This window comes from Notothenia rossii (assembly GCF_949606895.1).
Source record: "Notothenia rossii genome assembly, chromosome: 9".
In the NCBI taxonomy this organism is placed as follows: Eukaryota; Metazoa; Chordata; class Actinopteri; order Perciformes; family Nototheniidae; genus Notothenia; species Notothenia rossii.
In genome coordinates, this window is record NC_136907.1 from 52176756 (window position 1) to 52320934 (window position 144179).

The 144179-nt window shown below is 41.8% G+C and overlaps 1 protein-coding gene across 3 annotated transcripts; it reads right to left on the minus strand.

Annotated features, from left to right (window-relative positions):
* Positions 1-5701: 5701 nt before the first annotated feature.
* slc1a7a (solute carrier family 1 member 7a) lies at positions 5702-115650 on the minus strand. 3 transcript variants are annotated; one of them, XM_079648010.1, is made up of 11 exons: positions 115337-115650; positions 93335-93414; positions 46271-46486; positions 29683-29725; positions 29153-29384; positions 28806-28905; positions 27765-27998; positions 26088-26282; positions 23952-24086; positions 23574-23673; positions 5768-7310 (listed from the first exon to the last, which is right to left on the minus strand). In XM_079648010.1, the coding sequence occupies exons 2-11, from the start codon at positions 93376-93378 to the stop codon at positions 7044-7046; spliced, it is 1566 nt and encodes a 521-aa protein (XP_079504136.1). In that variant the 5' UTR covers positions 93379-93414; positions 115337-115650; the 3' UTR covers positions 5768-7043. The 3 variants fall into 3 exon arrangements, with proteins under 3 accessions (XP_079504138.1, XP_079504136.1, XP_079504137.1); XM_079648012.1 differs by lacking the exon at positions 115337-115650 and having other exon boundaries at positions 5702-7310; positions 93335-93410; XM_079648011.1 differs by lacking the exons at positions 93335-93414; positions 115337-115650 and adding an exon at positions 91250-91657 and having other exon boundaries at positions 5769-7310.
* Positions 115651-144179: the final 28529 nt, after the last annotated feature.

Below are 144179 nucleotides of genomic sequence, written 5' to 3' on the forward strand. Positions count from 1 at the left end.
GACAGCCGGCACCGCCCTTTATTATTATATTGTCTAAACGGCATCATGTAAATTGCGCTGACAGGCGACACAGAGGTCCCCAAGCCCCCCCCCCCCCCCCCCCCCCCGTTGACAGTTCACGAGCGCGTCCATAGTGTCTCCCGTCCACCCACCACCCCGTCCACCCAGTAAAAACATCCCCACTACACCACTGGTTGTAGTAGTACACCAACATGGATTAAACGTGTGTTTTTTTTTACCACAATGTTGGGGAAATTAATGGATAAAATGCACGGATTATTATTATTATTATTATTCCCACTACGATCGGGACACTAGGTCCACCGTTTCCCCGCAGCGAGGCTCCCCCCGTTGACAGTTTACGTGGGCTGGGCTGGGTGCAGTGGCGGACTGGCCATCGGGACGAATCCCGATGTGCCGGTACCGAAGTGGGCCGGTCGGATAAGTCACTAGCACATCCCCCACTCCCCCCGTTGACAATTTACTAGTGGTACCGAAGTGGGCCGGTCGAGAGTCCCGGGCTGATTTTTAGTCCCAGTCCACCACTGGCTACATGACCGTATGATCGCCCATATTGACGCACCTAATTCCTAAACTTCTAACAGATACAACATAAACCGATCCTTCAGCCTCATATGAGCTCTCAGACACGTTCAAAATTAAACTGTCATCGCTGTCTGAGCTTGCTGCTGTGTGCCCCATCGTGCGTTTACATGCAGATGCTGGGATCCTGAACGGTGCAGCTGGAGCGCTGTGCCCGCAATGACGTCACACATAATTTGGCGGGACTTGAAGAATCCCCGAGAAGATCTAGAAAATTGTCAACATTGAAGGGCAGATTAATGGTTATCAAAGTACAAATATCCAAAATCAGTTTAGTAACGGTTTTCAAGGGGACAATATTTACTCAAATTGATGGGTTTGGATGATGGGGGAAACTCGTGTCACAGGCTCTTTAATAATACCTTAAAGCGGACAAAAGGCACTGGAGAACACTTATTCATTAACACCCTTTAATGAAGCAAACTAATGCCTTAACTCACTCAAATACAGTCGTTTACTTATTTCGGTGAAATGAATGTGCGTAGAGTTTTAAAGGATGCGGATAGTCTCACCTTGATTCTGGCGCATTGCTTATCGTTTTATAGATCTATTCTCATCCACCATTTTTGTTTGTGACGCAAAGAGTGTAATGCTACGTTCACACCGGACGCGATGCGAATATTCGCTTCGCTCTAATCGCTCAAGTTTCACCGCGGCTTGCAGTTTGTTTTATCGCGTCATTCAAAACAGACATACCGTTGACACGCCGCGCTGCGCCGTTGACGGACAGTTGAGGTTGTTTACACTTTCATGCAAGATCGTTTTGGTTATTTCTGTCGTTGACTATGGAGGATATAACAACTATTGCTGCTTTGTACCTTCTGTGGAAGTCCTACAAACGTAACAACAAACGGCGCTCCGTCTGGGTTCACAATGTAATCAAGCGTCGCGTACAGTTTGGTGAATATCATTGTTTAATCAAGGAACTGCGCCTGGATGACTGCCATTTCCAGCGGTATTTTAGGATGACCTTTGTCCAGTTTGATGATCTTCTAACTCGGGTTGGTGTCAGGATTTCCCGGATGGACACAACAGGCGTTCCCTCTCAGCTGCAGAGCGCCTGTCAATATGTCTCCGTTAAGTTGATTTGCTTTGTTTTTTCTTAGCGTGTTAATATGAATACAAAATATTTAAAGATCTATGAATTATTGTTTTGTGAGGTAGTGCCACTTTCTGCTTTTTAAATGACTTTATGATTTTAGGCAAAGCATATAATAGAAGTACATTTTGACTTTGAATGTAATAGAATTCGGAAAATATGCAGTCTGTTATTGTGACGACCCCTCCACACCACGAGGGGTGCCGTCGGCTCTGTGTGTGTGTGCTTACAGGATCCAGTGCTGTGGAGCCGGCATTTGTCTGATGAGCTGCACCTGTGTCGGGGAGCCAAGAGCCAAACCGGATTCGTCCCTCGCCCTCATTCCTCTTGGCACTCTCTTCATGCCAGCCTCGCTGTCTTCGTTTATTGGTTTAAATATAAATAAATTATTGTAATATTGTCGCACCTCGTCTCCACTCTCAGGTTTTGTTATATGTGACACTTATATTTCTAGAAAGGATTATATGTGACTAGGAATACTCTGTTACAAGTCAAAGTTAGTTACTTTACTTTACTTTACTACTGTGCACAATACAATCACCTTAATTACATTATTAATTATGTGATGACCATAAAGAAACCTAAAGAAAAGTATGTGACGGCGAAAGAATAAAGGAACATACATTGGTAACATTAAACAAAGTTTTATTATCAATTTAAATAAATATATACAATGATTATAAATATTTTTAAAAAGCCTGGTTTGTTCCCTTTAAAGATTTTCAACCCATGGCAGGTAATCTATAACAATTCCAAATTTAGCACAACTGTGCTTGCTTCATAAATTAATTTATGTATTTCAAACTTTACAAAGTTCTTCTGCTACATTGGCAGTCTTTGAAGGGAAGGAAGCAGGCTTTGGAGGAAATGCTCATCCTCCGAGAGTGGCGCGGCAGGCAGAGCACCGGACCCCCATGTCAGGGCCTCAAGGAGGCGTTCATGCACCTCATTTTCATTGTTTACATTGGGCCTTTTTCTTCCTGCATGACAAAAACAAATAGCATGTTTTAGTGAAGGTACAGCAATGCATCAATACAATAAAGTGCAATCAAAACTGTCATTTACATACCCCTTGGTGCTCTGCCTACACCCTAAGGTCCTGCAGGGGCATCAGTGGGGACAGCAGCAGGGACAGCAGCAGAGACAGCAGGAGGGGCACCAGGGGATATATATTTTGTATAACTTACCAGGTATGCCTACTTCCTCGCTTATTTTCCTCCATGCGAGCTCTTTCTTGTTGCGGTCCCGGTATATATACGACATTGTATCGTATATCTCCGGGAACCCACCCACAGCAACAACTATTTTCTCTTCCATTTTACAACTGATCAACAGCAGGGCGTCAGAGGGACGTCAGAGGAAATCCCAACGCTGATTGGCTTCCGCGAGAACGCGTCATGTGAATTTGACGCCCGAATTGAAAAAATTGAACTCTCGCATTTGACGCGGCCCCCTTCAATCGCCTCAATCGCGTGATTCGCGCCGCGTCCAGCGCTTCATGCGCGCCGTCGGAGCGAATTTGCGTCTGATCGCGTCTCTGCATTGACTTTACATGTAATCGCGCCGCCCCCAAACATCGCATCGCGTCCGGTCTGAACGTAGCATAAGAGTCACGTTTCTGAATCGGACACTGAATGCAGTCACAGCCAATCGGAGTCTGACTCAGAGGGTTGCCTGTCAGTTCCGTTGCCTGTCAGTTCCGTTGCTATGGTTCCATTGTTATGTGTAATGAAACGAGAGCTTGTATAATTCCAGGCGCGAAAACAAAATAAAAATTGGAATACGTTATTTTAGTGTCTTAAAAGTAGACTGAGTTATGAAGGGTTAACGTTACATCTTAGGATAATTTTTAGTCATTTAGTTCTGTATACTAACATATAAGGGTATACTTAGTGTGGTTACTCCATGTTTAATAGCTATAACATTAACGTTACATCACTCTTTTTCACTTCTTACTCAGTCAGCCAGAGTGCAGATATCAACATTAGATTCATAAACCTGAAACATCATCCATTTCTTCACTGCTGGTGATGACATTGTTGTCAGCTGCTGATACTTCTGCTGCTGCAGCCTGTGGCGCCTGCTTCGATGAAAAATAACTTTCTAATATCCATAACTTTATAGGCTATTAGCTTAAAACTCGTCAGGCACTAGGAAGGATCACTTCTTCTTCAGGGCAGGGAAGGCTATGCAGTACGCAGGCTGCTGTCCCGCAGCGGCTGCCTCTCTGGTGGACTCCGGTACTGCACATTACTCCCGAGACGTTTAAAAAAAAAAAAAAAAAAGTGAAACATCCGGGGCTTTTCAGAAAGCATCCGGGGCTTGAGCCCAAGTAGCCACCCCCTAGCGCCGCCACTGGTCAATGGTCCAGATGAATGCCAGTAAAGTCCACCCCCCCCCCACAACCGGAGAGAAGCAGTTTTGGCGCGCTATGCATGGGGCCTCCTTGAGGGGGTTTCCCGACATGTCATTGCAGTAAATTAAAGGGTGTTTCATGTTGTCGTTGCTGTGGACCTTCTTAATCTTTTTTTATGTTTTTTTTATTTTGAAATTGTTACGTTTATTCTGGTTTATTTTGTTTGGGTATTTTTTATTTTAAATATATTTATTCATTTTATGTGTTGTGAGCTAAGCTGTGTGATTTTATATGTTATGTATCTCTCTGTACAGCACTTTGGTCTGGAGGTTTTAAAGTGCTAAATAAATAAAGTTGGATTGGATTAACCTACCTTATTTGGGGGCCCCCTTCTGGTCCAAGCACTTGCCTGTCGGTAAACGGCACCCCTGTATACACACATTCAATACATACATACAGTATGATGGCTTGATCTAGTGGGAGAAATGGCACTGTTTGTCTGTAGCCAATGCCTTGAACCTCGGCAAAAATGGCATTAGAAGCATTAGAAAGTCAAGTTAAACTTACGGTAAACTTGCGGTTAACTTGCGGTCCGCAATGCGTGTCACGCTCGCGCACACAAGTAAATATGCAAGTTCATTCTCACAACGCGTCAGAGACAAGAAAATATACATTAAAGGGGACCTATCATGCTAAATGCACTTTGTGATGTCTTTTATACATAAATATGTGTCCCCGGTGCGTCGGGGAACTCACGCAGCGTCAGAAAATAAAACCCTCTCTCTTTTCCTACGTACCCAAATCTTTTAAAAGCAGGGGTACAACGAGCGGATACAGATTTGCTGCCGATCTGACGTCAAATCGGCAGCGGACCCACAGAAAATTGCTATCAGAAACAATGCCTGACGTGTTTTGGACGTAATCTCATCTTTGTTTAGATTAGCAAGCTTCGCTAACACTCAGAGCTAACCTGTACTGTAGAGCACATGTGTTTAAAAAGCAGGAAATAAAAAAAGGAACTCACCTTGTGATAAACCCGCAAGAGAAAAAGCATTTCAGCTCCATACTGTTTCAGAAATAATCTTTGATGTGGTTTAGAACAGGGTGGCGTTTTATCACAGCAGAATTTAACTTTATCTCGGGTAGAATTCTGATCAGGCATTAGATCCGCCTCCTCTTTTCTTTTTTTATCAAGCTAAGGACCCAAAATCCGCATTTCTCTAACAGGGCTGCAAAAGAGGGGTATGAGCAGTATGAGGCATGTCTACAATGGGTGAACTGTTTGGTATTTTCAGCAAAAAACTTCACAGACATGTTTTGTATAGGTATGGCCCTACAATGTATTTTTCCAATATAGCATAATAGGTCCACTTTTATTTACACTTTTTTTATATTGGGACACGGGGTTCGGTCCCGGATTGATTTGCAGTTCAGTCCGGATCCGAACCTTAGTCCGGAGTTTGAGAAGCCCTGTAACAAGCCACCCATGTTCCTGATTGCACTGGCATGCAAAAACCGGACTTTTAAAGTCTCTTTGCTTATTTAACAGCTAACTTGGCTTACATTTACATTGGGATTAACTCATGTTTGAACATGACATTTGAACATGTATGACCTTTTTAAGATGGAAGCTCTTATCATAATAAACACGTTTTTAGCACAAACCTCAAACCAAAAAATCATTTAAAAAAGAACTCCAATAGTACTATTTGTACATTATTTATATATTTTTTCATTTCTTGACGTTTCCTTTTTTTTTTTTTACAGAGTTGGTACATTTTCATACTACAGTGACATTTTCCTTTTTACAAATACAGAATGGCAGCTCTTGACACATGGTAGTACAATCTACTTTTTGAAGTCCTTTGAAATACACACATGTACAGCATATGTCACATATACATGGACAGAGTTCCGAGTATGAATTTGTGTTGTTTTGAGTATTTGGGCATTTGCTTCTGTAGTGCTCTGGTCCCACATGCTTCTCCTTTGATCGTTTAAGGCAAAGAGGAAATACAATTGGGTGCATAGACGTCTTCATATGACTCCAACACAAGGGCAAACACTCGTCCTCGCTTTCATTGTGACCTTCATCATTTTTTTGTCTTGGATTCTGGCAATAACCATGCAGCGCAGCACGTATGAGGCAGAGTATGCACTTATGACTCAGGACAACAAGGCAGAGAACATATAGGGAAAGATGTGGCTGAAAAATATGGGAATTGTGAATAATCTTTTGCCCAAAATCAGATACTTTTATTTCCTAAATGTGAACCAGAGTAGAGGTTTATCAATGATGTGGTGTTGTTCCTCTATTTCTCTTTGTTGTGTGCGTTTTTGAGTCAGTACATTTATTGGGAGAATGCTCCAATCAGGCAAAAGTTTCATTATAAAGAGCAGAATGACAAAATAAAATAATACTATAAACATAAGAGATCATAATGAATATAAAGTGATACGAGGGGCAAGTTTTGAATGTTTCAGATATTAACTATGGTGTTCTTACGGAAGATGATGAGGGCCAATTTCTTTTTGAGATCTGACCAGATCAGGAGCTCTGAGAAAAAAATAATTATATATTTCAATATGAAAATCTCATAGTTTTTATCTCATAATTCTGATTTTTGTTCTCAAATTCTGAGATTTTCAGATAAAAATCGATAACTATTTTGGCCCAAATCCTCTTCCGTATGTTCTCCATTTCTGACTCACAGATCTGGGAGGATGTTGGTGAAACCTCAAAAAATTGTCTGTAAGCTAGAGCAGCACATTGTCACTGATTGTATTAAATAAAACATCTCTGATAAATATGTACACACACAAACATACACAATCAAATGCGGGTCATTATTGAAGTTATGTAAAAAAGAAAAATCGTCTTTTTTTTTCGCCCAAGGGTCGTCTTGCATTCAGCCGCCCTGGGCCGCAGTCCTTCTCGAAGCATGTGAACCTAAAGTCACCATGTCTTATATTGTCTTATGCTTTCTATACATTAGTCTCCAGCCCGTTCATGTCCACGGAGCAGTGGTCCTTGTCCCTGTGATCTCTCTTGTGGTGTGACGGGTGGGCGTGTTTCTTCTTCTCCAGCGGCCGGAAGCCCTCCTCCAGCTGCATGAGGCGAGCCACCTCTTGGTGGTAGTGGTCCTGCCTGCTGCCCGGGGGAGGGGGCTGGAAGCATCCGTTCTTCTGGTTCTGGTAGGTCATCATCTGCTGGATGCTTATCATGGGCTTAGTCTCACAGATCAGAGGCACCTGGAGAACGCAATGATTAAAGAGGAAGGAATCAGCAAATATATATATTTAATACAAAATGCTTACATCCATAGCTCCATAGAGATGTTTTGTGTCCCTTTCAGGGGTTCCCAACCTTTTTCACCCAGGGCCCCCCCAAATGACTCCTGTTGGAATTTGCGACCCCCCAAAACTTTGAAACTTTAATTATTGCTGTTGCCGATCTGCCCCCCTGCCCGATCTGTACTGCGCATGTGCGAGATGGTCTGCCATACTGGACAACTCCGTAAGGCAACCCAACTAGGACACTTGACACAGTTGCGTTTGGCAAAGCACAAAAAGAAAACAAAAAAAAAACCGAGAGAGATGAGTTATTGTTATTACAACGTGACTTCACTATTATTTAACAACTATTTTTATTGGGTTCTTTTATTTGGGGTTAAGTGAATTGTCAGAATAAGTGAGAAATGGATTTAATTTCTGTTTGGCAGCTATCATACTGAATAAATATTTACTGTGAATGTATGCAAAAATGTATGGCATATAGCTGTCTAACATAAGTTAAATCCATGTCTCACTTATTCTGACAATGTACTTAACCCCAAATAAAAGAACCCAATAAAAAGAGTTGTTAAATAATAGTGAAGTCACGTTGTAATAACAATAACTCATCTCTCCCGTTTTTTTGTGTTCTTTTTCTGCTTTGCCAAACGCCACTTTGTGAAGTGTCCTATTAGAGTTGCCGTATGTAGTTGTCCAGTATGGCGGACCATCTCGCACATGTGCAGTACAGATCAGGCAGGGGGGCAGATCGGGTAGTGACAGCCGTGCCTGGTAACAGCGGTTACCAACCCCCCCCCCACACACACACACACACACACACACACACACACACACACACACACACACACACACACACACACACACACACACACACACACACACACACACACACACACACACACACACACACACACACACACACACACACACACACACACACACACACACACACACACACACACACACACACACACACACACAAGTTTAAAAGTCTCAAAAATGCTACAACTACTGTCACAAACTGGATGAATGTGAAGTATTTCGTTAAAGGAGGATGAAAGCGTAATTAAGGAGCACTATAATTGGAGTGACTTTGTTGGTTATTGGACTCAGGATTAATTCATTTGGATGCCCGCTGTATGAAGAAATTAAAGGACGACGCAAGTGGAAACAATTCACAAAGGGATTCAACTGTTTAAAACACATGCTCAAAGTAAGCCGGATTTTGGCGATGTGTTTATGTGGATTCAAAAATCGTAAATAATCTACAAAATGGAGGAGACCGATCTGATCGGAGCAACTGTGACAAATAATCCAACTGAAACCGACACTTTACGCGCAGAAGAAACATTTCTATTAAAGAAAAAAATGATACATTTCTGTCTTTGTATGCTTTTATTAGCTACTAACTTGCAAATGTATGCATCATATTTATTTCAAATGTCGAAGACCAGGACACTTCAAAAGAATAGACTATGTCTAATAAAAAAATTGTAATATGGTGGCATAGGCCTGTATAAAACAAAAATGAAAAACTGGCATATTAAGCAGGTAAATCAAATGCTTGTCTGCCATGGAACAGGTAGCAGAGAGAAGACGAGGTTCAAGTAGGTTCATTAATGTGAACCTTGGGCTTGCACGCCCGCAGCCAGGGATGGAATGTCCGGTGTAATGTGAGTGACAGCCAGTCTAAAGTCGTTGTGAACGTCCAGTGTGTTGCGTGCTTTTGTTTTGATGGCAACAAGTGCGCTGAAGGCTGTTTCTGATATATATGTCGTACTGAATGGGAGTATAATCCTGGTCGTGGCATGCAGTGTGAGCTTTGGAGCGAGGCTTGGTCCTTTGACAATCCAAAACTTTTAAAATCCTTTTTCCTGGAAGTATTTCTTTGACAGCGAGTCAGCTTGTATGTCGGTGAGCTCATCTTCGCAATCCAGGTATTCCACATCCTCAACTTTGGCAATAAAGGGATCTAAAACCCACAATTCCTTGGAGACATACTCGTCTATGTCAGCGAACCGTGATTGCATTTCCGTTTGCAGTGCGTTCATATGGCGGATGAACTCGCGACGTACAGACACAGGCACCGTTTCAGGATTGTTTTGGGATTGTTTCAGCAGTAGTGGAAACTGTTGCAGCTCCCCCCTCTCCAGTTTCCCGACCCTGTACTCCAGTTTGCGCACAAATGCATCGAGCGCCTCTTTACATTGGAGAATGTTGGACTCCACGCCTTGCAGACGCTTGTTTGTTACATTGTAGAGACTGAAGATGTCGGCCAGGTATGCTGTTTTAATCCAGAATGACTCAGTCACTTGCTCTGACAGTGCGCGGTTACGAGTTTGTAGAAACTCTTACATTTTTTCCTTCAGTTCTACAAAGCGTGCCAGCACTCGGCCGCGTGAGAGCCAGCGCACCTCGGTGTGCAGGAGGAGGGTTTGGTGCGCTTCATCCTCGCACAAGTCTGCGAATAGACGCTTGTTGGTGGGGCGACCTTTGATGAAATTTACTATTTTAACAACAGTTGAGAGTGTTTCGCTGAGGTCTTCTGACAGTTTCTTGCTGGCCAGGGCCTGGCGATGTATCACACAGTGAAATATTGTGCAGTGTGGGGCCTTTTCTTTCAAGCGACTGTTAAATCCCTTGTTTTTCCCCATCATTGAGGCAGCTCCGTCTGTGCAACATGCAACTAAATTCTCATAGGAAAGATTGTGGGATGAGAGGTAAGAATCCACTGCAGTAAAAATGTCCTCACCCCGGGTGGTAGTGGTAAGGTTGACTGACATAAGAATGTCCTGCTTCAAATCTTCCCCATCGATATATTGCACATAAACGATCAGCACAGCCTCGTCTGCTACAGTTGTGGTTTCATCAAGTTGTATAGCAAATGGCCCCTTTCCAAGCTTTTCGAGCAGCTGCAGCTCGCAGTTACTTGCCATCTTGTCAATTCTGTCTTTCACCATATTGTTTGACAGTGGTACAGTTTTTAGCTTCTCCGCCACCTGCGGGCCGCACAGTTTCTCAACCATCTTAATGCAAGCCGGCTTAATGAGCTGCTCGCCAATGTTGTGCGGTTTCTTTGCCTTTGCTATTAAAAGTGCACATTCAAAAGAGGCCTCGGTGGCCTTCTGTGCATCGCTGCCAGCCCTAAAAAATGCTGTTCTAATATCCATTGGCTTGTTTGCCTCTGCAAGGTGTTGTTTCTTTATGAAAAAGTCCCGATCACGCCCGACTGTTTCTGGGTGCATGGTCTGTTGGTGTCTCTTCATTTTGCTGGGTTTCATGCTTTCGTTGGCTAGCTTCTCTCTGCATATCACACACTCTGGGCGGGTTTTGTCCGTTCCCTCCATGAAACCAAAGTTAAGATAGCTCTCTAGGTAGGTCCTCATTTTCTTTTTGATTGCAGATGAGTTGTCATCTCCTTTACGTTTTTCAGACATTTTTAGACGAAAAATGTTCACCTTATGAAGTCGGTCTCTAGCTAGCAAGCGCAGCAAACTGTTATTATTATGAAAGCTGACACAGTAACATCAATGTTGGCGCCAATCGGAGGAGTATCAGATGAATTTTTTGAATTTTAATTTTAGTTAATCAATTCATTTCTATATTTGATTGTAATGTAGACAAGGCTTTTAGCGCCAATCATGTATTGCGTTACAATATGTAAAAAAAATGATATGTAAAAAAAAAATGATATGTACATTTTTTTTTTTTTTTTTTTTTTTAAATTCTAAATATGATATTAGGCCTCAAATCATCTGAGGTTTGGCGCCCCCCCTGCGATCTTTGGCGACCCCCCAAGGGGGTCGCGACCCCCAGGCTGGGAACCACTTGCTTAGATCATCAAGTATATAGCACGAATACATTCTTTATCAGTTTATGGTGCCTTCAGTAATTATGGTAGGGCTACTACTCACTGGAATTCCCTTCCACATTAACTAACATTTGCTTTAACCTGTTAAACCCTGAGCCTTTTTTTCAGGTATCAGGCTCGAAAATGACATTCCCAGAACAAATGACTACAACTTTACTTCTAAAAGGGGTCAATTAATAATCTTTTGGTAACACTTTATATTAAGGTACACAAATTAACCATCAAGTAGTGTTCGAAATTAAAATCAATGTTTTGATGGTATAATGTAGCTTAAAGTCCATGTAATGTCCAAAATAAATGTTATTCTGTGTTAATAAATCGCTTCATCACTTTCCACTGTTTCATTTGACATATCAACATCAATGATTCTTTCCATAAATACCCCCCAAATAACATGAAATGTGTGCCACTTTCCCGTGTTATTCCGCTCCGGTAGCAAAAAGCTTGCCAGCCATTAACCCAGCTGTGTGACGTCACACGTGGCAAACACCAGCCTCGTCTGGATTGTTTGTTTTGTATCCTTCCGCTATTTTTGCTCAACATATGTGTAACCGGACCTCGCTAAACTTTTTTTATCTAACAATTCATGATGGGGAAGCGATGTGTAGTTGTGAGCTGTGAATGTTTCCTGATTGCTATAAACATTGATCATGGGTGCTGGAAGATTGTGCACAAAACTCGGGTCAGAATTAAGTTACTACAGGTGTTATGCCAGCTTGAGCTAAATGTCGCCAGAGTACAGTGAACTTAGTGACTGAAATATATAAAAGTTGAAGTGAAATAAGTAAGGCCAAAAATGAATTACGTCTGAATATCTTTATTATTTTTACCACTTTTAATTATTTGTGGGCTCGCACATATACCAAAATAGACTAATGTACACTGCAATAAAGATCAAATGTTACAAGTGAAAAATTAACAAAAGAACCCTTTTTTATTTATCAAACAGTAAATTAATACAATCATACAAATTTGCGATTTGGAAAATGTTGTTATATTTACATGTTTCTTTGGAAAAATAATATTGTAAATGATGTACTTTGTAAATTATTTACATCATGCGAAACCATTTTAACCAGTTCAGCTGCATGACTTATGTCAAATTACAGATTTGGCCATTGAAATCCCTGATAGCGGCCTCCCGGTTCAGGGTAAGTCTTCCGTATCTCGGTTACAGCACATGCAGGCAGCGGGACTCTGATTTTTGGGCCGAGTACACCCCAGCACCAATGTACAAACTGTCGATAAGCTGTATATCGATACTTCCTAATGAAAAAAAAGTATACAGATTATAAATATATTTGGAGAAAAATAAAATGTTATGTAGTACTATTATGTAGCTATGGTTACAAATTGGCTTATAACATGATATTTGTATTTTACTTGTACAAAATAAATATGAGGTTATACATGACTGCTTGACAGAATCATAGACCTCTTATATATTTCCTCACCTGTGTAGTTGTTTCTTTTCCCAAGCATACATTGAACTTGCATACACAGAAAACATAAAAGCCAAGCTGTTTTTGACTGAAAGAGTTTAATGGTATCTTTAAAAGTGTACCATATCTGTAGCGACTAAAAGTATTATATGAAAGCAAAGCTGCAATAGGCAGTTGGGTCAATCAATATTTACTTACTGGTGTAGTGGGCCATCAACTGCTCTGTGTTGTTGTTTGTATTGAAGATACGCTATTTTCAGTGTCCAAACACTGAGACAGCCTTCTCTAAAGCCTGGGTGGCTAATAATGCACCTTGGTTTCTCGTCGGTGTCTTCTATCTGGCAGAGTCCTGCACGGGTCTGATTTTCAAGACCCGCTCCCGCCCCGCACCCGTGACGTGCAGTACCGAACCCGCCCCGCTACCCGCACATATTGCCAATTAGTTCCGCGACCCGACCCGCCGGCACAAGATCCGCAACCCGACCCGAACCCGCATATATATAAGCAGTGAAAACGTGTAATTATTAACACACGCAGTTGCATATTTGGCTCAAAAAGCCTGGGATGTTGTTTATTTTCTCCATCTAGGATGACACCAAAAGCCTCCCAGACGTTGGATTTCGCTCTTGAGGAAGAGTTATTGAAAATGCTGTATTCTCCGCTAGAGAGCTTCACCTCAGCCATTCAGAATGTGGTGCGCTCAGCAGCAGATAGATGCACTGCAGATTAGATTGCAGTTATGATTATGCTCGGTACCGCGGGGGAGAGGTCTGAGGATTTAAACATTAAACTAAATTATTATTGTTTAAATATATTTATTATGCAACACCCGCAACCGGACCCGCATCATCTTTGTTTTACCCAGAAGCGAACCCGGAAAAAAGCGTTTGAAAAAATACCACCCGCAAATCACCTTTTTTGCGGGTCACCCGTCGGGTACCCGCGGATACCCGACCCGATGCAGGACTCTGCTATCTGGTCAGTAGGTTGCAAACTGTCTATTTGTTCCATCACCTGCCAGATCTCTCTGCAGCATGTACATTCATCTGCAGTGGGCATGCTTTCACAGCATTGACATGTACACCTGAATATTGTACATAAAATACAAAAAAAACAATATCTGCCGGACGTGTGAGGAACAGATGACAAATCAAGATCGACATTTAGTGCAGGTCAAATTAAATAAAACAGAATTTACCATTCAGTATTGCCGACTCGAGTCTCGCCGGCTGCGGAATCCGCTTCTCTTTCACAAGTTTCTGCCTCGTTGTTCGATTGCTGGGCAGGAGGCTCGTATAAGGCAAGATGCCTTGAAGTGAAAGGCTAGCTGGTTCACTCTCTACTTCTGTAACTGAATCCAGATAACCCACCGAATCTGAGCTTGAATGATCGCTGTCGCTGTATGAAGTTTTCGCGTTGCTTGCCATTTGGACTGATTTGATCAAATGGCAATGTTTGCCACGTGTGACGTCACCGCTCGTTCGGGAGTGATCGGGGGCGTACTCGGCAAACTTCGGAACCAACATCGTTTTTTAACGTATATGTCATTTAATTATGACCAAACTTTAAACATTTGTATTTATTTTTATTCTGGTGATATCTAAACTACATGTTAAAAAACACCTGTGTTAGATGCATTACATGGCCTTTAAACATACCGTCAGTTTAAATCCTGTTTTATACTGAAAAAAACCGAAATTCTCGTGCACAACCAGTTGTTAAGCTTTTATTCTGAAAATCCTTCATCTCCGGTTAGCATTTAGCATGTGGCTAATATACTATTTCCTAAAGAGGTGAATTTAGTAGCGAAATTACATGGAGTGATGCACACCGAAACCTACTGATTTAACACTACAACTATAGATGTCGAGATACTACCATGCTTAATATTAAATGAAGGTACAGTTTATTTGAATATATTATTGTTTACAGAGGTGGGTAGCATGTGACAACATCCGGAACTCCACCGGAAACCAAAATGCCGTGAAGTATTTCCAGTATTTTTAAAGTATGAATTACAGCGTTTAGAATGTGTTAAATGAAAAGTGATGAAAGAGAATATGAGGAGAAGAGGCGTGTTAAGCATATTGAATGTGAAATGTACCAATCCTCTGTTTAAATGCAACAACGGACATTAGAGACGAGGCGGGCCGGTTCACAGGGAGGAGCCAGCAGAGGATAGATAACAGCTGGAGAAGAGGGGTTCGCTCTGTCTTCTTCGCTCACGAGGACCAGATCACAGCTGTCTTTCTAACTGAACAATATCCTGCTTGTAACATACCCGCGCCTTTTTTAATTAAAGTACCCAATTGAACCTTTTCAGAGACTCCATTTAGTCTCCTTTTTAAAGCTTCTCTCCTGGACGCGAGAATAACGATCACAGTTTACAGTAGTTGTTAATTAACATGCATATTAGCAGTATATTGGCTCTTTATTAGTCATTATAAAACACGTGTTAATGCCTTATTCTACATTACCATATTCTACAAGTAATAAGCCATTAGTTGAGAGTTTTTCCTCAATAACCCTCTAATTACTGCTTATTTATTGCAAGTAAGGAAGTTGTTGTACACGAGTTTTGGTAGTAGTACGACAAGAATAGTAATTAGACCCTCCAGAAAAACGCGATTCTGCGATCGCAGAATTTCCCGCATAATCAGCAAAATGCCGCAGATTTTTAAAAGTCCGCATATTTATCAAAAGGCCGCATAATCCCCGCATTTTTCCACACAAAGTTGAGAAAAATAAATTAAAAAGTTAACTCGTTTTGACGAGTAATGATGATGACGCAACGTCATCAGCCCGCGCATCACAGAAGGCAAACACCGTCGTGTGAAGGTGTGGAATTCACACACCAAGATGAACAAATCGAATCCATCACATTTACCCACGAACATTTCAGCTAAAGACCGGGCAAAGCAGTACCCCAATGTCTTGCACGAAAGTGGGGGGAAACTGTTCTGTACCCCGTGCAACTGTGTGTTGGAGCATAAAAGGAAATAGACTGTGAATACCCACTTCGATTCGCTCAAACATTCAAAAATGGTTTCTGCTGCGGACAAGAAAGCCAAACAACTCACGCTCACAGAGGCTTCAACCTCCAAAACCCTTTCGAGGGTTGCAAGAAACGAGGTGAGTAGCCTACAATAGAGCTCCTGCGGTCACGTGACTTTTGGTTATCAGCCACCATTTTGGCAGTAAACATGACGACCGGCGCCAGCGTTTTCCTACCGTGCGAGTATACATCTCATTTTAATTCAAGTGAAATTCGGCTTTATAGTACAAAATTAGAAAGATTAAATATAAGCGACCCATATAATGCACCCGGTGTGCTTTTCAAGAGCATAACCTCCTGCTCTGAAGACGATGTACCCGACTTGCGCTACGCGGACATCCACAGCTATCTTGTAAGCTTTCCATCAGTGTACTCAGGAGACTCCCTCAGAGCTTACAAAAGCTTGGAGGCTTACAAATGGTGTCAGTCCGGCTTCGTAAACAACATTCAACTGTGGAGTCTTACATCCAAAAACTTCGGCATCATCACTGCAAGGGTAAGTATTAAATTATTCCAGTTTGATAGGCAGTGTCACGTTAGCATTGTTTGTTTATTAGCTTGTCTAGCTACGGCAGTGTCACGTTAGCATGTTTGTTTATTAGCTTGGATAGCTACTGCAGTGCGTCTGAAACTAGTTTGTATTTTTGCTTTTTGAAAACTTTTTGTAGCATTGTACTGTATTCCTTCACCCACCTGATATGAAGTGATCACTGCATAAGCGAAAGCAAACGGCCGGGGGTCCCATCTTTCAGTCTTGTTCAGACGGCTCCTGGCTCTTTGAATCGCTGCGATCCACTTTTCCCTCCTCTCCGCGTCTTTTGGAATGCGATAATAAGATACACCTTTCTTCTTCCCACGCCTATTTGTGCAACCTGGTGCACAGCAGTTATCCACCATCCTCGACAGTCTGCCAGTGCCTGCCAATGAATTTACTGACGCGATTACTGCCAAAATGGCTGCCCCCTTCGTTTCTCGTCACGTGACCAGCATATGTGACATCATCCGCAGGAGCTCTATATTGAAGCTGGTCAGATAACGAACGAGTAAATGAAAACAGAATGAGGAGGAGGGGTGTGTGTGTGTGTGTGTGTGTGTGTGTGTGTGTGTGTGTGTGTGTGTGTGTGTGTGTGTGTGTGTGTGTGTGTGTGTGTGTGTGTGTGTGTGTGTGTGTGTGTGTGTGTGTGTGTGTGTGTGTGTGTGTGTGTGTGTGTGTGTGTGTGTGTGCGTGTGTGTGTGTGTGTGTGTGTGTCTTTCTGTGATGTAGCTTGCTTCTAGTATGCTTGTTTATCATAGCAACTCTTTAAAAGTGCTTCCTTTCATTCAGTAGTAGCCTAGTAACAGGGTGCGGGAGAATAATCACCTTTTTTCCGCTTCCCGCATATTTCACAACTGTTCGCATATTTCGCAACTTCCCGCAATTTTCCCGCATAAAATCACATAAAAACCCCGCATTTTTATCGCATAATCAAGGATTTTAGCCCGCATAATCAATGATTTTAGCCCGCATAATTAAGGATTTTGGCCCGCGTTTTTCTGGAGGGTCTAAGTAATTCTATAATAACACTTGACAAATATGATCTATTCTTATGTAACAAGACATTAAACTATAAGTGTAAATAACTCAAAATTAGGTATTTATATCTAAGAAATGTGGGGTATTGACAGTTTAGCTACCAATAGCAAGGTGATATTGACCTGTATGTTTCATATTTGCACATTTATATATTTGTAAAATGTGTACTGAAGGTTAGACAGGAAACCGGGTACAGGAAGTAGGACAAAGTGAACTGAATAGCATGGCAGTACACTGCTTCTAATTTTCCTATGCAACCTGAAGAGTAAAAGGGTCAAGTCCGTCAGAAAGCAATGACCGTAAGTGTAAGTGTACGCCTTACACTGTAAGGATTAGTAATATGTATTGTGAAAATGCGTTAACATTCGCGCTAGCGTTAGCATACATGCTAGCGTTAGCATTCGCGCTAGCGTTAGCATACATGCTAGCGTTAGCCATTAGCTATATTTACCTTGTTTACATTGTGGTCCTATGTGTTAATATGTGTATGTTACACTTGCATGTACGAGATCATTAAGTGCCTTGTAACTTCTTTTTTACAGTTTCACTCCGTTTGAATGTCAGTGGACTACAAATAAGTCAATAAAGGAGCATGGCTGCTCATTCCCTGGCTCTCAAAAGAGTTTGGCTGGCTGTTTAATCTATGTTGTTCACACTGAGACAGTACAACACATAGAGAGAACAGTACACCTATTGTCAGGGCCGCCCCTCCCTACAGGCCAATCACGCAGGCTGCATGGGGCCCCGCCTTGCGCAGGGGGCCCCGCCCAGAGGGCCTCAGCTGCTGTGCGCAGTTCTCCGCACACCCCCCGCTGATACGCGAGAGTGAGAGGTGACAAGGGGAGCACGTCTGTAACCCAACACCGTTGCCAATCACGGCTTTGATACGGCCACTAGTGCAGGTGAAGAGATGTTGGCGAAAAGACAGTTTCAGTCTGGCGCAAGCAAGAGGGGAAAAAAACTAAACGTGAATAAACTAGAGCAGGGGTACTCAAACTTTTTTATTAAAGGTTCACTTGTGAATTTTAAACAAGGTCACGGGTCCGGAACAATGCCAGTAAAGTGCGTGACATAAATCAACATCCATAACATATACACACACATTCAATACATACATTGTATTGAGCTAGTGGGAGAAATGGCACTGTTTGCCTGTATCCAATGCCTTGAACCTTGGCACAAAAGGTGTGATAGCCAGGCGGAGGCACTGAGTGTTCATTTGTCAAACTGCTGCGGTATGAGTTTTTCACAATGTTCATTGTGGAAAATCTAGACTCACAGCAATATGTTGAACCGAACATGGTGAGCAAATGAATGGCCACCTTCTGAAGGTGGGGGACATTTGCTGCAGTAGCCATCTTTGTCCAGAATGTCACAGGGTCACAGTCCACTTCCTTCAGAGCAACATTCTCCTGGAGATCTATGAGCTCAGTTTGCGGAGATGAAACATTTGCCCAAGGGAAGATGTTCTGTGCCTCTCTTGAGAATTCTTGAACATTCTTCACCAGAAATGGAGATCCAATACAGAGCAGGACTTGCTTACCAAGACTGAAATCATTAAAAACGTTTTTGAAAATTCTCAGCCAGCCTCTCCAGGAATGCAACATGAGTGTGATGGTGATTACCATTAGTTTGCTCCAATAGAGTTGGAAAGTGGAGATGTGCCTCTGTTATGTCACTCCTGAAGATCTCCAACTTTCTTTGGAAAGAACGTACTGCAGACATAAGGTCACACACTGTGTTGCCTTGGCCTTGGAGTTTGAGGTTGAGATCATTTAGATGAGATGTCACATCCACCAAAAAGGCCAAACATTCCATCTTTTCATCCTCCTGCAGAAAAGCAAGGTACTGTTTGGCTTTGGCATTTTTCTGCTCAGACAAAAACATCTGCAGGTCTTTCCTGATGGCCCAAAATCGCTCCAGAACCCTTCCCTTACTCAGCCACCTCACATTGTTATGAAGGAGAATGTCATCCTAAGCTGCATTGACCTGGTGAGAGAGAGAGAGAGAATGACACACAGTGAAAGACACACACACAATTTTCTTTACTATGAACTCAAAATAATACTTTTTTTCATTTTTGATTTAACCAAATGTCAAGTATACTCACACACACAGCAAAATAAGAGTAATTATTTTAACAAAGTAAACCTAGTCTGTTTAATACAGATGACTGGCCATCATACAATGCAACCAAGAGTAATACACTTACCTCTGTCAGAAATGCACGCAAAACGCGGTGCTGAAGGGCTGAGGAGGCTCTCAGGTAGTTCACAAGCTTCATAATTGTCTCCATGACATCTGAGTATTCTTTTCCAAGATTGGCACACAGCACTGACTGGTGAATGATGCAGTGGTATGACAGCAGGTCTGGATGGTGCTCTTTCAGCCGCTGAACAGCTCCCTTCTCTCTCCCAATCATTGCTGGAGCTCCATCATTTGCAATGGACACGACAGTCTTGATATCAATTCCCATTTCATTCAGCATCTGCATGATGGCTTCATAGATGTCCTCTCCCCTGGTGTGGCCATGGAGGGTTTTGAGGCCTAATATGTCCTCACAAAATGTTCCCTTTGCCTCACTGTAATACCTAACGAAGACGCTTAGCTGGGCGTTGTCAGTGCTGTCAGTTGATTCATCAACAGCCAATGAAATGCACTCTGCATTTTTTATGTCATCCGTCAGCTGTGTCACCAGGTATTTAGCAATTAGTTCAGTTCTCCTGGTTGTAGTGGAGTTTGATAAGGGTATCTGCTTAATTTTCTCAGACATCTCCTGTTTCTCCTTACCCTCCAAAAAAGCCTCAGTTACTTCAGTCATGCACTCCTTCACTACTTCTGAATCAGAAAAGGGCTTTTTGTGCTTGCCCAAAACCCAGGCCACTCTAAGTGAGGCTTCATTTACTCTCTCTTGCATTTACATAGATCTGACAAACAGACTGTTTGTAGCTTGATACGCAGATTTTAACTTAGCAAGTTTTGCTGTCCTCACCTCTGTGTTCTGGGGATACTGCCGCTCAAAATAGCTGTGCTTCGATTCATAGTGGCGTTTCACATTACCACTCTTTATGATGGCCACGGTTTCTGTGCAAATCAAGCACATTGGTTTGGTGCTGGACTGTGGGAGATTAAATGCATATTTCTCTGTCCATTCTTCTTTGAATTCTCGGTTCTCTTGATCAACTTTCCTTTGCTTTGCGAACTTTGAGAACGACATGCTACCAGCATTTGCAATAACGTGTGCAGGAAAATATCATGGCAATGAAGCTGCGCTTCTGATTGGGGAAAAACTCCCTCGATCCCTGACTCCTCCCCCTCCCGAATGCTGCCAATGTTTTATGGGAGCATTAGAAAGTCAAGTTAAACTTGCGGTTAACATGCGGTCTGCAATGCGTGTCACGCTCGCGCACACAAGTAAATGTATATGCACGTTCATTCTGACAACGCGTCAGACACAAGAAATACACATACATTTTAGGGATGCTCCGATCGATCGGCCGCCGATCGTTATCGGGCGATATTCACTCTCGGCCGATCGATCGGTGCTCTCTATAAAGGCCGATCAGGAGACCCGATCACATGACGTAAAATACATGACATAGAGTTTGCAGGGATCTAAAACATGTCTTACGGACAGGCCTCGTGGTGTCCGTAGGCTTGCCCTCACTGTCAGATATAGCTAAAATACTTCCAAATTTCGCTTCTGGCGTCTTTTTTGTCAACAAGCCGAGGCGCAGCGGCAGTTGCACTCCCACTTGCAGCCATGCTTCTCATTTTCTCACATGCTCTGGCAGCTAGCGCGTGCACGAGAGAGGGGAGGCACTGCAGGCACGGCTGCAGTGCAGGGAGTGGAAGCAGAGCGCTGAACACACACGGCTCTTATTAAAACAGCGCTTTCTCACCGGAGTACTTTTCCCCGTCATTCCTAAAGTACCGATACTAAGGAAATGGAGGAATCGTGACGTTTTTAACGGCAGGGTATCGTGGTACCTTTCAAGTATCGGTACACCTTGCAACACTATTGCACATATAGCACATATTGCACAAAGTTGGTTTGTATTTAGCAGCAAGGGGTGTTATAGTCTGTGTTGTGGTGTGTGAAGGAGGGTCTATTAAACAGGAATTATATTTGCAAAGTAGCCTACTTTGTTTCCAAAACATTTTTTTTCACTCCTGTCGGTTGGGGGGGTGGAGGGGGCCTCATCTCGCAATGTTGCTTGGCCAAGGGTGGCCCTGCCTATTGTGTAAGTACATACAAGCAGGTCACACAGTATGATCACAAATACATAAACTCTGTTAAAAATCTGTTTTTATTAAAAAGAACAGGCTGTATATGTGTTCTCAGCCATGTCAAGAAACTTGACATGTTTTGGTATGCGTCTGAACCTCTCTTTAGTGGTTCATTAATAAAACAGATATTTCAACGTGTACCTACTTTGTTCATGTACTGTTGAGGTTAATTTCAGTAGTTGTGTGCTATAATGTATTTACAAAGTGTGAAGAGGAGGCAACTTTAGAATAGGGAACATGTTCAGGTCAATTAGAGTCAAACTACTAGCTTATTGGTTATGAACAAGACTTCACTTTAAAATAGGGAACATGTTCTTAGATATAAATACCTAATTAAACACAATTAAAACTTATAGTTTCATGTCTTGTTACATAAGAATAGATCCTATTTGTTAAGTGTTACTATGGGAGAATAACTATTCTTGTGGTACTACTGCCTTATTAGGCCCATATTGAGCAGCGCATATTATGACCAAAACTCATGTACAACAACTTCCTTACTTGCAATAAATAAGCACTAATTAGAGGGTTATTGAGGAAAAACTCAACTAATGGCTTATTACTTGTAGAATATGGTCATGTAGAACATGGCATTAATAAGTGTTTTATAATGACTAATAAAGAGCTAATATACTGCTAATATGCATGTTAATTAACAACTAGTTTATGGTTAATTTGTGTACCTTAATATAAAGTGTTACTAATCTTTTTTCTCAAAGCAATGATAAACCTGTGAGTTGGATGTAGAAAAGTCAGAATCAATATAGAATCTTTTTATTTTAAAGTAAATTCAGATTGAACATAGTAAAAGAATATAAATTATAGTGTCCGTCCAAAAATAAAACATTACTTATAGTGAAAACCACCCTTGAATGATGGGATAGTAGACTAAAAGCTTTAGGAATCTAAACTATAACATATAATAAGTACCCTGTATCAAGTTTGATGCAAAACAAGTGACATTTGACCTTTTTAGAGAGGTTTAGCAAAAGCTGCAACTATATATTAATTGTTATTGACATGAATATGAAGATGGATTATCAGTAATCATTTCAGACACATTGGATTAACATATGGATTAACCTTCAGCAGCGTTTTTATCGTTTTAATGCCATTGAACACAACTTTTGATCAGAACAACAGCATACAGTAGGTAAGACAATGTCCCGTTTTTGCTCCGTAAAGCTCCGTGTTGTGATGTCTGTGTTTGCTTCCCCTGTCGCGAGTTCTGATCGCTCAGTGATGCTTATACCCCTAGAATCTGTGGAATCTCAGTTTGCTAATCGATATCTTGTTTGTGCAGATCCGATATGTAATAAGGGTATTTATACCTAGAGTTCTGTGCTAAAGCATTTTTTTGCTCAGTGCTCATTTAGACGCTTCTTGTGAGGCTTGTGTTTTGTTTTGGTAAAAATGGTTCGTATTGTCAGTTAGCTGACTTTCTTCCCGTTAAGTGCGTATGACACATTAATAGGTTTTAAATGTTAAGAAGCCCTGAGACACAGTTTTGTGAAGAAAAAAAACTCTGCAGCTTCCGGGTTGAACAGGTTAACAGTGTGTTCTTTTAACCTATTTTGTTTCGCAAAATTTTAGATTGAGTTGGATTGAAGACTGTTGATATGGCACTTACGCCCTATTATGATAATTTTCAGGTTCTTACCTTCACTGAAAAAACTGAAACGTTGACTTTAAATATATGTATTACATCAGCAGATGTCACATAAAACAATATTAGGTCAGATGAAAGCATAATATTAAGTTTCAATACAAAATAATTGAGTTAAACTTAATATTATTGCTTTCAACTAACCTAATACAGTTTTGTGAAATTTGTTGACATTGTTAACATTTAATTTAAGTTAACGTTTCAGTTTTTTCAGTATAAGATGAGTGAATAGTCACTAGTCTTAACTTTTGGAGCTAGAGTCAGGGCTACCCACATTCCTTGAACTTTTCTCTAGGTCTTTCAAACTAAGATGAAGGCTCTCACCTGCTCCCCTTCTTTGACAAAATCTTTTCTGCAGATATGAGCCATGATGCCTGTGGCCAGTGCATCCCCCATCACATTCACCATGGTCCTGAATCGATCCCTTGATAATAAAAAGGATGAAAAGTAATGCACAGTGTCAAAGATGCTTGGGAAAATTTGATATTTTTCATCATCGGTTGAGATGTTTAGGTTATGCAATGTAAAGGCATAACATTTTTAAATACATCAAGTATGGTACTCATGCATAATTTGGTATTTTCATATACAATATAAAAAATACTCATGCTAAGATGCTACAGAGTACAAAGACACTCAAACGTCATAACCACATGCTGAGTTGAAGAGCTTCACATGTTGGAAAGATGAACTCTTACTTACAAAGCCCAATCAACAGCAATGATGAGAGTGATATCATCGGTGGGCAGGCCCACAGAGGTCAGCACGATCACCATGGTTACGAGTCCAGCCTGTGGGATTCCTGCTGCTCCGATACTGGCTGCCGTGGCGGTGATGCTGATGGAGCGGAGAGGAGCATTTATTTTATATATAAATAAACAATTACAATTACTCATCATAGGTGAGAGCTAACTGACGGAAAGTGCGGCAGTTTGCCATCCTGTCAAGCTCTTCATTCTAGCATAACATTTGTAGTTTACAATAAAAAATTGACGAAATATTTAATTCAATTCTTTAAAAATGTTTTTTTGTACCTGATTAACACAAATTCAGGCTCCTCATTTGTGGCATATGAATGGGAATTTGCTGGCTACAATTGTTGTATTGCCAGCAGATCAGATGTTGCTAGCTTTAACACTATTGCTTAATCTCAGAGTTGAATGTGCTCTCCGTCTCCAGCAGACATTTAATATTGACAGCTGACTCAACTTAGAATGATAAACAGGTAAAGTACGTTATTTTACAACGACCAACAAAATAATTGGCTAAAAACACAGACCTTGTGGTCGTGTCTAGATGCTAACCCTACATTTGCAAAACTTGCAAAACATACAAGACTTGCTGACCATTAGATTAATTCCTAACCTTAACATCTCGCAATAGTTTTGAAAACAGAGGGTTAGGATCTAGATGGGTCGGAGTAGAATGTGTTGGATGCTGTGTATAAATCAAAAACTTTAAATACGTTTTGAAAATGATATTATTGTAATTTTTAATGTTCTAATGACATAGAATGTATAAGTCGTAGCATTACATTTTTTAATTAAGTTAAGTATTGAAATAATGTAGGGAGAATGATTGAGGGGATATTTTATCCCACACCCGGACCTTTGATCACAAACTGACAAACTGTCCCTCTGCAGGGCTGGTGGGGGGGTTGTGGGGGTTAAGGGGTTGTGTTGGCATGCAGATGGAGCAGCTCCTTGGTCAGCCGCCAAACGGCACGGGAAAAGGGCGCAGAGAGAGGAAAATTATTATAATTCTGCCGTGACAAGGGAGATGAGTAATACAGGTCATATGGGTTTTACCGCCAAGGGATTATGACGGAATGGGCACAGACTGCAGCCATGAGGAGAGGTCTGCTTAATGTTATTACTGTTGGACATGAAATCAGAGGAAGGACAGGCCATTTTTAGACCTGGGTGGGCTTGATCTCCTGTGGTAAAAAAGTTATAGGGAGTCGATGGAAAGGGGTCTGTGTGTCTCTCGGTCTGTCTGTCTCTCGGTCTGTCTGTCTGTCTGTCTGTCTGTCTGTCTGTCTGTCTGTCTGTCTGTCTGTCTGTCTGTCTGTCTGTCTGGCTGTCTGTGTGGCTGTTTGTCTGTCTGACTTTTCTGTCTGACTGTCTGTGTTCCCGGGGCTTCCAGACCGATTTAGCAGAAATCAGATCAGACTAAGGAGCTCATATGAGATGTAATCTGTGTGACATTTACATATATGTGTATCTAGTAAATCCCATAATATTTGTTCTTAATTTAGAATTAAACTAAATGTGTGACGTTAGATTCATTCAAATGTTGCACTGAAAAAAACAAGTATGCCTGCTCTATGTTCTGACTCAGATGCAATTTATAGCTTATATCCTCACACTATCAAAGGTTTTCCTCATTCGTTCAATTTATATTGAGATAAGAATCTGTGCATAAAGAGTATTTAATGTGAATTATTTCATTCTATTTCCAAAAGAAGGCTGAGAAGATTGATACCCTACTCTATTATCTGCACGGTTGATGTGAAGTCACAAACAGCAGCTTGCTAGTTTAGCTTAGCATTGAAACTACAAACGGTGAGAAAAGCTAGCCTTGACTCCATGTTCAAGGTCAGTAACTTAGTTCATTTTTTTCACACAGTTTTTTTAAGTAATCCAACCAAATTAATAAAAATATCGGCATCACAATGTCATCTCCGATATTTGACCGAGGAGCCAGGAGGATTTCATCCAACTGTGCTAATATCCTTCAATATTTTGCCTTCCCTCAACTGCTGACATATCTTACGCTTCATTACATTTCCACCAAAAGCTAATTTATTTTAGCCAGTCCCAGTATAAATGTACTTACCTGATCGTGATGATCTGTCCAAAGTCAAGCTCATAGTTATTAACTTGGGCGATGAAGATGGCTGCCACAGCCTCGTAGAGTGCGGTGCCGTCCATATTGATGGTGGCCCCGACAGGCAACACAAAGCGGATGATGCGTCTGTCGATGTGGTTGTTCTCAAGTAGGCACTTGAAGGTGATAGGCAGTGTGGCAGAGCTGAAGAAAAAACAACAACATTTGTTTAATTACGTTATATTAACATATACATATATGAAGACTCCTTTGAGACAAGCAGAGTTCGATTAAATACCACAACATGCTTTTACAGGGCTGTTGCCCCGAAACTCCTGCAGTTTTCTAAAACTGCCACAAATTGGTATAATACATTCTCCTATGTTTATTCAAAAAAAGTATAGAGACATATAGTTTTGTGTTGATGGGGGGAAAATGCTAGTCTTTGGGTTGATATACAATTACAAGAACATAATGTGTAGATATACCAATATTGAAGATGTCAATGAATATCCACAAAATGGTTGTGCAAGAGCCAACGTGCATACGCATAGATATATTTTATCAAAATGTAAGATTAGCTGTGATTTAAATGAGACTGAGGTTTGTTAGTGAACAACTGAATGCTGCAAAAACAAAATGTTAGTTAGAGGTTTCGTTGGTTCTACCTCTTAGTAACTGTTAACTGCAACACATACTGTAAACAACCAGCAAATAGTTGTTTATCGGAACCTTCACTACCACACTGCAAGAAACATCACAATATTTCTCATCAGCAGCAGAAGATCAGTGAAGTGTAAACTGTCATCATACTGAACTAAGGTTGCAAGGTATAGTTTGGTTTCAAACGACACAAATATAGCCAATCTTAACATACAACCTTGAGGTGGTGTCAGAGGTTAAAAGGGTAAAGGTCAAAGTAAAACCCCACAATCATCCAATGATTCAAGGAGAACTCCATTATCCACCCACATTTCAATTATTCCCCTGCGGATGGTTTTACAACAACACAACCATCAGCAATAAGTGACTGGGAGGACGACAAATACAAATATTCTCATATGTGAATTCATGCAATGTGTTCAGTTATTTTGTATTGTCTCTCAGTGGCTCCCTCTTGACGAACTCCAAAAGAAGCAAAGAATGTTAGCACACTGGCTGTTAAGAATAAAACATTTAGTGACAATGTTTTATATAATAACTCTCACTGCCAGAACGATATGCAGTGTTGAAAAGTGAAAATATTTGTCACTTATTTAATCTGGTGCCTGCTAGCTAGCTAGCCAGTTTACGATAGATTTATAGATTGTTTAAAAAACTCTTTAGACACTCCGACCGTCCGTTCATGAACAGTCAGATCCTCCTTTCAGGTCCAACAATGTTTTTAATCAAGCGATGTTTGGATAAATTGGGAATGTTAATTTTTTTTTTCTCCTTGGAAAATTGTTAATTCTTAATGAAAGATATATTTTAAAGCTTAAAAACGTTATCATAGCAATGCTAAGTGAACTTATTTTACTTGCTCTATAGTTGCAGTATCGCTCTAGTGTAGGAACAAAACAAGAGAATTCTACACAGCATGTTTGGCTCGGAAGAAAAACATCAGATTCACATGGCCCCAACGGTTATAAATAGATAAATCCAATGCAATGTTCAATTTGGAAAAATCCAATCTTTTCATTTTACCTGGAGGAGGTGGCCAAGGAGATGAGAAGGGCCTGCAAAATTCCTCTTATGTACACAATGGGGCTCTTCTTAGTGATGAAGAAGTACATGGCCGGGAGGATGAAGAGGCCATGTAGCACCAAGCCCATTACCACCGTAATGGCGTAAAAACCCAGCTTCTTTCCCATGGCTGAAGGGTCATCCATCTCCAAGATCTTACCGGCAACCAGAAAGACGATGCCAAAAGGGAAATACCTTTAAGGGACAGAAGAAAGGTAGAGTATTTGTTTACTAAAAGACAACCACAACCTGTTGTTGCTGTTCTATTCTTTTCTAAATGAGCGTTTTTTTTTCTTCAAGTCTCAGCACTCATGATGCATTTACTGTTCAAAAACACTTCTTTGATCCAAACGCTAGAATACAATCCAATACGATACCATCCCAGGAGCACATGAATGCACCATTGGCGTGAGTCCTCAGAGTGCTATTTGATTTATAAAGGTATTGGTAATTTTGTGTAGATTGGATAAGTTAAAATGGGGGGTTACAAAAAATATACCAATTAGCTCTGAGGGGACATACATGACTAAATCAAATGTCATAAAAATCATCCCAACACAGGAGCCATGATCATCTGAACACGTTTTCTGGAAATGTAGAATTCAGATTTTGACATGCATAACATATAAAGTTAGGGGACAACCAAAGTCAAAAAGATTAATTCCCTGGGCACCCTACATCTAATTAAAATGTTATAGCAATCGGTCCAATAGTTTAGAAACTTCATTAAAAAACATCATATCAATCTTATAGTGTTACATTAGAATAACTCAGGGATCAACAATATAGTGTGATTCATCCTCTGGGGAACATGAATGCCTTTACTAATGTCATAGTGAATTACTGACAAAGGCGCTGATATTACCAGCCATAAAGCCAAGCAAAAAACGAGAAATTCCAAATTCTTCTTCAGCTACAATAATAATCAATAGTATTAGTATCAGCAAAACTGCTTCATTGAATTAATTTTGGTGTTTCTTACTTCCAAGACATAACTCTTACCAGATGACAATGGCAACGATCTTCAGAACGGCCTCATTCACACTCTGGCAGAAGTTGACCAAAGCGCTTCCGTTGGGTCCCATTCTTCCTAACATAATTCCTGGATAGAAAAAGAGAACCACAACAACATAGATCGCATTCATTGTTTGTTAAATGCATCAATTATAAACCTCCACTGATGCACCCACAGTGTTAATTGATGGAGGTCACCATTTCTTTGTTCTCTGCATTCCACATGGAATCACAGCCCATTATAAACATAATTATGCAGGAATATAATTGCCAAGATTGCAATTATGTAACTTAACTCTGAAGATGTGTGTGCGGGATATGTGCCAACCACTTACCCATGGTAGCTGAAAAAATTACTATCCCAAGCACATTCATGCCCTCACTGGTACCAGGTGATGTTTTCATGATGACATCAGGCGGTGGCGTGAGATCCAGGGAGAAATTCTGTATATCTGTGCCATTGTCGTCCTGGATGCCGTAGATGTAGACCCTGCGCGTGGTGGTTTCATCCAGGAGCTGAGCCACCGTTGGTTTGGGGATGAGCTCAGGAACTCTCTGGGTTCGATACTTGAGACCAAAGACAGAGCCAACATCAGCACAGACATGACACCAACAGAGATGTTCAGGGCAGCGGATCCTCACATAATAATGATCTATACATGGGCTCTTTTCAAAGGTGTACAGATTTGAATTAGAAGATTCACATAATGGGAGTGGATTGCAGAAGACGTGCCGTTATGTAATTTTTTTAGTCAGTTCAATGTTTTTCCGATTAAGATAATTATTTTCTTCACTTTTATTTTTACTTATTGATTTTTTCCCCCTTTTTTTTCTGTGTGTCTTTTCCATTAACATTTGTGCTTACCTGCTGAAAAGTGGCTTGAACCAGGTTCGCTGGAAACATGTTGCTGTGGAAGACAATTTTGAGAAATATTTTAGATGGAATATGAGGCTACATATATATATAAATACACTTATAATGTCATATATATATATATATATATATATGTATTTTCAAGGTTAATTGTCATTCAAAGCAATAACATCACATTTAATGGAAGGTCAAAATTCATAATGACATAATAAAATCTTAAACCAAAAGTAACTAGTCACCATTGACGCTAACCTTGGAAAAAGATCGGTTGATATCTTGTTAAAAAACATACAGCTCTGGAAAAAACTAAGAGATCACTCCAAATTGTTCTTAAATCTCTACATGTATTGCCCTTCCAGTGTCTGTTGAATTCCAGCAGAGAGAAATGTTGTCAGTAGTTTATAGAATAAAAAATAAATAATACAAATTATACTCAAAAACATACCTAAAACCAGAGAAACTAATAATTTTTCACTGGTCTCTTAATTATTTCCAGAGCTGTATATATTGATGTTGTGTATCCCAGCGTCTGTTAAATCATTTCTGTCCCCATCTGTAGTGTTTTACTCAAACATCGTGAAAAGAGGAACTATCACGAATGGTTAGTGTTTTTCCCCATTGATCGTGGCTGCTAAGAATCTTCGCAATCTTCACTATTTTCCGCACTGAAAGCTGCTCAGGCAACTGGTTAGTTATAACCTTTAACCATGACCCCTAATAAGCGCACTCTTATTTAATCCGAGCACAATTATATTGAGTGTTCTTCCTGCCAAAGGTAACTGCAGCAGAGATGACTCAGGTGCTCCGAGATAAAGAAGGGGTGAAACCTGAAGATGGAGGAACAGGTAGAGTAGCGTAATTTTAGGAAATTGGATGCCCAACTGAGCTGAGATGAAGGCTTGTTCTTCAGAGATAACTCATCCACAGAAACGAAAAGGAAAAAAGTACAGATTGGGAAATACAGTATTAATACTACTTTTCCTTTGAGGAGTATGAATCTTCATGTCAATGGTTGTTGTGTTTTCCTACCATTGTCAGAAGACATGCAATAAAAAATGGACAGAACCCCAGCGGGACATGGTAGTGACCTGTCAATCACAAGCTAGCCACGCCCTAAAGCATACGCTGTGTTGTGTCTCGTCAAATGTGTTAGTTATGTCTATGTATTTTGTCTGTCATTTCCTGTTTTATTTTGTACTTACCTCTTGTCTTTCATTTCAGGCCCTGTTTCTTCCTCCCCTTGTGTGTTTTCCCGCCATCATCAGTGTCTGCCCCGCCCCTGATTGTTTCCACCTGTTCCCTCTCACCTCTTGTTTAAATAGTCCTGTATCTCCCCTGTCCTGTGTCAGTTTGTCTTGTTTGTTTCCCTGAATGGTCGTGCCAAGCCTCAGCTAAAAAAAAGATTGCTTTCACTCATTTCAGGTTTTGTTGTTTTGTTAATTTTGTAGGCTTACATTTCTTTCTTAAGTTCTCTTTTTGTTATGCATAGTTTTTCCTCCTTGAGAGTGCTTTTTGTTGATTCAAGTACCTACTCTGTTAAAAGTAATTCCCTGATCTTTGAAATTAGAGACACTTTTTTTACATTGAAGACTTTGTCGTGCATTTGGGTCCATCAGTTTGTGTCAAGGTCCTGACACGCTGCTTTATCTTCTATTTTACTCTAAACACAAATCAAAATCATACATTACATTTTCACATTACATTGAATTTAGCTGACACTTTTATCCAAAGCGACTTACAATAAGTGCATTCGACCAAGAAGATACAAACTTGAAGAAAACAGAATCATATAAGTACATCAGGTTTCATAGAACCAAACCATTTTAAGTGCTACTCAACTGGCTTTAGATAAGCCAGTCCTTTGTTAGTATATAAGTGCTTTGTTAGTATGTAAGTGCTTAGTTAGTAATTCTATCGCTCGAACTGGAGTCGAAAGGGATGAGTTTTCAGTCTGCGCCGGAAGATGTGTAGGCTTTCTTCTGTCCTGATGTCAATGGGGAGCTCATTCCACCATTTTGGAGCCAGGATAGCAAACCCACCTGTTTTTGCTGATGGGAACTTGGGTCCCCCTCGCAGTGCTGGTGCAGCGAGCCATTTTGCTGATGCAGAGTGCACGTGCTGGGGTGTATGTTTAACCATGTCCTGCATGTAGGAAGGGCCAGATCCATTCACAGCATGGTACGCAAGTACCATTGTCTTGAAGTGGATTCTAGCAGTTACTGGAAGCCAGTGAAGGGAGCAGAGGAGCGGTGTGGTGTTGGAAAATGTAGGAAGGTTGAAGACCAGACGAGCCGCTGCATTCTAGAGGAGCTGCAGAGGTCGGATGGCACATGCAGGTAGACCAACCAGGAGGGAGTTGCAGTAGTCTAGGCGTGAGATGACGAGAGCCTGGACCAGAAGCTGCGTCGCTTTCTGGGTCAGGAGGGGACGTATCCTCCTGATGTTGTAAAGAGTGTATCTGCAGCAGCGGGTTGTAGCAGCGATGTTTGCAGTGAAGGACAGTTTGTTATCTAGGATCACACCCAGATTCCTTGCAATCTGAGTCGGTGAAACAACAGAGGGGCCGATGTTGATTTTTAGGTCAAGGGTGGGACAATCTTTTCCCGGAAGAAAAAGCAGTTCATTCTTGTCAAGGTTGAGCTTGAGGTGGCGAGCAGACATCCACTGAGAGATGTCTGCTCGACGAGCAGAGATGCGTGCGACAACATGGGTTTCAGAACGGGGAAAAAACAGAATGAATTGGGTGTTGTCAGCGTAGCAACGGTATGAAAAACCATGCGGGCTAATGACTGATCCGAGCGAGTTTGTGTGCAGAGAGAAGAGGAGGGGACCAAGGATAGAGCCCTGAGGGACCTCTGTAGTTAATTGACAAGGGTCAGACTCGGACCCTCTCCAAGTTACCCTGTAGGTGCGGTCTTTGAGGTATGAAGTGAGGAGGGAAAGTGCAGAGCCTGAAACTCCAAGTTCTTGGAGAGTACGAAGGAGGATCTGATGGTTCACCGTGTCGAATGCAGCAGACAGGTCCAACAGGAGGATGACAGAGGAGAGGGAGGCTGCTTTAGCAGTGTGCAGTTCCTCAGAGACAGCGAGGAGAGCAGTTTCTGTGGAGTGACCTGCCTTGAAACCACACTGGTGCGGATCAAAAAGGTTTTTCTGATGGAGATAACAGGAGAGTTGTTTAAAGACCGCGCGTTCAAGTGTTTTAGACAGGAACGGGAGGAGAGAGACAGGCCTGTAGTTTATAACATCAGATGGGTTGAGAGTGGGTTTCTTTCATAGACTGTATATATAAATGGACGTAGTGTCCGTGACGTCACCCATAGGATTTTGCAGAGTTGCCGAGAAGCCCTTAGTAGGCGGAGTCGGCCACTAACGCTTGACAGCGACGTCAGAGTCTAATCCCGCCTGCTCCAAATAAGGGCAAAGAGGCGGAGCCGAGGCAGGACCTGCTGCCTCCGAACTGGAAGTAAACAGAGCTAGCTCAGGCTAAGAAGCTAAGCTAACATGAAATACATGCATACCAAGTTACTGCTAACAGTGTAGTTCCCCTATATAAACGTTACATTCATAATCAAAGGAGACAATCTGCAAGAGAATTAGCTATATTTTGTTATTCTTAATGCTTGTCATTCACACGTTAAGAAAATAAGTACCGATACATAGCAGAACAATTGTGGCGATGTTCAGCTTAATAAGCCTTGTTCAACATAATTTATTTAGCTAATACTACAGCAGGCGAACCAAGTCTGCGTTTCGCTGCATTCCTTGATCTCCAGTTATAATGACGGACTCCATCGCCCAGACCTAACGGCGCCGCAGTGGGCTAGCTCCGGGACGCCGGCTGGAGCTAGCCCCCTGCGAGCTAGCCCCCCCCCTAGCTCCGGCGGCCACCACTGGGATAATTGGGTCCCCTATTAACATTTGCTCCTGTTTAGCATTATGGGCGTCATAGCCATAGACTATAAAAGTCTTACCCAAGGCTGAATCATAAACTAAAATGTATATGTATGTATAAAGGTTTACGTCCTTAGCTGGCTAATAAGTAACAAGCTAAGCTACCAAGCAAACAAACACCTGCGAACGGGATTAACATGTATAATATTATAATTTTAGACTTCTTGGAAGTTCTGTTAGTACATTCAAGCGCACAGCACGACATTTTAATTGTCTGGTATTTGTAACAATATTCCCTAAAAGGCACAATCACCACAAACACGGCTAAAGCTAAAGGGTCAAGTACAGTACTATGACTAGCTAACGTTGTAGCCTCTATGGTTGTAGCCTAGCAGAGTGGACAAGTTGCTGTTAGCTGACAGTGAGGCATGTACATGTCCATCAAAGTGGGCACGCCCTAATTTATGCAAAAACTTTAAGACCTAATATAAATAAAAGGGTCGTGGTAGAAAACAATTCACTCAGATTCATAATCATGAAGGTGGAATCTAAGTATATCGATAATAATTAGGGCCAGGACTCGATTAAAAAAATTAATCTAATTAATTAGAGGCTTTGTAATTAATTAATCGAAATTAATCGCATTTTTAATCACATATAAATATTTGACCTGAGAACAGTGAGAAGCATTTTTTTTCACATGGATTTTAGCATACCATTGAATAATGACTGAATACATAAGCTTATGCAACAAAACATTGTTTATTTTTTTCAAGGTGGTACTTAACCAAGACCAACAGAAAAATGCAATTTTTGCCATAAAGTGTAGCAATAGCATATTCAGGAATATAGTACATTTCAGAGATTCAGGTAGCCTATAGGTAGATAGACCTTCTGTAAACTATAACACTTTGTTTTTTAAGTAAAACACAATACTTTCAAGTACATTCAGAACATTGGAAACCCTGACTATTAGAAAGCATCTCTCTGTTGCTTCAGAGGCCATAACAGACTTTGTTGATTTACCAACAGTTGATTTAAAAAATCTAATCAATTTCAGTCCAACTCTCTCAATAACCTTGGCCAAAACAATAAACAGTTCAACATAAAGTGCCAGTTGCACCAACAACGTAATAAATAGATCAACATAAAGTGTACCATTTAAAATAAAATAAAAAAGTGCCAGTGATTGGCGTCAATCCTTCCTATTCTTCCAATATCCTGATGAAAAATAAAATCTCTCTGTTGCATAGGCCACTGTTTGATCAACGCGAATTGGGTGTGGGTCCTTGTACTCCGAGTCGGGCTAACATCCACGCTAGCTGCTATATGTTTTGCAATGAGGTGATACTTGAGGCTTGATGTGCCGCGGTGATATGCGAATTCCTTTTTGCATAATTTGCAAACAACCGTGCTCTTATTGACGCTTCCATCCGTCCGTTTTTTAAAACAAAATGTCCCATCCACGGGGCCAACCAAAGCGGTCTCATCAGCTTCTTCGTTCATGTTTGACTATTGTTCACTGTGGTTTGTTGTTGTCTGAATTCATGAACGTTAGTTGGTGCTACAGTATAATCGGTACCCCTGAAACTCATCCAGTGAGAAACGTTCCGCGGTGCAAAAATAAGTGCGATTAAAATGCGTGAATTTTTTTAACGCATTAATTTTTGTGTAATTAATTAATCTTAATTAACGCGTTAAAGTCCCGGCCCTAATAATAATATTTATTGCATCCATGGGTAGAAAGTTAGAAACATGTTTTTTTCTGCTGTAAAGTTGGGCATTTTAACATGGGGATCTATGGAAATTGCTCCTTTCTGCAGTCAGTCCCTAGCGGCCCATGTATGAACTGCAGTGTGTTGCACTTCCGTATTGGCGTCCCGGCTGTTCCCCAGAGTTTGCCGCTTGGTTTCTTTAGGAGAGGGTTTACTCTTGCCTCCTTGAAACTGTTTGGAAAGTGACCAGAAGTTAGAGAAGTATTGATGAGATGGGTGAGAAACGGTAGAATATCAGGAGCGATAGTCATACTGTATTTAATAACACTTGCATAAGATGGCAAATGTTTGATCTACACCAAATATGCATTTGCAATATTATAATGTTGTGTAACATCTGGCTTGCTCATCAGGTGCAAATGTGGTTTCCTGAGAACACTAGTAAAAGTCAGGTTATAACCCCTTGGCCCCTCCATGATAAATAATTATACTCTTAAGCCCCAAGCCTGTTTTTCAGGTTTCAGGCTCGAAAATGACATTCCCAGAACAAATTACCATATCTTCCCTTCTAAAAGGGTTAAATTAATACTCTTTTTTCTCAAAGTAATGATAAACCTGTGAGTTGGATGTAGAAAAGTCAGAATCAATATAGATGTTTTTTATTTTAAAGAAAATTCAGATAGAACATGGTAAAAAACTGTAAATTATATTGTCCGTCCAAAACATATTTTGTACTTATAGTGAAAACCAGTGGCGAGCCGTGACTTTTATACCTAGGCCCTCTGACCCCCACCCCTTCCCTCGAGTTATTACGTCACAGCGTATACTTCAGCAGAATATCAAAACAACGGCCCGGGGTGCAAAACGCATCAATGAAAGCGACCCTCTACCACACAAAACAACACCTGTAAATAACCCTATTTGTGTTCTTTGAAATTGAAAAGGATATTGCATTGTGTTTGTTACTTTCGTTGCAGTTGTATGTCTTAAGTGTAATTTGGCATGCTTTTATTTTGAAGACGAGTTAACGCTGTTGACAGGAAGTTGTTGTTGCTATGGAAACAAGAAAAGTTTCACAGCGGGCGGAACTTGTCATAAAGTCCGCGATAATAACACCCACCCATTTAGAGGGAAGATATGATTGGTCAATTGTACTGTCATTTGACATTACTCTCTCGTTCAGTTACTATAGCTGGGCCCTCTGTGAATTCATAGCTGGACCGCCTGGACGTCCAACAGCTCCTCTCTTCAAAGTAACTCCCAGAGATGAGCTTCTTTCATGTAACCCTTCACATTCCAACAGAAACTGAATAGGCAGATTCACAGGATTTATTTCTTTGGAAATGTTATTTTAAATACAATTAAATCAAGTTATTTTGGTAAAACTAATGAAAAATATAACTAAAAAAATATATAAAAAAATTAATTAATTATTATTATTTTTTTTTAATGTTTTTAAATATTATTTTGTAGAATATCTTAGGCCCTCACAGAGGGCCCTGACGGCTCGCCACTGGTGAAAACTAACCTTGGATGATGGGTTAGTAGACTTTTTTTTTTTAGATTTCGGAATCCAAAGTACAACATATAATAAGTACCCTGTATCAAGATTGATGCAAAACAAGTGATATTTGACCTTTTTAGACAGATTTAGCAAAAAAAACCTCTTCTGGGGCCATTTGGGTGGATTTTCCTTACCTCTGGCCCCCCTTCTTCGATTTTGACATGTGACATCTCTTTCTGACCGTTAGAGCCAATAGAATCGAAGGGAAATCATCCCGCACACACTCATGTTAAAAAAAAGATGGCGTCTTCGCGCATTCAATCTTTCTACAGAGCGTAGGAATGGCCTGCTCTGATATTTTAAAACGGAATTGCAGTTTTATTGCTTATAGATAATCAGAACATTTCAAAGGGGACACAGACACATTGGATATTAACCTATGGATTAACTACATCATCGTTGTTATCGTTTTAATGCCATTGAAGACCAGTTTTGACCAGACAAAACCAAGGTAAGCCATGTTAGCGTTGTAGGCTACCTAGCACTACATGTTTTGATGTACGTTTTTGTTGATAACGTAGCGAGTTTGTATCTTTCAGTGTTGAGGTGGGCACCGTTAGATTCTGTTTCCTTACGATCTTAAACAATGTGTTGGATGTGCAGCTAGGATAAGTAATAAGGGAGCTAGGATTGATTTCCGGTGCAGTAATAGGTTACCATCTTTCGCTCGGGGCTAATTCAGAGGCTCACTGTTAGCATTGTGTGTTTTTTTTTGAAAAGAAAATGAAAAAGATCAGTTAAATGAGTTTTTTCCCGTTATATGGATATAAAATATTCATAGTTTATTAAATATTAAGGTTTCTTAGACGTTGTTTCCTGCAAATGACGCGATTTCAGCCCCGGAACCCGGTCCGTGGGGCTTAAGAGATAAAGGGGTGTTTGTGACCAATTTTGCACTCAACATCAATCTTAACAGATCAATTTGGTTGATTGAGTTCCGGAGCAGAAATAAGTTAGCATTTAGCACTTCCAGGTTGGCTGCCTTTCATAGTAGAGATTTTGTTTAGATGCCCTAAATAAGGTATAACATAGTAAATAGCCTACTAGTGAATGGCTGATGCTTCTATGTGTCATAAAATCAGTAGTTGCTTACAACATATTTTAGCCACCTTTAGCTTAGCGGTGGTGACACAGACCATCATTTAGTTTTATTTGTAGCCAAATGTTAGCTTTTTACTTTTGGCAGTTCCATTAGCGCTTAAAAAATCATAAGAGTGGTGTTAATATGTGGAGATTATACAGCTAAAAATATTCTTAAATCCAATGGAAATATCCCATAGCTTTAAAATGAGGGAGCCAAATGTAGGGTGGCCTACAAAAATACATCATCACTGCAATACTCTGTTTTAACTTATTCTGTAATCACATCTGTATTCAGAGACTGTTTTCTCAGTGCATACATGACATGTTCCCTTCAACATACTTTGAAGTTCAGGTTGACTCCAATAGTAATTAATTAATTTTTCCTTCACTGCCCAATTTAACTTATTCCAAACAATAAATATCACTTTGTGCCAATTCTGACTAGAATAATAAAGGAATGATTTTTGATGGTTTGCACAGCAGCATTGTTATGCTTTCAATAGATGAACAGGAGTGCGCTGCCTTTAACAAAGGGCTGTCGAATGAGCCACATTTTTTTTTTTAAACAAGAACATTTGATTCAGGTAAAACTTCAATACAACAAATAACAATAGCGGATGCAACTTTAATACTTTACCTACATTAATTGTCACATCCTTCCATGAGTCACCAGTAATGTTTTGTGTTCTATATCTAACCAATTCTTCCAATCTATCGTCAAAGATATATGAACTTTATTTCTTATTCTCACAGTTATTGTTTCCATTCCGGATATAGTAAGTTACTATCTTTTAACCAATTCCTTGTCATTTGTTTAACAATTGCTTCTCTAATTACAAGGAATAAGTAAAAATCTTTCATCTTTACTTGGTGTTTAATGAGCCCTATTTGCAGCATGGAATTAGCTCTGGCTGTAAATCTCGCATCAACACAGACATAAATCACAATCATAAATTAAGCAGCACATGTCAGACACAGATTAAAAGGCATGTTGTGTTTTTTTAGCTGGTGCATTTAACAGCGTGATTTAAAACACATATGGCATATATATGTGGTGGACAATATGTTGCAACTGCATGGATTTAATCACTTAACCACTCAGCAGCCTATCCCGTGTCTGAGACTGACAGCAAAGCAGGCTAATGAAGCGCTATGACCCCGTGCCACTAATACATCCAAGTTTGAACGTATTCATGCACATGGTCAATATGGTTACTTATCACAGACACATACACACGCGAACACACACGGCTGCAGACAGTAGGGACCGTTAGCGGATGTACCGGTATAGTATGCCTGCATGATGGATGAGGGCTTTAAAGAAGCTTTGCAGGATAAATCCAAAGCACAGCTGTGCTCTGTGAAACACACACACACACACACACACACACACACACACACACACACACACACACACACACACACACACACACACACACACACACACACACACACACACACACACACACACACACACACACACACACACACACACACACACACACACACACACACACACACACACACACCACCTCTGCCCTATGATCAGGACGTAGTTGTATTTCATGAGCTTGGCCAGTTTATTTCTCTCTCTTTTTACATTCAAAGGGACTCTTTCAAATTCATGTTATTCTAAGTATGATTGGATTTTTCTCTCTCTCTCTCTCTCTCTCTCTCTCTCTCTCTCTCTCTATATATATATATATATATATATATATAAAAAACAGCAAAACAAACAGAGTTCAAAAAGAGAACTAAGTTTCCAATCTGAAAACATGATTTGTATTTGTTCATGGTGCGTTTTTGACGAAAAAGCATTATGATTATGACAACAGAGCAGCTCTCTTTGCAATCCCACTGCGCGCCTGTCACCTTGACAAAGCGCTCTTAGGGCCTCTCGTCATGTTTCTCTGTGTGCGGCTGACCCCGGTTCACCTCAAACACCGACTTCAACCTTCAGCAGCTCTAATTAGCTTAGCACAATAACCCACTGGCACACGAGGCCGCGGGCTTTGCGCTCTGACCTTAAGAATTTCCCCTGTCTTCAGCTCTTCTGAAATGTATAGAGTTATAAAACAGCTCGAAATGCAGGTGCTGTGTGTGATGCATTCTGAACATGCTGACATAAAGTTTGTTATTTCCAATCTTCATACCTCTCCGAGGTTAGTAGCAATTTGTGCTGAATTCCAAATATTTTGCTGCAGTCGCAAATTCAAAGCACTTTTTTAGTTTTGGTTTTTATTCTTATTAATAGGTGAAATACAATTGAAATACTAGTTTATTTCCACTGTATCTTTCCGTTATTGTGAAAACATACATGCAGAATTACTACATGGCAATTCCAGAAAAATATTATTATTGGTGGAATGGATTCAAAAGTTATTAACCTTGGAATATTTAAGGCATTAACTAAATAGACTGCTTCCTGTAGGCTAATAGTAACCAAAAAACAAATACAATTCCGTAAAAAAGCATCCATCAAGTCCTTGTGGTGAATTGGTGATCACAGACATTACAGAGACATTACAAGTAAAGAAAATAGGTTTATCTTGAACGATAAACGAATGCAATTTCTTTGAAAAATGTTGCAAACTCAAATTTTCTTGAATACACAAACATTTAACACAACCCAAGAATGTAGATGCGATTGGATGACGTTTTTTTGTCCCAAGTTTTCTATCTCTTTTCCCTTCCTTTCTGTCTTTTTAATTTACACAATTTTTGGGAAAGGGTGTAACATTCTAGCAGTTCCCTATTTTGTCTGAATGTCAAGGTTTCTGCACAAATGCTTCAAATTAGAACATCTGAAACAAATACCCTTGTACCTGGCATTGTATTTGAAGCCTATATGAGAAAAGTCACATACTGTAATAACATGATTTCCCATCTTATAATTCATCTTACTATTCCCTCTTTTGGGCTACCAGGTCGGTATCTATAGAACTTTTAGGTGTGTTTTTACCTTCACAGAAAAGGTTAAAGAAGGGTCTCCAATGCATGAAGTACTCATCATACATTGCAGTGGTTCCCAAAGTGTTTTAAACCACAGCACCCCTTTGTACTAATTAAAGATCTCCTATATTATGGGTCTCAGATAAAGATATATAAAACACATGTCTATTGTGTGTTTTGCTCAAAATACCAAACAGATCATGCATTTTAGACATCCCTCATATCCCTCTATTCCAGCTCTGTTAGAGAAGTGCTGATTCTGGGTCCTTAGTTTGAAAAAAATAAAAGAGGAGGGGGAGCTTATTCCTGCTCAGAATTCTACCGAGATACACAACCCAGTCTCACGGCATTTTGTGTTATAGTCACGACATTTAATCAATTGATTCGTGTTCACCAACACGATTTCCCCCTTTTTTTCGTGTCACACAGAACGATTCTAAAAGCAATGTATTTCTATTGGTAGTATGTTTCGTGCCTGCACCACGTCTTTTTGTCCGGTTGGGTCTTGGAAGACCGGAAGCTGTGGGGTTCATAAAAACATTTTCTTACTCAATATCAAGCCACGATTATTGTTTTAATTTTAAATCATATAATGTCAGACTTTTTTTGCCGTCCGTGAGGAAAATAAATGGGGTTCAGAGCCTCAAAATACTGAAATCAGAACTTTTTAAATCTTCATTTAATATTTATATTTGTTATTATTTTCTAAATAACTCACTGTTATTTACTTAACAATAACAAACAATTATCCTTGTTTTTATTTATTTGTTTAATATAGGGCTTTTTTGCCGTCCGTCAGGAACTGAATTTCAAAATAAAGTCACCGGAAACAGACGTGCGATAAACACCCACTGAACTGATTACCCAAAATCCTCAGCTATGGTTGAAGCTCGGTGCTTGGATGTTTTAGCCGCAATACACGTTGGGATATGGTGTTAATGCGATGTGAAATAACTATCAACAGAATTGCGTTGCCAGGCAACAGCTTGGGGTGAAAACAGTATTTCCGGTGTAGGTACCATATGTGCACGGCCTATCACTACCCGATCCTTATCCCTACCCGATCTGCATTGCGCATGTGCGAGATGGTCCGCCATATTTGACAACTACATACGGGAACTCAAATAGGACACTTGACACAGTGGCGTTTGGCAAAGCAGAAAAAGAAAACTCAAAAAACCCGACAATATTAATCTGAACGAGAGAGATGAGTTATTGTTATTACAACATGACTTCATTATTATTTAACAACTCCTTTTATTTGGTCCTTTTATTGGGTTAAGTACATTGTCAGAATAAGTGAGAAATGGATTTATCTTCTGTTAGACAGCTATCATACATACTGAAGAAATCTTGACTGTGAATGTATGCAATGAGTATGGCTTTCATAATTTATATCAAATTACATTAACTGTGAATGTCCTTCATTTTATTTCAAATAAAATAAAATAACAAAAGATTTGTGGAGACAGGCAGCCGTCTAGACGTCAAATGTCCTATTTGAGTTGCCGTATGGAGTTGTCCAATATGGCGGACCATCTCGCACATGCGCAGTGCAGATCGGGTAGGGATGCGGATCGGGTAGTGATACGGCCATACCAGATCAGCCTGGGGTCCGTTGCGCTTACCAATGACGTCACGCATTGGCTGTACGGCAAACCAAGAGGACATTTTAAACGGCCAAATCCCGCAAAGAATATAAAAAAATAACAATCGACAGTGAATGTATGTTAGTGGAACTGTGTCAGGAAAGTGAAGTGTTAATTAAGGAATGTTAATGAATAAAAAAGAAAGTTAATATGTAGCATATCCCTCCGAAATATGGTCGCAGACTTTACTGATGATTTAGAATTTATTGAAACTCCAGACTCAACATAAGAGCTTGTGCCTCTTCGGGGGGTGCTAATATTTAAACATAAACTTTATTCTTTACTTTCTCCGTCTTTATATGTAGAAGATATCAGATACCGTCATGTTGTTTCCATAGCAACAACAACTTCCTGTCAACAGCGTAAACTCGTAAAGACATCTATTAATATGTGTGTACCTCCACCATTAAACTGTCATATTTTGCAAATTTCTTATATTATCTACTAGGGGTGTAACGGTTCACAAACATTTCGATTCGGTACGTACCTCGGTTTTTAGGTAACGGTTCAGTACGTTTTCGGTACAGCAGAAAAAATGATCACAAAACATAAAATATATATATGTATTTTTTATTATTATTAAACTGTGAATAATTTATTCACTCAAATAAATACAAAATATAATAAAATAAACATTAAGGCGCAGCATTTCGATGAACTGAAATAATCTGTATTTGAACTGTACTGTACTAGTACCTAAGCAGCCAGTTTGACATTATGACTTGCTTGTCATTGTATTTTCATGTTCTTTTAAAGAAAAATTAACTTGTCCACATTGCTTGCCGAAAGGGCAGATCTGCTGGCACTAACAATGTCTCCTGCTGTGGAGAAAACCCTCTCGCTAGGGACAGAGGTAGCAGATACAGCCAGGTAGAGCTTTGCTAACATGGCAACATAAGGATATTTGGCGATTGTAATAGCTTTGGCTCGGTCTGAACTTTTTGCGAGTGGTGGAGGCTTAAATGCTAGTGGGAGTTGGGTTTGCACTTCAGTCTTTTTTCTTTTGGTACCGGTGATATTCACGTTCGGGTGATGCCTTTCCAAATGAGTGTGCAAGTTTGATGTATTGCCTGCCGCGCAACCAATTTTAGTTGAACAATGCCGACAAACAGCTTTGGTTCGGTCCACCTGTCTTTGTCCGTCATCTTTGTACGTAACTGTGAAATCAAAATGTTGAGGGAGTTGGTTGACAGCTAAAAAAGCTATAATATCAACGACAGCTGACACGTAATAACGGTTCCGTGCGAGCTGATCAGCACCAAAGTACTAATTTCCAGATGTTTTTCCTCGCGTATCGGTCTCTCTCTCCACAAACTCTCACATGAAATGTGTTCTTCTGATGCGGCATGTCTTAGCAGTCCTTTATCAGTATGTAATGCGTGTTTCCAGTCGCAAAAACCTTAGACAGTAAAAGCCGCATCAGATGAAGACGTATTTACTTTAAACTGTCTACAGGGGAAACAAAAGGCTGCATCTGCTTTTAACGAGTCTTCAAGCCATGATCTGTTGTTGTACCATGCAGTGGCAAAAGTGCGCTTCTTTCCTGAAAACAATCTCCCTGGATAACGATCCAGTTTCACCTGGTTGGGTTTATTAACCCCAAGATCATCTGGGGCTGTTGGTCTTTGAGCGGTTGCTGGCCCAATAGTACCTGTTGATGTGCTGCAAGGTAGCGTCTGTAATGGAGGCACCGGCACGGAGGAGGAGGAGGATGGTGGCGGGTGTGGTACAGGGTGTGGCAGCGCAGGTGGTGATGGTAGGGGCACAAGGAGCTGTGCCTCGGAGGACAGCGTTGGTGGCGGCCGCCTTGATGAGTCAAGGCTTGGGCTCGCTAACTCAGCCCCGGGGTTTGCCGAGGTCAAGCTTGTGACATTAAGGCGTGCTGCTGCAACGGCAGGTGCAGGGTCGCCAGCAGCACCATCGGCTGCAATTCTTTCATCGCTATTTCGTTTGAATAAATCCTTAGACCTTTTGAGCCAATTTCTGATGTCCATTTTGTAATTCAAACAGAAATGGGAGTCTACAGAGTGCACAATAAACAAATCCAGAATAGGCGTGTAAAGGAGTGTGACGCTGTGATTGGTCTAAATGTGGACGAATCACAAATCACAACAGACACATGCATTTATTTGAAGTAGCCTGCGACTTTTTTGTTTTGTTACTATCTGACATGACATACATCGTAACATAAAAGTTCACAGTTTATTTATAATTAAAAAAAAGAAAAAAAAATAATATTTTTTAAAATTTTATAAATAATAAAAAACGTGTTTATTGGGGGAGGGCAGGAATGTCAAATCGGAGCGATCTTTTATTACTTTATGCTATCTGCACAAATGGTTAACATTGAACATTAAAAAGATCAGGCAGTTCAGGGAGAATCGAAGGAAGGCAGGCAGGCATCTTTGCATGATATTCTTCTGGACGTGTTTCATTGTGGTGATAGTGAGGGTAGTCAATCCCTTGTTTGGCAATACAGTAGTGACGGCCATCTTGGGGACATGTGTTGTTGTGCAGGACCAGAGATGTAGTTCATTGAGCGGTTTCACACAAAAAAAGTCTTACTTCACAGTTTTACGGCAAAACATTTTTTTTTTTACTTGCAAAATTATCTTTTAAACTGAAAAACATAATTTCATTCAAACGGGATCGAAATATAACGTTTATCTCTCCATTGACTTCAATACATAATTTTTCCGAAATAAGGTCCCATGGAGGTCCACCGGAGAGGGAGGGACTTCGCCTCTCTCTCGCCTACGTCTGTTTACGGTGACTTTATTTTGAAATTCAGTTAAAGCCAGGATAATTGTGTGTTATTGTTGAGTAAATAACAGTGTCTTATTTAGAAAATAATAACAAATTAGAAGGAAAAAAATATTGAATACATATTTCATTATTCTGAGCCCCATTTATTTTCCTCACGGACGGCAAAAAAAGTCCAACATTATACGATTTAAAATAAAAACAATAATCGTGGCTTGATATTGAGTAAGAAAATGTTTTTATGAACCCCACAGCTTCCGGTCTTCCAAGACCCGACTGGACAAAAATACGTGGTGCAGGCACGAAACATACTAACAATAGAAATACATTGCTTTTAAAATCGTTCTGTGTGACACGAAAAAAAGGGGAAAATCGTGTTGGTGAACACGAATCAATAGATTAAATGTTGTGACTATAACACAAAATGCCGTGAGAATGGGTTGAGATGATTATGCTGCCGTGATTAAACGCCATATCATGTTCCAAACCACATCAAGGATTATTTCTGAAACAGTATGGAGTTCAAATGCTTTTTCTCTCGCTGGTTTACCACAAGGTGAGTTCCTTTTTTCATTTCCTGCTTTTTTACACATAATCTCTCCAGTAAAGGTTAGCTCTGAGTGTTAGCGATGCTTGCTAATGTAAACAAAGACCATATTACGTCCAAAACACGTTGTGCATGGTTTCTGATAGCGGGCGTGGGTCCACATTTTCAGTATTACGTCATTTCGAACGCAAATCTGGATCAGCTCCGTTGTACCCCCGTTTTTAGAGATTTGGGTACGGAGGAAAAGAGAAAGGGTTTTGTTTTCTGACACATTGTGAGTTTCCTGACACACCGGGGACACAAAGGACATTAAAAAGTAAATTTTGCATGATAAGAGACCTTTAAATTAGTACTTTCTGATTAGGTTCATGACAGTTTCCTCTGAGATAGCATGTTAGCTCCAGCCTCTTACCGGATGAGATCCAGCAGAGCGTCAGCAGAGCTGGTCATCGGCTTCTTGCTTCCATCAGAGTCCTCCTTCTGAGCGGCTCCGCCCGGGTGGATAATGTAAACCATGAGGATGCCCACTACCACGGCAACAAAGGTGGTCCAGAGGTAGTAGGAGATGGTCATGATGCCCAGGCGGCTGGAGCACTTGGCGTCTAAAGCAGCCAGACCTGACATTAAACTGAAGAATGGAGAAGAAGAGAAAGAATGAGGAGACAAAAAAGACAGACAAGAAAGAAGAGGTTCACTTTAGAAATCACAAAGGCCTTTGTGAATGACTTTGTTATGCTTTTGTTTTTTGGAGGTGTAAAATTTGAAAAGACTGGATAGCTCATTGGCATGCTGTTGGGAGATTTTCTGCCAACTCATTTAGAGTCAATTTGGATTCAAAGGTTTTATTGAGCAAATAAACAAGTGGCACTAAATTGCATAATTGAGTCACAAGGTCATAGAAACAAATTAAAAACGTTAACTTCCGTTAACAACTACTTCACATTTAGAACAATTAGATTCAAAAGACACCTGAAAAAATGATCCTACAGGCACAAAGCCATGAAGAAAAAATAAAAGCCTTTGATTTTTTCTTCATATGTCAATGCCATACGGCTTTGACCTGATGACACCACCGAATGAAACTCAAGAAGCCTCTTTGAGTCATCCTGTTCCAATTACCATTTTCACTGCACAGAAGTCGTGACTGTGGATCAACAAAAAGTGAAGCTTTCATTCAACACCGGCTACTTCTCAGCGGGGGTCAAAATGGAACACATCCAGTGGTGTAGTCTACGTGATACGCTGGTATACGCCGTATACCCACTAGAAAATGCCAGTGATTTCCGTATGCCCTCTTAAAAATGAGCGATGATACGTAACAACATCATTTTGTGACTTCGCTTTCACGCTTTCGCCCCCTTCTGTGTTAATACTTTTGGACGTCTGGGGCTTCCGTCGCCTTTGGCCTGTTGCTAAGCAACAGCAACACACTTTGTTCGGCTCTGACAAACCCCACGTTTCTCTAACGTTATCAGAATTTGATCCTTCCATCATTCAAGTTCGCGGGGCGCTAAACAGGAAGCAAACATGAAACGAAAACAGACGAAAATATTTTAATGTTTTCCGAAGTTTTCCCCTATTACCACTACAGAAGAATAGCCAGGTCAGGCGGCTGTCCTAAAGGTGACAGAGAACGAGCCCGGCGCTACCGCAAATTTACCCGGTAAGTGGAATTAGCATGGTTATCATTAACGTAACAGTAGCTGGAATGTAAGAACAGGCATCCTTGGTTAGAGTGGAGGGACAGAAAGTTAGGTAAATGTCAGCACACATGCAAAGGAAAGCTGATCTAAACAACAGAAATTCATAAAGTCAATGACTATGCAAATGAGAGTTAATTCATGGTCATGTTAAAAGTGCATTTAAAACATTTGCACCATTATATTACTATATGTTAGTTATCAGTAGTTGTCAAATAATTAGCTATTGAAAAAGTGGAACATTTTTCTCCTTTTATCTGCTTTTCATGCATTTGTTAGCCATGATGTAAATATTGTAAGCAGTTTATTAAATACTTTTGAGTAAATCTTGGCTCTTTTCTGCAGATATTATTGGTAAAAACTTGTATTATGCTAATTAGTCATGGTTTTGTTTATTTCCAGGTTGTGCTCTTTGCAGCGCTACAAAATCAACAGGTGTCCTCACAGAACAACGAGTGTCTATGTCTGAGGAGTGGGTGCACTTTAAGATCCAGTCCTCAGATTCAAGCAGATCAACATCTCTGGCCTCTTTGAGAAACAAGATTAGACAACATGAGACGTCCAGAGCACACAAAATAGCCCAGGAGCTCACGGAGAAGGGTGGACAGGATTTAGTTGGAAATTTGGTGAGAGCTGTGTCAGAGACAGTTTTTGCAGTAGGCCATATTGAGATTTTGATAAAAATGTCGATTAATTGTTCAACCCTAGAAGATAAGTGGTCTTTTTCCATCATTGTTCATTCTTTTATTTTTTTATTGTTAATGTCTCTGGCAGTTAAAAGTCACATAAAAATGCTTATAATACATTGACATGTTGATAACACATAACCAGTCTCAAGAATAGTCTATGCATTAGTAAGTGTGATGGTGTTCATGAGGTGTTGCTTCGAGACAGGATGAATACAATTAATACAGTATACCCACTACAAAAAAGTAGACTACACCACTGAACACATCTAATTTGTGGAAAGGTGTTTGGGAAGATGTGGAAATAGAGCCGCAACAAGAGGGAGCGGGAATGATTTTCTACTTCATCTTCAGCTGGAATAACAATATATTTTTGCTGCTAAAAGTGTAATCTGGTTCGACTTGGTAAGTGTTGGATGGGTCTTCTGAGTCTTTGCTCCACCTCATCTTTCCCCTTTTACCATCCCTGAAATGGAACCCCTTCGTCTCCTCTCCCTCACAGTCACACTAAGGATGGTTACGCTAGTCATAGGGACGTAAAAGTGTGTATCTCCAAAATGCTGAGTCATTGGAGTACCTTTGATTCTCCCAATGTTGACTAAAAGCATATGTAATTGGTTTCACACTGATATTTTGCCTTTAAAGAGCCCACAGATGCGCAGCAAATCCGTCTCAGATTATGATAAATTAATCAGTGCTGAATCACTTTTATTTAGGAGGAAGCTAAAAATGTATTTTTGTTGAGAGATCCTTGAATGCAACCTCCTGGGACATGAGCTGTTCTTCCACTCTGTATGAGTCTTTCACTTCAAACTAGTCCAGTGTCCTTTTTGTACATAGATTTGCAAAATTGTAAATTTAGTGGTAGATTTATCCACTCAATAGGAGCTGCTGGTGTGACTGTAAAGGAGAAGTTTTCTGTACCAATTCAGTGTAGAGATAACGGTGATGCCAGCCATCCATTTCCCACATCAGTAAAACACAGTTTTCTTCTGTCATCTGTCTGCCCTATACATTTATTGGGCAGAGATCTGATCCTCCGGTTTGGCCTTGATCTCATTTCTCCAAATGAGGGTCTAAAAGTCAGACGACCATCTCCTATTATGGTCCAAAAGCTCGCATTTGACGAAGAATTGTTGTATGTGTATCAATGGCTGGCAACATTTCCTGATTCTCAGAAACTGTTGCGTTTGGCCCGTCAGCGTGTCTCCTCACTGGCTGTGTTTATGGAAGCTCCTCATTTGCATTGCACTGCTAGTGTTTCTGATGATAAATGCAAATACTATGATGAACAGTTTCTGTTGGAATGTGTGAATGATGAAATCATGCTTAAAACGATGTATTGGAGCTCGCTGCGCAGCGCTATTTCTGTCACACTCACACCCGCACAACACCAGCTGTATCAAATCCCAGGGGCGGTCCCACACATTTCATTAGCAAGGGGCCCCACTGATAAATGGAGGGATTTGGGTCCATTCGTTAAAGATTGGGAATCAATTACTGATTGGACAGCCACACACACACCTCAGATCACGTACTCTATGTCACATGATGTGTTTAAGTACGATGTCAACTGTAATGTACACGCGCTGCGTACTCTGGCTCTGATTGGGGATGATTCTGTTAACCCTGTGCCAGGCCCAGGGGAGCCTGTGTTTTCAGGTTACTCTCATATTTCTGAGCTTCCTGCCGCGCTAAAAGATGTGCCTCCGACACTCTGGGCAGCTCATAAATATGATGTTGGTCTAATCCGTTCTGCCGAACCTATTGTTATCACCCCAAAGTCTACCTACCGCCCAAACCAACCCCAGTACCCATTAAAGCGTGAAGCTGTTGATGGCATCCGGCCAGTTTTTACCTCTCTGCTTAAACAAGGGGTCATTGTTCCATGTAATGATTCTACGGTACGCACTCCAGTGTTTCCTGTTAAAAAGATCCGGGACAAACCTCCTGACGAATAGAGATTTGTGCAGGATTTACGAGCTGTAAATGAAGCCGTACATGCACGTGCGCCGCTCGTTCCAAATCCTTATCTCATTCTCTCTCAGGTTCCAGCCTCTGCAGCCTTTTTCACTGTTGTAGACCTCTCAAATGCATTTTTCAGTGTCCCTGTACACAAAGACAGTCAATTTTGGTTCGCATTTGAATATGAGGGTAAGCCATACACATTCACACGTTTGTGTCAAGGCTACTGCGAATCTCCCACTGTTTACAACCAAGCATTGTGTACAAGTTTGGCCTCTCTACAAGTTTCCAAAGGCACCGCTCTCATACAATATGTTGATGACCTCATGATTTGCGCACCCACAGCAGAACAGTGTGAAGCTGATACCATCTCCTTGTTACAACACCTCACAGCTGAGGGCCACAAGGCCAGTTTGTCTAAACTTCAGTATGTGCAAAAGACAGTTACATTTCTGGGTCACATCATTTCAGGAGAGGGAAAAACACTTTCAGATAAGCGTATTGCATCATTGGCTGCTCTGCCAAAACCTGTCACTAAGCGACAGATGATGTCATTTTTGGGTATGTGTTCATACTGCAGGTCATTCATTCCTAACTATTCTCCGCTCGAACAGCCACTACGTACAATCACGCATGTCACCGGTTTGAAACCTGCGGATCGCCTTATATGGACGCCGGAAGCCGACAAAGCCTTCATTAACATGAAGCTGGCTCTCCAATCCACGCCGACGCTCAGGTCTGCCTGATCCTACCAAGCCTTTTACACAGGCAGTAGATGAACGAGATGGGTGTATGACCTCAGTTCTCCTTCAAGATCATGGGGGAAAACAGAGGCCTGTTGCCTATTTTTACTCCAAGCTGGACACTGTAGCTGCTGGCCTGCCTAAATGTCTCCGTGCAGTTGCTGCAGCTGAAAAAGCTCTCAACTCCTCACGTGACATTGTAGGTTATGCACCTTTAACACTGTTGGTTCCACATGCTGTTTCTCTCATCCTCTGTGAACAGAGAACATCACACCTCTCTGCTGCACGTTATCTTAGGTATCACACATGCCTGCTAGACATGCCTAATGTTGAAGTCAAACGCTGTACCACTCTGAACCCAGCATCTCTTATGCCTCTCCCAGAAGACGGTGATGGGTCCGCCTCTCGCGACCCTGTGGGCACTAATCGGGTGGGTTTCTCTGTTGTTTCAGATTCTGCTGTCCTCTGTTCCGGAACGCTCCCATGCCACCTCTCAGCACAAGCAGCAGAGCTCATAGCACTCACTGAGGCCTGCACTTTGGCAAAAGGCAAATCTGTAACTATCTACACTGACTCACGTTATGCCTTCGGGGTAGTACACGATTTTGGGGCTATCTGGAAGTGTAGACAATTCCTGAAATCTGACGGTAAGCCAGTGCTTTACCATGTCGTAGTTGCAGGCTTATTGGACGCCATTCTGCTCCCGTCTGAGGTCGCAGTATGTAAATGTGCTGCACACACCAGCAACACCGACCCCGTTTCATTAGGAAATGCTGCTGCTGACTCAGCTGCAAAGGCAGCCGCCCTGATTCCTCTCGCACCACACGCACACTCGTTTTTTAACATCCCTGTTTCCTCCATCACTGACAATATGTCGTCACTAACTGCCATGCAGCAGTTAGCTCCACCAACAGAAAAAGCACAGTGGAAAACTGCTGGTGCTACCTTTGACCCCACCTCCAGCATCTGGGTTGGTCCAAATTCCAATCCATGTCTCCCGAGGCATTTTTTCTCACATTTTGCTAAATTGACACATGGGTTGGATCATGTGTCAAAAGGGGGGATGAGGCTATCAATCAACATTGGTTCACAAGGGGATTCACAGTAACAGCTCAAAAGCATTGTGAAGCATGCTTAATTTGCATTACGCAAAATTCTGGTAGACCGGTAAAGGTTACAGGAACAGGTGCACACCCACCCCCAACTAGACCATTTGAGCACCTAATGCTGGATTTCATCGAACTTAGTCCATCCGAGGGTAAGAAACACTGTCTTGTAATGGTTGACATGTGGTCCAAATGGGTTGAAGCATTTCCGGTAAACGCACAGACAGCAAATGCTGTGGCTAAAGCTTTACAAAGGGAAATTATTCCTAGATGGGGGATACCAAGCAAGATCTCTAGCGACAATGGTTCACATTTTGCTAATGAGGCCGTTGCACAGATAGGAGAATACCTTGGCATGGACATCAGAAAGCATTGTGCTTACCATCCACAGAGTGGTGGTGCGGTGGAAAGAGAGAACGGTACAATCAAAAACAAGCTAGCAAAATGCTGCGCAGACACAGTTTTATCCTGGACACAAGCCCTGCCCATTGTGCTGATGTACATGAGGATGCGGAAACGAACACGGAGTCAACTCAGCCCGTTTGAGATCCTTTTTGCAGCTCCACCACAGATTGGGATCAAGGCTCCAGGATGTCCTCTCCCCTCCACAACTTTGTGTGAGGATGCTATGTTGTCATATTGTGTTAACCTGTCATCCAATTTAGCAGATATCAGACGCCAGGTAGCGGCAGCTCTACCTACCCCTGCTACTGGTCCACTCCACCGTATCCAACCAGGCGACTTCGTGCTGGTCAAGGACTTCCGGAGAAAGAGCTGGAGATCCAGCCGTTGGCAAGGTCCCTACCAGGTGCTTCTCGTCACCCAGACAGCGGTCAAGGTCGCCGAGAGAGCCACGTGGGTCCACGCCAGCCACTGCAAAGCTGTCATCTCCGCCCCAGTCTAGCCGGTCCAGTAGAAACAGACGACGACAAGTGACGTGCCAAGTCACCACCAGCACCACACACGCAGCACATACACCCTAGTACCACACACAAGACTCATGGGCGACGGCCAGCTGTGCTTTTTCATATGCCTCTGGTTCCTCGTCTGTGCCGTCATGGTGTGGGGTTTAATTGACATGGTCATGAAGGCACGGGCTCAGTCAGACTAGACACATCCACGAAGCAGACGACGAAACCAACATAAACTGTTTGCCTGATCGCTGGCGAGTGATTGAAGATGGAACCCCTCGTACAAGAATTGGCTAACGCCCACCTGGAAAGACGACAACGCAACCGTGAGCAATGCAGAAACTGTTGGAGGGTCTGGACACTAGTAGAGTGGATCCTTTGCATATTCCTTATGGGTTTTGTGCTTGCCATAATCCTATACTTCATGTATCCATGGTTAGTACACAACCCTCTAATCAAAGTCAAAGTAGCAAAAAGGTACGTTGGGGAATCCGGGAGAACCGTATGGTCAAAGGGGCTTATCAAAGCAGGGATTGGTAACATTACTCTGGGAGAAGAGGAAGATAGCACAGTGCAGTTAGACCCGTGTAACTACTTCCCTTGCCCCGACCCTATGAAGCTGGGGCGGGCAGACGTTTACATCTGCTATGTAATAGATGGCACTTACACTAGTACCCACTGTTCCGGAGGATGGGCTTTGGTTTTATGGACCACCTCACGCAAGGACTGGGTTATACCTTATGGGCCGACAAAACAAAAATCAAAAGGAGACTATCTAACTCTAAAGTCAACTCATCAAGTCCCGCCGTCCTACTACAACTACAGAAGGCCAAAATATCAGACAGGGGCTATTACGTTGTTTGCGCGTATGTATCTGGCAAAGACCCATGCGGCGCGTTTTATATAGACATCACCCCCAAAAACGACACCCCTAAAGCCAAACCTCTAGCACAACTTCTAACATCAATAGGTACATCAACCGTTCTGAAACATGACCCTTCCATAGGTAACAGCATTGACGACTTAAAAGACGACGTTTGGAAAACTAGTAATAGACTAGACGGTAACGTATGGTGGCACACTCTAAGGTAATTTCTGCAGGCCGCAGGGCAAAACGGTTCGTGTTATGCATGCACCCTTTTCCCCCAGGACTCATCAATGGCATTACCTGTTCGCCCACGACCTCTAAACAACACAGAACAGCTGTGTGCCTTTATGGCCCTGACCGGGTCTACCAGAGGGTTGAATAAATGGTATTTTGCAAATGCCTCTCTTCCAGCACCATGTGAGCACATGGCGAACGCCACACTGCGCGCAATAAACTCCACCGAGATGATGACTAACTCCTTCGAATTGTACGACCCGGTGGCACGCGTTCACCCCAGCCGTCTAGAAAACCTTACCCATAGTCTCTGCATTAGTAGAAGGAAAAACCGCATAGGCTTACACCTTGGCACAACCACGGGTTGTACTCGTATCATAAAAAACACATGCGGCGCTGAAAAATTCAATCTCAAAGACTGTCTAGTAAAAGGATTTCCCGATAGAATCAATTCGTCCCAAGCATTCCCTAATGTCACGCATACCTCTCTTCTCCTAGCATGGCCTACCGAGGCTGGGGCAGGGGCTCCGCAAGACTATGTGTGGCTGTGCGGAAACAAGTTGTATCAAGTCTTAGCACCCTTTTGGACGGGCACGTGCACCTTAGTGGATTTAACTCCAGCAATCACCGTTCTCGACTCATTGATGCATACCACACACCACTATCCAGAATTCAGACATCCCGACCACCATAGGGCTAAGAGGGCTTCAATGACATCTCAGGGCGAGAAGGGTTTCAGCGGGGCGTTCCCCTGGTGGGGCTCCGTGAATAACGCTCATAATATAGACAAAATACACACACGATTGGAAAACCTCACTTTCGAAGTTACTCAAGGTTTTCAGGCGCTGAATCCGTTTATGGTAGCAACTAGAAATATGCTAATGCACCATCAATTTGCTCTAGATATCCTGTTTGCCTCAAGGGGGGGGGACTATGTCACGTTATTGGTGACTCTTGTTGCAAATACATTCCAGACATATCAGAGAACATGACTCGCACCATACAACACCTTAACGCACTGTGGACTACGACTACGACCCTATAGGCTGGGACTGGTGGTCCTGGCTCACATCGGGAGGGTGGGAAGGTTGGCTGGCCAGAATAATCACGCCACTCCTCACCATCATAGCCTTGCTCCTCTGTTGTACATGCTGTGTAGTTCCCCTCATGAAGAAATGTTTTTCTAGTATGATCTCCTCTGCATTCGTACAATACACCGCTCTACCTCAAACCATTGACAAAGTTACGACCAACCCAGATTCAGCCCCCACTGATTCCGACACTGAAGAGTCAGACACTGAACTGTAAAATTGTGTGTAAAATTGCCATTCCCTCTTTTCAGTATTCTTTTGCTTTCTACATACGGAGTCTGTCCTCCACAAAAACAGCCACTTTCCATGATATGTTTATGATGTGTTTACTTAAACCAGCGATGGAATGTATTCATTGATGTGTTATATCAGTCTATCCTGTCATTTGTTTTATTTTCTTGATTGATCAAATATGATCAAAAGGGGGGGAATGTAGTGGCAATTTCTTTATTGTTACTTTATATGGTAAAACCAAATGATTATATTATGCTTAGAAATTGTATTGGAGCAACTCGACCTGTTGTACCACAACGTAGCATCCCGCCAAGGTCGTACCTGGAGGATGCGGCCTTCCCTAAGGGAGGATTGTAAGATAACAGTTTTCTAAAGAAAGTCTTATCTCTTTTACTTCCTGCACAGCAACAGTCCTCTATAAAACACACACACACACATTATACCCTGTGTGCACTCCTGCAGACTAATATATACTCTGTGAGACATGTACCTTCGAGGCTTCGAATAAAGATCTTACAAGACAACGCTGCCTGCTTTCACCAGTTTATTATTGATTACTCTCATTGTACATCTTTACAGTATTGACGAGTTTAAAATATCCACGACAAATGTCCTTAATTGAGTATAACGTAATTGGCAGTGATTGTCCAATTTGTTTCCATACATCCACTAAGGTTCCCCCTCCCAGTTGGAGGCCAGCCGGCTGAAAGCCAACTGACAGCTGGATGTTTCCTTAATCCCAGCCATTTATTCAATTGCAGGGTTTCACCATAAGAGGGCGCTTCCTGCAGAATAAAAGTATTAACCAGCTAAAGTATATTGATTTCCATAAACATGTTTATATTAAATGTGATGACGCTTTGTACCTTGTCCACTTTTAGCTCAGGATCTATGTTTAGAATGACTTTGTTGATATGACAACCCTGTCTCCTAAAAATTACGTTCCCAAAGAACTAAACTGCATTCTCAATTACGTTTAGCTAGAAACGTATTTTCTCCCACGTTACGTTCGTTATGAACGTATCTCAAATACGTATCTCAAATACGTTTATTTTCTACATATCTTCTAGAAACATATTTTCTCCCACGTTACGTTTCTTATGAACGTATCTTAAATACATTTATTTTCTACATATCTTTGCCATTTATTGTCTTGCTTATAATAATGATAATAGTCATTTATAAATATCATTTTAGAGGACACATTTGAAATCAGTAGGCAAGGCTGTAATTTCGCCAGCTGTTACGGCCCCTACAAATGGCGGCGTGCGTTGTCGCTTGCCGGCGGGGGGGGGCTGAAACTCGACCAACAACCAATCACATGAATCTCCCGCCCCAGACACACAAGCACGCGGTTTGACTGGCTAAAGCTTGTGTAAGCGAAACTTCTGCAGCAATGGAGAGTCAGGACTCAGAGAGACACGAGAAGAGTTGGAGCTTTGATGTCAAACAATGATGTTTAATACTAGTATCGGCCGGAGAAATTCACATCACAAGTCACACAGTCAAAGGTTCTGACTGTATGGGTGAGTTGCATGTGTGTGTCACGATTCTCATGTTATGTCACGTTTATAGTTTGGGTGTTTTTGCTGTTTTCCATGTCATGTTTTCCTTTGGGTTATTGTCTGGTCCTTTTCCCTGTGTTTTTCCTCTTGTCATTAGTTTCCCTGGTGTGTCTAATTGTCTGATTATGTTCACCTGGGCCCCTGTGTTTTCTCCTCCCTCCTCACCTGTGTCTTGTTGTGTGATTAGTCTTGTGTGTATTTAAGTTCTGGGTTTTCTGTCTGTCTTGGTCGGTTCTTCTTGTTCCCTGACTAGTTCTGCGGTGAGTGTTCTGTTTGTCATTGTATAGAGATATCATAGCCTTGAAATAAAGGAAGTTTCAGTTTATATCTGCATTTGGGTCCTGCTTGTTTCAAAAACTGTGACACCATGTCAAATCTGATCAGCCTCGCATCTTGGTAGATCCTTTAACTAGTTTACAGAGAGTCAACCCACATATTGGGGGAAGATACGTGAACACCTGGGAACAATGGAGATGTCTCTGACATCCGTGGTGCTTAAAAGCCCGCGTTCTCACAGTCGTAAAACCCCCCCTGTGCCCGCCAGGTCAGGCCATAAAACCTGGTAGTATCAACATACGACTCCATTATCACATTCCTTACGGGAGATTAGAAGCAGGGATGGTCGCAAATGTCAACACACGGAATAGGTTAAATATTTAGAAGTAAAGACAGAATTATTCCCTAACAGCTTGTACAGGCATATGATTCGATTGGCTGACGCCTCCGTCGAGGCGTCAAAAGTAGAACATTGCTCTACTGCAGCGAGCACCGCGAGAGAAGCTACGCTTTGCTCCCACAATGCAGTTCGGCGAATCGTGACGTCACCCCATTCAAAGTGAATGGGCAGAAGCGTTGAAGCGGCAACGCACGCCGCCGTGTGTTGGGGCCGTAACCTGGGACCAGGGCCGGCCCGTCGCACTGGTGTTATAGATGTTTCGCCTAGGGCGCCAGTTCTGAGGAGGCGCTGCGCTGGCAGCTCTTGGAGGGAAAACGCATTTTTGACCGTTGGTGCTCATCCTAATTTTCGGCCTTGATGTAACAACATTCAAAATTAAGTAAGTGTAACACCCTTTTCATCCCGGTTACAATTTTCATTTGCCCTGTACGATGGGTGTTGTAAGTGATGAAAATGGGGGATGTTGGCTTATCAGGCACCCGCAGCTCACAGCCAAAGCGAGAGCGTGGGAGCGAGCGAGGGAGAGAGGGAGGGTGCACCGGCACCAATGCTGTTGTTATTAGAATCTGGTGATAGCTGCTCTAACGGATATAAGAAAAATATGTTTCTACAATGATGTGGAGGGAGAGTCCTCTCCAGTCAGACTGAGAGGCTGATAACTACAGCTCAGTGAGGTAAAGGACTCTCAGGGTTTAGATAGTTCACTTAGTGTAAGTCAGTGGTTCTCAACCTGTGGTACGCGTACCACTGGTGGTACGCCAGCTCCCGCTAGTGGTACGTGGAGGAATCTGACATATAAAAAAAAAAAAAGATTAATTAATATATTTTTTAAATTTTTTTATTCAAAGGTGGGGTAGGTAATTTTGGAGAAAACAGCTCGAGTGAGCTAGAATTTGAAAATACACAACCGGAAAAAATATGCCACTTCCTTACAGAGCCTTCCACAGATGACGTTCTTTTATGGATTTTTTGTTAAAGCACTTAAGATATTCATTGCTATCGGGATGTTAAGAGCATTCCATGGAATATAACAAAAAGTGTATCTCGAGCCGGTTTCTCAAACGTACCCACCTTTAACCTTTACACATAACACAGACATATAAAATACAGGAAACACAACTAAGTAAACAAAAAGACAAAAAGCAGTCACTACATTGTGCACATTTGGGACATTAAGGTACACTACTTATTACTGCAACAGCAGCTGATGGTAAGGACCTCAGACAACTTCAATTTAAAACAGGCTATAGGGACAAGTGCCATCAGTTTGAGGCTTGATTGAATAACATTAATTAAAAAATTAATCATACTATCAAAATACTACAACAAATGAAAATAAGCTTGAGATAATTGAAACTGTGGTTTATATTAGTTCTAATAGGCTATTGCTGTTTTTATATTTAGAAACGAAAACATTTTTTAAATTTTATTTCTGGCGTTGCTAATTACGACCTTACTACCCGCTAACGTTGCAAGCAAGCTAAAGAAAGAAGAAAGCTGAATGATGTTAAAAACGTGGCTCAAAACGGGAGGTATTCGGAAGAGAGGTACAGAGGAGAATATTACCAGCGAAAGTGAACAAGTGAATGAGGAGGAGGAGAATCATCAAGCGAGCACAAGCGCAGGCTCCGCAAGCAACGCAAAAGTGATATGCACAGCCGCTGTGATGGAGGAGAGAAGTGACTCAGGAAGAAGGCTCAAATAATGGAAGTTATTAATAATAAATAATAATAATTGAGCGAAGGCTGTGATGAAATAATGGAGTGAAGGCTGTGACCGAGGTCAAATGCTGAAAAAGCACACACTTGTCCTTAATTGTTGTCTTTTTCTTATCTCTTTTCTTTTTTACTTTGCCACCACAGAAATGGCAATAGCAAACATCAGCAGACTGAAGATGAGCTATTAGCCATTAGGCTCATCTGCTCCTGGAGGCTTTCATTATTATTGTGGAACTGAATTCCCAATAGGACATTTTCTGTTACGATGTAGGTTGTTGCAGGAGGCCTACATTCAAACTTTGGTATAGGTGCAGGAAATGACATGTGTGTACAGTTGACATTTGTTGTGTGAGAATAAGTTATTATTTTGTTCTTTATATTCTCACTTGTGGTGAGTGTGAGAGTGAGTGAGTGAGTGAGTGAGTGAGTGAGTGAGTGAGTGAGTGAGTGAGTGAGTGAGTGAGTGAGTGAGTGAGTGAGAGAGAGAGAGAGAGAGAGAGAGAGAGAGAGAGAGAGAGAGAGAGAGAGAGAGAGAGAGAGAGAGAGAGAGAGAGAGAGAGAGAGAGAAAAAAAAAAAAATGTTTTGCCTCCGAGTCCTGCATGGACTGTATTTTAACATTGGTCATATGGTGGTACTTGGAGAGCCAACTATTTTCTCAGGTGGTACTTGGTGTAAAAAGGTTGAGAACCACTGGTCTAAGTTGTCTCAGTGGGTCTCAAACGTTTTGATCACAATTTATGTAAACACATATTTCCAAGGCACTCCTTTATAATTATTGGGATAAACAGGTTTGAAATCATTCCAATGTATACTATAGGACAGTAAACCAGACATATCGTTTTAAACTGGAGAGATACAAAAATATGCATAAATAAAAAAGTAAAATAAGATATGAATGAACAACAAAAATAAAATGCATTACATTTATTTGTTATTGGCTATGGTAGGTTATTGGTTATGTTCACATACTTATTTGATGATCAAAATGTAAACCGATCTTTTTCATATGGGTGTTTAGAGTTGTACCCCCTAGATCTAGTCTCTAGTAATTCTGCTTAAAGTGCACCAGATTGAAGCATTTTACTTTAAAAGAAATGTATGCCTGAGAAGGCAGATATGCTTGTTTTTCTCAACAATAACTGTTTTTAAATGGGGGGGGATTTCCTTTAAAAGTTGGACTGTTGCACTGTTGTAGCTTCAGTGGTTCTCAGGTTACAGTTACATAGCAGTGAATATAAACAGACTGATTAATGTGAATATTACTTTAAACTAACCTGTGTAAAAGTTTCTCGAATAAATGTAATTTTTTTTGGTGGAAGAAGCATGTATCATTTTGTTACCCTGCCCCTCAAATAATCGGAATTGAGAACCGTTAAGAACCGGAATCGAAAAGTAGATTCGGAATCAGAATCGTGGAAATTCAAACGATACCCAACCCTACTCATGAGCGAGGCAGAAAATAATAGTTTTAACATGCCAAAAAGCTGCTGCGTCGTTTATTGCACCTCAAACATTAAAACAAATCCAGAGTTACGTATTTCTGTACTTCCTCTAAGAAGAAAGGACAGTAACAGAAGACCTCTGTGGCTTCAGGCTTGATCGCCGTTCAAATGACAGCGTTGGTTTCCCCAAAAGTGGGCGGGGCTGTAAAGTGAGGTAGATTTTACTCTCATCTATTATTCAAAACCATTCTATTTATTCTAACGTAAATTACATGCCAGTGTTTTATCTTTTTATGTATTTGTTTTTATTTTAAATCGTATAATGTCTGACTTTTTTTCCCGTCTGTGCGGAAAATAAATGGGGCTTAGAGCCTCAAATTACTGAAATCTTTATTTTTGAAAATCTTTTTTTCCTTCTAATTTGTTATTCTTTTCTAAATAACACACTGTTATTTACTCAACAATAACACACAATTATCCTTGTTTTTATTTATTAGTTTAATTCTATAATCTTGGGCTTTTAGCATGCTTTTTAGCCGTAAATAAAGTCACCGGAAACAGACGTATGCCTATAAGGGACATTTTGAGCGATACACACCACAAACCCACTGAACAGATTACCCAAGATCCTCAGCTTGAAGCTCGTTGATTGGATTTTCTTTAGCCGTTTTAGCCGCAATGCATGTTGGGATATGATTATTTTTCACAAAATACGTCTTCTTGCAGTATCAATAGTAATTCGGCTGACTTTTATATTTGATCCAATTGCTAGATAGGTTATATTTACACCATAATGGTGCACAGCTTATAGAAAAGGACTTGTAGTTTTTAAAGATATTACTGATTTTCTTTGAATATAAGAATGTAAATACTGAGTTGAGAGAATAGTCGAGGGTTTTGGGTGATGGGAGACACATCTATGGAATTACAATTTCAATAGCTTACCATTAAATGACGGATATGCCTTTCTGTCTGTGATGTTTTTACAAATCAGATATTAATGTGGAGAAGTAAAACATGAGAAATAGTATAGCAATATCCTGTAAAATTAATTAAAAACATGAATAAAACTACACATCTTCAGATGTTATACATACATAAGTGTCCTACACTAATAATACAAAGTTATTATTAGTATGCTGTGTGTACCTTGTGTGCACTGCTTAGTGGTTAAAGCACTTTATTGAATTATTTTTGTTGAATAATGTTATTTTTGTTGAATAATGACAAAGTACTTAACGTCCAATATATTGCTTTCCTGCAACGTTAACTATGTTGAAGCACTTATTTTATCTGATATTATAAACATTAATTATACTCTTATGTATGTAGATAGAATAAGAAATGTGCAGAATTTGACAGTTTAATGGTGGAGGTATACACACATATTGATAGATGTCTTGTAATGGAACCTGTGACCCAAGTTTTTCATTTATTGCATAACTACATTGTAGTTGTGTATATGATATGTCAATAAACCTTAGAAAATCTTGAAATCTTGAAAGGGATGTGCAAAATAGCAATTATATAGGCCTACAGTTTTTAATTAACTATTAGTAGACAATAACGAGTAATTAATATACTTTATAGAGATCTGCAGTTAAATGTTTAGTCTTCTCAAGCACCAACTATCAAATATCTCTCCTGATTGTTGGCACTTGACAATCACCTTTCCCTGAAATTTACTCAGGTGTAACCAAAGTCCGGTTGTTTATATTTCACATCATTAATCAGAATCTGCAAAGTAACTAAAATAAATATAGTTGAGTAAAAATACGAGGTTAACCTCTAGTAGTGGAGTAGAATTAGAAAGTAACAATGAGCTGTCATGTGGGTATATATCAATGCTGCCCATTATGGATACAAGCGATTTCCCCCCATTTAGTAATCACATGTTTTACATTTGTACACACCAATGTGTTTACTATCACCTAAACCTCCAGGGCTGTACACAGTTTAATACTGTCAACTTCTAATTTTGGTAAAAAAACGAAAACGTATTTTAAAACTACAATTCCCAGTAGAGACGTGCCATAGAGAACATGTTGCATGTTGTGTATTTCTGGGGGGGCATTCGAGTCCAGTTTTGAATAGACTGCCGTGGTTTCGTTCCATTTCAAAGAGCTTGACGCTCGGCGTAACCTTGGCACACTGCCACTCCAACATCCAATCCCGGAGCTTGAAGATTAATCACGGGGTTTGTCAACGAGGCTGTAGTCCCAAACGATAGCTGGGGATTATGGGTAGTGTAGTGTCTTCGGGCCATCCGAAACTGATTTTTTTTTAGGATATCATATCGCATTAACAACACCACATCTGGCGTCACAGAGATCTTCTGTTACTGTCCTTTCTTCTTAGAGGAAGTACAGAAACACGTAACTCTGGATTTGTTTTAATGTTTGAGGTGCAATAAACGACACAGCAGCTTTTTGGCATGTTAAAACTATTATGTTCTGTCTCGCTAATGAGAGTAACAGCTGGCGAAATCACAGCCTCGCCTACTGATTTAAAATGTGTGCTCTAAAATTATATTTATAAATGACTATTATCATTATTATAAGCAAGACAATAAATGGCAAAGATATGTATTTAAGATACGTTCATAAGAAACGTAACGTGGGAGAAAATATGTTTCTCGAAGATACAGATGTAGCGATTCATTTCAGACAGTTTGAAACGCGAGGGCCGTGATTGGTACGTGATCTGCCCTCGCTCAAGGGAAAACCTCCAGCTTGACTTGAGACCGCCCCCGTGATAGATAAATGTAATTATAATGAAGCCAGCTTCAATGGATCATTGATCCACCAGGGGGTGCAGTGGGGTTCCACACTGGAGCTCATGTGAAATAAAGTGAGATGCAGTATGCTGGATGTACAGCGGAACTTTGTTACGATCCATATGTCACGGATATCATACTACTGTGCTAAATAAGAGACATGTAATCATTTACAAAACATCACTATGTTGTTATTTAACAAAATAATTTTGTTATTCGAAAAAAACGAACGGGAGGAAATGCAGCCCGGCTCTCGATTTTTAATCCTAATTTAATCATCATCTTCACCACGATCATTTATGTTTATGTTCGCCGAATTGACATGAAATCACTGACACATATGAATATACTGTATTCAACTTCATTAAAACGTTATTAACGTGCCTAAACTCAGTAATTCACCAAAAATATGTATATTTTAAATGGAGCTTCGTCGGTCGATCAGGATCCCAAAGTGTAGCGGAGGGATCCTCATCTGGATGAAGGGTGTTATTTTCCCCATAAGGAACAAGTCGCTGCAAATTATCTTGCTTATTACATGGACACATTCTCAACAAAGTAACGACATGACTCCCAATATTAATTTAAATGCTTTTATGGATTTAGAAAATGTTTTTATTGATTTAAAAAATAGTTGTATGTATTGATTTAAATTGACATGCATCCGCTAAGAAAAATAGTCCGTTGTTACCGTTTTTTTAACAGTCTGAATGAAACGGCAGCTCTCAGCTGTGTATTTACACAACTAATGGCCCATCAACCACAGCTCTCTCCCCCCCTCCCCCCCTGATCTTTCTTCTCCAGCAGCTAAATTAACAGTAGGTTACTCTGAGTGACCATAGACTGTATGTGACAAGCTTACAGTTAGTGACGTAACAACACGATAAAAGCTGGTGGGTTGAAAGCAATACACGAGGTAAAAATAACTAGAATAATTGTGATTTATTTATTGTGGCTTTTATGTTTTTAGGTATAAAATGTTATGTAATTCAGGCTTATAGTTCACCCTTCTCTAAAAGCCTTCAACAATGACAATATTCATTGTAATTTAATAAATCCTTCCAACACACATTGTAAAAAATAGCCTACTGTAAGTTAAGAAATCATTTCAATATGTACATCTTCTGATGTAACAACAATAACATTTTAAATAGTAACATAGCTGAACATGGTATTGCACATTTAGCTTTGAGTGTTACTGACCTGAGATGTTTTTATTACATGAATTAAGGTGACTGAGGCTTTTTAACATACAGGGATGCAAACTTATCAGGTATGAAAAAGGTGACAAGGATCCGAGCCCCCGGCTCCCCCACCCCACGGAATGACAGAGGATTTTAGCAGTCAGAACAACTAAAGCAGCAGTATTAATAATAACAGAAATGCCAAAGAGTCACATCTAATAGAAATATATAAAAGCATTTATTTTAAATTGTGTAGCAGTCAGTTTATAATTTTGGCAGCACTGTTGAGCATTTTGAAAATGTATTTTCATGCCTCTGTGCAAGGCTTAAGTCTTTTTATCTTTATAGCCACATGGTGTAAAGTAACTAAGTTCATAAACTCAACAAGTACTATACTTGGGCACAATTTTGAGATACTTGTACTTTATTTAAGTATTTCAATGTTTTGCTACTTTGTTCTTCTACTCCACTACAGTTCAGAGGTACATGCTGTACTTTTCCTCCACTCCATGTATTTAATACCTTTAGTTACTTTACAGATGTGGATGAATGATGTGAAATATAATCAAGTGTTAAATCAGACTTTAGTTCCACCTGGAGTAAATCCACAAGCTACCCTGCACAAAGTCATTCAAACTAGCTGCACCTTTATCAGCTTTGAGAACACTTTCATGATCAATCATTATAAAACATATCATATATATTATTCTGAAATGGACCAATCTGCACAACGACTACTTTTACTGTCGCTACTTTCACTATATTTTGATGATAATACTTTTCTACTTTTACTTGAGGAACATTTTGAATGCAGGACTTTTACTGTAACAGAGTATTCCTACACTCTGGGACTATTACTTTTACTCAAGTACAAGATCTGAGTACTTCTACTTTTACTCAAGTACAAGACCTGAGTACTTCTACTTTTACTCAAGTACAAGATCTGTGTGCTTCTACTTTTACTCAAGTACAAGATTTGAGTACTTCTACTTTTACTCTAGTACAAGATCTGTGTGCTTCTACTTTTACTCAAGTACAAGATCTGAGTACTTCTACTTTTACTCAAGTACAAGACCTGAGTACTTCTACTTTTACCTAAGTACAAGATCTGAGTACTTCTACTTTTACTCAAGTACAATATATATATATACTTATACCACCTCTGTTTATAGCCTATGAAAAAAACTATTAGAAATAGAAGGCTAAAGCTAACGTTAGCAGATAGTGACAATGTATGCTAGCTAGCTAGCTCAACGATTCCTTAAATAATATTGCCACAGAAAAACCTTTCAGTTCACATCACGCTCTGCCGCTCCGACAGGGAGCTCTGCTCTGAACACCTGAACAGCCCGTTCTAACAGCTGTTCACCAGCGGTCCAGTCTGTGCCACAGTGACTCCGGACGCAAAGTTAATATTAACGAACGCACCCGTAGGTAATGTAGCTGCTGAAGCTAGACCATCATCTCGGAGCAGCAGTCTTATTATACATCCATGAGCAGAGCCGACAGGCAGGAAGACTCGAGCACACAGCTCGTACTTCATTATAATATATAAAAAAAGAACACCATGCGTGTCATGATGGCACATAACAGCTCACGGCCGCAGATTACTCCGGGTCCCAGCCCCCTCCATACCCCAAAAATATTTGTATTGCAGATCTACATGAATCACACAAACGACTTATTTTGGATTCAAAACGGCGAATTTCGCCGAAAGGTGACAAGTTTGCATCACTGAACATAGACAGAGCACAACTGAAACATAACATCTGAGATGTAACAACATAATACACTTTTCGGGGATGCTTGGGATGTGAGTGAGGGACACGGCTTAGAATGGGCGTGTCGCCTGGCAGGACAGGAGAGTGTGTGCACCAGTCTGCCTTGATCTATTAATTCATGTCCGTGACACTCACTGCTGCCCACAGCTGTTTTATAGAAGGAAATTCCTTCACTTCATGAAAGTGTTTTAACCACACACACCTCTACACACACATGACGGGTGTTATTTTCCCCATAAGGAACAAGTCGCTGCAAATTATCCCGCTTATTACACGGCCACATTCTCAACAAAGTAACGACATGACTCCCAATATTAATTTAAATGCTTTTATGGATTTTGTTAGAAATTAAAATCAATGTTTTGATGGTATAATGTAGCTTAAACATACCGTCAGTTTAAACGCTCTTTTATACTGAAAAACCAGAAATTCTTGTGCACAAGCAGTTAAGCTTTTATTCTGAAAATCCTTCATCTACGGTTAGCATTTAGCATGTGGCTAATATACGAATTCCTAAAGAGGTGAATTGAGAAGCGAAATGACGTGGTGTGGTGAAAACCGAAACCTACTGATTTAACACTACAACGATAGATGTCGAGATACTACCATGTTGAATATTAAATGAAAGTACAGTTTATTTGAATACATTATTGTTTACAGACGAGAGTAGCATGTGACAACATCCGGAATGACCGGAAACCAAACGAGCCGAGAAGTATTGTTTAGAGCAGCGATACTCAACCCGCGGCTCGCGAGCCGCATGCGGCTCTTTTAAGACTAACTGCGGCTCTTTTAAGTCCCACTTAAAAAAAAGAAAATAAAAAAAAAAATCTTTGAAAAACGAAAAACAAAGTCAGAAGAATTCATCAACATTTCATTATCACTCACAAGTCACACATCAGTCGTCGCCCCTCCCCCTCTGAATAGCCAATCAAATATTATGTCAGGTTTCGCGCTCTGATTGTTTCGCGGGAGATAATTGCTACGTCACACTGGGAAAACTATACAGCACTATGCAAAAATGGCTACGACTAAACGGAAATATGAAGAGGAATATCGAACATTTAAAGAGGACTGGGAACTGGAGTTTTTCTTCGTCTCCACCGGTTCGGGAAAATGCACCTGCCTGCTTTGTGACAACATCATTTCACAATTTAAAAGGTCCAATTTGCAGCGCCATCACGACACAAAACATCCGAAGTTTAGTACCGACTTTCCGAAAGGTGGAGAGCTGAGGGCGGAAAAGCTGGCTAGACTCAAACAGAACCGAACTGCTCAAAAAAACTTTTTCCACACTAATACGAGTGAAAGAGCGACAGAGGCATCCTACAAAATCACACATGAACTGATGAAAAAGATGAAGCCATATACTGATGGAGAAATGGTGAAGGACTGCATACTGCTGGCTTGTTCAACGTTGTTTCCTGAGAAAAAAGACCTGGAACGAGAGGCCAAAAAAATGCAACTGTCGGATTCTACTGTAGCTAGGAGGGCATCAGACATTTCAGAGAACATTGCACATACTCTTAAGGACAAACTGTCATCCGCTGAGTTTGTCAGCCTTGCAATGGACGAAAGCTTGGATGTCAATGACACGCCACAATTACTAATCTTTATCCGGGCGGTCAACAGTAAGCTTGACATTACAGAGGAACTGCTTGACATGGTTTCACTGAAAAATGGAACAACGGGCATTGAAATAAAAAACGCTGTGCTGGAAACATTACAGAAGTTTAACATTGGCCCAGAAAAAATCACAGCATTCACGACAGATGGCGCACCGGCGATGCTTGGTAAGAGGAACGGAGCCGTGGCCTTGCTGAAAGAGACGCTTAAAAACGGCGGGGTTGCTGCTGAGGGTATTTTCTCATACCATTGTATTGTGCATCAACAAGCCTTGTTTGCTAAGTTCAAATGTCTGAATGAAGTGATGGCAAATGTAATCGAAGTGGTTAATTATATCAGGGCCCGTGCAAGAAACCACTTAAATTTTAAACTGCTGTGTGAGGAGTTTGACACTCACTATGGAGATTTGGTGTTACACACCGAGATCAGATGGCTGTCTAAAGGACGTATGCTTGCACATTTAATGGACTTGATTGAACCCCTGAAAGCCTTCATTGTCGGCCAAGGGGAGACTTCCCAATTTTCCTTTTTGGATGATAAAGAGTGGGTGCTGTCTGTTGCGGTCCTGTGTGACATTACGCAGCACTTGAACGAACTTAATCTCAAGATGCAGGGAAGAAACAAGACCGTGTATGAGCTCTACATGGCTGTCAAAGTATTTTCTGACAAACTGGATGTACTCGACCAAAGTGTCCGTGGTTCTGATTACCGTTTCTTCCCCACCGTGCAGAAAGTGATGGCGAGGCATGCAGACGGTCTCCTGACCTGTCAATCTCAATTCTGTGAGGTGCTAACTGAGCTCAAGCAAAACTACACATCCAGATTCCACGACTTCAAGGACCATAGCAATATTTTTCTACTTGTGAAAAACCCATTCCTGATTGAAGTCAATGAAATGAAGCAAATAAGCGACCAGCTCGGACTTGTGCAGCTTCAAATGGAGTTCGTGGAGTTAAAGAGCTCAGATGAACTTCAGCGTCAATTTCGGATTACAGATGTCGTGGACTTTTGGAAACTGGTGGGGCATCTACCAAATATCTCCAGACTGGCAAGACGCATCATCTCAATGTTTCCGTCCACATACCGGTGTGAAGCAGCATTCTCTGCGCTCACAAAAATAAAATGTCGCAACCGAAACAGATTGAGTCTGCAGCACACAACAGAGGCCCTCCGGATCGCCGTTTCCAGCGCAGAGCCCGACTTCAAATCACTTGTGCGGCAGAAGGAGTGTCAGAAATCACATTGAGTGTGAAGTAAGGTCAACATTACTCTTCTGACAACCCCTGCTGTGTATAATCTGCTGTTATATGGACTGTGATTATCAGTAAACATGCTGTCTGTTATCTGTTGTTTTGTGTGTTTTGTGGTTGCAGTGAAAATAAGAAATCACAGTTATTGCACTGTACATTATGCTTTTCATTCTTAAGTAACATATTAATATTATCCATATTCTCAAATGCATAAAGGTTTCAGGGAGGAAAGGAGCGTTTTTGGATTGTGGCTCTTGCAAAAATATTTTTTCGTCAATGTGGCTCCTGATTAGGACAAGGTTGAGTACCACTGGTTTAGAGTATTGATTACAGCGTTTAGAATGTGTTAAATGAAAAGTGATGAAAGAGAATATGAGGAGAAACGGCGTGTTAAGCATATATTGAATGTGAAAAGAACCTATCCTCTGTTTAAATGCAATAACGGACATTGGAGACGAGGTGAGCCGGCTGGCGGGGAGGAGCCAGCAGAGGATATATAACAGCGCCGGAGGAGAGATCCATTCTCTTCTCTTCTTGCTCAGGAGAGCCAGATCACAGCTGTTTTCTGCCGGAACAATATTCTGTCTGTAACACTACCGCGCCTTTTTTAATTAAAGTATCCCATTTGAATCTTTTCAGAGACTCCATTTAGTCTCATTTTAAAGCTTCTCTCCTGGACGCGAGAATAAAGAACATATTTAACAATTGGCGAGCTAGCCGGGATCTCGCAAAACCGGGAGAGACTACAGCAGGCTGCTTGCTGGACCCGCTGGCATCCGTTCAACACACAGAGAGCTCAAATCAACTAGGTAAGGAGAAACCTGTTATATCGAATTCTTCAATAGTTAATGTAGGACAATGTTAGTTCTGTGTGTTTGACGGCGGCCAGCGGATCCTGAAAATAGCTGTGCAATTTAAGTTAAAACAAGCCTAAATTGTTAAACATTGGTATCCACCACGTGGCGTTGCTTTGTTACAGGCAGGGTGAGTTCAATTTCTTTTTTTCTATTTAACCCTGCATGCTATTCGTTTGTCTGTTATTACATGTCGGCTAGAGGCCAATCACTATATGTGTCTTTTGTTGCGTTTTACGTTTTACGTGAATGGTTTTAGGCCATTAAGCAGTCGGGACTGCTTGAGGCAAAGACACAGCCAAAGTTTGAAGCTAAGGTTATTGGAGTGAGTGTTTTGTGTAACAACAGCGTGAGGCTGTTTTAAAAAAGTCCTTTTTCAAGGAAAAGGCCTGAGGAGTTTGAAGCTTTCAGTGGTTACTTTATTTCTGTTTTTCAAGACATTGCGTTGTGGATTACGGCAGGAAGTGCGACATTCGTGCGTTAGATAGACGATATTCTTCTGATTGTGTTTGGATAGCGTCCTATTTGTCCCATAAATAGCGTGTTTAAACAGAAGAGATGACCATACTGGCTCTTAAAGTCAAAACATTTACGTACATGGGTAGAGGGCTATGACGTAAGGGTATGAGGCCCATTTATCATTGTAAACTAAATAGAAATGTTATTTTAAACTACAGTGTTGTGTGTTGAATTTACTAGACAAAAATATCACCTCACCAATTTCAACTCCAGGTGTTTTCTCAAATCCCTTTGTTCTTCAGGTCAAAGGTTGGAAAACCAGTTGCCATCTTGTCTTGATCTCATGTTCACGGTGAGCCACACGGCAGTCGCCATTTCATGAAATGCTAATTGAAGTACTCTGTTTGCTTTAACACACTGAGGCTAGGTATTCCATCTTCTAAAGAACATCATACTTCTTGTTAGAGTTAGAACTATTGGAAGTACTTCTGCTGGTAAATGAGTATTGGCGGTTTTGTGAATATTCTTCTTTGCAAATGTGTTTTGGCGGTTATGTGCTGTGTTGTTTAACCATAGTGTAATGTTCTTCCTATTTTAAAGATATTTTTGAGGAAACTAAGTTTCTCCTTGTTAAAAACGAGTCAGTTTTGAAACAGCTATTCCCTAGTGGATTAAGCTGGAATTTAAAATAGCGCACTCTGGTGGTAGTAGGCCTACAGAATTATTACCCAAATAGCGGAAACACCATAACATTGTGAATTTGAACCAAATTCATATTTCAAAGTCAAAACCATACACGGTACAACTTTATTTTAACATTTCATATTTTAATTTTGCATATTTTTTATATATTAATTAACTTTATTAATATTTTACCTTAAACTTAAAAAAAAAAAAATCTATAAAAATAATAAAACCTTGAGCAAGAAAAAAAAAAAGAAAAAAAGTTAAAGTTCGGGCGAACAGCAACGAAGGTGCTAGTCAGAAGATTAGTGCTTCATCTTTGATAACTTCATAAATAATTAGAGAACATGTCACCAAAACAAACTAAGTTGAGACTAGACGCAGGGCCAGGCTCAACTGCAGATATCAAGGAAAGGGTAAAAATCAGATCCGATGCTTTAACAGTTTCAAGTAAAAGACAGAGGACATGGAACCAAATGGAGAAACTGTTAGAACAGTGGCAAACGAGAGGATTGATTCCAGCAGATGATCAACCTGGACCAACGGAAGCCCATAGAAAAGCTGTAGTTGAACATGAGAATGCTGAATACCTACAACAGGAAAACGCATGGATCAAAGCCGGACAACCCTCTTGGTATGGACCTGTAAACATTGCTATGAACAGAGCTGAAAAAAGAAAAGCTATGGTTGCAAGTCTGGTATTCCATCTGGAAGATGCCAGCCAAGGATTGACAAACAGCTTACATGTGGAAGAACTCGGCAGAATAATGGAAAAGGAACTCAACAGAGGAATGGAAGAGAGACGAAAGGCAGTTGAAGCCCATAATGACATTATTGAAGAGAGACGAAAGTCAGTTGAAGCCCATAATGACATTGTTGCAGAAAGACAAAGGGAGGAAGATAAAAACCAACAACTTCTGGCGGAAAGACGACAAGAAGATGTAAGATTCCAGGACATGATGGCAGATAGACAACGGAGAGAACAAGAAGAACGAAGAACCGGTGCATATACCTCCATGCCATTGATAGCGGCTGGAAGAGGAGGATTTCAATACAAATCATGGACTCACAGGGACATGGAAGCATTAGTGTCAAAGCTACCTCCACTCACGAAAGGAGGTCAGAAGTGGGTGAATGATCTGAAGAGATACACAGCCCAGGACCACCTGTGCTTGGGAGACATGAGGGCCCTGCTCGGACGGATTGAAAGACGACTTGAAGTGAGAGCAATAGATTCCGAGGCCAATTGCACAAATGACCCAGATGACACTCCATTCAACTACATCAGGTCGAATTATTGGGCTGCTATTCGTCACATCTACCCAACAACACGGAGTTTACATGCCCTCAACAGCCTGAGAAAAGAACCGGGGGAAGACATGTATGCCTTCCTGAAGAGATGTGAAGGAGTGTGGGAGGACTCCACTGGAGAACGACATGACGTTTCACCGTCTGTCGTAATGCTGTGGAAGAACGCGGTCATTAACGCCCTTCCCCAATCAGTGCAGGCAAGCCTGGGAGATGTGGTGGCATTAGACGCTATACCCATTGAAGAATGGAGACAACATCTCATTTACCATGATATGAAATACCAAGCAACCCAGAGATGTCAAAGACGTACAGAATTTCCAAACATGAACCAAATGCCGCAGACAGCCTGGTATCAACCACAACAATGAGGAAGCTTAGAGGACAAGACCATCAGGTGATGCATCTTCAGCACTAGAGTATTTGGAAATCCAGCTACATAGAGCCACATATGTCACCACAGGAGGGAGAGGTTGAATGTTATTTAAAAGATAGTGAGTAGAATATTGCATTTACACAGAGCATCCACAGATTAGAAGTAGCAGAGTAGAACATTTAGCAGACTATTTTTGTAATTATGAGAAGGAAAATACATTACGAGTGATGTTGTTCCCCCACACAGAAAACTATTGTGTCCACACAACTAGTGAGGTCAAGAAGACGGGCTTCCACCCAAAATATGCAAGGGGCGGCGATACACCTGACGTGAAGCTGTCCAGACCTGAAAACAGAAACTCGATTCTGTGGTGGTGAAGTCTGGCTACAAAGGGAGGTGTCCGATAGGGTCGCTTGTCTCAAACCAGTGAAGAAGTCAACAAGAACCCAGCTGAACTAGAGAGTGACTGTTAGCGGGAGAACAGTGACGGAGCGACGGAGACTGGCCCAACATTTTCCAGCCAGTACATAGATGGACCCCGTCAGAAGACCGGGGCTGTGTTTAAAGGGGAACTTCATTTATTGTTAGCCAGAAGTGCAGTTTTTAATCAAACAATTATTTGATTTATGGAGTCAGATTACATTTTTCTCATAAACACAATTTTATAATTGGTCTGAAGTATCTGTTTTAAGGCGTGAGCTGCAGATTAAATAACATAACACTGATTGAGAGCTTGGATGAAGAAGTTGTAGGGTTTTTACAACAGTTTCAAGAATCAGTCTTTATTTATTTATTCTTGAGTAACTTTACTGATTTATAGTGTTGTGCGTAAGGCAATATCTCATTTGAGTGAGGGGCACCAGCCCTTCATGCAGGTCACTCTCTGAGAGAATAGTTCATATTTTCCCTCCAGTTTGGAGAAATATTATTTTATCATATGTTAGTTCAGCAGTGTCAACAAATCCTCTAATCCTAGAATTATTGAGATGCATTAGCAACACCAGGGGTATTGTTTTTCGCAGCAACGATGATGCATAATACCATTACAAAAGCCATTATTGAAACAAGTAAACTATTAGAAGTGCTAATTGCTGATTATTTTTTTTTAGTGAATATGCATTTATACCATCAGAAAACCATAAATCATACGATATTTTTGTACCCCTTGTGGGTACACGGAGAAGTTATATTTATTTAATGCAACGTTATGGGTTTTATATGTCCTGTTCAGAATAGGGTAATCATTGCAATATTAATTGAGCATTTTATGCTCAAAGGAGGGAGTGTCATGATTATACAGATATGTTGATTTCAGTGACGTAGTTAATAAATAATAACATGTAGTCAACAAGAGGTATGCCGAAGCTCGGGCCTTCTCCAAGGAGGGAGTGGTCCAGTTTTAGATATTAGACAAATAGAAGTGGATGAATATGTCAGAACTCTGAGTAATATTATGCAAGTTTTGTCTACACAGCAGGCTAGGGAAACTACAGAGATACCAGACGAGACATCAGAAGAGACTCCTGTTCGGCCAGGTGATTGGGTGAGGGTGAAAGTTCACAAAAGACAGTGGGCTGATCCCCGGTGGACGGAAGCGTGAAAAGTTGTAACGAACTTCAAACGCGCTCCGGTTTAAAGGTAAAGAAAAAGGAGCAAATTGACACCACCTCACACATTGTCACCCTTCACTGGCAACTTCCAGAACATTATTGGGAGTTAGGACTGATTTGGCAGAGCTGGAACAAAACAATAAATAGAAATAAGATAAAGATAGAAACAGCTCAAAAGACAAATTGTCTATAGATTTTTATAGATTGTACATTAATGTGAAAACCTATTTTTTGTTTTACATCTGTAAAAAGAGTCCAATTTGTTATGTTATTTTTGTACTCATTATTTAAATTCTGTAACGGACACAACCAGGGATAAAATAGAGATGATGACAAGAACAAAGCCAAACCAATTGTGGGGTCCCCTAGGGATAAGAGTCAGAATAGCATTGTTGATTGTGCTCATTACACTTGGCACCTTTCTGGTTGGAAGGGGAGTACAATATTATGTAAGACATGGATCCATTAGTTCACTCATAGAATGCCCACATCACTAACAAGACTCCAGCTGGGTTTCAGAGACTTTCACTTATCCCCAGAGCCAAAAGATCAGCTGAGCAACAAGAGGAGGAGTTAGAAATACTCGGTCCCAAACAAGAGGCGGTTATAATCAAGATGATTCACCCCCTTATATGCAGTTCTTGTATCAAATGATGAGATGGGTTTAAGTGATTGGGATATGTAAGTGATGGGGATTTACAGATTAGGGGAATCTCTAAATACACTGGATCCATGTTTTAGTCCGTACCAGAAACACCCCCTGTTAAGCTATGAACAACCGATCGGTGACCTGAGCACAATTATTGAAAATGATTGTTAGACACAGGCTACTAACCCACAAGTACAGCTTTGTACGTACAAACTCTATGAACAAGATTCCCCAGCAGATAGTGGCGACATTGCAGATATGTCCTGTCACAAAAGTTACTAAGGTTCTAAATAACAGTGAGATTTAAAGTGATGGAGAAAATATGGAGACGTTCTTTTATAGTGTGTGAAATATGTGGTGCTTGAAACATGTAGGTATTTAAATGTATAGAAGAAAATGGTTTCCTGAAAGAGTTAATTGGAATAAACATGTTACAGTGGGTGAAGGCAATGTTTAGGGATATGGTAAAATTATTAGTAGACATGAATTGTGTTTAGATGACATTTAACAACTAAGATGGATAGTAAGATTAGGAAAATAGAGTGGAAAAGGTTGGATTTATTTTACCTCAGTGTGTTAGAATTAACTATAGATAATGCGTCCCGAGATCTCTCTCTCTCTCTCTCTCCACCTGTCAGAACGCTACGACCCCATCGTCCAAGCAGACAAAAGACCTCACCACGGAAGACTCCTCCTCCTCCATAGAACAGACAGAGAACCAGAGCTGAACCAACAACTCCAACGCTGCATCCAGAAATATCTCCACCTGAGGCATCCAGAACCAAAACCAGGTGACATAAAAAGGCACACTCTCATCGGTCCCCCACAGGACATGAAGTTCCAAGCTGAGCCACAAGATTTGGGCACAAGAGCAGAGTGTGGGACATGAGAGCGGAATACGCCCTCCAAGCAACCAGTAGAGACTGTAAAGGAGGAGATGAAAAGCAAAGCAGATGGGACACTGAAAAGAGTTACAGCGGAAGGATCCAAGAGCAGATGGACTGAGGAGAAGGTGGACGGAGGAGAGGAAAGAACGGAGGAGTTGGCATGGTCCGGCAGAATGTCAGGGGGTCGTGGCTTTACAACCAGAGGGGGAGAGAAGGAAAACGGGAGTTTGTGAGTTTACACATAAACACACTTATTCACCAACGAGCAATACGTAAAGAAAAAGATTTATTAGCCATGAATTAATCAATTGGTGAATTTATAAAGAAAAAAGAGGAAACTATTAAATAACCCTAAAAACACACTGAGGGTAGAACATATTATTCAATCTTTTCATCATATGAAAAAATTATTCTTTAAGAGTTTTTTATTCATGTGTGAATTTGGGGAAGATTTAATTTGTTACAGTATAGACCTACAGTTTAAAGGGATGGTTTTAGTAACCACTCTATAAAAGCAGACAAATCTTTATTTGTATGGAAAATGTTAAAGGTAGAGCTAGTACCAAGGCAAAGATAGTGTTCCAATCTAGAGTATTGATTTCTCCATTGTAGCATGGTTATTACCTCAAGAGGGAAGATTAAGGTGGAAATAACATTTGTTTTTCGTCCAAGATGTAGAGTTTTAAAATGACACTGGGCAAAGAGCGAAAGCAAAGTTTATTTTTTTTTAAAACTAATGTAGTTGGGAGCAATACATGCAGGGCCTTGGAGCACTCATTGTGATGGTGCATATTTGTTACAACAAACATCGTTTAGGGAGAAGGGGTCGCTCAACCCACCCTGCAGATGTTTTAAATCTTACTTGCAGCTTCAGAGGGAGCGCACGGCACCAGAGTATGAGTTTTAAAAGACAAGCGCCACCAGCTCCTAATGGTCATCCATTCACCAGATGACCTGACATTTAGAGATGTTATTTAAAGGAGAAACATATCTGCCATTAATGTAAATTCCTGAATTAAACTACAAACCATTAATGAAATGACTTCTGTTTTTAAAATCCTTGTTAAAGGAGGGAGTAATTATCACATGCTCGGGCACCCAAGGTTCCACACACTGTAAAAGGGGTTAGCATAGCTATTTAAGTAGACCAGAATTGAAAATAAATTAGTATAATGAGTTATTGATATTCCACAAGTTTTCACACCATTTCAGGGACTTTATCACTGCATTAGAACAGACCACCCAAAGGTACTGAGTAGGAACTTTTAAGTGATGAAACTCTACAACTGTTGTAACTGACCAAAATCTTCTCCCAGAAATGACTGTCTAGAATGCCGTACCCCAGAGTAGAACGTACAACGGCCCCTTCTAGAGAACATATTACTTTCATACCTTAAATGGTATGAAAGGAGGGAGGGTACATTTCTCAGGAGGAGACAGTTACAAATGCTAGCAGAACAAGACGACCCACCCCGTATACAGATGTGGATGACAATGATGAGTTAGTTTAAATGATATGGATGTTCGGAGATGAGAATCCATTTCAATTTACTTTACACTATTCCAAGATAGTTTATTTTTATTTTTCAATTTACTTTGCCAATCCAAGATATTTTATTGTATTCTTTATTACTTTATACTATTCTAATATGGTGGATCTCATGTTGTAAAAATCATTGCTATTTTAAAATGGTTTGTTTCTTTTCACTTTGTAAAAACAAGTGCCTTAACACTGAGCGTGGTATGAGAACGGTTTCTGTGAAAGGAGGGACGAAGAAATGTTCTGATACCAAGCCATTGCTGCTATTTTGAAGAATGATATTGAATGTAAACACTAGAAGTTATGCACAAGGGAAAACTTTTATGTTTGAACACAGACAATAATTTATTTTGTATTTTTGTAAAGCCGGCTGTAAAACCATTCCATTTGATTGTATGTTTGTTAATATGAGATATGTAATATGCAAAGTTCAGATGAAGAACTCATTGATTTCAGTATTATACACACCTTTTAGGTGTGTAAGGAGGGACTGTTAGAAATTAAAATCAATGTTTTGATGGTATAATGTAGCTTAAACATACCGTCAGTTTAAACGCTCTTTTATACTGAAAAACCAGAAATTCTTGTGCACAAGCAGTTAAGCTTTTATTCTGAAAATCCTTCATCTACGGTTAGCATTTAGCATGTGGCTAATATACGAATTCCTAAAGAGGTGAATTGAGAAGCGAAATGACGTGGTGTGGTGAAAACCGAAACCTACTGATTTAACACTACAACGATAGATGTCGAGATACTACCATGCTGAATATTAAATGAAAGTACAGTTTATTTGAATACATTATTGTTTACAGACGAGAGTAGCATGTGACAACATCCGGAATGACCGGAAACCAAACGAGCCGAGAAGTATTGTTTAGAGTATTGATTACAGCGTTTAGAATGTGTTAAATGAAAAGTGATGAAAGAGAATATGAGGAGAAACGGCGTGTTAAGCATATATTGAATGTGAAAAGAACCTATCCTCTGTTTAAATGCAATAACGGACATTGGAGACGAGGTGAGCCGGCTGGCGGGGAGGAGCCAGCAGAGGATATATAACAGCGCCGGAGGAGAGATCCATTCTCTTCTCTTCTTGCTCAGGAGAGCCAGATCACAGCTGTTTTCTGCCGGAACAATATTCTGTCTGTAACACTACCGCGCCTTTTTTAATTAAAGTATCCCATTTGAATCTTTTCAGAGACTCCATTTAGTCTCATTTTAAAGCTTCTCTCCTGGACGCGAGAATAAAGAACATATTTAACAATTTAGAAAATGTTTTTATTGATTTAAAAAATTGTTGTATGTATTGATTTAAAAAATAGTTGTATGTATTGATTTAAATTGACATGCATCCGCTAAGAAAAATAGTCCGTTGTTACCGTTTTTTCAACAGTCTGAATGAAACGGCAGCTCTCAGCTGTGTATTTACACAACTAATGGCCCATCAACCACAGCTCTCACCCCCCCTCCCCCCTGATCTTTCTTCTCCAGCAGCTAAATTAACAGTAGGTTATTCTGAGTGACAAGCTTACAATTAGACACAACACTTTCATTGCAAGTGACCCTCAGTTAGTTGACTTTTATGTTCAACTGCTAAATTCTTTACTGATAAAAAAGGGCTTCTACTGTACCTAATTACCTTAACACTAGAACCGCCAGAGGTTTTTGTATAGGCCTACCTAAACCCGTCAAATCCCGCTATTAGAATGCAATTTTTAACAACATAGGGTGCTACATAACACACTTTCAGGAAAAGTCACGGACTGGGAGACTTTAATATTTTATTGAAAAAAAGTTACATTGCACACACACAACACACATCACACAAATGTACCCGATTGGCGGTTCTAGTGTTAAATAAACTCACTAATTAATGAAACCAGTTCAATACGCATTATTCTTATTCTTATCATTCTTTATGAGCGCAGAAATAGTCTTAAAATCAGATCTGTTTTTTAAATGAAATCTGACGGCAGGCAGTTAGCTCTGATCACCTATGATAAATGTGCCGCACCTAATCGCTGGCCATTCAGCCACACACACTGTTTGAAATGGGGGGGAGCTAGTGGGAGCTTGGCTCCCCCGAAGAGGGAGGGAGCTCCCTTGAAGGCTGACTTTGAGATAAATAGGGGGAGCCCAAAACAATCGTGCATATTTGTGTCACACAGATTACAAATGTTGAGTTTCTGTAAATAACAGTTCTTGAACTAAATAATAGTTATTGTTCATTACAGTTTCTGAATATTTGTTTTATATTTGTGAATATGTCTGGGTGTTGCCATCTGTACGTGGCGGCGCTGCATTCTTACTTACGTTGCTATGGTTATGGCGGTGATGCCGGCGCGGTATTTGAAATGTTCATATTGATATTTTTTTAACTCTGGCTTTGTAATAAAAAAATATGGCAAAACGAAAACAGCCAAGCGTCACAGCTTTTGGATTCACAAGCAAAGAAGCGAAGGAGTCTAAAAATGACAACGTGAACGGAAAACAACTTTTAGTTGGCCGGCTGTAAGCGGCGTTAGGGTCGAGCTTGACAGCTCCACACCGAGGGAGAGGCCTGCCGATGCGGAGCCTGAAGAGGCTTCAACAACGGCCACATCCGCCGGCATAGTGACACCGTCTGTATTAGTAGAAGAGTGTTTTTATAGCAATTGATCGCATCCGCGCTGCTGCGCCAGTCAACAGAGCGTGCGTGTGACATATTTAGTAGCAGGATGTGCTCTGAAAAATAGGGCTCCCCGAAAGCAAATGGGTCATTCGAAAACTGACAGAGCTCCCTCTATACAAATCAAACTGTAGACGGTGTGAAAGCACCTATTGTTTTAAATAATGGTCGGAATGTGACCTGTGAGCCTTCTGAATTACCGTGGGATAGCACATTCTAAACTAAAATGTTCAATCAATAAAGTAACATCTTATCTTATCTTAATAATATCTTCATATTAATAATAATAATAAATCATACAGTATGTGTCCGAAAGGGAGCAGGAGGAAGCAAACACAAAAATATACTGCATATTAAAGCAAACGATTGTAAAGGTTAAAGTATGAGCATAACAAATAAAGAAGTGTAATGTAAACATTAACATTATGATTATTTAATATATAAAGACTATATATTATTGAATTACAAGATTAGATATACTTTAGTTGATCTAAAATATTGATGTGTTCAAATGCTCTTCAAAACACAACTGAAAGTCCATGAAACTTGTCTGTATTTGTGAATGAAGCGCCATCTCCTGGTTAAAACCTGAAATTGAATCTGGCAACGCCCTCTTGGAAAATAGTGGGAGGGCTTAACATTCCTCTATACTGGTCTTTGGCAGGTGGTAGGCAGGAAGCTGTAAACTGGAGTCTGAAATTCAGTGCTCCATCTTTATGTAGAAAATAAACGTATTTGAGATACGTTCATAACGAACGTAACGTAGGAGAAAATACGTTTCTAGCTAAACGTAATTGAGAATGCAGTTTAGTTCTGTGGGAACGTAATTTTTAGGAGACAGGGTTGGATATGATGACCATCTTGTTTTACTTACTCGATAACAGGAGGTTAAGCAAGACTAACTTTTACCGAGAAGTAGCCACAAGTTGCAAGTCCAAGATAATTGTAAATGCTGGTATCGTAATAGTAATATTGTAACAGTAACATACATGGAAACAGGTAATAAAGACAGTGACTCAGTTATGTCATGTAATCTATGCTAACATTAGCCACAAAAAAGATATTGGTTCCATTCCAGACCAAGAGGCTTAAGCAGCATGTTAATTTCTCAAGAGAAAGAATTTGAAAACTAAAATAATCTAACTTTAAAGTTCCCGTTGACATTTTGTAAAATATGCTTATCAGTATTTGCTTTTTTCAAGCAAAGGAAGACTTATACATTCTCAAATGTGCACGCTTAATACAAGCTAGGACGTTAATCAAGCGCCATAACTTGCAGTTTTTACACTCCACTTTTCTAATTTAATTAAACCAACTGAGCTTTAGAGGTGCTCGTCAGTGTAAGCCAGTGAGTGTATTTATTTTCCTTGAAGTGCAACCACTCACAAGTGATTCGGCGGTAGAGCTTCTGTTGAGTGGCAAAAAAGCACTCTCCGCAACCTCCGTAGGATAAATAAGTCACGATTGTCTTCCATAACAAACAGGCTATTTCCGTGCATGTGAATACAAATGTGGACATGCTGAGTCAAAAGTAAAAAATAAAATATAATACCCACCTATATAAAAGGCTCCCTGTCATGTCACCATGGCCTTCATTTATTCTATTAGTTTATCGATCAATGTTCATTTTTTCCATAAATGTTACAGGTAGTCCAGGTGCAACCTAATTGAATCTCCTGTTCCTTAGGGGATGTGGATCTGCAGGTGACCTTGCACTTACTAGGATTATTATTATTAAGTATTATAATCAGGCATTTTCTGCTTACGTTGAGTACAGCGAAACCTTTCAAGGAGAAATCCCTTTCCTCCCTGTTATTGAAAAGGGCTAATAAAGACTTATTACATTACAAACAGCTCTTTATTTATGAATTTCATAAGTGACCTTGAGATGATGCCTTTTTTTTTTAGTAAACTCTGTCCTTGATTTTCCTTGAAAATATATCCCAGAGATATTGTACATAGGCAATAAATTGCAGCCTCTGTCAAATGAAGGACTTGGATTGAATGCATTAGTGGTCATAGATTGGGCTATTATATGGTCAATGATGGTATGAAACCAAAGGATGCATGCTTGATTAGCCGGGATTTGATCATTACATTCTTATTACCAGTATAACAGACTGCAGCAAATGGACCGACATGCAAGTATAGATATTCCACCCAACGTGTTGTTAACCGTTACACACAAAAAAACTCCATCCAGCTTTGACTTATTTGTTGAAAGCATGAATCAAGTGTTGGGATATGACTGGAATGGGAATGTCAGGAAGATACACAGTGTGTGTGAATTAGGGCTGTACCCGAATATTCGACTATTCGAATATTCGTTCGTTGGCCAACTATTCAGGTTTCAATTTCATTATTCGGATATTCTTTATTTTTTTCTAAATGTATGCTATCAATAAAGGCGAATTGCCATATTCTTATACTATATTTATACTTTTGAATTGCACTGTTAAAAAACAGAAATATATACAATCTCAGCCTGTGCTCCTGACATCGCGTTCACTCACAGTCACGAACGCAAACGGCACGCTTCACCTCGCTTCACCTCGTTTCACACACCTGAACACAAAATGCCGAAGACTTCAGCTGTGTAGGACCAATTTAAATTGGACGACGGTAAGAAGAAGGCAGTGTGCCAAATATGCGACAAGAAACTAGCCTACCACGGTGGCACAACAACTCTGAAAAGTCACCTGGATGCTTTAAGTAGTAGCCTAGCTTAGCTTAGCTGTTGTCAAGTTGCCATGATGAAGCTGCTTTATCCGCCGTTTAAACAGTAACGTTACACATGATAAAAACATGCACTTACTTTGCTTGGAAAATAGTTGCAAGCAAGCAACAGAATTGTTTTTTCATATTAGTTTTTCAATTTTATCCGAATAGTGAAAATAATAGGAGCAATGCGGGAACATCTGGGGCTAAGTTTAAATACTGTTTACTGTATCGGTAACAAGTATTACACTGTTAGGCCTACTGTTACGGCTATGTTATTAAAATTATTGTTGTTATAACAGAAATATGTGTTTTGTATCTTCAGGTTGTAAAACGTTATAGACGGAATTTGGAACCAGATTTGGTCCCCGGGCGCTGGGTTAAATGCAGAGGACACATTTAGTTTTAATGTATGCGAGTGAGACAATAAATAAATATAAATCATAATAGTATGCTCTTTCTGCGCTTCTGCTTAACAGCGTGTTGTCAGGTGTCTCGGATTCGGAGCGTGTTGTGAAACCTTTTGGAGAAAAACTATTTTATTAAAAAAAAAAAAATCTCTCCGCACCGAATATTCGAATATTCGCTGCTGATTACTACCGAATATCCGAAGCCCGAAAAATGGTATTCGGGACAGCCCTAGTGTGAATACACCTTGCTCCAAAGCAGTGAAAACCAAGGGGCTTTTCATCTTCCCTCAGATAAGACAACCTCGGAATGGAAAATCAAAGAGTCAACAGTAGATATTCACGCTGTAGTTGAGTGATGGCACAACAGAACATCAATCTTCTGGGAAATGGTAGACAAACTGCTTGAATTGAATTGTATGTACAGATGTTTGGTGCAGAGTTCACTTTTTTTTTTACTGCAGCTCTTTGGGAAAAAAACTGCAGCGAGGAGCTCAAAAACTGGGAAAATATTGCATTGGCTGTTCCAGGGATTTACATAATGCCCTCCTGTTCCTTCTGCCCTTCAGTCTGTGCATTTAAATCTGATGAAAAAAAGACTAGAGTGAAATGCTGTTTTTTTTTAGCCTGTCTTGTTTTTTTATGTGCTACGGTCTTCTGAGGTGACTTAATAAAAATGCTGATAAAAGCTTCAAAGTGAGCATACAAATATAGTAATTAAACTGACAACGTTTCTTTTTTTTTATCTCAGGGCAAGCAAAATTATTCACATCAGTTCCTGCAGTCAGCAGTTCATTTTGTTTGGATATATAAGCACCCTTGGTAATATTTAATGGGTTCTGTACTTAACTCCCATGCATTGATGCTTTTAATGACACCCACTAATTCCAGAAAAACTGCACTCATACACACATCCTTACAAAAGGAGGGAAAAATACTTTGATGAAAAAATTGAGAATTTGATGAAAAAACTAAATGTTTTAATCCTTCACTCTTGCTGGTGGATGCATCCAGATGTTACTTTACAAATGTCTCAAACAATGTGGATAGCAATGCAAACATCACAAAGATATTATCACCCTAAAGGCCAGACAAATCTAAACAAGGAGCTAAAAGACACTGAAACCTTTATGTAAAGCTCAGATGAACTGCCGTATCGGAGATAATTCTTCATGTTCATGATGATATGAGATATATCTTTGCTCTTTTTCGCCTTTAGTAGTCTGCAAAATGTTTGGAATTTCAATGGAGTAAGTGTTGGAGATATCTCCAACGGCAGAAAAAAAAACTGTTCATAGTCCAAACTTTCCACTTTAATTTCCATCTTCATGTTCTCTTTTACAGAGTAGTATGTTTCTACACCATTTAAAGGCTGATTTACATTTAGCTATTTATAATTTATTCAAAGAAAATGGCAATTCCCGAAGTCGGTATGACTGTTGACAGTTATATGTGTTCCTCTGTACTAAACAAAATAAAAGAAGAACATGATATTCTGAAAATGTATGGAAATCAGCACATGTTTGGCAACCTTTAGTGCACTTGAACTGTTGCATTTGTGTCTCATTATCAACAGGAAATTGAATAACTGGACCCTTGAAAGTGAACGGAGAGTATCTACACTTGAGATCATTGACTTTCCATCCATGATCTGAGTCAAGGTGAGATTACAGCGCATCACCTGCCAGGGTGAAACTGCCTTAATTGTGAGGTTTCCAGCACAAGTACCGCATATCTGTTACAAGACTTCTGTACCATATGGGGCTTACAGTTCTCCCTCCTGCACCTTTGCTGAGCAAGAGCATTACAGTAATCCTTCGTCAAGATGAAAAAAAGAAGGCTGAGGCTCCTTGGAGAGGGGTTACCCATGACATGTGGTAATGACACTGGTCTTTGTTTCAGCAGCTCAGCAGCCCATTATAGGTCACAGGGATTTTCTACTTCATGGTAGTCTCACCATTTTTTCCTTCAGCACTAATTTAAATCTCATCATGTCAGGATCTAGCTGTTTGGCACTACTAGAAGTAACTACTAATGGGCTAAAATATTCAAAAAGGAATCCATGACTTTTCCATGAACTTGCAACATCATGAAATGAATAATACGTGAAATATCCATCTGTAATAGCGTTACATATTTTTTTCGGTGAGGAACTTTAAAACCATGGCTTTACTAAATCAATCCCTTGCTGGTTCTTGAATGAAAACAACAGGAAAAAGGGTTGTTCACTGAATATTAATATGTTGGGTTGGTTTGAGAGTGAAAGCCATGGTTGGTCGTTTGAGTAATCAGATGCATGTCAGTTTGTGTTAGTAATCAGATAAATATGGCTCCCATCATTTCCAATCACTTCTCAATGGCATGTCACCCTGCTTATGAAAATACCTGTCCCTAGAAGAAGGTCAATACACAGTATATATTCTAGTCAAGATGTTGGTAAACGATTTTCATTATTGAACAGTAGTGGTTTTGTGAACTTGTACCATAGTTTTATGGCCACCAGGGTCAGGGATCAAAAATAATTTCCAGTGCTCTACTATACTGCTGTATGTTTGTCTTTCTGGTTGCTGAGATTAAGAAAAAACGATTTACTATAAACATCTTGTTCATCTGATCCCCCCTGACCTAAGCTGACATTCAGATGCTAGGTTTCCACCTCCCGGAAATGTCAGAAAAAGACAATGGCATTATCTTTTAGGGAAAAACCCAGCAGTCTAAAAAACAGCTTGTGGAGTTACTAGCATGACAATACATTTCCACGGAACTCTATTTTACATTACATTACATTGCATTTAGCTGACACTTTTATCCAAAGCGACTTACAATAACTGCGTTCGACCAACAAAATACAAACTTGAAGAAAACAGAATCATATAAGTACATCAGGTTTCATAGAGCTAAAACATTTCAAGTGCTACTCAACTGGCTTTAGATAAGCCAGTCCTTTATTAGTATATAAGTGCTTTGTTAATAGTTCTATCGCTCGAAGTGGAGTCGAAAGAGATGAGTTTTCTCTATTGTGCCATTAGAGGACTTAAACGGCGTTTTAAATATTACATCAACCCCCTTACATGCTGCAGATCTAATTTATACTTTGACTTTGTCAGAAACTATACAGTGTTGTTGCATGGTGAGGACAATCTACACATTTTAATAAAAGTAAAAACATTTGGTTGTGGTGGATTTTTAAAGTAGTTATTACTACCTGGTATTGTGATGCCTGATGAGCTAACTGCTAGCCCGCTACTCACACTGCTGCTATGTCTCAATTTGGATACTCTTATAAATGCACTGCCATTTCCTGCACTGTGAACACATTCGAAGTGTTTGAATTCCGAGCATGAAGCATTGTCTCCATTCACACACGGCTGCTGACAACATTACGGTTTGTTGTAAAGGCAGGTTTAAGTTATATTTGTGAAGGAGTGTATGCTCACCTGGCAAACACCCTTGGCCTTGATGATTGGTTTATTTTCTATCAAGGCCCTGTTCAAACACAGGTCCTTGTTATCAAAGAAGAGTTCTACCTGTATGAAGATACAATTATATTGAAGGGGTGCTTGTTTGTAGAGAATTTGTTCATTATTAAAGAGCCAATTTAATTTAAATCGGAAAAGCTATTTTTCCATATTCAAGTAGGCTTTTAATCATTGTGAAGGCACTTGGAAAAAAATGCCACTGCATCATTTCCAAGCAAATAAAATACATTTAACTTTCAGTTTTCAGTGTATATTTTTTTTTAGATGAATCTACCACCCAGTACCCACTTGAAAAGCCCTTATTTAAATCATTAGGTCCTTAAAGTTGTAGAATGTACCAAATTCCGTATCCGGATTGGAGGCGGGGCTTAAGGAAAATGTAAGTGTGCATTCTCTATTGGCCAAGATACCCGGATACAGGGTATTTTTGTTCTCGAAAGTGAGGCCATTTTGCTTTGTGAGAAACTTTGAAAATAATAAAGAGTGCAACACCTCCAACCCTGTATCCAGTTAATTTTGTGTCTATGATTTTAACATGGAGGTTTATGGGGATTTACTTTATTTTAGACCGAGCCTCAAGTGGCCATTTGTTGGACTGCAGTTTTTTTGATTTCTTTAACTGTGGCACCGGAGGTTAATGTTCCATTCACTATGCCTTTCTTTGAAAAAGATCCTACTTGTAATTTCATACTCTTTAATGTTGTGTACGCTCTCTGAGTATCACAGTGATAGAGGAAGTACTTGTTAACATATCTTGAATTATTAAAAAGGAACTCTGAGAGTATAGCCTACATAATTTAAACATATTTGTGCTCCATTATGCTCATCAGAATACTCACAACAGAACCTGTACAACACAGCCTGACAACTTACCAACCATTACAAACGTGACCTTTGAACGTGGCATTTGCACAAACCCACCAAGACACCATGACATTTAGCGTAAATAGGCTACATCGACTTTGATTCAAAGCAATAATTATGGTCCTTCACTATAATAAGGCTCTTTTCCCCTGTACATTTAGCGCCTGCTCAAGAAAATTACACGTGTATCTCATACATAGTATGACAATACTTTTTATTCAGTGAACAATTCACCTGTTTGTTCGGTTTCTGTGCAAAGACAGAAATGTTGGGATAAAAAGACAAATATCGCTCCATTTATAAAAAAATATATAAATAAACATCCATCTTAATTAGAAATACCACAAATATCATAGATGCTAAATAATGTTTTCTATCCTTGGAAGAGGCTGTACACCGCATACATAATTTTCCACCATGAACATTTTAATTAAAGTGTTACTTGTGGAAGCAAACCAAAACATACACGGTTGTATAACTACCATATCTTTACTGTCATTTCTGAAAGGAGAACACTTCAATTCATATTCAAAATAAAACCTGTTTCAGACTATATCATATTCTTATTTCTAGAAACTGTACACAAACAGCAGGATATGCCCACTCAAATCTGTTGGCAGCGCACATCTTCCCTGCTAATTATCGCTTCCTCGATGTGTGTGACTGAGTTTTGAGCTTAAAGACACGAGAGACAGACTGAGAACAATCCAAGGGTCAAATGGACACACAGACTTTCCCTGGAATTAGGCTCTCTAGGACAACTCTTGAAATAGGCACTCGTGTCCACTGTTTCTCCATCGTAATCAAGGAGGACTCATTTACACCTCGGTAACTTCTCACCATCAGAGGATGAGCGCTCTTCATATGGTTTGGATCAGCCATGTGTAGCCTGCTGCATATCATTCAATTCCTCTTCACCTTTTGACCTTCAGATCTCAGCCAAATAATTTGTAAATAAGAGCTTTGAAGGGATTTATCAAAATGTCAATGCTTTCTTTAATCATAAACGACAGTACAAACCAGAAGAAATATCTATGTTTTACAAATTTTACTTCTATTTAAAGGTGGTTATATTTCCAAAAAGTACACTGCAATATAAGAAGGCAGTCAGTGGAGTGGCAATTGATTCGGCATGACGCGTTCATGGGATAATCTGGTTTCTGCTTTGGCTGGTGCGCAGATGGCGCTGGAAGGTAGGGAAAAAATGGGGACAGACAAGCAATAGGGCTGGGGAGGATATTCACCCCTAGATAAGCCCTACTGTACCATGCACCCAGTCAACCAGCCGGTCTGTGAATCCCGTTAGAAATACTCTCTATTGTCATCATTTGGCATGGCAAAAGAGAAATACAGAGAAAGGAAAGCAGCATATTGACCAAGAATGGATCGATGTGTGCAGAGGGTTGCAAAGACAAGCACATCAGTACTAACGCACCACCCTCATTATATGTTATTGCCTCCATTGAGTCACAGGCAGGCACCAAGAACATTGAGTGTGTTTCGGATTACACAGGAGCTCCCGCAGCCTGCTGGGTGGTTGCCCTGGTCGCTATATATATTACCGTGGGCTGAGGTGATGTGTTTAACTTGATGGCGTTTTGGCCCACCGCCTGCATGCAATGTCTCAGATTAGTTGTAATTAACGTCTCTTGCCGTCACTTGCCCCACGTTCGGCAGCAAAACCTGCGCTCAGGTTGTCTCCTGCTCTCAATCCTTGAAATTGGGAGTGTTGGCCTCGGCAAAAATAAATCTTTAACCTTTTGCCTTTTATGTTCAAAAATTAAAAAGACAGAAAGAGAAACATGAAAGAAAACTGACACAAATCGCAGAGATAGAGAGACACAGAGTGACGGAGGGGGTTAAAAGATTAACTTCTCATCCAGCCTTTGCTGTTGCATAGATTGTAAGTAGCTTATTGCACAAAGCACCCAGCATGTAACCGGTGCGTTTCTCATGATTTGTTTTGGGAGGCTTTTTTTGGTTTGGTGGCCATCGCTGACCTCTTGCAGGCAACTGAGAGCTTTGGGCCTAAAATAGTCTAACAGGGGAATCTGGCATGCTGCAAGCTTCTGTGATCGCATCCAAAGCTATAAAAGGGCAACAGGTGCACTTCTACATTACCATTTAATCTTACATGTTGAAAAAGGTAATTGTGCGCAGTGTAAAGAAAATGAAAATTATAAATAAAAATAATCTAGTTTGTGCTTTTCATTTACAATAATCACCATACAGCTGGGGAATTAAATCCTATGGGCTATGCATAATTCACTGAATGGAGAAAACATGATTTCAAACTAATGGAATTGATCATTTTACTTTAATTTAAATTCTCACACTTTAATTGTTCTAGGATGTTGAATGCATTCAAGTATTTTCCCATTAAAAGTTCCTCAAGGATGTTTTGTGGTTTTGATATCTAATTCATTACTCTGGCCTTTTTGAATTGAGGCTTATATTCTGCATTTCATAAAAAATAAATGTGGAGCTACGCATGCATATGCCCTCCATTGTAAATCCTGCCTAAGCCCTATTTAACAAGTTTATCTAATTGATGCCTTTTATTCTATTCTTCCGTAAACTTAAATCCTCTTTTTATGTGTTTCTTTTTTACGCACGGCATCTATTGCACGTCTGTCCGTCCTGGGAGAGGGATCCCTCCTCTGTTGCTCTCCCTGAGGTTTCTCCCATGTTCCCCTTTAAACTGTGGGTTTTCTCCGGAAGTTTTTCCTTGTACGATGTGAGGGTCTAAGGACAGAGGGTGTCGGATTGTCATACTGATATTCTGTACAAACTGTGAAGTCCACTGAGACAAATGTAACATTTGTGATATTGGGCTATATAAATAAACATTGATTGATTGATTGATTTTGTTTATATCTTGTGTGAAGCCCCTTCAATTTCCTTAAAGGGGCTTAATAGCCCCTTGGGTGTGTGTGTGTGTGGGTGGGGTGTGTGTGTGTGTGTGTGTGTGTGTGTGTGTGTGTGTGTGTAACAGAGCTCAGATGAGAGGGCTCTGATTACAGTTTTAAATCATATATTATATATATATATATATTTTATGAGAGATAAAATGATTTTCTGCCACAGGAGTTTGACAGAGAATAACTTAAAAAGTACACAGTAAAATAACTTCATAGTAGCCTACTTGTGGTAGAAGTCCAACTAGTACTGACTCGGATATGCACAAACACGCTTATACTAACAAGCTGAGATTCCACAGATTCTAGAAATATAAGGATCATCACTGAGCGATCAGAACTTGCAACAGGGGAAGCAAATACAGACATCACACGACGTAGCTTTAGGTAGCAAAACACGGAGATATGCTCACCTTTTGCTGTTATTCTGATCAAAAACGAGAGAAACGCGGCTGAAGGTTAATCCATAGGTTAATCCAATGTGTCTGTCACTTTGAAAAAGTATTGATAATCCATAATTCAATTTTTATGTCAAAAACGAAGTTTTCATTAGCTGCTAATGATAGCTTCCAGAGTGATTGACAGCTTCCTGTTTTGTCTCCTTGGATACGAGTCCAAACAACTCACAGACTGCACCGGGCGCTGACGTAGGCGCCCTGTGACCATCAGATTTGACGACGCTGATTGGCTGAAATTATGTTTTGGCAGCATAGTTTAAAGATAGCAACAGTCAGCTTGCTAGTGGCTGCTGCTGCACTGGTTGAGGGCTCCTATCTTAGCGCCCAGACGACGAGAGAGAGAGAGGGTAATGGTACATGGCAAGGCCAGGCAGGAAACATGTGACTTATCAGTAACTTTAGACATCGTAACACAATTTTAAACGATATTTTATTGTAGATTATACATTTTACTGATACCAATTATATATAATATTTACCTTGTTCATTAAAAAAATAAATATATATATATATATATATATTAATATATTTTTTATTTTCATTTTTCATGTGGCAAGAGGTGGGGCGGCGCCCCTAGCGCCCCTATGGGCCGGCCGCCACTGCAATTGTTTAATACTCAACACAATTCTACAAAAATAATCAGTTAACACAGAGACAATGGTCTTCTTTAGTATTCACAATGCACAAGAGCAGACAACAAACTAGTCAAATTAAAAGTTATTAAATGAGCAGGCAACAATCAAAATTATGAAGTTACTGTTTATAAGGCAGGACATTACAGGTGAAAAGATCGTTTTTTCATCTACTTGTAAATTGTGTTATTTTGGTCCCATGTTTTCTTTCACTCTAATGGAAAGAAAACTTCCAAAAAAGACATATGGTGTTCGTTTTACTGCATGTCTGAATTCATCTATAGATTTAAAGCTAATCTGCATTTAAACATAACATTTCAGGGGAAAATACTGACTTGACGTAAGTAACTATCTGGGGAAGTTGTGAGGTGATATATTTTTTTGTTTGTTTTTTGTTTTATCCTTTTCACCTGCAATGCCTTGGTAATTTCAAACACAAGTACGGGCACGAGCAAAAAATAGGACTCAAGAGCACAACCAGGCAAAAAGATCTTTAGTCAAGCGTTGAATCCAAAAGGTAAAAATAAAACAGGTAATGATCAAAATATGTACTGACTGGAAGCAATGAAAAACAACCAACTAAGTTGGCGGAAAACTATTAAAGAAGCTACAAAAAACAATCAATTAGGTTGGTACAAATGCCAAGCAGCTAGAACAATAGCTTACGTCAGGAGAGTAACATGGAGCACTTTCTGCTATACAGACAAGATGAACTGGCACTGACCAAGGAAAAAGCACAGACTAAATAAACAGGTGAGGAGTATAATGTATAATATATATAATATATATATATAATATATTTTTGGAAAGGGAAACTGAGTGCAAACAGCAGTAGATATATATTCTTTTTTTTTTTTTTTAAAAGGGCCCTTTCTCTGGAGGAAGAAAAAGGGGAGGGGCTCAAGCCCACTTTGATGTCTATGTGTGCACGTGCCATAGCTCCCATGCTGCTGACATTTTATGTTTCATCTAATCAAAAAGAAAAGGTGAGGACTGTAGCCCTAGTATCTCGGAAAGTACATTTTCAAAGCAACAATACTGCCAGTGGAAATCATATACTATCTGCAAATAGATTGTGAAGCACATTGGAACAAGCCCTTCTTTATATGTATGTGGGTGGAGGTGAATGATTGCAGATCTGTCCTGTGCAGGTTTGGTTCAAATAATTTCAGCATAAAGAATGCAACACAGCCAAATTGTAAACATCAATGCAACAGGGGTTAGTGATTGGAAAATCAATGTGCATAGATTATTTGTTTGTCACAGAATAAATGTATTTTTTGTGAGAAAATCTACTTTCTTCCTGAAAATATTGTCAATCTTTAATCAAGTCTGTCAATCGGCTCACACATTATATGTGTGTGTGTGTGTGTGTGTCTTTGTGTGTGTGTTGCTATATTGCTCATACCTGGATACGACGAGGGGCAAAATCAACATTTTCAACATCCTCATCAGCAGCTCTCCAGGAAACTGGAAGTACTTCACCTCCTGCAGGTGTCAGAGAAAAACACACTGTAACACAGGGTTATACAGAAAAACATGCGTAAATGTTTTTGCTTACTTCAGTAACTTGCAATATAAGCTTGATGTGTATTGTACTGTGTTTTTCACAGCAAGTTGTCAACCAATTAGTGTGCCACTATGAAACTAGAAACATTGAAAAAACAGGTTTCACTTTGCATGATTTTAATTTCTGACTGTATAGATTGGTGTTCCACAGGGGTCAATCCTTGGCACTATCCATTTGTCTAATATACATATATTTTTAAGTTTGACATCCCTGAACTGGATGACCCATATCCCACATACCCAGTAAATAAATGCACTGAGGTAGATACAAATCAATGTCATGCAACCTTTTACTGCTCATCCAGGAGAGATCATTGAATTGCTGCCAATAATTAGGTTTTATCATACAAAGCATCTTATAATATTGCAAAATGAAAGCAGACCTCTTATTTTCAAAAAAGAATCTGTTGCAGCGCTGAATACCAGAGGTGTGGACTCGAGTCATATGACTTGGACTCGAGTCAGACTCGAGTCACCAATTTGATGACTTTGGACTCGACAACATCACAAAACACTTGCGACTCGACCTTGAACACCAATGACTCAGGACTTGACCTTGAGCCTTCTGACTTGAGGTGACTTGATCATTTAATTCAGAGGTCTCCAACACGCCGATCGCGAGATGCCGCTAGAAGAGCAGACTCCAGTCGGGGAGAGCAGAATCTTCAGACGCTTCTACTCTTGTTGAGAGTCCTTGCAGGCAGGGGCGTGTCTTTATTTAGCTGGGCCACCATGCAGCCAATCATATGCGAGGACACACTAGGATCATACCATTATGTGAAAGAAGGGTGGGGGGCAGATGCTCCAAAGACAGCAGGTGTAGTGGTACAGGCCAGCTACACAGAGCGACAGGGAGACTGATTTAAATGCAAGCGCGTCGGAAAAAGTCAAGAAATTAGCGAAAATCGAAAAAATAAGCAGCATCTGGCTGCATTTCAGTAATATTGGAGAAAGCAAAGCTGAGTGCAGGATTTGTAAAATGAAAATAACCTTCAGAGCAGGGTTTTTTTTTGGTAACCACTCAGGACTTATTATCAGAGGTGGGAGAAGTTTGTTAAGAACTCAGGCACTCAGGAGGTAGGACCCAATTGAACGACCCGGGAGACAGAGGTAAAGTATTGGTAAGATACTTTATTTTTCCAAAACACGATGAACAAAAAATGGTCAAAAACTAATCAAGACACAGGTGAAAACAATCAGGGGCTGGTGATGATGAGCACAGGAGACACACACAAGGGGTACAGGTGAACACAATTAGACACACCAGGGAAACTAACGACAGGGAGGAAAACACAGGGAGAAGGACCAGACAATATACAAGGAGGAAGACACAGGGAGAAGGACCAGACAATACACAAGGAGGAAAACACAGGGAGAAGGACCAGACAATACACAAGGAGGAAAACACAGGGAGAAGGACCAGACAATACACAAGGAGGAAAACACAGGGAGAAGGACCAGACAATACACAAGGAGGAAAACATGACAGGGAGAACAGCAAAACACCCATAACAAGACAGACAAAACAAAAAACGTGACATAACACAAGAATTGTGTCAGAACACCCCCCCCCCCCCTTCAAGGGACGGATTCCAGACGTCCAAAAAAAACCATCCAAAATATCCAAAAGGGTGGGTGGAGGGGGTCCAGAGGACGGGTCCGGGACGACAACCCAGAGGCGAAGCACAGTCCATGATGGGTGTCTCGGGCGGACGGTCCGGGGGCAAGGCAGAGTCCATGATGGAGTTCTCGGGCGGACGGCCCGGGGGCAAGGCAGAGCCCATGATGGAGTTCTCAGGAGGACGGCCCGGGGGCAAGGCAGATTTCATGGTGGAGCCCTCGGCTGGGGAACTCAGGAGACCGGGCTCGAGGGCGTAAACCTCTGGGAACTCAGGAGGCCGGGCACAAGGACGGGCAGGAGCTGGTGGAACCTCTGGCGGGTCAGGCGTAGACGAGACCCTGGACGGAACCTGGGCTGGTGTCAGTGGGACCCACGACGGAGCAAGGGCTGGTGTCGATGGGACCCAAAACAGGACAGGACACGGTGTTGGCAGGAAACTCTGCGGGACAGGTGTCGGCGGGACCCCCAACGGGACAGGACATAGGGTTGGCAGGACCCCCGGCAGAGGAGTAGTTGGTGGGACCCCCAACGGGACAGGACATGGAGTTGGCAGGACCCCCGGCAGAGGAGTAGTCGGCGGGGCCTCCAACGGGACAGGACATGGAGTTGGCAGGACCCCCGACAAAACAGGTGTCGGCTGGACCTCCAACAGCACAGAACATAGGATTGGAAGGCCTCCCGGCAGAAGAGTAGTCGGCGGGGTCTCCAACGGCACAGGACATAGGGTTGGTAGAACCCCCGGCAGAAGAGTAGTCGGTGGGGTCTCCAACGGCACAGGACATAGGGTTGGCAGGACCCTCGGCAGAAGAGTAGTCAGCGGGGTCTCCAACGGCACAGAACATAGGATTGGCAGGACCCCCGGCAGAAGAGTAGTCGGCGGTGCCTCCAACGGCACAGGACACAGGGTTGGCAGGACCCCCGGCAGAAGAGTAGTCGGTGGGATCCCCAACGGGACAGGACATGGAGTTGGCAGGACCCCCGACGAAAACGGTGTCGGCTGCACCTCCAACGGGACAGGACATGGAGTTGGCAGGACCCCCAGTGGAACCTCCAACAGACCAGGACATTGGGTAGGGACTTGAGAGGGAACTCGAGAGGTGACTTGAGAGGTGACTTGAGGGCAATCGAGAGATGATTTGAAAAAGGACTCCAGAGGAAACTTGAGAGGGAACTCCAGAGGAGACTCGAGAGGGGACCTGAGAAGGAACTTGACAGGGGACTCGAGAGGAGACTTGAGAGGAGACCTGAGAAGGAACTCGAGAGGTGACTTAAGAGGGAACTTGAGAGGAGACTTGAGAGGTGACTTGAGAGGAGACCTGAGAAGGAACTTGAGAGGGGACTCGAGAGGAGAATTGAGAGCAGACTTGAGAGGGGACCTGAGAAGGAACTTGAGACACACAGGAAACTGGCTTCGGCCGAAGAGCCAGTACTGGAGCCGAAACTGGAGTCGGGACCATGGCTACTGGGGCCGGTAGTGAAGCCGGAACCATGGCTGATGGAGCCGGTACTGGAGCAGTAGGTGTTCACTCGTAGGTGAGTGAACAAATGATTAATCTGTGCAGCCAGTTTTTGCATCTGTGTAGAGATGTTTTCTTGAAAATCTGCCTGGCGTCCTACCAGCTCTTTTATTTCCTGGGCGGCTGTGCCCAGCTGTTCCCCGTGGCGATAAATCTTCTCGCCTCGTGCTGACAGGGCGGCATGAAGCGTTCTTGGGTCGGCTGGGTCCATAATGGTCAGTTCGTTCTGTTAAGAACTCAGGCACTCAGGAGGTAGGACCCAATTGCACGACCCGGGAGACAGAGGTAAAGTATTGGTAAGATACTTTATTTTTCCAAAACACGATGAACAAAAAATGGTCACTAACTAATCTCAGATTGAGATGACAAAAAATTGAGAACAAAATGAAAATCGCTCACGTGGTGAGGAACAAAACTTTTCAAGAGCACAGAGAGAATAGACCTGACCATGGCAAGAGATAAGACGAACTGACACTGAACACTGGGAGACAGGGGAATTTAAACACATGACAACAAGACACAGGTGCAAACAATCAGGGGCGGGGCTGGTGATGATGAGCACAGGAGACACAAAAGAGGTACAGGTGAACACAATCAGACAATTAGACACACCAGGGAAACTAACGACAGGGAGGAAAACAGAGGGAGAAGGACCAGACAATATACAAGGAGGAAAACACAGGGAGAAGGACCAGACAATACACAAGGAGGAAAACATGACAGGGAGAACTGAGGTTACCTACTGTAACCCCAGCTTCTGTGAGTAAATGGCGCAGCCCTCTAAGGCTATCGCTATTGGGTAATCCCCCTGCGCCCCCGCGCAGCACTGAAACACTTGTAGTCTACGCCCACCCGCAAGGTGGGCCCCACCCTCGGGCCTCCTTCCGGTATAAATAGGAAGGAGGCCCGGCAATCTGCTCCCATACCAAATAACCTTTCTTCAGCTATTCGTAGAGCCAGTGGGGCCCAGCACTTAGAGGGCTGCGCCATTTACTCATAGAAGCTGGGGTTACAGTAGGTAACCTCAGTTATATTTCGTATATTGCTTCGCCCTCTAAGGCTATCGCTATTGGGTTAAGGGCGAAGCATGATGTAGTCTGCGCCCCACTGGGTCCGTCCGGCACTAGAAGCACAGACACACCTGCTAAATAACACCCCATGCCTGTTGTGCCATGCGTAATGGCGCATCACCGTGCCTGGAACATAGCAAAACATGCCGATCTTCCCGACGGGGTGAAGGCTGGGAACAATACATACCGGCCGCTGTGAGAAAGTAGAGACAAAGGTCCCACCTTGTACAGCGATCATAGAGGGGGAACAGCAGTTCTCTGCTTGTCAGACAGGTAGGAGAGCACCCAGCTGGATCCCTGACGTCACTCACTCTGACCAGGCACTCCGTACAAAGTGTGTCAGAGGAAAAAGGAACATCCCTCCTATAAGAGGGAAAAAGGGCCGCTCTCCGCGTGCCGAGAGGCAGGAGAGAGGTGCACAGCTGGCTCCCTGACGTCACTCACTCCGACAGGACACCCAGTACAGGGTGTGTCAGAGAGGAATGGGAGACATCCCTCAAATAAAAATGAATAAACGAACAGGGGGAAGACCAAGATGCAGCCGTGCAAATATCTTCCACTCCACATTCCTCCGTGCTTAGCCGTGGAGGAGGAAATTCCTCTGGTGGAGTGTGCATTGATGTTCTCCGGGGCCTCCACCCCAGAGGAGACATGCCTGTGACACAGCCTCACACAGCCAGTGTGACAGCCGTTGTGCAGACAGAGGTTGCCCGATCGAGCGCTCTCTATAGTGCACAAACAGGCGCTGAGAATGGCGCAAGGCAGCCGTGCGTGCCACATAGCAAGACAGCGCGCGCACAGGACAGAGGAGATTTAGGAAAATAGCGGGGGTAAAAACCGCGCAAGACACTGTTCCTGGGATGACAGGAGTGTTTCTTGTATCCCATGGAACTGCTGGGGGGAGAGACTTCTCTGTGAAGTGCCGTAATGGTCGTCATGGTGACGAGCCACGCCATCGCCGCCGCTGCCCGTGAGGCGAAAGGGCTGCGAGGGAGTTTCCACCCGCTGCATTTCACTCCGTCTCTCATCATGTACACGCCCAGGGGATGAGAGATGTGTGCATGCTGTCCACACGAGGCGTTATAACGGTGCTCGTGGGTTATTATGACCGTGTGTAGGAGGCATATCTGGGACAGAGGAATGCCGCGAGTTTTGCAGTTTATAAACCAATAGGTTAAAACAGCAGGCTTCTGCAGCAAATGAACCACCTCTGGAGTGTCCCCCTGTTGGAAGAGACCCAAGGGGATCATCACGTGACCAGCTGACGCCAACGCCGAGCAGCTGCGTCACGGAAAGGGCTGTGTGGGTTGTGACACGCCGGAGGAGAGCTGTCAGTTCCTCACCTCGCTGCCGCGAGAGTCGCGCTCTCATGCTGGCTGAGTTTAACTCTACTCCCAGATAAACGATTGTCTGAGAGGGAAGAGGACAGCTCTTCTTCCAATTTATTATGAAACCCAGGCTTTGACAGATGATATACGAGATGTACCGTCTGTAAAGCGACTTCCTCCCTGGAGCGAGCCAGCAAATAGCAGGTCGTCCAGAGAAAAACCACACTCTCATCCCTCCTCTGTGTAGTGGCTCCAGCCTTCTCTACACAAATGCCAAGAGCCAGGAAATATCCGAACGGCAGACGATTGTCTGGTCTGATATTCCCTGAATGGAAAACGCAGGAATTTCCTGTGTTTCGGGATGATGGGTACGTGGAAGTATGCATCCTTCAGGTGGAAGTGAACCAGTCGTCCTGGTGAAAACATTCCAGCACCTGTTTGATTGTCAGCATGTGGAATACTGACAGATCGAGGATGTCTCATTCCCCCAGTCTTTTTCGGGATTAGAAAAATTACGGGAGTGAAAACCCCTGATTTTCCTCCCTTTGAGGAACCCTGGAAATATCCTCTTTCAACAGGAGTTCCAGCAGCTCGGATTGGAGCGCAAGACATAGCTTCTGGGAGGACATGAGTGTTTCCTGTATCCCATTGAACTTTGCGGAGAGAGCCGAACTGCAGGACGTATCCTCTGCTGATCAACCTGCTCATCCATCTGTCCATCAGACACACGCGCTGCCAATCTGAGAAACACTCTAAGAGCGGGCGCACATGCTCGAGATGTTCTGTGGTCGTCATGGCAACGAGCCACGCCAGGGAGCCTCCACACGCTGCGTTTCACTCTGGCTCTCATCATGAGGCGTGTACACGCTCAAGGGATGAATGGCGGTGTGTGCAGTGCTGTCCACACGAGGCGTTATAACAGCGCTCATGGGTTTATTATGACCGTGTGTAGGAGGCGTATCTCGGACAGAGGAATGCTGCGAGCTCTGCAGGTTATTAACCGAGGTTAAAACCGGCAGGCTTCTGCAGCGAGCCCTGCTGTCTAATTAATCAACAGATTAGTGGCAGCCGGCTTAATTAGCGAGCTCTGCAGGTTATTAACCGATAGGTTAAAACCAGCGGGCTTCTTGCAGCGAGCCCTGGCGCCGTGGCGCTGCGGGCGCTGCCGCTGGGGGCACTCAGCCTGGAATACTGCTCATTCCCCCGTTCTGGCTTCTCTGTGATGCCATTGCCCTTGCTACCACTGTGAGGCGAAAGGCCTGCGAGGAAGCCTCCACACGCTGCGTTTCACTCCGACTCTCATCATGAGGTGCGTACACGCTCAGGGGATGGATGGAGGTGTGTGCAGTGCTGCCCACATGAGGCGTTATAACGGCGCTCATGGGTTTATTAAGGCCGTGTGTACGAGGCGTATCTCGGACAGAGGAATGCTGCGAGCTCTGTAGTTTATTAACCAACAGGTTAAAACCAGGCTTCTGCAGCGAGCCCTGCTGTCTACTAATCAACAAATTAGTGGCAGCCGGCTTAATTAGCACGCTCTGAAATTTATTAACCGACAGGTTAAAACCAGGCTTTAGCAACGAGCCCTGCTGGCTATCAACCGACAGGTTATAGGCAGCTGGTTTACACAGGGCGTGAGGCAACCCCAGGTGGGCTTGGACCGAACGGGCTGCGCGGGGGCCTCCACGGGCTGCGCGGGGGCCTCCACACGCTGCGTCTCACTCCGACTCTCATCATGAGGCACATACACGCTCAGGGGATGGATGGAGGTATGTGTAATGCTGTCCACATGAGGCGTTATAGCGGCGCTCATGGGTTTATTATGACCGTGTGTATGAGGCGTATCTCGGACAGAGGAATGCCGCGAGCTCTGCAGGTTATTAACCGAGGTTAAAACGGGCAGGCTTCTGCAGCGAGCCCTGGCGCTGCGGGCGCTGCGGGCGCTTCCGCTGGGGGCACTCAGCCTGGAATACTGCTCATTCCCCCGTTCTGTGGTGTGCTGTAATGGTCGTCATGGTGACGAGCCACGCCATTGCCCTTGCCGCCGCTGCCCGTGAGGCGAAAGGGCTGCGAGGAAACCTCCACACGGTGCGTTTCACTCCGGCTGGTGGCTGTCATCATGAGGCGTGTACACGCTCAGGGGATGAGTGGAGGTGTGTGCAGTGCTGTCCACATGAGGCGTTATACCGGCGCTCATGGGTTATGACCGTGTGTAGGAGGCGTATCTCGGACAGGGGAATGCCGCGAGCTCTGCAGGTTTATTAACCGATAGGTTAAAACCAGAAGGCTTCTGCAGGGAGCCCTGCTGTCTACTTAATCAACAGATTAGTGGCAGCCGGCTTAATTACCGGCTCCGCTTCCTCGGAGGCTCTCGCGGAGCAGACCAGGAGCGAGGGAGCCTCACTCCCCTTTGACTCGCCACCGGGAGACCCTGTCTCTGGGGTGGCGGGGGAGCGGAGACGTGGGACAGAGCCCCTGCAGCCGCCGAGGCGGTTGCTGTGGGCGGCTCTCCGCTTGCGGCCTCCTGAGGCCGGCGTGGACGCCGCGGCTGCTGCGGGCGTTGGTGCCGCTGTGGCAGCTCAGCCGACTGGAGCCAGCTGTACATGCTGGCGAATGCCGTCCACCTGTTCCGCGGCCGTCTTCATGGACTCCACCATGGCGTGGAACTGGGGTCCGAACAGCCCGTCCGGGCTGATTGGAGCGTCCAGTAGCACTTTTCTGGCCGTCTCCGTAATAGACGCCGCCGCGCTGTGGTGACAGAGAGGGGGAAAGCATGTTCGGCCGCCAAGCTGGCACCCTGCTCCGATTCTGTCTCCCCCGTCCGGGGGAGAGGAGGGAGGGGAGAACCGAACGGTGAACCGTGGAGGGAGGCGGGGCAGGAGTTGCTTCGGACTCCTGCCCGGCACTCTGCCCCAGGGACCCGAGGCCCCGTCCGCGGGCTCTTAAGCCTGGACGGGCCAATCGTCCTCCTCGGCCACAACAGCAAGAGTGTCCGCTCTCCGCTTCCTGTCGCCCGATGGGGAGACGAGCGCAGTGTGTGCATGCTACCTGCTGGTTTAGAGCCGCGTACGCGTGCTCTGACCCCCGGCAGGATTCGCATACTGCTTTTATCTCTGCAGGTCATAACTCATTATGAACCCAGAGCCACATGAGGGACAATCACGGACGCAGTTGTTGCTCATGATGATTCTCAATTGCTGTGCTTCAGTAACTGTGCTGGTTTGCTGAAAAAAAGAGGGAGCAGATTGCCGGGCCTCCTTCCTATTTATACCGGAAGGAGGCCCGACGGTGGGGCCCACCTTGCGGGTGGGCGTGGACTACAAGTGTTTCAGTGCTGCGCGGGGCGCAGGGGGATTACCCAATGGCGATAGCCTTAGAGGGCGAAGCCATATACGAAATAGAACAGCAAAACACCCATAACAAGACATACAAAACTAAAAACGTGACATAACACAAGAATCGTGACAAAGTTCAGATCTTGTACTTGAGTAAAAGTACCAGAGTGTAGGAATACTCGTTTACAATAAAAAGTAAAAGTACAAAAGTATTAGCATCAAAATATACTTAAAGTACCACCTGCAGAGGGATCTAGATTCAGGTGTTCTTTTCCGCATAAAGACCGCCTCGCTGCACAAGATCCCTTGCATAAAGATAGATTGTGGGTCCCTTATAACATGTTGTACACAGTGGAAATAAACATTCTGGTCACCTTAACATCAGGGATCTTATACATTAAACTCCTTCTGAATCAAACCGTCACGGTAGCCTTACCTTACTTATCCCTCTTAAAATAGTAAAAAACATGTTACTTTACCAGCAGAGAGAAAATTGATTATTAAATTATGAATGTGACTAATAAAGAGCAGTTTAATTATTAAGTATTATTCTGTTGATCGATGTCATTACATTTGGTGAAAAGCACATAATGACTTGTTTAAGACTCGTTTTGTCAAAGTTTAGGACTTGGACTTGACTTGAACTTGCCCATCCTGACTTGAGACTTGACTTGGACTTGAGGGCAAAGACTTGAGACTTGACTCTGACTTGCAAAACAATGACTTGACCCCACCTCTGCTGAATACTGTAGCCAATGTTCTGACAGATGCTATGGAACGTTAGATAACATCTGTGCAGTGAGTTGTATATAAAGAATGACCCTGGCATTCATATGAAAACATATTAGGTTTTTTGAAAAAGTATTTGACCATCTGGCTTCTTGTTGCTCATTCAACGTCCCAAATTGCCTTGAGCTTTTATGCTGTTTATTGCTGGAATAGTCTGCCAGAGTCCTCAAATTGCCTTCAGTCTCTTTTCAATATCAATATGCTATTTGTACGTCTGTGTGAGTGGGTCACATTTTCATGAAAATCAGTGGAAGGGTTTAGCATTGTCAAATCAATAGCCCATTAAAGGGGCCCTATTAGGCTAATTTTCAGGTATATATATTTATATTTTGTCATGTCTCCATGCTTTTATGTTCAAAAAGCTCTTTATTTTTCTCATACTGTCTGTGCTGCAGCACCTCTTTTCACCCTCTGTCTAAAACCAGAGCCTAATCTGCTCTGATTGGTTAGCTGGACGGCTCTGGTGTGATTGGTCAACCGCTTAGAGATGTCATGCCCCTTAGCCTATCACGTACAATGTGTGAGAGCGCTAGCCAATAGAAGTGTGAGTGTAGACCATTTACATGCACAAAAACCTATATAACACACCACAGGAGAGGGAACCCCCAAAAAGCAGAATTGGGCATCTTTAATGTTGCAAGATAGAGCATTTGTGCTGCAATCCAAATAAAGTTAGCTTCTGATGGGAAAATGTGTGTGAATGTCAGAACAAGAACTAAGAAACAGATATCAACATGTTGCTTGAACATCATCCTTTTAGCTTCAATGTTACTTTCAAATTGTTACCTAAAGTTCATGAACACACTGAAGTTAGAAGAACAACCTCACAAATGGGCCCGTAAACACTCATCAAGAGAAAGTGTTTCACTCTTAGTGCATGAATGGACTAAATAAACATGGATTCTGATGAATGAGAAGCAGTTTTTCATGTAAGAGCCTGATTTATGAACTGTTTTATTTTAAACATTAGAATTATAATTGTTGAAATATGAAGCCCCTAAAGATTTTTGTATCAGGATCATTTAAATGAATGAATCTGGAAACTTCTCCCAGAACCCGTGTCAATCTGATAATGAACACAAATTCATTAGAAATAGGGAAACTATCTGTCACAGCGCTATTGAAATTGAAACAATGTCGAACATATTAAACTGCGTTCACATTATATAATGCATTTGCATAACACTTCAAAAAAGCAGCCCTACTGAGATGAAAAACAAACTCTGAATATAATTCTCCATATTAAAGGCTTGGTTATTGTGCTGAATGCTTTCTGTGAGCCCTCATCTGTATTACAGATGCTGCTGTGTGGAGTGTCAGGGTCTCTGTGTGATGTCATCATGTTTCATCATGTTTTAGTCATGTGATTTTTTTCTTCTTTTTCATGTGTGTAATTCCCGTGGTGCTGGACTGTTTCCAGTGAACATGCAATGCAGCAAAGTGATTGCTTGAGATTGCAAACTTATCACAGTAAGCATGATTTATAATGTATAAAAAAAGATTATTTATGATTAAGGTTTATGTTATTATCGAATCTGTGAACCCGGCAAATGCAAATAACTATTTATACAGTGTCCACGTTTGTGTCTTTTAGATTTGATTTATTCAGCCAACTGGATATTGGGTTGCGTAAATGCACCAAAAATAAAATCTTCAAAATGGCCTTCACCACCAGCACCTCTTTTCACCCTCTGTCTGAAATCAGAGCCAAGTCTGCTCTGATTGGTTAGCTGGCCAGCTCTGTTGTTATTGGTCAACCGCTCAGAATGTCCCGCCCCCTATCATGTACAATGTGTTGGAGCGCTAGCCAATAGAAGCACAAGTGTGACATAGTGATGTCATTATTGGAAAGGTAAAACCCCAAATAGCACAATAGGACCCCTTGAAAGTAGAGTGAATTTCAGACACTGTCTTGTGACAAAACACTTAAATTCAAACAAATGCTAATGTATTTTTGTTTGTTAACATGTTCCCCAAAACAGGAGGTGATGACAAAAGATAGTACATAGTCCAAAATATATAGATTGTTGGTTTAACAACACTTTTGAAATGCATAACAAAATGTCATGGGCTATCCAACATTTGAACAATTACTCATTTATATTTAACCAAAATAGCTAAAAGGTAAGAATGTAAAATGAAGAAAGGATCTAGTATACAATTAGGTATTCAGGTAATATCTGTGTATTCTTTATGCAAACAAAAGTACAATTTCAAATAAAAAACAAATTGTATCATGACTGTAATTTATTAGGGGAATAATCCACAAGGATAAAAACAAAAAAAAGGTGAAGAGTATGAAATAAAAAAATATAAAAATGTAAGTACTGCACATCTGTGCAGTCAGATGAGGCAGCAATAAAAGCGTTTTGATTTTGTTTTGGAATAACAAAGCTTTTAGGCCAAATGGCTGTGTGTGTGTGTGTGTGTGTGTGTGTGTGTGTGTGTGTGTGTGTGTGTGTGTGTGTGTGTGTGTGTGTGAATAGAGGCAGGTACATTAGTCTGTTATTTTGTTGATGTAAGTCAGGCTATGAAAAAGTATTCAGTGTACGCACTCACACACGCACAAACACATGCACACACACACAAAGTCAATAAGCAGCATATGTATGTGACATATTTCTATAAATATAAACGCCATATTTCCTGAAGGTTGTCTTTTCATTTGTGATTTTCATGCATCCAGCCTTTAATTAAATCTAAATATGTTGGACTGATGTTTTAGACACTAACTGTATAGTGAGAAATATAAGCCAGTCAAGCCAAGTTTTTTAACTTGATAAAGTCTTTCTGACTGAAAATATGTTTTCTGAGCACCTAGCATTTAAGATTATTTCCAAAACAATCCACACTAATGTATTTTTAAAACTGTTAAATATATCAGAGCTGCTTTTGCCAAAGACGTGTTGTGATTTACTTTTATTTCTTTTGCCCCTTCAATTAAAATACCATTGCTTCTCTTAAAGCTTATATCAAATGTGTTCTTTATCTATGCTGTTAAATAGCTTAGTTTCATTTTGTATTCAGGGAGCTAAAATTACTTTTTATGTCCACAGAGGCTTTATTTTCTACCGAGTTCATGGCATCGCGTCATAAAATGTTTGAAAACAGTGCAACCCTCTTTCATGTTTCCATCACCACTGATAGGAGCAGGGACTTATTAATACCTGTGACTTCCGCAAGTCCTGGTAATGAACCCAGAGTGTAACCGCGCCACTCAATGTTAGTGGCTAGTAGTAGGTTTTTTGTCCAGTGGGAAAGCAGCTTTGATGAATTGTTGATATTTTTTTAGAATTCGATTTATTTGGTTACTCTCTGATTGGAATATATTATTGGGAGTTTGCAATCTATCACCAGTCTGCGTCAACACATTACGGTTGTCCGGTGCCTTGCTCAAGGGCACCTCAGCAAGGCCCAGGAGGTGAACTGGGCTCCCAGTCCAAGCCCCTACTGACTGAGCCACTGCCGGAATGTCAACACATCCCATGAATGCTATGTTTATATGCAAGCATGCATAACAATAGAACGCCCTGTATGCTCCAATGCTACAAACCGCCAATATTGTATTATTATCAATTTGTATTTATGAACACAGTGTGAGCAGGAACCTCCTAACCTTTGTTTTCCCAGCTCCCCCACAATAGACTCGTATCCGCTACAACCCTCTTCATGTTACACACATAATTGAAAGCTGTTTTTTTCTATTTAGCATTCTGTTTTCTCATGCAACTTAATTATATTAACCTCAAAGTCATGGTGTTGAAGGATACACTGGTTCCTATTTTCCGGCTGAACATATACAAATCTCATGGCTAACTTGTTGATCCAGCTCACTGTGTTTGTGACAGAAAATCCGAAAGGTGCAAAGTTACAAAAGGATAACCATATTCTCCCTAATCTTTGCAATCCTTATATGTAGAAGTTTGTCACTTATTTCAACCCTCATTGACTGGCAAAGACAAGCAAACCAGAGCTTAACTTGATGTGTTTTACTAGCATAAAAGCTAATCAATTAGCTCTTTCATGTTCTTGTTGTACTTTGTTCGTAGGTTTTGCTAATATGATGTTGAAAGTGCACTAAGATAATGTACTTAAGCTGCAGGTAATAAAATGATCATACCCTGTTTAGGTTGTTCCTATTTCTTGTCATGCTAGTTGGGATGTTGGACTGTCAGTAGGTCCACCACATGGACCCAAACTCAAGAGGATTGTTATACAATTAGGTAAAGACAGTGGATAAATGCCAATGATCGATGCCATCATGAGGTCTTAAATTGTATTCGATGATAATTAACTATTGTAAGCATGCTAACATCTGAAATTAAGCTAGGTTATACAATAAACATTATACTTGAGTAATAAAGGATGTCAGCATTCGGACATTCATTTACCTTCAATACATACAATTTGGGCGTAGTTTATCTTTTGAATGCAGATTGTGGCCAGAAGTTGTGTGGCTCCTGTGACATGTCGACTTACGTTACCAATAATTTATTTCTGCCTGATTCGCATGAACACGCTACCTGCACAACTAAAAATTGTAATTAGCGTAGTGAGCTGCACTGTGCCACTGCCTGGTGTGTTTCCAGCCTAATAGACTATCATATCTTCATATATGTTATAAGGAAATGTACTTAGGAGTGAAATGGAGTCTTGAGCTAATAACCCTTTCTCTGTGTGTGTGTAAATTAAGATTCTCCGTGCTTTGTTAACAAAGCTATTCAAGTCATGCTAGCATGTTCCCACTTGTGAGATTCTGTTCGTTTGTCCCAATTGTGAGCGAATGGCTGCTGCTTCACACTGTGCTCATTCGCAAGGTAATGCAGATAACACTGTCCCGTAGTTGCGGAAGCCTTATGCTAACCTACCAGTTCGCTCTGAAGTTAGCACTGTTATCACTTCCCCTTGTTTGCACTGTTTGCACTGCTAGCATTGTTAGCTGCTAGCCGCCAACTTAGCCGTCACCATTTTGAGAGCATTGTGAAGGCAAGTTCTCAGTTAAAGACTTTTTCTGATATTCTTCGAATGAAATTGATAGGAGACTCGCATTTGCTTGCAGCAGCTTGTACACAATTTTATTTTTATTTTGTAGCTGGTGCCTATACCCAGGGCTCTCAAGTTTCGAACAGAGTTCAGAGTGAGATTTTGGCAGCGGGGTTTGGTACTCCAACTTCTGGCTCCCCTCAAAGTTCCCATGAAGCCCTCTGTACCGCGAATGTCAACGGGGGTCGGGGGGGGTCGGGGTGGTGCTAGTGGAGTATGAAGCCCTCTGTATCGCGAATGTCAACGGGGGGGGGGGGGTGCTAGTGGAGTGCACGCGTCTCAAACTAGTACAAAATTGCAGCGCAACTTGGTGGGTGGTACCCTGGAAAGAAATCTCTGCGTGAGAAATACAAGGTGTGGCGTGTGAGCGTGTGAATGGAGTGAAATGCGTGTGTCTCACGCCAAATGCGTGAGACTTGAGAGCTCTGCTATACCATGAGGAGATACAGTGTTATTACTTTACCTTTGGTGCATCACACTTACCCTGCGCTATAAGTTCTATAAGCAATTGTCGGAGATTAAAATGTTCTACTTGTACAAGTTTGCTCACATGCACACCAACTCCTCATAGGCTTTATATCTAATAGATGGCTGCTGTATCAGAGCAGTGCTTTATCAATCAACACATGGATCAAAATGACCAGGAAGTCTAAATCATGTTGGTGAACATGAATCAATAGATTCAATTCATTTCGTGACTAACACGAAATGCCGTGAGACTGGGTTGTCCAGTGTGTCACATAAATACAATTAAAATAAAATTAATTGGACATCACCGGCATGATCAAACATTGATTGCAATACCTCGACACATCTAACATCATTCATACAAATTAGCACATGCACTCACAACCTCTAACAGGTTAAAATCACCCAGTTACATGCAGAAATGTAATTTCTCTCTTCATCTTTAGCCTCTTAGTGTTCTCTGAATTCAACCCATTTTAATTCCACTTCCCATCCAGCCATGTGTGAATTATATAAGTGAACACGTATGCTATGCTGTTGACTTGTCTCTGTGAGTGATTGACAAGTAATCTCCTCACCGGCAATCTCTTTCCACAGAGTCCAGCTTGCGTGGCTATAGGCATGACTGATGAGATACTGTTTTACATTTTTGAAAAGCAGAAAAAAACTTGCTCTTGGGGGTTTAATTTTCCATTATAATTTGCCTGTCGCAGGAGACGAATTGGCTTTAGGATGAGCCAATTAAGTGCCATTCTAGGAGAAAACAAACTATTTTGATGTGGTGTTTTTTCTTCATATCTCATAAAAAAAGGCATATTTCTTTAGTTTGCAATTTCAGTGTGAAAGAACCCTGGCAGTTTCTTGGATGAAATTGAATAGCCATCATCGACAAAGTCAATTAAATTTGCAATCTAGTAGTTATGTCGTCCTGCCTTGCACTTTATTGGTTATCGGGGCAACTGTGGATCCATGGTATGGTTTAATTAGACGGGCTTGTATGTGCCATAACTGGTATTGGGGATGGTTGAATGATTGATATGGAGACTTCATTATCTGCCATCGTAGGACAACAGTCAATTCTGAGCTAATTTTCCGGCTGGGTTTTGAGGTCAAATTAGAATCCGGTCTGGGGTTAAGGTAAAGGTTAGGGTCTAGTTATAGGATGTTTTTCGAGGATCGATTGGGAGTCAATTCAGTGCCATTACAAAGAGACATGTTTGTGAGTGACTGGAAATGCTGGGTGTTTAGCACAGGGAGTCGAGGTGAATGCAGGGAATTGGGTAATCTCTTGCATTAGGAGTTGTAGGGTCTGAATCATTTAAGGAGTCGGGGGGTCACACACGGACACTTGAGAGGGAAGGTAGGGTGGTTGGGCCGGGGAGCAGGTTGGTAGTGGGTGGGGGGGAAGACCAGGTTTCACAATCACCACCAGGTGTTTTTAACAAACTGACCTGCTCGGAGAGCCGCTTGCCTCTGAGGAAGAAGCCCAGCAGGCAGCCAATGACCACGGCCAGCACGGACAGGATGAGCAGTCCGTTCTGTTTGCAGACATTCTTCACCCGCCCCCACACTTCACCCAGAGCCACCGCCATCCTCCTCCACCAACTCCTCCTCTTGCTTGTCCTGGTCCGGTCTGCAACTTCTCCACCCCTCACACAGAAAACAACCGGAGCAAGCCCTCCCCCCCACCCCTCTTTTAACCGCTTATTCAGCCATATAGAACCAGCGCAGAGCCAACAGCCGCCACCACTCTAGAGGAAATAGAAAATAGTGAGTCGAGAGACAGATGGACGCAGGCTGGTGAAGGTGAAGGTGGGATTGAGAGAGCAAGAAATTAGAAAGAAAAGGTGAAAAATAAAATAAAAACTGTTTTCTTAACCGAGTGGCGTGAAGATTCAAAGAGGTAGTGGTAAAAAAAACAAAGCACTTCAGGAGTTTCTGCGTTCCTCCTCCCAACTGCTTCCCTGAATATTACACAAGAGCCTCACACTCTCTCTGTCTCTGGCTATCTGTGTCTGTATCTCTCTGTCAGTCACCTCCCCCTCTGGCTCTCTAACTCCCCCAAACACAGTGCTCCTGGTGACCAACAGGGGGCTCTGCGACAGCTGGCAGTATTGTCATCAGGGTTAATACTACTATCCTATTAGGCACCGATGCACGACTCACATCTAAGGCTGGATTAGAGAGCTCTCTGAACAATTGGACAGCGGATTGTTCCAGACCACAAAAAAACCCTGAAAAAATTTGCACAATTGACTTGACGTAAATAACAGCAGAAAAAACTACAACTGGGTTTGTTGAGATATTGACCTGTTTTTAAGTGTCACACAGATAAAGAACAAGCTTTGGACAAGTTGGTGGTGACACACAGAACTAAGCACATAAACACACAGTCAGGGTATGTGATTGCCCACTAATCATAATTATGATTAGATGAGAGAACGCTCTAGTGCTTTAATTATTAACATTATTTCATATACCATAGCATTGTTATGCATCTTTTTCTCATCACAGGGAGTGAAGCATATCCCATATTTGATCATGAGATTCCACTTTTAATTTTCTTTAGAAAGAACAAAATAGACAAATGTACAACATTAGTAGGCGTGAAGAGCTGTATTGGTTAATTACTTGACGTGTATACATAGAGCAAGTGTGTATTATTTTCCACATAAATAGATTACAAGCGACCGATTAGCAGTCCTTTTGTTATCAAGCATCCTTGTGGATTCACACAGCAAAGGCCCACAGAGCAGTTGTGTGAGAATAAATATTCAGAGCAGGTGCTGGAGTCACGTTATTGACCAATGGGAGTCTAGTTACCACCTGAAAATGTTTCCATTTATTAGTTGCTAAAACTCCACTTCGTGTAAACCTCTGTTTTCCATTCATATCCATGGAAATGATATCCAGGGTTGCATTCAAATAGTCTTTTTTGCTGAGGAGGGTTCCTGAGTTAGGAAAAGTACGCAAAGGAGTGGCAGCCAAGAAAGGAGCTGTTCTAATTCTCTAAATAAAGCAAGGAGCTTTAATGCTTCCTTTATTTTGTAGTTTAGCACAATCAACAATCTTTTAAAGAGGACATATTTTGCTCATTGTCAGGTTTCATATTTGTATTTTATGCTTCTACTGTGACATGTTTACATATACTTTAATGTTAAAAAAGGTCTTTATTTTTCTCATACTTCTGTTCACCCTGAAACCAGAGCCCAGTCTAATATGAGCCCCTACGAACTGCGCGTGTTCTGCGTGATATAATATGGAAGTCAACAAAAGAGTTCAATGAAGGTGGTTCAGGCAGGGGGGAGTGTGTGGGAGAGAAACTCCCTCTGGAAGGAACTTTGGGATTTTAGCCTTTGCAGACCATTTACATGCACATAAACCTATAACACACTCTCCAGGAAAGGGGAACCCCCAAAAGCACAATAGAATCCCTTTAAGAAAGGAAAGGAGAAAACAGCGCTCCACAGTTCCTACAAATTGAAACATTTTGAGTGACAATTTTTTTTTTAAATCTCGTCAAATATTTATACACTCACACTAATTGGGATTCATGTCTATTGATATGAGTCGACTTGGGTTAGGATGTCCACGAGCAACCATTTTAAAAAGTGACAAATATTTATTTTCACTCTTGTTTTTTTCTATCTGTTTCTATCTTAGTCATACTGTATTTATATTAACTGTTTTTGCTATTTATATTGTACTAATGTATTGTTGTAACGACACAACATGATAACAACGCACAGGGCAAAGTATTGATGTGCGCTTTTAGTATTCCTCCCATGGAAAATTGTAGTCTAACCGTGGCGGATGCACTACTAGAACACCTTCCGTTGTAATCACACAGTACACCAGCGACTGTTACAATGAAGGCTCGATAATCGGCTTACGGCATATAGGCAGGGGTAAAGTGCTATTTTTTTACGAGTGGGGAGCGGACCTCACCTCCTCTAGGGCGGTTTGGGGGGTTGCTAAGATTTTTTTTAAATATTGAAGTTAAAAGCATCAATCTGGTGCACTTTGAGAGCAACATTAAGAGATCTATGGATACATCTCTCAACATCCATATGAAACACAACTGTAATCAGATGTTCATTTTCTTTATGGATATTTTACAAATCACTCCCCCTTTCAAACTTTATTCTTGTTTTACTGCCCTATAGTATTTCATACCTGTTTTTCCTTTATTCTTTTGGTTTTTTTATAACGATAATGATCATATGAAGGTGTGCCGCTTAAATAATCTTTTGAATAATTTGTGACCAAACCGTTTGAGACCCACTGAGATAACTTAGACTAAAGTTAACTATCTAAACCCTCAGAGAGTCCTTTTAATCACCTGAGTCTCTCAGTCTGAGAGGAGAGGACTCTCCTCCAGCTTGTTGTGGAACAAACAGCTCCTTATGTCCGTTAGTGCAGCTAGCTAACCAGATGCTAACAACACGGCCCCTGCTGGCACCGGTCAAACTCAGACTGGCCGTAACGGAGCATTGGAGGCGGGCATTAAGGAAGACGCAAGTGTGCATACTCTATGGGCCCCTTGGTTGCAGGAGATCTCCGGAATATATTACAAAGATCTGGTTATTTTTTCTTCTCGGGTCAGGCCATTTGAGCAACTTTTATAGAAATGAACTGACCCCGCCTCCAACGCTGTATCCATGTTAACTTTTTTACATCCATGACAAATCCACCTAGGAGCTATGGGGAAAATAATCGTTATTGATTACCAAATGTATTGAACTGTAAATAGATCGATGAGTGCATAAGTGTGTGTAGGAAGGCAGTTGACAGAAAAGATGTCCAATCATTTAAAGTGGACCTAATTTAACGAGTGGACGGGCTTCCATGTATTAAAGGCCCGCAATAGCCGAATAAATGTTATCTTCGTGTCAGAGCCTTTTATATCTTTAATTGGTCTGAAGACACATTGAAAGGGTTTGAATATATTACATACCCTAACTTGAACCTTTTATACAACTCATTTTCAACAGTAAATTATTCAGGATACAGGGTTGTTATAAAACAGACCTTATGTCCATAATTTGCTCCATCGTTTTCCTGCTCAGTAATGGTGAGCACATTAAATATGAAGAGGGGAAAGGAGAAAGCTTATTAAAGCCCACCATTACAGCTTTTAGGTAAAACGGAAAGCAGAGACATGACTTCTATTGTGCGCATGAGGGGAATGGAAGGCCAAGTAACTAGAATAACTAAATGAAAAATATGGAAGAGGATATTGACCAGAGGAGGAAAACTATCAGGAGAAGAATTATAAAGTTATAGGGACACAAACCTTCATCCTGTTATTACGTTTAAGTCCTGCACAATGCAAACAGCTTATTTCATTTTGATTAACAACAATGCCCCTAGTGCAGGGGTGGGGAACCTCCGGCCTCCGGGCCGTATACGGCCCGCGAGACCATTTGGTACGGCCCTCGAGGTAATTTATAAACACACGCAAAAAAGAAAAAAAATTCAAGAAATCTAGACCGCAAAATAATTAAACAAGCTTGTTTTTTGTTGGCCAAGTTCAGGGTCCTTGAACACAACACGAGCCTCACGTGTCATCACGTGGTATATGTCTCATCTGACAGGAGTGTAGTTCTAACGGAGAGCACCAGAACGCGGTTCCGGGCCGGGACTTCACAAATTGCAGTACCCATAAGGAGCTGTACACATGCCACAGTTTTTGCGTGGCTGTGTCTTTAGTTGTAAGCCCAGTGGCGATCTGTTCATCTGTCATACTGATCATACAGTCAATAACTTTGTTGTTATTAGCATCTGGTTAGCTAGCTATGCTAACGAATATAAGAAGCTTTTTCTCCAACCAGAGAGGTAAAGGCACATCTTTATATGATCATTATAGTTATAGAAAAATAAGAGAATAAAGTAAACAGGTATACAATACTAATATGACAGTAAAAAAAAGTTGTTATTAATAAACAAGAATACAGTTTAAAAGGGGAGTGATTTGTAAAATATCCATAAAGAAAAAAATCTGCTTATAGTTCTGCTTCATATGGGTGTTGAGAGATGTATCCATAGATCTCTTCATGTTGCTCTCAAAGTGCACCAGATTGATGCTTTTAACTTCAACATTTAAAAAAATGTCCACATGGATATGAAACTAAATACATTTGCACACATCTTGTGTCCATATCTTTCTGTGCATGAATGCGCGGGTCATGGTCAAATATCTGGATTAAGACGTTGCTTTTTCTTTGCACAGCATGAAAGAAAGGCGAAATGAATGGGCTTTGATTTGAGTTTTTTAAGCAGACGTTGAGTTCAATAATTTGTACGGCCCTCGAAGGATGTTGTAAAAATTGAAATGGCCCTTGAGAGGAAAAAGGTTCCCCACCCCTGCCCTAGTGTGACACATTAGGAAAACCAGAGGCTCTTCATTAACATAACAGGCTTTCACTTGATGGATGATATTACTAATTGTAATCCTAGATGCCACATCTGCTAGGAGGCTGCGGTGTAATCCCTGAGGATGTGTTGTGTCTTGTCAAATTGGTTAGTTGTGTTTATGTGTTATGTCTGTCTTTTCATGTTATTTCACGTCATATCATGTCTGTCTATTTATGTAATTTCATCTCTAGTCAAGTCCCTGTGTTTCATGTCATGTCTCGTTTTCCATTTCCTGTCTTATTTTTGTACTTACCTCTTGTCTTTCATTTCAGGCCCTGTTACTTCCTCCCTTTGTGTGTTTTCCCGCCATTGTCAGCGTCTGCCCCGCGCCTGATTGTTTCCGCCTGTTCCCACTCACCTCATGTTTAAATAGTCCTGTCTCCCCCTGTCCTGTGTCAGTTCGTCTTGTTTGTTTCCATGGATGGTCGTGCCAGGCTTCATCCAAGAGAGGATCATTTCCAGTCTAGTCAGGTTTTGTTATTTTGTTATTTTTTGCAGACTTAAATTAATCTTAAATTCTCTTTTTGTTACGCTTATTTTTTCCTCCTTGTGAGCGCTTTTTGTTTAATCCAGTACCTACTCTGTTAAGAGGGATTTTCTGTTTGCTTGAAATTAAAAAGAATTTTTTTGCTACATTCAAGACTGTCTCTGTGTCATGCATTTGGGTTCTCCAGTTTGTGTTAAGGTCGTGACAGGATGTGCTGTTGTTTGCAATTGCCATATTTTTTTATATGCATTTAAAAAAAAGACGCTAAGATCAAATAGAAGGCTGTTATACTATATATATGCATTCAACACTCCGGTGGAAAATGAAGCCTTTATTTGTGACACTGTGCAGTTTTCACAGGAGTGTCTTTGATCGGCAAAGGATATTATGTTGTAAGAAGACTTTACAAAGCAGACATTGGAGAGTGGAGCGGATATTGATGGATTGATCTGTTATGTTCTATAGCTCAATACAATGCAATACAAAGGGGCTTTATTGGCTTGACCACATTTCAAACATATTATTGCCAAGGTTCTCTATCTCAGAGATTATCATATAAATGAAGGATGATTGATCCCAAGTCTTTCTTATTATTATAGGATGATGAAAAATGATCTGATGTCATATGCTGAAAAGGGTTTCATGCAAACACACAAAGCTACAAAATAAAAGCTACTCTTATTTTAAACAAAGAATATGTCTTTGACAGGAAGCCCAATGATTTTCCCCTAATAAAATGAGAGCACACAATAAAAATAGTTTTTCCGTCTGATAGAGCAGGAGAATTATCCTCAGAAATGAGGAAAATACCTGGAAATTGTGAATCCCCCTCTCAGATGATTACCTCACATTTGTTGGTATATAAATGTATGACTGCTGAAAGTGTGACATTATTTAAGTCTAAGTTTTGACCATATCTTCCCTTCTAAAAGGGTTAAATTAATAATCTTGTTTTCAAAGTAATGATAAACCTGTGAGTTGGATGTAGAAAAGTCAGAATCAATATAGATGTTAAATTCAGATTGAACATGGTGAAAAACTGTAAATTATAGTGTCCGCCCAAAAAATATGTTGTACTTATATTGAAAAAACTAACCTTGGATGATGGGTTAGCAGACTAAAAGCTTTCGGAATCCAAAATACAACATATAATAAGTACCCTGTATCAAGATTGATGTAAAACAAGTGATATTTGACCTTTTTAGACATATTTAGCAAAGAAAACCCTCTTCTGGGGCCATTTGGGTGGATTTCCCATATCTCTGGCCCCCCTTCTTCGATTTTGACATGTGACATCTCTTTTTGATCGTTAGTGCCAATAGAATCGAAGGGAAATCGTCCCGCACACACTCATGTTAAAAACAAAGATGGCGTCTTCGCGCTACAGAGCCTAGAAATGGCCTGCTCTACTTTTTAAAAATGGAATTGCAGTTTTATAAAAACTTTGTTTCTATAGGTAAATACACATCTGAATTGACAAATATGACATGTGGGGTACCTCAAGGCTCCATCTTGGGGCCTCTTCTCTTTAACATCTACATGCTACCACTAGCTCAGATAATCAAGAACAACAAAATAAGTTACCATAGCTATGCAGATGACACACAAATTTACGTAACAATTTCACCAGGAGACTATGCTCCAATTCAAACACTGAGTAAGTGCATTGAACAAATCAATGACTGGATGTGTCAGAACTTTCTCCAATTAAACAAAGACAAAACTGAGGTAATGGTTTTTGGAGCCAAGGCAGAATGTATAAAAGCTAGCGCTGAGCTTCAGTCTGCAATGTTCAAAACAACAGATAAAACCAGAAATCTAGGTGTAGTCATGGACTCTGACCTGAGTTTCAACAGTCACATTAAAACAGTTACTAAATCACCACTATCACCTAAAGAACATATCTATAGGATTAAAAGACTAATGTCACAGCAGGATTTGGAAAAACTTGTCCATGCTTTTATCTTCAGTAGACTGGACTACTGTAATGGTGTCTTTGCAGGTCTCACTAAAAAATCTATTAGAAAGCTGAAGCTAATTCAGAACGCTGCTGCTCGAGTCCTCATTAACACGAAGAAAGTGGATCCCATCACTCCTTTTCTGAAGTCTTTACACTGGCTTCCTGTGTGTCAAAGAATAGATTTCAAAATACTGCAGCTGGTTTATAAAGCACTGAATGGTTTTGGCCAAAAATACATTTCTGACCTACTGTTAAATTATGAACCATCCAGATCTCTCAGGTCTTCAGGGACTGGTCAGCTTTCTGTCCCCCAAGTCAGAACTAAACATGGAAAAGCAGCGTTTAGTTATTATGCTCCAAATATCTGGAACAAACTCCCAGAAACCTGCAGGTCCGTTGCAACTCTTACTACTTTTAAATCCAGACTAAAGAGATTTCTTTTTGCCGCTGCTTTTAATTGAAATATTCACATCTTAAACTGCACTGTAACTTTTATCCATGTATTTTTTCTTTTAATGTTTATTTTATTATCTTTTCTTTTTAATGACTGATTTTAAATGCAATTTTCTTAATGTCTTTCATTTTTTGTAAAGCACTTTGAATTGCCTTGTGTTGAAAGGTGCTATATAAATAAACTTGCCTTGCCTTGCCTTGCCTTGCCATGCCTTGCCTTCCACACTCAAACTTTTCGAACACTTCTATTACCAACAATTGGCATCTTGTTGCGGCACTAGCCACAAAGTTCCTCTAATGAACAACACGCTTCACAAATACATGTTTGTTTTTTTACTATCTAATAAATGTACCACTGTAAATGGTCTGGAAATAAGCCTACGTTGATCTCATTTGGTTAACTGTAGAGTCTGTAATAATTAGCAACAGCAAACGATAGCATTGGTAGCTAGCTAGCTTGACGATAAATACAATTTTTAAAGCTTGTAAAGACGGGCTTTTCAGACACTCCATCCTCCTATTCCTGGAATAATGAATTACAAGCCAATAGCAACACAGCAGGATCTGACTAAAAATAAAAACAAAGCCATGGCTTTTGGATAGTAAAATATTATTTCCAAATTCAGATGATAAATGTAGCATTGATGCTTGTTAAGAGACGATGAAGAGCAGCAAGCAGACAAACTAAAGAGCAGAGGTGTTACAACAGGCAGTGTGTGTTGCTAGTGTTTCACAAAAATATGCAAAGCAAACACATAAACACAAACACACTCACCAACCTTCTTACGCCGACTTTTCCTTATTCAAGTAAAAAAACTATCAAAAAATGTCGTTAGCCTAATCGATACAATGGATGCATCTCCGTCTTCTGTCTGCTGACTGTTAAACCCTACGAGAGGGTTAGTCTTCTAAGTATTTTATAGACAAACAAGTATTTCAGAATCATAGCCAATCCATTGGTGGTCCTAAGCCTTGAAACACCTCTTAAAATAATGGGCTAAAAACTTGTCTGCAAACTTCGAAGGCCTTTTTCTCAAGCATTCCTCACTCAACATTTCCAGCACTTCTATTACAATTGGCATTTTGTTGTGGCACTAGCCACTACGTTGCTCTAATGAACACCACACTTCACAAATACTATACATTTTTTTACTATTTAATGAATGTACCACTTTACATGGCCTGAAAATAAGCCACTATTTTTCTAAGAATCGTGTCTTGAGAACATATTTTGCTAAATATATGGAGAAAGAAAACAATAAGGACATTATCAGAAAGCTTAGTATTTCCAACAGTGTTGGTAACTCAAAATGTGTTTCTGGGTTGAAGTGACTAATTTTGATAGAGCCAGTCATGGAGTGAGATTCTGACATATGCCTGTGTAAGAATCTGTTTAAAGCCAGTGTGACATTGTCGACTCCACTTCGAGCGATATAATTACTAACAAAGCACTTATAAGGACTGGCTTATCTAAAGCCAGTTGAGTAGCACTTGAAATGTTTTAGCTCTATGAAACCTGATGTACTTATATGATTCTGTTTTCTTCAAGTTTGTATCTTGTTGGTCGAACGCACTTATTGTAAATCGCTTTGGATAAAAGCGTCTGCTAAATGCAATGTAATGTAATTGTTATTGAAACACTTTAAATGAACAATGACTCCATCTCAGAAAAAAGTTAACCTAATTATTAAACTAGTATCCCAAACCCTTTCTGCTTTAGTGCTCTTACGTCTGATCTTGTGAACCGCTAGCAACAAGGAAGCCCATTCACTAGGCACCTGTCGATATTCAATAACCTTTTCAATCTATTTCCAGACAATGTCATGCACAGCACTCATGCTCCTAAGCTGTTTAATTGTTTTCAGTTAGTGAAAAACACGTCGAAAAAATCAAGCTGTTCAAGGCGATTCACTTTCACAATTGCAGGGTCGATGAACAAAGAAATAAAATATGAATCAGAATTAATAGAAGTGCTGGGGTGTGCAGTGTCGTGGCACTTGTGCTGCCGTTTTCTGTTTTTGTTTACTGATCTGTTGTCTGTGGAATGATGATGGAGGTTAGATAGAAAGATGGATGGCAGGGTGCGGTGGAGGAGTGCGATGGGGGATGAAGATCATGCTGTGTGTCAGAGTCATGGTTCGTGTCACCATGGTGATTGCTTGCCTCCCGTGTTGACATGTCTCATGAATGAACAAGTAATGCAACCTCAGTGTAAAACGTGCACAGTGAATTGAAACGGAATTTGTCACTCTAATATGCGTATCTGTATGTGTGTTATGTTGTGGACAAAAAGTGTACATTCTAACAACCACGTCAATCCACAATCCCTCGCCATGTCAAATAATCCCCTTTCTTATGCCAATATTTTCCCTGTTTCTGGATTGGACTGGCAGAGATAATCTGGGATTAGAGCGAGCAGTCAGGCCTGGTGTGTTCCTCATTCGCTTAGACGAGGCAGACATGTTGAACAACAACAGGTCATTTGCTGCGGGCCTCGACACGTTCCATTACATATCATATCGGGGCAAAATCTGAGCAGATTTGGGCACTTTGTATGCTTAACCAAGAGCAAAATGAATGTGGATGCTGCCTGTTGGGTTGTAGAGGAGCAGCTGATTTAACACTCAGCAAATACACTGGATGTCAACAACAGGCAGATATATGATTGACAGGCAAGATATTTATATGATCAGATCCAAGCTCTTTCTAAAACTGGGCGTACATTGTGACCTGATTTCTGAGCCGTACTTTTGCAGGCACATAAACTATCCATGTTTTCCTTGCCACTTGCAACACATTGTTACGTGAATCTTTTAAAATAAAAGCTTAACCCTAACCCTAACCCGGAAAACATCAACACTACAGATCCCTCAAATTATTTAAGTGTTGACATGATTCATACAACATGTATCCATTTTCCTCTGCTTCACCTACTTGTGTCTCATCAGGTAAAAAAGATGTCTGGAACAGTGGCGGCTGGTGCATTTTTTGCATGGGGGGCTCTACCATAGCTTTGTGAATCACCTTGAGATGACGTTGTCTTTAAATTGTACTATATAAATCAAATGTATTATTATTATTATTACCAAAATGTAAGCAAACTAATGGCGCTTCTCCACTGCAGGTTTTGGTGCGGCCGTGTTTGGGTCGGCCTGGCCCGGCTCACTTTAAGCTGCGTTTCCATTACAGTTAGTAACTGGGGTAGTAACTAGTAACAACGCAGTGTAGGCAGGGCGATCGGCTGTTCGGCGGGTGGAGCAACGCTGAGTAAAACTGCCGTGACGTCATCTTCAAGGCGACACAACTCACAAACACCAGAACAAGGGAGGATATGGAAGCGATCGTGTACTTTGTTCTTGGTATGTGGCTTTTTATCACAGTAAGGAGGCAAACTTTGTTTCAGAAAAGGGTGAGTATAGCAAGACGAAATACAGAAGATAAAAACAGGAGAATTTCGGCAATCTTACAACGCAGCGCAGACGACAGGAGACTCTGATCACTACAAAACGACAATGCCAAGGTAAGCTAACGTTCGCTAACTAGAAATGTGTTTAGGGTTACGGTCACTATACCACCAAAGTGTTTCAAGTATTTAATACATTTTAGCTACCACTTTTACATATTAAAATATGTTTGCTTTGTATGTGTAATTCAGAAGTTATACTATTTGCAAAGTCGCCGCCGCAGACCATGTGTTTGGACGTTCAACCGAGCTACCGAGTAAATATTTGAATTTCAAGCACAAGTAAGTACTGCCCCATAATAAGAACATTTGAGAAAATAACAGATCATGAAAAGAAAATCTTTCTAATAAATTAAAAAAGTTGTTTGTGGTCTGTTTTGTTTGTTTAGATCTTCTATTAACACAGAGGAAATCAAGATAAAAAGACTTGTTACAAACAAAAACAGTTTAATCATCAAACAAGTGCAAATAACAAAGCAAACTATAAACATAAATACAAAAGTGTAAAACACAGCAAAACTATATACATAAATGCAAGTGTAAAAGGCCACTAAGGCCAGCTGCAGGTACCGTTCCTGCTGGGCCCGGTTCAGCTCCTGCTGGGCCAGATCTGCACTGTGCATCTCCCTCAGGACTGTGAGGTGCTCCTCTCCTCGTTTCCTCTTGTCTGGAAGACAATACGAAAAGATAAACCTTTTTGAATCACCGTAGGGAAATTCAGGTGTTATAGCAGCAATAAGAATTGAAAAACACAGGTACAGGTCACATAAGGATATAAGAATAACATATAAACAGAACAACAGTAAGGATGAACTAAAGACAGTTCTGGCCCTAGATGTTTACAATGATTGTGAAAGTGAATTACATTATGTCCAGCCTGTTGATAATGAATATAAATATATGTATGAGTATGTACAAATATACAGTCAGGAAGCAGATGGATAATTACAAATGAATATAAGTATGAATAAATATGAGACCAGTTTAAAGTGCAAAAATCTAAAACAAAGCAGAGTCCAAAATAAGTGGAAAGCAGTGCAGGTCCATGTATCCGCGGCACAATACTTAACAATGAAGAATATACAAGAATATATTAGGATGTCACACACAATTTTACTAGCTGCAACATTAATAGTGATTCTTACTACTTTTACTTTTGGTACGTTACTTTACTTGTAACAGAGCATTTCCACACAGCGGTATTGCTTATTTTACTTACTAACGATGATCTAAAGTTTAAAAAAAATCACAATTCCAGTCGTTTTGCTATGTCCATTTCTTACCTAGCTGTCTGCGTTGCTGGTGCTCGAGCTGAACGATGCTCCGGAGCACTGCCATCACTCGTTTTTCGGGACTCCTCCTCGCTAATCAAAACGGCATCTTGAACAGCATACGTGACTTGTTAATTCCACAAACTACTGCAGCACAATACTAAATAGCAACAACAACTCTAGAAAACTGGACGTAAATAATTGCACATACTGTATGGTGTCAGCAAACAATAGCTCTAGCTCAGGGGTCACCAACCTTTTTTAGGATGAGAGCTACTTTCAACAAATAAAACAAGTCGTGAGCTACTTTTACTCCTCTTTTTTTTGTTTTTTGCAGTGTATATATTTGGCACATTTTAACATTATCATATGCTTACCTTTAACCTTTGTGTGCTGTTTGGGTCTGTGGGACCCGTTTTCAGTGTTTACTAAAACAAAATGTATGCAATTTAATTATTTTAACCTGATTTATTTGGGGGTGGACCTCACATCCTCTAGGGGGGTCCGGGGGCATGGAACCCCGGGAAATGGTGCACTTTGAGCACAAGATGAATGGATACAGCTCTCAACACTCAGATGAAAGAGAGCTGTATACTTTTCAATAATCCAAACATCTTTAGAATATGATCACAACCAATAACAAATAATTTAAACATGTTTATTATTATCTTATGTTACCTAGTTAGCATTCTTTCTTTCTATTTATGCATATTTTACTAATCGCTTCCCTTTTAAACAGTTTTTTGTTTTTTGTACTTTCCTATAGTACACATTGGAATGATTTCTTACTTTATCTATATTAAATAGATAACGGTGTGTACTCCTATAGCTCTCTAGCTCTGGCTATCTCTCTCGCTCTCTCTCGCTCTCTCTCTCTCTCTCTCTCTCTCTCTCTCTCTCTCTCTCTCTCTCTCTCTCTCTCTCTCTCTCTCTCTCTCTCTCTCTCTCTCTCTCGCTCGCTCACAGAGGCTTTGTGCTCCTCCTTGATGATGACGGCTTGCATTAAAAAATAATAATAAACATATTTCTAAAGTGGGGGGATACGAACAGGATTTCAAAAAGTGGGGGGGACATGTCCCCCCTGTCCCCAGTGGAAATTACACCATGCGTGTGTGTGCGTCAAGTGCAATAAATAAATATGCCAGTTGCAACACAGAGTAAAACTCTGCCCCTCATGTGTTGTAGAGGCTGTTCAATGGGCCTGATGTGTTGTGTAGATTCTGCCAGAAGGAAAATCACGGTCACACTCCTAATGAAGTGTTAGGTGCTGCTCCATATTGCTTTTCTTCCCGACTGCAACACTGGTCCCGCAAATAAAGCAAGAAAGTGATTGGTCGATATTCATTGTGGGGGTGGGGGGAGGAGGGGTGTTAGATATAGAGTTGTAGTAAGTGAAGAAACACACTCCTCAATGTCAGTTTCGGTGATTTATTGACAAGGATGACGACACCCTAAAACAGAATAATGCAGCAAGATAAGCTGACAAAGTATTACATCCATGCAATTCAATCAACACAAATATATACCACGAAACAGAGTATAGTAGTATAATAGTATAATATATATATAGTATAATATATGGTATAATATAATAGTGGAAACAGTCTTACATGAATGAGTGGACGAACGTCTCAACTCGAGGCGGAGTGCATGAACAATGTTTGAACTAAAATGGCCGCTCGGCACTTCCGGGTCAGAGCACGGCATAACCGGGCAGCGACAGCAGTGACACTGCCCTCTAGTGGCCGGCGATAAACTCTTCAGTAAGTAGATAGAGTTCGCTATGATTGACGTTTCGTTTATGCATAGCAGGGTAGATTATTTTAATTACATTTCCTTTTTTGCTTTGTGTAGTTTTTACATTTTGGATTGGCTTGGCGAGCTATTTTTAGAACATGCCCCGCGGGCGACTCACGTTGCCCCAGCGGGCGACTAAGTTCCCTGCAGGCACCGTGTTGGCTACCCCTGCTCTAGCTAATGCTATCTGCGCTAACCGTAGCTCTTCAGGGCTCCATAAAAGCATGGGTTGTCGAACATAAATGTAAGGATAAAATAGGCTTGTTTGTTAGAAGTGAGCTTTACAATAGGGACACAATGCTTTCAAGCAAAGAACAGAGCATTAGCAAAAACGTACCATCTTGCAATGCATGGACTCCAGCATGAGCTCCCGCTGTATTTCAACCCAGTCTCACGGCATTTCGTGTTATAGTCACAACATTTAATCTATTGATTCGTGTTCACCAACACGATTTTCCCCTTTTTTTCGTGTCACAACGAACAATTTTAAAAGCAATGTATTTCTATTGGTAGTGTGTTTCGTGCCTGCAGCACGTCTTTTTGTCCGTTCGGGTCTTGGAAGACCGGAAGCTGTGTGGTTCATAAAAACATGTTCTTTATATATACAGTCTATGGTTCTTACTCAATATCAAGCCACGATTATTGTTTTTATTTTAAATCGTATAATGTCAGACATTTTTTGTCGTCTGTGAGGAAAATAAATGGGGCTCAGAGCCTCAGAATACTGAAATCTATATTTTTTAAAATCTTTTTTTCCTTCTAATTTGTTATTCTTTTCTAAATAACACAGTGTTATTTACTCACCAATAACACACAATTATCCTTGTTTTTATTTATTTGTTTGATTCCATAATCTCGGGCTTTTTAGGCGTCCATCAGGAGCTGAATTTCAAAATAAAAATAACCGGAAACAGACGTAGGCATTTCGAGCGATTACCCAAGATCCTCAGCTATGGTTTAAGCTCGCTGATTGGATGTTTTAGCTGCAATGCATGTTGGGATTTGGTGTTTATATGATATGAAATCGGAAAAACATTTTAAAAAATAATAATAATACTTAATTCCGAGTGTTTTTGCTTTTCTCTTTGAAAGTCATCACATAACGGCATTGTAATACACGGTTCGGCTGCATTACATATTACAGATCTGCCGTAGTTCTCTATTTATAGAGCCCTGATGAGAATACCTTTGGAAAAACTGGAAGAAATGCCGCCGAAACTGAATACTTGACGTGGATCATAAATATATCAACAATTAAACAACATCTTCAATTTCTCTTCACACAATACGTCTCCTCGCAGTATCAACACTAATTCGGCTGACTTTTACATTTGATCTAATTCGTAGATAGGTTATATTTACACCATAACGGTGCACAGCTGATATAAAAGGACTTGTAGTTTTTAAAGATATTACTGATTTTCTTTGAATATAAGAATGTAAATACTGAGTCTGAAATAATATAGCAATATGCTGTAAAATTATGTGAAAACATGAATAAAACTACACATCTTCAGATGTTGTACATAAGTGTCCTACACTAATAATACAAAGTTATTATGGCTGTGTGTACCTTGTGTGCACCGCCTAGTGGTTAAAGCACGTTATTGAATTACTGTTTTGCTTTGTTATTATTGTGTTATATTTGATGAAAAAAATATTAAGAGTACATACTTTCATAGGGGGAAAGTAGAAGGTCAATTATAGAAATATAGAACTTAAAAAATCAAGAAGATACTATAAGTGATCTCTTCAATAAAACAGTTTAGTGCAGGATGTACAAATATATTAATAGGAGGAGGTGCAACACAGAAAAACGAATTAACATTTATTTAAACATTAAATAATACTTTAGATTAAGGTCTTCTTTTAAATAAGAAAAAAGCTTTGGGGGTATCAAAAGATAAATATTAAGCCTGACAAAGTACTTAAAGGTCCCATGTCATGCTTTTCCGGTTATTACCCGTCTCCTTGTGTGTTATGAAGGTTTTTATGCATGTAAACGGTCTGCAGAGTCAAAACCCTCAAAGTACACCCTGTAGCGAGTAAAACTCTAACACAGAAAATACCTCCCCAAAACGCCTCGTTGGAGATACGTCACTGTCCATTGATTCTTCCGGGTACCACATGATGTCATGCGTTACCCGGAACCAAATGGACCAATCCGTGGAGCCGTTACCTTACGTCCGCGGAGCCGTTACGTTAATCCACGGACTTCCTCACACACACACTCAGTGCAGGCAGCTCTGCTGATTTCTCCTCGCTGGCTGCAGGCTGATAACAGACAGTTGGGATTGCGGCGAAATTCTCTCTGCAGACCCATTCTCACAGCGTTTATCAACCTTTTTCTTCCTCAATACCAAGCCACACTTATTGTTTTTACTTCGGCTGTGACTTTGTGTGTGCTCAGGGTGAGTTTGGATGTGTTTCGCTGTGTATCGCTAAACAAGGAAACCACACCTCCTCGGAGCTCAGCGCGATTCACAACGTCCCGACCAATCAGAGCACACTGTGCTCACAGGGAGGGTAGGGGCTGGAGCTATTGGAGCTATAACGAGCCGTTAAAGGCAGAGAGTGAAATTCAGTGAATACACGTAGTTTACAGAGATGCTGTATGAGAAACCAATGTGAGTTTGGAAAATTGCACAATATAAATCTATTCTTGTAGACCTCAATAATGGAATTATGATCAGTGGAAATGGCCATGACTGTCACAGTCCAAACTGTGTCCCTGTTTGTTCCCCTGTGTGTGTGTGTGGAGAGGGTGTGGTGTCCTTTGCAGGCAGCAGCCTGATTGCTCTCACCTGGCCGTCCGACTCAGCTGTCCCTCATCATCTAATCAGGACACAGCTTATCTACTCCAGTCTCCCAGCAACTCACCACCAGATTGTTTTCTACACCAGTGGTATTACATCCTCCTGGCTGCCCATTCAGTTATCCTGTCTGCGTGTAAATCCGTACTCTTTGTAACTAGTTTCTCTTGTGTTTCCAGTGCAATCCCTCGGCCATCATCCACCAGAGCTTCCAGCCAACCTGCCTGCTTCTTCCTGCATCCTACCTGCCTGCCTGGTAATCAGTCCAGCCTCTCACTGCCTACCTCCACTCCGGACCTCCATAATCACCAAACCTGCCTGAGTCTCCGAAACAATAAACCATTTAAACATCTTCAGTCATTGCCTGCGCCTGGGTCCTGTTTAAAAACATAATCCTAACAGAACAATCTGGCCACCATGGACCCAGCAGGCCCGGACGCAATTCGTGAGGCTCTCTCCAACCAAGGCGTCCTCGTGGGCCGGCATGACCAGATGCTCAGAGAGGTTATGGATAACCTCGCATCACTAGCCGCCAATGTAGCACAGATGGGACATCACCTTAACCTGGTTTCAACTCATCTTGCTCCGCCTGCTCCGGAGGATCCAGCTCCCTTAGCACAGGTTCCAGCCCAGCCCGCTCTCCCTTCACGTGAGCCAAACATTCCCACTCCAGAGCGGTACGCAGGTGCCTTAGGGACATGTAACTCTTTCTTAATGCAGTGTTCTCTTGTGTTTGAGCAGCAGCCGTCTACTTATGCTAATGACAGAGCTAAGATTTGTTATATGATAGGTTTACTTACAGGTAGCGCCCATAGCCTGGGCATCAGCTGTATGGGAGAGTCAGTCCAACCTCTGTTATTCTTATCCAGAGTTTACAGAAGAAATGAAGAAAGTTTTCCACTACCCCGTCAGCGGTAGGGACGCTACTAAACGCCTCCTCTCACTGCGACAGGGCTCCCGTAGTGTAGCCGAATACTCAGTGGAATTTAGGACCTTAGCGGCAGAGGCGGGGTGGAATGACACAGCGCTTCAAGGGGTTTTTCAAACCGGGCTAACTGATTCTGTTAAAGATGAGTTGGCAGTCAGGGACGAAACAGCTAACTTGGATGAGTTGGTCTCCCTAGCCATAAGACTGGATAACTGCCTTAGGGAGCGCCGTAGGGAAAGAGCCAGTCGATCTCCTGGGTCACTCCCCTCTCGCCCTGTCTCGTCTCCTCTCGTAAGATTCAGGTCGGAGACTTTCCCAAGTCCTAGTGCTCCATCTGAAGTCTTTTCTCCTCTCCTGTCTTCAGAGGAACCGATGCAGCTAGGCAGAGCCCGACTCACTCCCCAAGAACGTCTCCGGAGAATGAGAGAGGGACTTTCTGTCTACTGTGCTCACTCCGGTCATCTCGTGGACACATGCCCCCAGCGCCCAAAAGAGGGTGCTCGCCAGTAAAGGTGGGGATACTGGTGAGCAAGGCTGTTTCTTCCTCAACCCCCCAGACCCGCAAGCCTCTTGAAGCCACACTGCTGTTAAATCAACAGTCTCTCTCTCTGCCTGCCCTAGTGGACTCTGGGGCTGATGAGAGTTTTTTGGATGCCCAACTGGTTGCCTCAGCCGACATCTCAACTCAACCTCTGACAGCTCCTCTCAATGCTCGAGGTCTGAATGGGAAGCTCCTGGCACGCGTTACCCATGTCACCGAACCCCTACATCTCGTCCTGTCCGGTAATCACCATGAAATGATTCAGTTCCACGTCATGTCCTCCCCTCACACACCCCTAGTTCTGGGCCAGCCATGGTTAAGACTGCACAACCCCCACATGGACTGGTCGGAGAATCAAGTAAGGAGTTGGAGTTCCTTTTGTCACTCTTCATGCCTGCGGTCTGCAATTCCCCCAGCAGAGGTCGGTATTCCTCCAGTTCAGCAGGAGCCACTCAACTTGTCCGCTGTCCCTCCGGTTTATCATCGCCTGGGAGAGGTTTTCATCAAGCAGCGAGCTCTTTTTCTGCCCTCTCATCGCCCTTACGACTGTACAATAGATCTTCTTCCTGGGGCATCTCTCCCATCCAGTCGCCTGTTTAACTTGTCCCGAACTGAGCGTGAGGCCATGGAGACATACATCAAAGACTCACTGGCTGTTGGCATCATAAGACCTTCTTCTTCTCCCGTCGGAGCAGGCTTCTTCTTTGTATCCAAGAAGGAACGCTCCCTACGCCCCTGCATTGACTACCGGGGCCTTAACAACATCACCATCAAGAACAAGTATCCACTGCCCCTCATCAATTCAGCCTTCGAACCCCTACAGAAGGCCACCATTTTCTCGAAACTCGACCTCAGGAATGCTTACCACCTGGTCCGCATACGTCAAGGAGACGAGTGGAAGACGGCGTTCAACACCCCACTAGGCCATTTCGAGTATCTAGTGATGCCCTTTGGACTCACCAATGCCCCAGCTGTCTTCCAGGCTCTTGTGAACGATGTCCTCCGTGACTTCCTGAACCGTTCAGTATTTGTGTATCTTGATGATATCTTGATATTCTCACAGACCATGGAGGAACACACCCAACATGTGCAGCAGGTTCTACAAAGGCTCCTCGAGAACAAGCTGTTTGTCAAAGTAGAGAAATGCAAATTTCACGTGGATTCAGTGGATTTCCTGGGCTACATCATTGAGCAAGGTCAGCTGAGAACAGACCCAGAGAAGGTACAAGCAGTGGCACAATGGCCCAAGCCTTCCACCAGGAAGCAGCTCCAACGTTTCTTGGGCTTTGCAAATTTCTATTGCCGGTTCATCAGAGACTACAGTCGTGTTGCCGGTCCTCTCAACCAACTCACCTCCCCAGCAATCCCCTTCTCGTGGACTACTCAGGCTGAGGCTGCCTTCTCTGAGCTGAAGAGACGTTTCACCTCGGCTCCTATTCTTATGAACCCTGACTCATCTCTTCAGTTTATTGTTGAGGTTGATGCATCCAACACCGGTGTGGGGGCGGTTCTATCACAACGCTCAGTCTCCGACCAAAAGCTTCACCCTTGTGCTTTTTTTTCCAGACGACTGACAGCCCCTGAGCGCAACTATGATGTTGGCAACAGGGAGCTGCTTGCTGTTAAGCTTGCGCTGGAAGAATGGAGGCACTGGCTGGAAGGCTCTGAACATCCATTCATTGTGAGGACAGACCACAGGAACCTGGTCTACATACAAACTGCCAAACGACTAAACTCCCGTCAGGCACGCTGGGCATTGTTTTTTGGGAGGTTCAACTTCACCCTTACCTACCGACCTGGTTCTAGAAACCTTAAACCTGACGCATTGTCCCGGCAGTTTGCAGTGGATCAGGATCCCATAGCTCCTGACACCATAATCCCCGCCACCAGAGTGGTGGGCGCTGTAACATGGGAGATTGAGAACTCAGTGAGGAAGGCACAGAGAGACCATCCAGATCCAGGAAAGGGTCCAGCTAACCGTTTGTTTGTACCTGACTCTGTCCGCTCACAGGTTCTCCTATGGACCCATGCTTCCCGCTTTGCCTGCCACCCGGGTGTGAGTCGGACCCTATCCCTCCTGAGACGACACTTCTGGTGGCCTTCTATGGAAGCGGACTCTCGAGCCTTTGTGCTGGCCTGCACGATTTGCGCCCGTAGCAAGTCTTCACACCAGGCTCCTATCGGTCTACTCCAGCCTCTCCCAGTCCCTAGTCGTCCCTGGAGTCACATCGGCCTAGATTTTGTTACCGGCCTCCCGGTTTCACAGGGTAACTCAACCATTCTCACTATTGTTGATCGCTTTTCCAAAGCAGTTCATTTTGTGCCTCTTCCTAAACTCCCCACAGCCTCTGGAACTGCTGACCTCCTGGTCAATCATGTTGTCCGGCTCCATGGCATTCCAACAGACATTGTTTCCGACAGAGGGCCACAGTTCATATCTCAGGTATGGAAAGCATTCTGTCGAGCACTTGGAGCATCTGTCAGTCTCTCCTCAGGCTATCATCCTCAGACTAACGGGCAGGCCGAAAGAGCCAATCAGGACCTTGGAGCTGCACTTCGCTGTGTCATCTCTCGGAATCCCACCTCCTGGAGCTTACATCTGCCCTGGATTGAATACGCTCATAACTCACTGTCTAGTGCTGCTACCGGTATGTCCCCATTTGAATGTTCTCTTGGATATCAACCCCTTTTGTTCCCAGCCCAAGAGGATGAGATCGCAGTTCCCTCTGTCCAAGCCCATCTCCGTCGTTGTCGTAGGATTTGGAAGGATGCCCGCTCTGCCCTTCTCCGCTCCAATGAACGCAATCGGCCTATTGCAAACCGCTACCGGACCGCAGCTCCCCAGTTCCAACCAGGTCAGAAAGTTTGGCTTTCTTCAAAGAATATTTCTTTACAAGCTGAGTCTAAGAAGTTGAAACCACGCTTCATTGGCCCCTATGTGATCGAGCGCATAATCAATCCATCTGCTGTTAGACTCAAGCTGCCTCCCTCCATGAGAATTCACCCAACCTTTCATGTGTCCCAGTTGAAACCAGTGTTGTCCAGCCCTTTGTGCCCTCCAGCCATCTCCCCTCCACCCACCCTTGTTATTGATGACCACCCGGCCTACACGGTCCGACGGCTGTTGGACATTCGCCGCCGGGGCCGTGGGTACCAGTATCTGGTTGATTGGGAGGGTTATTGTCCTGAGGAGAGGAGCTGGGTGTCCCGCAAGCTCATTCTATGTCCCTCTCTCATTCGGGACTTTCGCAGGGACCACCCAGATAAGCCTGGTGGTTCACCTGGAGGCTCCCGTTTAGGGGGGGGTACTGTCACAGTCCAAACTGTGTCCCTGTTTGTTCCCCTGTGTGTGTGTGTGGAGAGGGTGTGGTGTCCCTTGCAGGCAGCAGCCTGATTGCTCTCACCTGGCCGTCCGACTCAGCTGTCCCTCATCATCTAATCAGGACACAGCTTATCTACTCCAGTCTCCCAGCAACTCACCGCCAGATTGTTTTCTACACCAGTGGTATTACATCCTCCTGGCTGCCCATTCAGTTATCCTGTCTGCGTGTAAATCCGTACTCTTTGTAACTAGTTTCTCTTGTGTTTCCAGTGCAATCCCTCGGCCATCATCCACCAGAGCTTCCAGCCAACCTGCCTGCTTCTTCCTGCATCCTACCTGCCTGCCTGGTAATCAGTCCAGCCTCTCACTGCCTACCTCCACTCCGGACCTCCATAATCACCAAACCTGCCTGAGTCTCCGAAACAATAAACCATTTAAACATCTTCAGTCATTGCCTGCGCCTGGGTCCTGCTTAAAAACATAATCCTAACAATGACATGGGACCTTTAACGTCTAATGTATTGCTTTCCTGCAATGTTAACTATGTTGAAGCACTTATTTTAACTGATATTATACATATGAATTATACTTTTATGTATGTAGATAGTATAAGAAATGTGCAGAATATGACAGTTTAACACATATTGATAGATGTCTTGTAATGCAATTTTACTCAGGTGTAACTAAAGTCTGATTTAAGGGGTTGTTTATATTTCACATCATTAATCAGAATCTGCAAAGTAACTCAAATAAATGTATGGAATAAAAATACCAGGTTAACCTCTGAATTGTAGTGGAGTAGAATTACAAAGTAACATATTAATGCTGCACATTATGGACACAAGCAATTTTCACCTTCTAATTGTGGGAAAAACGAAAACGTTCAGCAGAGACGTCCCATAGAACATTTTGCGAAACACAATAGCCAGCATGTGTAGTTCTGGGGGGGCGTTCGATTCCAGTTTTGGATAGCCTGGCGTGGTTTCGTTCCATTTCAAACAGCTGTTTGACGCTCGGCGTAACCTTGGCGCACTGCCACTCCAACATCCAATCCCAGAGCTTGAAGATTAATCACGGGGACAGTAGTCCTAAATGATAGCTGGGGATTATGGGTAGTGTAGTGTCTTCGGCCATCCTAAACTCAGAAATGTTGACATTCGCAATGATTCTAGAAATGTCCCTTATAGGCCTACGTCTGTTTCCGGTTATTTTTATGTTGAAATTCAGTTCCTGACGGACGCCAAAAAAGCCCGAGATTATGGAATTAAACGAATAAATAAAAACAAGGATAATTGTGTGTTATTGGTGAGTAAATAACAGTGTGTTATTTAGAAAAGAATAACAAATTAGAAGGAAAAAAAGATTGAGACTGGGTCATATTTTGTCAGCCGCAACGAGATGGATGAACGTCGTCACCTCGTCAAACGACCACGGCGTGCTTTTTTTGTGCCATTTTTGTGCCATTTCTGTAGCTCAGTAAATACTGTAGTATATGTAGCTCAATACTAGTGATGTAACAATACAAAAACTCACGGTACGATAATACCGCGATAAAAAGTCCACCGTACGATATTAATAGCGTTATTGAAAAATAAAGAAATGTGAATTATTCTTTTTAATTTTTTTTTCTTTATTAAATTATAAATCTGATTTGTACAGCATTTTAGTAGGATACTAGTATTTTAAAGTGTCAACAATATAATAATCAGACCCTGCAATAGAATAAATCAAGTTTCACTTTAGTTTTTCAAGTAACTCAACTCTAACTCACTAACTCACTCACTCAGCATCATCAAGGTTATCTTTTAGGAATATGAGCATGTCCACATTTCCAGGTAGAAGCTGGGATGTTTGGGCATTTACAATATCCCCTGCTGTGGAAAAAACTCTCTTGCTTGGTACTGATGTTGCTGGGACAGAGAGATATGCTTTGGCCGTGGGTGACAGCAGTGGGTAAAACTGTTCATTGTCTCTCCACCACTTCAAAAACAATACAGTTTTTGCCAAGAAGGTGAGGCTTATTGACAGGGCGAGATATAAATATACTGTTGGTACTTGTCAATGTCTCTAGGTATGTAGCCCTGTAAATACGATGTCCTTTTGTGTTATCTGTTGTTTTATGTTCATGTTGTAACCTACTTGCTGCCATGTTGGACAGGTCTCCCTTGAAAAAGAGATCGATGATCTCAATGGGACCATCTGGTTGAATAAAGGTGTAAAAAAAATGTGTTTTAAAAATCGCGGTACATTTTGTCATTCTCACGACATTTATTTACCGCGATATCGCGATATTCGATATATCGTTACATCCCTAATAAATACTGTAGCTCCTCTGTTTAAAAAATGGTGCTTGATATATGCGACGCTTGGGGATTATCTCGCACAACAATTGCCCTGATGAACCTAGGGGCTGTGTTGTCTGGAACCTTGTGTTCCTGGTAGGGTCTCCCATGGCAAATTGGTCTCAGGCAAGGGGCCAGACTAAGATTGGTTCACAAGACCTCTTGAAAGACGACACACGAAGTGAGGATACCCGGCCCGGAGGAAGCCCGGGGTCCCCTTCTGGAGCCAGGCCCAGAATGAGGACTCGTCGGCGAGCATCTGGTGGCCGGGCTTGCCACGGAGCCCGGCCGGGCACAGCCCGAAAAGGCGACGTGGGCAACACCTCCGCTTCTCCGTCCCGCGGGCCCACCACCTAGGGGAAACAGCGATGGGGTCGGGTGCGCTGCCAGAAGGGTGGCAGTGAAGGCAGAGGGTCTCGACGGACCAGACCCGGGCGACAGAAGCTGGCTTTGGGTACGTGGAACGTCACCTCTCTGGGGGGGAAGGAGTCGGAGCTTGTGCGGGAGGTGGAGCGTTACCAGTTGGATCTGGTTGGGCTCACCTCTACGCACAGCGTCGGCTCTGGAACCTTACTTCTGGATAGGGGTTGGACTCTATTCTTCTCCGGAGTTGCTCAAGGTGTGAGGCGCCGGGCGGGTGTGGGGATACTCACAAGTCCCCGGTTGGGTGCTTCGTTGTTGGAGTCTACCCCAGTGGACGAGAGGGTTGCCTCCCTACGCCTGCAGGTTATGGGGGGGAAAACTCTGACTGTTGTGTGTGCTTATGCACCCAACAGCAGTTCAGAGTATACGGCCTTCTTGGAGACCCTGGAAAGAGTCCTGTATGGGGCTCCTGAAGGGAACTCTTTAATCTTGCTGGGAGACTTCAACGCACATGTGGGCAATGATGGAGACACTTGGAGGGGAGTGATTGGGAGGAACGGCCCCCCTGATCTGAACCGGAGTGGTGGTTTGTTACTGGACTTCTGTGCTAGTCATGGATTGGCCATAACAAACACCATGTTCGAACATAAGGATGCTCATAAGTGTACGTGGTACCAGAGCACCCGAGGCAGAAGGTCCATGATCGATTTTGTTATCGTATCATCGGACCTGAGGCCGTATGTTTTGGACACTCGGGTAAAGAGAGGGGCGGAGTTGTCAACTGATCACCATCTGGTGGTGAGTTGGGTCGAGTGGCGGGGGAAGCCTCTGGATAGACCTGGTAAGCCCAAACGTGTAGTGCGGGTGAACTGGGAACATCTGGAGGAGGTCCAAGTTCAGGAGGCCTTCAATTCACACCTCCGGCGGAGCTTTTCGGGCATTCCTGTGGAGGTTGGGGACATTGAACCAGAGTGGTCGGTGTTCAAAGCCTCTATTGCCGAAGCCGCGGCGGGGAGCTGTGGTCTCAAGGTCCTAGGTGCCTCAAGGGGCGGTAACCCTCGAACCTCCTGGTGGACACCGGTGGTCAGGGAAGCCGTCCGACTGAAGAAGGAGGCCTTCAGGGATTTGTTATCCCGGGGGACTCCCGAGGCAGTTGCAAGGTACCGACAGGCCCGAAGGGCAACAGCCTCAGCCGTGGCCGAGGCAAAGCAGCGGGTGTGGGAGAAGTTCGGAGAAGACATGGAAAAAGACTTTCGGGCGGCACCAAAGTTGTTCTGGAAAACTGTCCGACACCTCAGGAGGGGGAAGCAGGGAACAATCCAAGCTGTGTACAGTAAGGATGGGACGTTGTTTACCTCAACTGATGGAGTGTTAGGGCGTTGGAAGGAGCACTTTGAGGAACTCCTGAACCCGACAACTCCGCCCTCTATGTTAGAGGCAGAGCTGGAGTATGACGGGGGATCGACACCAATCTCCCGGGGGGAGGTCACTGAGGTCGTCAAAAAACTTCACAGTGGCAAAGCCCCGGGGGTGGATGAGATCCGCCCAGAAATGCTGAAGGCTCTGGGTGTTGAGGGACTGTCATGGTTGACACGTCTCATCAACGTTGCGTGGAAGTCGGAAACAGTACCGAAGGAGTGGCAGACCGGGGTGGTGGTTCCCCTTTTCAAAAAGGGGGATCAGAGGGTGTGTGCCAATTACAGAGGCATCACACTACTCAGCCTCCCCGGGAAAGTTTTCTCTAAGGTACTCGAAAGGAGGGTCAGGCCGATTGTCGAACCTCAGATTGAGGAGGAACAATGCGGATTCCGTCCTGGTCGTGGAACGACGGATCAGCTTTTTACTCTCGCAAGGATCCTGGAGGGGGCCTGGGAGTACGCTCATCCAGTCTACATGTGTTTTGTAGACTTGGCGAAGGCGTATGACCGGGTTCCCAGGGAGTCACTGTGGGAGGTGCTGCGGGAGTATGGGGTGAGGGGGTCTCTACTCAGGGCCATCCAATCTCTGTACTCCCAAAGCGAGAGCTGTGTCCGGGTCCTCGGCAGTAAGTCGGACCCATTTCAGGTGAGGGTTGGCCTCCGCCAGGGCTGCACTTTGTCACCAATCCTGTTTGTAATATACATGGATCGGATTTCGAGGCGTAGTCGTGGGGGAGGGGGTCTGCAGTTCGGTGGACTAAGGATTGCACCACTGCTTTTTGCAGATGATGTGGTTCTGATGGCTTCATCGGTCTGCGACCTTCAGCACTCACTGGATCGGTTCGCAACCGAGTGTGAAGCGGCTGGGATGAGGATCAGCACCTCCAAATCTGAGGCCATGGATCTCAGCAGGAAACCGATGGACTGTCCACTCCAAGTAGGGAATGAGTCCTTACCCCAAGTGAAGGAGTTCAAGTATCTCAGGGTCTTGTTCTCGAGTGAGGGAACAATGGAGCGTGAGATGGGTCGGAGAATCGGAGCAGCGGGAGCGGTACTGCAGTCTCTTTACCGCACCGTTGTGACGAAAAGGGAGCTGAGCCAGAAGGCAAAGCTCTCTGTCTACCGGGCCATTTTCGTTCCTACCCTCACCTATGGTCATGAAGGATGGGTCATGACCGAAAGAACGAGATCGCGGGTACAAGCGGCCGAGATGGGTTTTCTCCGCAGGGTGGCTGGTGTCTCCCTTAGGGATAAGGTGAGAAGTTCGGTCATCCGGGAGGGACTCGGAGTTGAACCGCTCCTCCTTCACGTCTAAAGGAGCCAGTTGAGGTGGTTCGGGCACCTAGTTAGGATGCCACCTGGGCGCCTCCCTAGGGAGGTGTTCCAGGCACGTCCAGCTGGGAAGAGACCAAAGGGTAGACCTAGAACCAGATGGAGGGATTATATCTCTTCTCTGGCCTGGGAGCGCCTTGGGATCCCCCAGTCAGAGCTGGTTGATGTGGCCAGGGAAAAGAAAGTTTGGGGCTCTCTGCTGGAACTGCTACCTCCGCGACCCGACCACGGATAAGCGGGAGAAGATGGATGGATGGACAATTGTGATGATTCTCTCTGACCGATCAACAGTCGGGAGTGTTTATGTCATATTTTCAGCTCGCTTGGAACCTCGATTGAGGAGGGCCAAAAAAGTGAAAAAGTACCCGTGAGCCGGTACTTCCCCTAGTGGAAAAGCAAAAAAGAACGGGCCGACACAAACCTGGCCGCACCAAAACCTGCATTGGAAAAGCACCATTATACACAAACTTAAAACATATGTCATATTAAAACGCAGGGCTAGCTCAAAGGCATACAGCACTTGATACAGTCTATTATTTGAGTGCCTGTTTTTGATCCCTATCCTGTAGCCCTCATTGAGAGCTGTGTTTACTTTGCTAAACATGGCTTGTCGCATGGCATCATGGTTTTTTCTGATATGTGTGCACTGTTCTCTCTGTTGTACTGTCTCAGTGTGAACATAGATTAAACAGCAAGCCAAACTCTTTTGAGAACCAGGGAATGAGCAGCCCTGCTCCTTTATTGACTTATTTGCAGTCCACTGACATTCAACAGAGTGAAACTATAAAAAAAGAAGATACAAGGCACTTAATGATCTCATACATTTTTTTAATTTAAAGGTGACCTATCATGCAAAATGCACTTTTGTACGTCTTTTATACGTGAATATGTGTCCCCGGTGTTCCAGGGAACTCACCAAGTGTCAGAAAACACAACCCTCTCTATTTTCCTCCATACCCAGATCTCTTAAAAAGGGGCTGCAACAGATCTGATACAGACTCAGGGGCGGATCTACAGGGGGGCAAGGGGGGACAGCTGCCCCCCAATGTAGAGCCTTGCCCCCCCAGCTGCCCCAGCTAGCGGGGAACGTTCTCACAACTTTGGCTAACATTACCTATTGGTTCTAACAAGGTTTTAAAGAAACGTTTTAATCTGATGTTCAAAGAACCTTTTTAGGATGTTTATTATTTCAAATAATGTTCCTATAAGGTTTAAGGTTAACATAACGTTTTAACTGCAACATTCAGAGGATGTTTTGAGGATGTTATTGAGGCCTGAGATGACAGAACGTTTTTTTATAAAACATTCCTTTCATGTGATATGTTAACAAAGGTGGAACGTTTTGCCTGCAACATTCTAAGGACGTGTTTTGGACGTTGTTGGGTAACACATTACAGATGTTCTATATAAAACGTTCTTTCAATGTTACATGATAGCAAATAAAGAACATTCTCCAAGCAACATTCTGAAAATGTTTTCAAGATGTTATTGAGGCCTGAGATGACAAAGTGTTTTATAAAATGTTCCTTTAATGTGATAAGTCAACAAAGGTGGAACGTTTTGCCTCCAACATTCTAAGGATGTGTTTTGGACGTTGTTGGGGTAACACATTAAAGATGTTCTTTTATAGAACATTCCCTCAATGTTACATGATAAACAAAGAAGAACATTTTGAAAGCAACATTTGGATAATGTTTTCAGGAGGTTATTATTTTTTTATAAAATGTTCCTGTGATGCGAAATTTTAACAGGTTCATGGTCAACGTCAGATTTATTTGTAGTGCGCTTTAAAAAACAAACTTGTTGCATTTGTTTGAAAAGGATGTTTAAAAGAAATCTGATGTCACCACATTTTCCTTTTTAGAAAAAAACAAGCACGTAATTCATGATATTGCATGTTTGCGTAGGCATGTCTGAGTTGGTTCTAAAAACATTTTGTGAATGTTACCATTCATTGTTCTACAGATGTAGTACTTCATTTCAGACTCCAGCTTACAGCTTCCTGCCTACGACCTGCCAAAGACCAGTATAGAGGAATGTTAAGCCCTCCCACTATTTTCCAAGAGGGCGTTGCCAGATTTTCAATTTCAGGTTTTAACCAGGAGATGGCGCTTCATTCACAAATACAGAAAGGCAAGTTTCATGGACTTTCAGTTGTGTTTTGAAGAGCATTTGAACACATCAATATTTTAGATCAACTAAAGTATATCTAATCTTGTAATTCAATAATATATAGTCTTTATATATTAAATAATCATAATTATAATGTAAATGTTTACATTACACTTCTTTATTTGTTATGCTCATACTTTTACCTTTACAATCGTTTGCTTTAATATGCAGTATATTTTTTGTATATTTTTGTGTTTGCTTCCTCCTGCTCCCTTTCGGACACATACTGTATGATTTATTATTATTATTAATATGAAGATATTATTAAGATAAGATAAGATGTTACTTTATTGATTGAACATTTTAGTTTAGAATGTGCTGTCCCACGGTAATTCAGAAGGCTCACAGGTCACATTCCGACCATTATTTAAAACAATAGGTGCTTTCACACCGTCTACAGTTTGATTTGTATAGAGGGAGCTCTGTCAGTTTTCGAATGACCCATTTGCTTTCGGGGAGCCCTATTTTTCAGAGCACATCCTGCTACTAAATATGTCACACGCACGCTCTGTTGACTGGCGCAGCAGCGCGGATGCGATCAATTGCTATAAAAACACTCTTCTACTAATACAGACGGTGTCACTATGCCGGCGGATGTGGCCGTTGTTGAAGCCTCTTCAGGCTCCGCATCGGCAGGCCTCTCTCTCGGTGTGGAGCTGTCAAGCTCGACCCTAACGGCGCTTACAGCCGGCCAACTAAAAGTTGTTTTCCGTTCACTTTGTCATTTTTAGACTCCTTCGCTTCTTTGCTTGTGAATCCAAAAGCTGTGACGCTTGGCTGTTTTCGTTTTGCCATATTTTTTATTACAAAGCCAGAGTTAAAAAATATCAATATGAACATTTCAAATACCGCGCCGGCATCACCGCCATAACCATAGCAACGTAAGTAAGAATGCAGCGCCGCCACGTACAGATGGCAACACCCAGACATATTCACAAATATAAAACAAATATTCAGAAACTGTAATGAACAATAACTATTATTTAGTTCAAGAACTGTTATTTACAGAAACTCAACATTTCTAATCTGTGTGACACAAATATGCAAGATTGTTTTGGGCTCCCCCTATTTATCTCAAAGTCAGCCTTCAGGGGAGCTCCCTCCCTCTTCGGGGGAGCCAAGCTCCCCCTTGCTCCCCCCAATTTCGAACAGTGTCTGTGGCTGAATGGCCAGCGATTAGGTGCGGCACATTTATCATAGGTGATCAGAGCTAACTGCCTGCCGTCAGATTTCATTTAAAAAACAGATCTGATTTTAAGACTATTTCTGCGCTCATAAAGAATGATAAGAATAAGAATAATGCGTATTGAACTGGTTTCATTAATTAGTGAGTTTATTTAACACTAGAACCGCCAATCTGGTCAATTTGTGTGATGTGTGTTGTGTGTGTGCAATGTAACTTTTTTTCAATAAAATATTAAAATCTCCCAGTCCGTGACTTTTCCTGAAAGTGTGTTATGTAGCACCCTATGTTGTTAAAAATTGCATTCTAATAGCGGGATTTGACGGGTTTAGGTAGGCCTATACAAAAACCTCTGGCGGTTCTAGTGTTAAGGTAATTAGGTACAGTAGAAGCCCTTTTTTATCAGTAACAAATTTAGCAGTTGAACATAAAAGTCAACTAACTGAGGGTCACTTGCAATGACAGTGTTGTGTCTAACTGTAAGCTTGTCACTCAGAGTAACCTACAGTTAATTTAGCTGCTGGAGAAGAAAGATCAAGGGGGAGGGGGGGAGAGAGCTGTGGTTGATGGGCCATTAGTTGTGTAAATACACAGCTGAGAGCTGCCGTTTCATTCAGACTGTTGAAAAAACGGTAACAACGGACTATTTTTCTTAGCGGATGCATGTCAATTTAAATCAATACATACAACTATTTTTTAAATCAATACATACAACTATTTTTTAAATCAATAAAAACATTTTCTAAATCCATAAAAGCATTTAAATTAATATTGGGAGTCATGTCGTTACTTTGTTGAGAATGTGGCCGTGTAATAAGCGGGATAATTTGCAGCGACTTGTTCCTTATGGGGAAAATAACACCCGTCATGTGTGTGTAGAGGTGTGTGTGGTTAAAACACTTTCATGAAGTGAAGGAATTTCCTTCTATAAAACAGCTGTGGGCAGCAGTGAGTGTCACGGACATGAATTAATAGATCAAGGCAGACTGGTGCACACACTCTCCTGTCCTGCCAGGCGACACGCCCGTTCTAAGCCGTGTCCCTCACTCCTCACATCCCAAGCATCCCCAAAAAGTGTATTATGTTGTTACATCTCAGATGTTATGTTTCAGTTGTGCTCTCTGTCTATGTTCAGTGATGCAAACTTGTCACCTTTCGGCGAAATTTGACGTTTTGAATCCAAAATAAGTCGTTTGTGTGATTCATGTAGATCTGCAATACAAATATTTTTGGGGTATGGGGGGGTCTGGGACCCGGAGTAATCTGCGGCCGTGAGCTGTTATGTGCCATCATGACACGCATGGTGTTCTTTTTTTATATATTATAATGAAGTACGAGCTGTGTGCTCGAGTCTTCCTGCCTGTCGGCTCTGCTCATGGATGTATAATAAGGCTCTGCTACTCCGACATGATGGTCTAGCTTCAGCAGCTACATTACCTACGGGTGCGTTCGTTAATATTAACTGTGCGTCCGGAGTCACTGTGGCACAGACTGGACCGCTGGTGAACAGATGTTAGAACGGGCCGTTCAGGTGTTCAGAGCAGAGCTCCCTGTCGGAGTGGCAGAGCGTGATGTGAACTGAAAAGTTTTTCTGTGGCAATATTATTTAAGGAATCGTTGAGCTAGCTAGCTAGCATACATTGTCACTATCTGCTAACGTTAGCTTTAGCCTTCTATTTCTAATAGTTTTTTTCATAGGCTATAAACAGAGGTGGTATAAGTATATATATATTGTACTCCTCCCTCAGGTGTCACGTCTGTCCCTCCGGTGCTAGAGCAACGCTGGCGTCTTGTCTGTTGACTGCCGCTTCTACCCCCGGACTGTTTCTGGATGTTTGTTTGTTTTGTCTACGGGTCTCTATGCTGGTTTTCGCCGATCCAAGGCTGCTCTTCACTCCGTTGTGCATCTCTCCAGCTCCGTTTCCATTCATAGGCTCCCTCACTACTGGACTGTATGCTACGTTAGCCATCAAAGCTAACAGCTGGCTCCACTCCGTCACCTTGACTACCCGGTCTGTATGCTACGTTAGCCACCGAAGCTAACAGCTGGCTCCCGTCACAATTGGACTACCTGATTACACCACTGGATTGTTTTTCCTGGCTCTGGGTGTGTTGATCGCTGCTCTGGACTCGGGTGAGTACGCTGTGTGTTTTGTGATGGTGATTGTGCCAACCTGGACCGACCTGTTGTGCGCCGTACATCAACAACAACAACACTCACTCTGTCTGGCTGCCCAGCCGGCGTTCTTGCGGGGAGCCTCCACTCCCCACCAGCTCGTCTACTGTTGGGTAGCTAGGTCCAGACATGGTGCCGCAGGGACGGTCTGGGGTAACCAACACCACACACATCACTCACTCCAACACCTGGTCCACTGCTGCTTTCACATATCTCACTGCCTACCAACTCCTAGCCAATCAGTTAATAACCACTGCAAATACACTACCTTGGCTACTCTCATCTGCTGCTACCTTTCATCTGCTGCTTGGACTATCTCTCCCGCTGCTTCAGCCTACTACACCACCAACCTCTCGCCCTCTCATCTACACTGCTGCTGACCTCCACAGCCTCAACAACAACCATCGTCTCCCTGCTGCTACTGCCACCGCAGCTAGCGCCGCTGGGATCCTCCGCCGACGCCGCTACATCCACCGGGGCGCTGGCCTCCCCTGCAACCGACACCTCCCTGACGGTTCACCCATCCCCTCACTCTGGACTATCCCCCACCCCCCCGCCATCCCCATCCACCGCACTGCCAACCTCAACAACCTTTGTACCCCCTCCCCTGCTCCACCATCCATCTCCCTCGCACTCCTGAACTGCCGCTCCCTCTCCAACAAATCACCTGTTATACACGAACTGCTACTGGACAATAACATTGATCTGCTTCTCCTCTGTGAAACATGGCAACAGCCCCTGGACTTCTACGCTCTCAACCAAGCCACTCCCTCCAACTACAGTTTCACTGCCAGACCCCGCCTCTCCGGGCGCGGGGGTGGTCTCGCTGTTCTCCACAAACAATCCCTACACATCACTGAACTGAACCTCAACCTCCCACCTATCTCATCCTTTGAACACCTTGCTTTCTCCCTCCCCAACTCTATCACTACTGTTCTAATCTACCGTCCCCCGAAGCCACACCCCTCTTTCCTCTCTGAACTGTCTGAACTACTCACCATTGCATCCTCTCTATCTTCCCACCTCCTACTTACCGGCGACTTCAACATCCACATGGATCAGCCCAATGCCCCCC

Bases quoted from the DNA above. Each gene is read 5' to 3' on its own strand.
- slc1a7a (XM_079648012.1), bottom strand. From the start codon at position 93,378: ATGAGGATGTTGAAAATGTTGATTTTGCCCCTCGTCGTATCCAG. The intron at 29,385-29,682 runs GTAAGCACAAAT...TTTGGTCTCAAG, and splicing joins TTCAAGCCACTTTTCAGCAG to TATCGAACCCAGAGAGTTCC. The intron at 23,674-23,951 runs GTAAGTAAGAGT...TTTATTATCAAG, and splicing joins ATTGCTGTTGATTGGGCTTT to GGATCGATTCAGGACCATGG.